The sequence below is a fragment of the Artibeus jamaicensis genome, unplaced genomic scaffold, assembly GCF_021234435.1.
Source record: "Artibeus jamaicensis isolate MK-2021 breed Jamaican fruit bat unplaced genomic scaffold, CSHL_Jam_final contig_3152, whole genome shotgun sequence".
Lineage (NCBI taxonomy): Eukaryota > Metazoa > Chordata > Mammalia > Chiroptera > Phyllostomidae > Artibeus > Artibeus jamaicensis.
Window position 1 is genome coordinate 6,883,068 of NW_026521729.1, and position 139,709 is coordinate 7,022,776.

Genomic DNA, 139,709 nt, shown 5'->3' on the forward strand with positions numbered 1-139,709 from the left:
AGACGCCCGTGTTCAGTCCTCGATCGATGTGAACTCTTGTTTTCACACGACTAGTGATAGAACCTGAAGCCCGAGGTTGCTGGCCCCCCGTCTGGGACGCCTTCTCCACCCCCGTGACAGGAACAATGGTGACTTTGAGCACCGATGGCTCAGGCACCGTGCTCAGCATTCGAGGGGGTTCTCCTGCTTGTTTCTCATGTAGCAGAAGAGGGACCTGAGCCTCCGGCTGGTGTCAACCTGCCCAGAGTCACATGGGCATCGAGTGTGAAAACCAGCCCAGGGGTGTCTGCCCACTTCACCATTAACCTCTCCAGCCACCCAAGGCTCCTGATGGCGACTTTCTCAGTGAGAATAAACTCAGATAAAGCACCAAGGTAGGAAGACGCATACCTCTTAGTCTGTCCCACAAACGAATCCAAGGTATCTTTCCCCTGCCCCCCGGTGACAAGCTGGAATGGCTCACTGCCACCCACCAGGCAGACCACATCTCACAACCTCAGACCACAGGCCCACAAGGCCACCCTCCGCTTTGGACACCAGCTGCAAGCACAGCTTCCTGCAGCCCCTCCTTGGGTCTGGCTCATTCGCTAGCACAGCTCACAGAACACAAGCATTTCACTCACTAGATCCCTGGTTTTTTATAAAAAGCTCTGACTCAGAAGCGGCCAGATGGAACAGATGCGGAGGGCAAGGTGCAGGGGTGGGGGTGGGGGTGCAGAGTTCCCACGCCCTCTGCAGGTGCCCCGACCTCCCCCAACCTCCAGGTGTTCACCGACCTGAAGCCCCCGAACCCGGTCCTCTCAGGTTGTTACGGAGGCTCCGTCACACAGTCACAGCTGATTCCATCACTGCCCACTGGAGACTGACCTCAGGCCCCAGCCCCTGTCCCCTTCCCAGAGGTCTGCGGGAGGGCTGAAGTCCCAACCAGCCCCATCCTTGGTCACCATCTGAGAGTCCCTTCATTAGCATAACAAGGCATCTTCAGGGCTCCCCTGGATGAGGACAGGCCAAGACTTCTATGAGCTCTGTGCGAGAAACAGGGATAAGGACGAAATGCGTGTTTTTATTGTAAATCACAGTACCACCGCCCCCTTCTCAGGGGGCTTCTCTCACAAAAACGAGACCTGTGGGCACAGCAGAACCTGTCACCCCCAGCGAAGTCTAGCGGAGGCTCAGCCCAGCGTCGCCGTGAAGCCGTGGGAAAGCCCACCCAGGGGAGCATCCCTGCGGGGGAGGTCAGCCTGGGGCGGCACCAGGCCACCCTGCCGGGCACGCAGAGACCAGACGGAGGAGGCCAGCCACCAAGCCCCGGGGCAGCCGCCTACGCCTTTGAGACCGTGAGCTCGGAGGGTCCGAGGGTTAACGGCGACCGCAGATGAAGGACAGGGCCCAACCTGGGCTGGGGCGGCTACTCGAGGAAGCTGAGGAGTGCGATCTGGCGACCAGAAAAGTCACCCCTGTGACTGTGACTGGTTCTTTTAAAGGGACCACACCCCGTACGGGGTGTCCGCTGGGCAATTCAATTATTCATCCCTTCCCCTCTGTTTCTCTTTCTTCTTTCTCGTTCTCCACCCCTCCCTTCCTAATCCCCCCATAAGCATCGGTGAAGGGTCTGTGGCGCCTGAGTTACAGGAGGGAGATCAGGGGATTGAGCTCTTGGGCTCTTCTTTGACCGGAGCCCAAGAGGGTCAGTTACTGAACATTCGATCCCTGTAAAGAGCGTGGGAGCGTAGCCTACTGTCGGGCTTGTGTGTGCATGGTCAACACCGAGAACACTCGCGTCTGTGTAACTCCACTCCCGGGGCCGCTCAGCGTGACGCGGAAGACACTCTGAGACCGGCCGGCCCCCACCTCTCCCCTCCAGTGGGCAGGATTTATGCAGAAGGGCCCACCCGTCCGTCACCGGGCCTGCCTCAGCCGTCCACGCTGCCTCACCGCCTCTGAGCCTCGGAGAAGGAAGCACGCACGGCCCAGCGTCCCCAGTCCAGTGGACAGAGCTGGCAGGCCGGTGACACAGCACAGCCCCCACCCTCCCTGGCGTTTAATCACGTGCTTCCTAGAATGAAGCAGAAAGTGCCAGACGCACTGCAGAAAAACAAAGGCACTAAAATCTGAGAGCAGAGTAAAATTTGTTTATGGGCCTCGCTGAAGCGAAGTCACTGAGCATTGAGTGGAGAGACCCAGGCTGCTGTTGATGGGGGTAGGGGGGATACAGGTGCTGTTTTCTGGGTTTGAATAGTTGCTCGTTGTTCTTTTTTCCAGGAGTTTTGCTTGAATCAAGATTTGTTTTCAGCCCTGGCTGGTGTAGCTCAGTGGATTGAGCTGGGCCTGTGAGCCAGACGATCGCGGTTTGATTCCCAATCGGGGCACATGCCTGGGTTGCAGGCCAGTTCCCAGCGAGGGACGAGTGAGAGGCAACCACACATTGATATTTCTCTCCCTCTCTCCTCCCTTTCCCTTCTAAAAGATAAATAAATAAAAATTTTAAAGAAGATTTGTTTTCAGGAGACATAACCTAATAAGGTGTTTATCAGCAACCCAGGGAATTCTAGTGATATAAAGACTCATTTGTGCCCTGGCTGGTGTGACTCAAGAGATTGAGTGCCAGCTTGCGAACCAAAGGGTGGCCAGTTCGATTCCCAGTCAGGGTACATGCCTGGGTTGAGGGCCAGGTCCCCAGTAGGGGGCATGCGAGAGTCAACCACCCATGAATGTTTCCTTCTCTTTGCCCCTCTCTTCCCCTCTGTAAAAAATAAATAAAATCTTAAAAAGGAAAAAAATTTTAAGAGGCTCATTTCAACCGAGCATTGAGCTTTAAACACGGATTTCAAAGAAGGCTCTAGGCAGAGCCTTATGCACTAACACCAATCCTTTCCTGAGCGGCTGCTGCGTCCCGGGCATCTTTCCTATTTCCTTTGCTCATTTCCCCAGCACACAGAGGAGGCAGTCGAGATTCGGGGCCATGCGTAAGCGAGGGAGCCGGGAGTCCACGCGAGTCCACCGAACCTCAACCCCACGGCTCTAACAGTGCTGTCTGGAATGTTTTGGCAAGCACTGGAGGAGGGCCCAGACAGGCCACCCAGCAGAACTGTGGAAAGTGGCTCCCGTAAGGTGAGCCCTGGCTGACTGCATGGCCATCTCCAGCAGAAGGTCAGGGGGCAGCCGGCTGTTGGGCCACAAGAGCCAGACCACTCTGCTCCACAGCGGAGAGGTCTGCCCGGTGACGAACCAGGAGACGCATGCCAATAATAGCCGATTCGTCCAGCTCGGACCCAGGCGATTATGAACCCACGTCTTACCGCTTACTGCGTCTCAAAAGCTCCGTTAACCTTTCATTGTTCACTTTGGGAACCCCAGGACCACCTGGCCAATGTGAAGTTAGTTTTCTACCTTTCCCTCTCTTTCATGTAACTCATACCCGCTCCCTGCCTGAGCCCCCTTGGCCACTCACTGCCTTCACTCTGCAGTCTTGCGGAGCAGGTAGTGACGTGTCCTCAGGAGCACCTAGGTTTTCTCTTGGGTGCCAACCCCTTATTCAGCCCAAGAGTGTCCGCTGAGTGGCCACTGCACACCTAGAATAGAAAAGATTCCAGATCCCGCTCTGACCCCTTGGCGTAAACTAGTGGACATGGTCGGTGTTCACGGTGATTCAGGTCCGTGTAATATCCCTCCCTAACCTATCCGCTTGATGAAGAAAAACTGGACAAGACCTAAAAAAAAATGGACACACGTGTTCGTGGACTGGAAGACTTAACCGGTAAGTTATTGTTAAGATGTCAGCTCTCCTCAGATTGATCTATCGCGTCAACACCGCCCCAATTAAAATGCCAGGTGGTGTTTTTGCAGAAATTGACGGTCCAATTCTAAAACGTACTTGGAAAAGCAAAGCATTTAAATGATCAAACTCGCCCTGAAGAAGAACAGCGTTGGAAGAGTTACGCTATGCAATGTTAAGGCCCTCGGAAGCCACCATAATGAAGCCCGTGCGGGCTGGCGTTGGGGTAGGGCTTTGGATCTACGGAGCAAAACCGAGTCCTGAAACAGACCCTCCTTGGACGTCGGGTTGGGCCACAAAGGTGCCCAGGCAACTCAACGGAGAAAATCAACCGTCTTCACAGAAATCGTGCTGATGCACCCAGACACAAAAACATGAACTCGGTCCAGACCTGCCCCACGCTGGAAAAAACCTTCAAGCGTCCTGGTTCACGTGTTTTTTTATTCCAACTCTTCGCCTCTTTCAGACCCAGGACTGCATCTGCGACCCCTGAAAGTGACTGAGAACTTAATTACCCAGTAATACTCACGAACCCGCCCCCCGGGGCAGCCATGCCCTGCCCTCCCACACTTCTCCCGCCTCTTTGCCTCCCGTTTGTATTTCTGGCACCCGGTGATTTTCCCAGCTTTCCCACCACGCACTGTGTCTTTGCTGTTACAGTTTAGCTGGAGTTTATGAGGATATACTTGGCTGGAGGTCTCTCCAATAACCTGTTTGCCGTTGGGCCAAAATCAGCTCCTTGGAAGCTTTTAAGCAGGGGAGGGATGTAATGTGACCTCTGTTTTCAAAGGTCATTCTGATCCACGAGCAGACACCATCCAGAGTACTGGGTTAAGAATAATCATTGCCCTGGCTGGCGTAGCACAGTGGATTGAGCACGGGCTGTGAACCAAAGGGTCGCAGGTTCAATTCCCAGTCAGGGCACATGCCTGGGTTGTGGTCCAGGTCCCCAGTGGGGGCCATGTGAGAGGCAACCACACATTGATGTTTCTCTCCCTCTCTTTCTCCCTCCCTTCCTCTATAAATAAATAAATAAATAAATAAATAAATAAATAAATAAATAAAACTCTTTTAAAAAAGAAGTTGTACATTAAGAAGCAGCAGCCATGGCCCTGGCTGGTGTGGCTCAATAAGTTGGGTGTTGTCCTGTACACCAAAAGGCTGAGGGTTCGATTCCCAGTCAGGGCACCATCAGGGCACATACCTGGATTTCAGGTTCAATCCTCAGTCAGGGAGCCTACGAGAGACAACCAGTCAATGTTGCTCTCTCTCTCTCTTTCTCTCTTTCTCTCTCCCCCCTCTTCCTCTCTCTCTAGAAGTAATGGGAAAAAATGTCCTTGGGTGAGGATTCAAAAGAAGAAGGAGAAAGAGGGGAGGGGCAGGGGTGGGGAGGAGCCGTGTCTAAGCTCAGCAGGAAAGAGCCCCCCATCCTGCAGAAATACCAGCCGGAGCCCAGGACACAGAGCGGCTCCGTCCTCCTGACCCTGTTCAGCCCCTCATTTCTCACTTAGGTAAACTGAGGCACAGAGCAATTTAGTGACCTGCCCGACGTCGCTGGGCCAGGAAGTATGCTTAGCCCTTTCATTCTGCTGATGGCCTTCTTCATTTTGAGTCCACTGCTAAAGGTGTCATGAAGCAGAGAGGCTAAAGTCAGATCCCACGACAACTAATCCCAAACACGCAGGCACCAGACACTCTGCTCAGTGCTGGCTACAGAAAGGTGGAAGAGAAACGGCTCTTGGACTGGAGGAGCTCACACTCTCGCGAGCTTTCAATAACTAAAGCGTGGAGCGAAGGCTACAGCCGCGGCCAGCTCGTGGTGGTCTGGAAAATCACAGGGCAGCGGCCGCCAAACTCATCTGCGGAGGTCAAGGAGGTGGCTGGAATCTATGCAAAAATCTATTCGGCTTCATGTGGCCGTCCGTCTAGTCCAGAGTCGAATAAGAAAACGTTCTATTTTTAACTCCATCGCATTCCTTCCTGTCATCCCATAAATATTTACTGAAATATTTGCTGAGTTCTCGTCTCCCATCAGGCTCCTCACGGCAGAAGCCAAGGGAGAAGAATGACTGAGGGAAAACCAGTCCTGGGGAGAGGGTGGCAGTGGGGGGGGGGAGCCACAGGACAACCTCTCCCGAGGTCACCAGCAGCAGACAAAGCAAGGCTGGTGGTGGAAAATATACAAGCTTCGGGAGCGTGGCTCACTGGCACGTCTGGCTCCCAGGATGCATGCGGCACAGACTCCTTCCCTACGAACCGTGACTTTGGGAAAAACACACATTGTCTTAGGGTCCCTCTGGAGAAATGGGAAAAACAGGAAATGAGAGAGAGAGAACCAATAAAAGACAGATCTATAGCTATCTGTAGACCTTCGTCTGAGATACCGAAGATTTATGTCATAGCGCCGACAATAAAAAATTAAATTTAAAAATAAATATCAAAAAAAGAAAAAACAAGATACATCAGATGTATACCCAATGATTTTACTGGCTGTATTATCAGAGGGATATGCGTACATGGTATATATTGAAGGAGATTTATTATAAGGAATTGGCTCGTGAGACCGTGGAGGCTGGCAGATTCCGGATCTGTGGTCAGCAGGCTGGAGCCCCAGCAGAGCCGAGGAAGTCCAGGTCCATCTGAATCTGAAGCCGGAAGAAGCCAGGTGTCCCCTGTTTAGAGACCCCCAGGCAGGGAGAGTACCACTTCTCCCTTCTGCTACCTTTCCACTCCCCTCGGGCCCCCCAGGGCCTGGAGGAGGCCCCCCCACCCTGGGAGGGCCGGCCACTTTACTCGGCCTCCGGTTCAGATGCTCTTCTTAGCCAGAAACATCCTTGCAGACACCCCGGAAGTCATGTTTCACCAAATATTGGAGTGCCCTGTAGCCCAGTCAAGCTGACAGATAAAATGCACCGTCATTTAATAGATCTCAGTGTGAATTTAAATTGGAAGATATAACTTGGACATAAATTTAGAATAAATAGGTACCTAAGATATTTTTATCTTAGGAAAAGGGGGAGAGTAAAGAATAAGAGCTTTTTCATGCGTGTGTGCCCCCAGTCCTGCCGGGACCACCCCCGCACCTGACACCCAAGACCGTCGACATGTGCTCGTGGACCTGAAGACGCTCTGGATGCTTCCTGGGCCCCTTGCCCGGACCTCTCCACCCCACCCCTGCCTGAAGCCACACTCGCTGCGAGACCGGATCCCCCCCAGGCGGAGTCCGATCAGCATCTCACCTGCCGCTCGACTCCCGCTTGGGGCGTCACTCGCCCCTGCTCTGCCCTTGACACCCACAACCTGGAAATGTAAGGGGGCTAATTCCCAGGGGCCCATCTTTGATTAGGGGGCCCCCTGCCGTCCGTGGACAGGCGCTCCCCTGCTTTGATCCTACAGGCAGACAGGTAACAGGCTCATCCCTTAAACCCACCCGGGATGTCCTAGAAGAACCAAGCTCCAGTTGCCCGCGCCAGGAGCCGACTCCATCACCCCTCCCGGCTTCCCCTCCTCCCCGATCACGGCTCTGACTCCCCGGGACCACGTTCCTAAGGAGACTCCTGAACAGGCAGGCCTTCGTCTGACTCTGACTTCTGGGGACCTCCGACCACCACTGTTGAGTTTTGTTGTGTGATTTTATTCTGCTCCTAAAAACCTCTTTAAGAGGCCATTGCATTCAGGGACTAATCTGAAAATTCAACTGGAGTCCCCAAATGTCAGGATGACTTCTTTCAAGGTGCAGGCACTTCAGATCAGCTGCTCACAGTGTCAGCACTGACCCTGGAGACCAGCCGGCACCGCCCTGTGGAAACGCAGCAAAGGCGCTTTTCAAGCGGTCGGCAAATCTGGGCTCTCGAGTGTTCTGACTGCGGACCTGTCTGGCCGTGAGGCTGTCTGGGTCACAAATGTTTTATTTTTTTTATCCTAAACACAGAAATGTCAGCTCAGTGATACCATGTATTAGGACTGCCAAAAGCCAGCGTGCCCACACTCACTGAGCATCAGCTGTGGCCACAGATGGGCGGGTCTGTGTGGGTGGGAACCGAAGGGAGGAGACCCCCTCCCTCCATGTTCTCAGCAGCCCTTTCCAGGGAGGAATCCAGACAAGCCGGGGGTGATGGTGTGGGGGTACAGAGCTCGCCACCCCGAGATGTGCATCTGTGTCTGCAGACTGTTTTCAGTTAAGGGTAAGTTTAACTGAAAAACTTCCGCCCCTCCCTTCAACTGCCTAGAAGAACTTGAATTAGGGGCCTCACCCATAAGAGACTATCAATGATCCTCTCTTTTCGACCCACCCACAGGGCGGAGCAAACTTCCACAGACTGGGCATCTGCTCTGCTTGTCCTGTGGGGACCCTTCGGAGCCACCAGGCACCCGACCTCACCCCTCGCTCAGCAGGGTCTGTGTGCCTCAGCCCCCCTTTCTGTCTGCACCTCCCCGGCACCCGGGCTCTCCGACCCCCTCCCATATTCGGGCTTCCCACCCATGTGTGTATTGCTCCTCCCCTACCATGGTCATTAGGCAGGACGAGGTGCATGGCTCTCACTCAGGTGCTGGTTCCTTAAATGCAATCAACAGCCCTGGCAGCTGTGGCTCAGTTGGTTGGAGCTTTAGCTTGTAAACTCCAAGGTCAGGAGTTCAATTCCCTGTCAGGGCACAAGTCTGGCTCTTGGGCCAGGCCCCCAGTAGGGGGCATGTGTGCAAGAGACAATGGATTGATGCTCCTCCCCCTCTCTTTCTTCCTCCCTTCCCCTCTCTAAAAATAAATCATCCTACAGTTTTGCAAAATGATTATCATTGGGAGTAACTGGATAAAGGGAACACAGGATTTCTATGTATTATTTCTTACAAGTTCGTGAACAATATCTCAGTAAAAATTTCAATTAAAAAACTGAGAGGCCCGGGCCAGTGTGGCTCAGCTGGTTGGGCATCATCCCACAAACCAGGAAGTCTTGGTTTGATTCCCGGTCAGGGCACATGCCTAGGTTGTGGGCTTGGTGCCTGGTGAGAGGCTACCAATCGGTGTTTCTCTCACACATTGATGATTCTTTCCCTGTCTTTCTCCCTCCCTTCCCTTCTTCCTCCCTTCTTTAAAAACTGTGAGACGATTTTCCAAATGGCATGAAATTGTATATCTAGTCAAAGCAGTGTGCCCTGCTTGACTCACCAAACCGCCCTCCACACCAAACAGACGAACAGGAAACAATGAGAGGAAAAGTATGAAAAACGCAAGAGTGTGTGAGAGACCGTCACTGAGAACAATGCAAGCGTCACCCTGGAAAAGCCCAGTCGTGGGGCAGGAGCTCTCAGCTGGGAGGAGCCGAGCGTCTGCCCCAGTGCCAGACTAGGGGTGGGCAGAGGGGGCTGGGTGCCCGACCCCTGTGCAGGGACGAGGGCTGAGAGCACCCTGCTAAGGCTGGACCAGGCTTCTCTTGTCCACGACGGTCCTACTGCCACACCCACGACGCTGACCGGCACCTGCTGGTGGGGTGGCTGGAGAAGCAGGGCCAGCCCGCGGTGCCTGGCCCAAGAAGCCGTCTGTGTCAGCCGTGCAGAGCCGGTTCCAGAGGCCTGGCCTGAAGACATGCACACCGTGAGGAGGGAAAGCAAGGGTGTGCACGCACCGCCCCCCCGCACTTTCTTTCTCTCCCTTTCTTTCTTTTGCCCTTGGCCCCGGTATCTGCTCTTCCCAGAGCAGGCAAAATCCAGTTCCCCGTGACAGCCGGCACTTCTGCCCCCAGAGGTTAAAGACACTGTCAGGTTGCTTTGTCACTGCCTCGGCCACCTCCCCACCTGCCCCTCTGAGAAATCCATCAGGAAAAGTGTGGCAAAAGGTCCTTGGAATGTGCGGCCTGCTATTTTTCTCTAGAGGTTAAGGGGCCTGGCCCTCCTGGGCCTGTGTGCTCGGAGGCCTGGAACATTCGTCATGGAAGCAGCCACCGGAGGCCCTGCGTCCAGGGACTGCTTTGCTGTCCCCTCACAGGAATGTGTCTCGTTTGGACTGAGTGTTTCATATTCCTGGGACCAAAAGGCACCTGTCTAAAGAACAAAGGTAGGAGTTTTTTTTCTTCATCCACAAAAAGGAGAAAGCCTAGAACAGAGAGGTTAAGAACTTCCCCTGAGGTCACACAGCCAGGGGGAGTCAAAGCTGGGGTTTCGGCCCGGGTCCCTGCCCAGCCTGCTTCCCCCTCCACCTCCTTGGGACAGTTCGAATATCAATTCTGAAAGAGGAAGCTGCCACTCACTTTCCTTCAATTCCAGTGAAAGTCAAGGACGTTTCAGCTTTTCAGTTGTACAGTTAGAGCGTACTCGGGTTTACACCACTTAGATAAGCGGTAAATGTGTTTACAAAAATGTCATGGACTACAAATTCAAAGCACCCTGGGAAGTATCCTCTCCCACCTTCATTTTGCAGGTACGGGAGCTGGCTCAGAGCGAGGAGAGGCGGTCTGCCCCATCACCCACTGAACCCTCCCCAGGGCCCGGAGCCCAGGCCAGTGCCAGTGTGGGTCACCTATACTCCATCAAACCCCCACACTGCCTCACAGAGTGGACCCTCTTCACTCCACCCCACCTATGACCAGGATGCAGGGGCTGAGAGAGGTCAAAGAGCCTGCTCAAGGTCACATGGTTGGTAGGGAGCAGTAGCTGAAGTTGAGGCCAGGTCACACTAACCTTGAAGGTCCCTCTCAAGATCACACTATGCCATCCCTGCCTTACCCAGTAGTCCCAGGGCTGCAGAAGTGTTTTGCATGACAACACAGACTTTGTTTTGTGCCCTGGCTGTGTCACTTCCCACCCAGACAGCATTTAGCTACTTCTTTGAGATTCGGTTTCTTTGTCTGTGAAATGGGCGCCATGACAGCACCTGCCCAGCAGGGTCATTGCAAAGTCTGAGATGGCCTGAACGAGTCACCCAGCCCCAGACTTGGCCCTAGTCCATAGGCTTGGTTCTCCTGTGTAGTGATTGTGTGTGTGTGTGCACGCTCGTGCACACTTTGTGTGCTCACCAGCCTCCGAAAGGACCCCCCAGTGATCCCCACCTCCTGGCAGTCACATCTGTCCATATATTCCTCCCAAAAGCACCAGTCAGTGTGTGTGACCAATAGAATTCAGCAGAAAGGATGTTTCTTTCCAAGAACAGGGGATAAGACAATCCCTCCCTTCCCATGTGGGTCTACCTATCTAGCTAGCTAGCTATTTATCTTTCTATCTATGCACTTACCCACTTATCTACCTACCTACCTACTTATCTACCTACCTATGAACCTACCTATCACTTAGCGTTCTATCTATCTACCTACCTACCTATCACTTAGCTTCCTACCTACCTATCTACCTATTTACCTACCTACCTATCTACCTACCTAGTTACCTACCTATCTACCTACCTACCTACCTACTTATCTACCCTATGGCACACTCTACCTACCTACTTATCTACCTACCTATCAACCTACCTACCTACCTACTTACCTACCTACCTACAGACCTACCTACTTATCTACCTACCTACAGACCTACCTACCTACCTACCTACAGACCTACCTACCTACCTACCTACCTACAGACCTACCTACCTACCTACCTACAGACCTACCTACTTATCTACCTACCTACAGACCTACCTACCTACCTACCTACAGACCTACCTACCTACCTACCTACAGACCTACCTACTTATCTACCTACCTACAGACCTACCTACCTACCTACTTATCTACCTACCTACCTATCACTTAGCTTCCTACCTACCTACTTACCTACCCACCTACCTATCTACCTACCTACCTATCTACCTACCTAGCTACCCACCTACCTACTTATGTACTTACTTAGCTACCTACCTATCACTTAGCTTCCTATGTATCTAGGTACCTACCTACCTACCTATCTACCCACCTGATCACCTGGGCATGCCTGCAGCCATGTTGTGAATGGCTCCGTGGACAGGAGTGGGAGGACCAGAACTGAGGCCTCTGGCTGACAGCCAGCAGGGAGCTGACGAACACATGCATGAGCATGGAAAGGACCCCTGCAGCCCCCTCCCGCAGCGTGACCGCAGCCGTCTGAGAGGCCCAGAGCCGAAACCACTCAAACAAGCTGCTCCCGATGCCTGACCCTCAAAAGCCATGTGAAATGGTCAATGTTTGTTGACTTAAAAAAACAAAAACACTAAGTTTAGAGTTCTTTGTTACACGGGAGGGGACCAGGAATATGCCCTCCCCTGACTGAGGCAGCGTGATGATATGGGGGTCTCGGCCTGGGCCCAGAGTCCTGGCAGGCCAGGCCGGGAATCCTCAGAGACCCACCACCTGACTGAGGATCCCCCCTTCAGCCGCCAGGTGCATCCTTCCCTTGGCCCTGCTCACTAGGCCCGCATTTAAGAGGCCGATTTTCATGGTCTTTAAACAGAATCCCGTTCCAAGCCGTCAAGCAACAAAAACAAAGGTGTTTGTCGTGGGGAGAAATAAAAGCCTGTTCTTCATTTACATGTCAGCCGTGGAGAGCGACGTGAGAGCACTTGGTGAGTTTTCTCGAATGTGGGCTTCTGTTTTGATTTGAAGTGCAAATCAGCATCTGAGCTCAAATGTTGGGGTTGGAGGGAAACTTAATGAGAATGTAGGATGCTTTACAGAAATGTGTTTCTCTCCATTGTTTTCCCAAGGCTGACGGGATCACCCATCTGCTTAAAATATAATTGAGTGGGGAAGTGAGAAGAGAGGGGAAAAAAAGACTGAATCTGAACATTTAAGTCCAAACCAGAAGCCTGGGGGTAGCTGCTGATGCTGACCTTGAACTTTGGAATCTTAGCAAAGCCAAAGGTGGTTGCATATTAGCCAGAAACTGTGTCTAACTTCCAGCCTATGTTAGTCATGAGGAACACTCACAGATGTCCAGGTCCTCCTCCCTTGGGACACAGAACAGGCTTTCAGTCCATTCTCTTTCCCCTTTAAAGCTAAGCAGGGCCATGTGGCTGGCTCCAGCCAATAAAACATGAGCAGAGGTAACCTGCGCCCTTTTCAAGTGGAAACTTTAAGAGTGAGTGTTATGGAGACTGTGGAAGCCTCTGTTGCCGGGTGCGCCACGGTCAGCCTGGCTCTCTAAGCCCTGATGAACTGAGTATCCCAGCTCACGTTGGTCACATCATGGGAACAGTTTGTGTATTTGTTAAGCTACTGAGATTCGGTGAGAGCACGGGAAGGAGGGAGTGGTTGTTACACAGCATAACCCAGCCTGCCTGACTAATACACAGACTTGGAAACTAAGTCTGTGACTTGTTAAATCTTTATTCATTCACTAGAGGTTTACCAAGCCCTAACTCTGTATCAGACATCTTCCTAGATCCTTGAGGCAGCTCTTAGGACAGTAATAGATGCTCAACATTTGTTCAATAAATAATGTTAAATAAGTGAATAATCATAAGAGTGACTATTAGGAGCATAAAGCTTGACACACAGTGTGTGCTCAGTCAATTGCTCGGTCAATGACATGCGCACTGAATTCCTTCGACAGCCCGTGGAGGTGAACACTGGCACTATAGTTATGTTTGCACATCAGAAGCAGGGGGTTTAAAGAGGTTAAGTCACTCACTATGGATCACATGCCCATAAGGCACAGCCCTGGCCGTCCAGCCCGGGCAGGCTGTCTGCGAATCCAGGCTGTGCTCTTACGCATGGCATCATGCTGTCGCTACTCAGCAGGGTGAATAAAGGAGAGCAAAGTGCAAGGGTGTGTCTCTGAGGCTTTGCAATGTAGTGGGGACACTGATGTGCACAAACAACTCCATGTCCCCTGAGTGGAACAGGGACGATTTTACAGTGAAAGGGACCCGTGAGCTGGGTGTTGGAGGAGGAGGAGCCAGAGGGACTCGCACAGGGCACAGGGCACTCCCAGCGAAGAAAGGGGTGGGCACGGTGGCCGGCGCCCCCACATCACAGGCCTGAGAGATCCTTTGTCACTCTCTGCACCTTGTCACCTGTCCCAGCAAGTCCTCAATGGTGACAGAGGCACCCAGAGTGGGAGCCAGCGAGGCCACGCCCTACTGGCTGCACGCCTTTCCAGACTCCCATCTTGTCTGCAATCAGTTGTTCGGTTGATCGTTTATTGAGTCTCTCCACCAGACCCGGCCCTGGGGCGATAGCGGCGAGGAGCTGCAGGCTCCCAGGGCCAGTCTATCCCAAGGGGAGGCTGCATAGGCCAGGCAAGGCTCAAGAAAGAATCCTCACCGGACCAGTAACTTGGGGAGGATTTCAAACAAGTGGCCCCAGCCCCAGCCCCTTCTCAGCCAACAGTGCCAAATTGCTGACCTGGACCTTGAACTGTCCAAGAGAGGCTGAGTCAGCAGAAGCTTTATCCAAAGCCATGGTCAAGTCCCTAATCTCTCCTGACCTCTGGGTGCTCTTGTCAGGTTGCACCAGCTTGGGGAATTTATAAAGATCCCGGCAGCCTCACGCAGGAGCTGCGGGGCTTGGAGCTAGGCGTCCAAGGGCTGCCAGGGGATCAGCTTCCCCAGAAATCTGCGTCCGCTTGGCTCTGCTTCGGAGGCTGCTAAATTTCTGCCCGGCTTAAGGAGGAAGATTCCCCCAAATCCTCTCCTTTAGAATGTGGGAGGCAGGACCAGATGCCTGTCCAGGCTTTGCGGCTCTCTCTGCTCCGGAACTGAGCTGGGCCAGGTGTGCTCCGCCTGGCTGGGGACGGCTGGGCCAGGTGGGCTTTCAGTCTGCACCTGCAGCACCCAAAGTCCCAAGTTTCAGACCTCGCACTGCCTGGGCTCAGCACCAGACCCTCAGCAACAGACCGACTTGCCAAAAATCAGTCTAGCACTAACTTGTAAATGACTGATGTTTCCAAAAGACCCGTGGACAGTTAGAAAAATTTGCACGATCAGGATTATTTTTCTGGATGCCCCTCCTGTTCAGTCTGTCCCTGCCCTTCAAATAGTTGCCTTAAGTTTTTTATCTAAATGATCAGTCAGCAAACTGGGCACTCAGTGAGTGGTCCTTCATGGCGGCTCCCTGCTATTTGCCAAGTTGAGCTATGATGGTTTCTCACTTAGTGGATTCAAAGGCTTCTGAACAGCTCTTTCCTCCCCCAGACAGAGTTTGAGAGGACTCGCCCAAAGAGTTTCCATAGTCTCGATCCGCCTAGCCAGGGGCCTTTGCGTGTGAATACAGGATGGTTGCGACTGTCCCTCACTCAAATGCAACCCTCCTGCCCCAAACGGCAGGAAGACTTGAGTGTTGAAAAGCCGTCCGCTCTTCGTTTACTTAAATCAGGGCACTTTCTCTGACCTCGCGGACAAGTCATTATGAAAGAGTGGGCTCTTGGCAGGTGCGTCCGTTACAAGCGACACACTTTAACAACACCTAGTGTAAATCCGTTATTGCCATAAAATGGAAATTGCAGTCACAAATTGCATCCTTATTACAACCGTGTCTGATATACGAGGCAGCACGGACATGATATAACAGGGAGCCAGAGAGGTAAGGCGTTCCACGTGGGGCATAAAAGATCATCATTTTTCCATTTGTGATAATACAATCTCTCTCTCTGTAGGATTTCTGACATCGCAGAATCCTACATCAAAGCTGGAAGGATCCTTCAGGCCTCTATACAAGCCCTTCATTTTACAGAGGAGAAGGCTGTGACTTGCAGGGGGTGGCGTCTGCCCCAGGTCACTCGGAGAGAACCTGGCAGAGCCACTGTATTGACACAGCCCACCAGGAGGGGGCTCCGTGGCTCTGCCCACTTTCTTCACTGAATCTGCAAAGGCAGAGGGTCTACTTGAGTCCACCCACAACAGGGTTCAGGGGAGCCAAACGGGAGACACCTGACCCCTCCATCAGGAAGCCCAGATTTGAGCACAGTTGAGAGATTGGGTTTAAGCCTCGCCTCTGTGACTGAGAGCAAGCCGTGAATCTCACTGAGTTCCATTTCTTTGTCTGAGAGGTGAAGCCAATTTCACCTACGAGCCATTCCAGGTATTATGATTAAACGAGGAGTTTGACCTGTTCAGAGCCATGTTTGTGCCATGTTCTAGCAGGCTCTAGAAAAAGGCTGACGTTGTCAACAGGTGGTGAGTGCCGTCACTGTTCCGGGGACCCTGGTACTCAAGGCCTGAGTCCTCTGGCTGCTGCCCCAGATGTGTCTCCCTGGAACCTGTGCAAATCTGCCCCTTCTGGGTACCCACACAGACATAATCAACCTATCCCTCAACTTAGAGTTACTTCCAATCTCAAAGAAACTTCTGATTCTGGAATTCAGAACCCTAAGACAAGGCAGTGGCACATGCGCACACCTCTGAGATGCTGCCAGCTTTGGGCCCATCACCCAGAGTGGGAGGTGCCTGAAGGGCTGGATGTTTCGGTCCTTCACTCCACAGATATTCACAGAGAGCCTAACCTAAGCCAGTCTCTGAACTACATACTGACATACTATAAATGTACAAGGAACACCATGGACACACTTCTGCTTTAATAGACTGAGACTTGCAATTAAGAGTCGAAAAGTAGACTTCCGGTCAAGACGGAAGCATAGGTAGCTTTCATTCACCTCCTCATGCAAACATGGAAAGAATTACAACTAGATCTCTAAACAAGTAACACCCAGAACTATCAGAAAATTGAACTGTACAGAAGTCCGACTACCAAGAATTTGAAGAAGCCACATTCGTGCAGACAGATAAGAGGGACAGAGTCATGGAAGTGCATAGAAAGGCGTGGAGACACAGGGCGGCGTGGAGAGACAGCAGTGGCAGTGGAATGGATGGTCCCACATTCACATGTGGTGGACAAAAATCAGGAAGGGTATCTTGGGAGCCAGCAATCCCAGCCGCAGGCCACACCTCGCAGCCCAGTGTTCCAGCACTGGGAAGATAAATCCCAATAACTTCTGGCTGTAAAAACCAGTGGGAGTTGGGGCAGCAGAAGAAATTGATGGATTTTCAGCAGACTCACAGAATTTACAGGTGCCTTTTCTACAATGGGCCACGCTACTAAGATAAGGAGTCAAAGCAGATCTACCTGATACACAGAAACAAGCACAGGAGGCTGCCAAATGGAGGAGACAAAGAAATAGGGCCCAAATAGAAGAAGAGAACAAAACCCCAGAAAAAGAGCTAAGTGGAATTCAGAACCCTAAGACAATGCGCAGGTGCACGCGCACACCTCTGAGACACTGCCAGCCTTGGGCCCATCACCCAGAAAACGGGAGGCTGTTGGGAGGCAGCTGAGTGGGAGGCCTGATTCCAGGCCCTGAGGAGTTGCTGTTGCCTCTCTACAAAGCAGCCAGAGTCGTCTTTTAAAAATGAAAATCCACCCTGGCTGGTGTAGCTCAGTGGATTGAGTGTGGGCCTCTGAACCAGAATATCGCGGTGCGATTCCCAGTCAGGGCACATGGCTGGGTTGCAGGCCAGTTCCCAGCAGGGGACACATGAGAGGCAACCATACATTGATATTTCTCTCCCTCTCTCCTTCCCTTCCCATCTAAAGATAAATAAATAAAATCTTAAAAAAAAAAAAAAAAAGAAAATCCAACCTATCCCTCTCTGCTTACAAGTCTTTAATGTTCCTCTCCACAGACAGAATAACCCCCAGATTCCATACATGACTCCCGCCCCTTCATTGGCCTGTGTGATGACCGTATGCTGGTCACCCTGAAGCACATGGTGACAAGGGAGATAAACAATCTTTCAGATGTAGAGTTCAAAGCGCTGTTTATCAGGATGCTCAAAGAACTGAGTACAGCAACAACGTAAAGGAAGGAATGAAGGTTACACTAAGCGAAATAGAGAAAAATCTACAGGAAACCATCAATGGAAGTAAGAAAACCAAGATTGAAATCAATGGTTTGAAACATAAGGAAGAAATACATTCCACCAGAACAGAAAGAAGGAAAAAAGAATTAAAAAAAAAATGAGGATAGTATAAGGACCATCTGGGGCATCTCCAAATGTACCAACATCTGAATCATAGGGATGCCAGAAGGAGAAGAGAATGAGCAAGAAATAGAAAACTTATTTGAAAAAATAATGAAAGGAAACTTCCATAATTTAGCAAAGGAAATAGATATATAAGCCCAGGAAGCACAGACAGTCCCAAAAAATTGGAAGAGGACCACACCAAGACACATCATATTTAAAAAGCCAAAGGTTAAAGATAAAGAGAGAATCCTAAAAGCAGCGAGAGAAATGCAGAGAGTTACCTACAAAGGAGCTCCCACGAGACTGTCAGCTGATGTCTTAGAAGAAATTTTGCAGGCAAGAAGGGGCTGGTGAGAAGTATTCAAAGTGATAAAAAGCAAGGGCCTACGACCTAGATGACTCTATCCAGCAAAAATGCCCTTTAGAATGGAAGTACAGATAAAGTGCTTCCCAGACAAGGTAAAGCTAAAGGAGTTCATCATCACCAAGCCATTATTACATGAGATGTTAAAGGGACTTATCTAAGAAAAAGGAGATGATCAACACTATGCACATTAAAATGTGATTAGGGTGGCCTGCTCAGGTGGCAGGCACAGACACAGCTGTTGCGCTCGGCCAGCACCTGTTTGGATTAACCACTGACCATTCCGCCCCTGTTAGAAACGTGTCACACCACTGCTGGTGACACGTAGTCAAGGAAGGCATCTCTGAGCGCTTAGTATTGAGCAAGATCTGAGGAATGAGAAGTTGGCCACGAGTACATAGAAGGGAAGCAGGCTCCAGGAGAAAGGACCATCCCGGGCAGAAGACCTGCAGCAGGAAGAAGCTTGAGGGACTAAGAGAGAACCAAAGAGAAGGTCACCACCAGGGTGACCAGCACACCGTCATCACACAGGCCAGTGAGAGGGGTGGGAGTCATGTATGGAATCTGGGGGTTATTCTGACTGTGGTGAGGAACATGGAAGACTTGGAGGCAGAGGGGTTAGGCTGGATTTTCATTTTTAAAAGACGACCCTGGCTGTTTTGCAGAGAGGCAACAGAGGCTCCTCAGGGCCTGGGATCATGCCTCCCCTGCAGATGCCTTCCAACATCCTCCTCTCAAGTCGAAGAATGAGTGTGCCTGTGCCTTCTCAGGGGCTGAGCGAGGCCGTTCCTGATCTGAGCCGACTCTTCTACAGATTCCCTCTCTACATGCACTGCTGAGCAAAAGGGAGACGTTCTCATAGACTTTAGCTTCCAACGGTGCTGGAGCTGTTACAAGGAGCCCAGCCTAGATGGTGGTCCATGGGGTGGGCTCAGGGTCTCCCACACCAGGGAGCCCCACCGAGCGCCTTGCTCTGCTCGTGGGTAAAAACGGGCATCTCGTATCTTTCTCACTCACACATCTTCTCGCACAGCAGCCTTGCCGAGGAGCCCCCTCTGCTACAATGGGAAAATGAGACTGTCACTCAAGAGGAGTCCTGCTGGGGATTGCTGTTAGCACCTTGGATTTTGCGATCGGGGCTTGGTGTGTGATTTTCTCATTTTTGCAGATTGAATTGCTGCTTGTCAACGGTGTTTGTGTTTCATCACTTCTCTAAAGTAACTCCTCTTCTTTCCCCAGCTCGCTCCCCATCTCTTCTTCAGAGCCAGGCATCCCAGACAGAATGTCTAGGCCTGGGGAAGGAGAAAGTTCTCTAACAGGAAGCAGGGCAAGCTGGGAGTCCCCACTGAGGTCTTCAGAAAAAGCTAGCGCCATCCGTAATGACATTGTTGGACGCCCAGCCAACACGCCTTCCCTCTTCTCCTTCCTAGGAATTCCTGCAGGTTTCCAACCCAGGTTTCCTGCAGGTGTGCAAGCACCGGGAAAACAACCCGCCTCCAGCGCCAGGGTAATCCCCATACCCTTGCAATGATTGGCTCAGGAATGGTCATGTGACCAAACCTGAGCCAATGAAACGGAGATGCCTGGGAGAAAACTCCTTATTCAACAAGTATTATTTGTTACTATGCTCCAGGCATTGCCCCAACTGCAGGAAATACACCACTCCTGAATTTTTAAAAAGAAAAACAGAAGTCACTGCCTTTGGTAGGAGAAACAGAAGATAAACAAAATAAATCATTATATGTGTACTGAATAATTGGTGGTGGTCAGTGAAAGTAAGGTAAAGCCGGAAGAGGCGAGGAGGGCGAAGAGGTGGTGACGGGCAGCTCCTGCCGCTGGGGGCGCTAGGAGGGACTCCGGCTTTCACCCCGGGACGCAGGGGACGCCAGAGCGCTCTGGGCAGAAGCACGTGGCGATTCGACGTACGTTTTAGCAGGATCCCTTTCGTGGCTGTTTGAGGAACAGACTGAAAGAAAGCGAGGACAGGGGCTGAAAGAATCTTTCCTCCATCTTCTGGATGGAGGAAACGCGCTCAGAAGCAACCTCGCTCATCCTCCGGCGTCATCCTGCGCAGCCTCTCCAACCCTGACTGAGTTTGATGTCACTCTAAGGAGGGGACACAGCCAAGAGAATTGCAGGGATGTGACGACAGAACTCCAGAATTTGATCAGCTGGGAAGCCCATCGTGCACTTGAACTTCTACTTCTGTGAGTCAATAATCATTTTTGTGGTTTAAACCTAACGCGTGTCGGGTTTTCTTCTTGCACCCAAAATCTTCCTAACTAGTTCATCTTCCAACCTACTATCCATCACTCACCAGCACTAAGACAGTGGGACTATGTTAGGAAAATGTAACACCATCATTAAAATAAACATAACAAGGCCTCAGAATGAGGTAGGCGCTCAGAAGCTGTCTTAATGGCAGGAACTACTTTGAAAGTTAACTTCAGTGCTCCAAAGTGTGTATCTGGGTTTTCAAGTCATTGAGCCATCAATGGCTCAATTGCACAGCACACAAAAGCTCAATAAAAGAGCCTCTCAGTACATCGAGTGCTACCTGCAAACCAAAGGGTCGCCAGTTCGATTCCCAGTCAGGGCACGCATGCCTGGGTTGTGGGGCCAGGTCCCCAGTAGGGGGCGTGCAAGAGGCAACCACACAGGAATGTTTCTCATCCTCTCTGTCTCCTTTCCCTTCTCTCTAAAAATAAATAAGTAAAATCTTCTTTTTAAATGTCAGACTATCGGGGGGACACACAGGTGGAATCACTGATCACGACCTCGAGCTTATTAATGTCTGTCGGAGTCTGTGTCAGCCGAACGGACAGAAGATGGAAGACTTATCTGTTTATTTTGATAAATGGAAATGAATTCTATTACTTGTCAAAATGTTATCAAGACCCCCGTGAAATGAGTTCCCCCCCCTTTCTTTTTCTTTTCAGCTAAAGGAAGTGAAGGGGGAGAGAAAGGATGCTCGAGACAGTTTGCTTTGATTTGAAATGAAAACAAACTACTTTAGGGGGGAAAAAGGGCGCTTTCATTATTTGGGAGACCTTGGCGTTCTTGCAGATACGTTCATGAATTAATCATTAAAACCCTGAAATGTGGAATAAATCATGTAGTTTCAGTGCCAGTCCACAATAAAGGGGCCTCAAATGGTTATTAAGACACGGCACTCCGAGCTGCTGCCGCCTAGAATGACTTTTCTCCAGAAATAAAGTGGATGGTGTGTGTGTGTGTGTGTGTGTGTGTGTGTGTGTGTGTGTGTGTGGCAGCCCTGGGGTCCCAAGCCGGAACTGTGCGAGCCAGCTCTGATCCTGTGTCACCGCACATTAACGCTGTTTAGTACCTGCTAATGGAGTGGTTCTGTCTGCAAGAGGCTCTGTCGCGGGGAGATCAAAAGAGGGCGGCGCAGCTTTTAAATTATTAGCGCTAATTAGGCAAATCAAAGAGGAGGAGGGCACGGAGACCGGCGAACGCGTTAAAAGAAAGCGAGGGGATCACGGTCTGCCTGGTCCTGTCAAGTTCGAGGCGCCCAACAGCCAATTAGTGCCCAAGACCCTTCCCGGAGAGGCGAGAGAATGGGCTGGCCTGCCCCGGTAGAAGCAGGATGGCTTTATTACCTGACTCCCTAATTAAAATGTAAAGGTCGCTGATTGTTGCATAATTAAATAAAGTGGCAGGCGGTCGGAGCTAGCTATCCACGAGTTGCTAGCCCCCCCCCCCCCCGCGTTGTTAAAGCCCAATCCCAGCCTGCTGTGGGATCCTGGGCCGGAGCTGTCCGCGGTGCTGACGGACAGCTGCCTCCGCCAAGGCCTGTTACAGCGGGAGGGTTTCTAAGGGGCACTTCCCTCCGATTTCTTCCATAACCCATTTTCAAACTGATGACTCAGAAAAAAAAAGGGGGGGGATGAGGAGGCGGAGAGTGGAAGAGCCACCACGCCTAATTAACTCCCAGCCACTGAACCTTCGTATGGAGGCCCTGAAGCTGAGGTTGTCTCCTGTTGACGTAACCTTTATTCCTCTTTCTTTTCTTGTCTTTTCTTTTTTTTTAACCTGCCAAGAAGAGACGCTATTTCCTTAAGAGCTTGACTGGCAGCTAATCTCAGGTTCGACACACAACCTAAGGCTGCTGAGCACAATGCCTTCCTTATCTCTTCGGAATATTCGCAGGTGCGAGAGGGTGATAGGGTGGTCCAGACACACAGTCCCAGACCGGCAAAGTGTCTTTCAACATCAGGGGCCCGGCTGCTCCCTCAGGAACGTCGTGCTGGGAGAGTCTTCTCTGCTCAGACCTTTGGAGCTGACATTTTTTGTTTTCTCTTTCAAATCAACTCTTCTTCCTCTGTTGGGTCCTCTCCTGTTTTCTCTCTCCTCTTTCCTCTCTCCTTTCTCCCTCGTCTTCTCTCCAAGGCTTCTGCTTCCTCTTCTCTGTCTCCCTCCCTGCTCTCTTCTTCCTCCGTCTTTATTCCTCCCTTGTTCATGCCCCATCTCTTGCCGAGATGTGATATACCATATGGTGGTCATATAGCGTATGACCACTACAACCAGAACAAATGAGAAGCTCTTGTTCTCTCACCCTCTGATTTTTGTCTGTGGCTTCCTTGGTGTAGCTCCTTTTCATCAGAAGGGTCCGAATTACCATCGGCTCTGCCAGTGACCTTGAAAAAAGGCTGGAGTGACATTGGAAAGGAGTTTTAGAATCGGGAGCCATGACATAAAGTAGGCATATGAGTTCGCGTGGGTCCGGCCTCAGGAACAAATAGGGCCATTTAATGACTCCACACGACCAGATTTTATTCTCACCAGATAAAATAGAAATTAGCAGTCTACCTTATTTCTGATAAGTCAGCCTCACTGTCCACAGGACAGAGCAAGGTAGGTCCAGGGCTGGGCTCCTCTCCTCACCATCATTCAAGGTCACAGGCTAAGGGCAGCTCTGACGCCTTTGATAGATGGTGTCCCAGACAGCCAGGAAGGGGAACAAGTGAAGAGTGTGAGTGGGAGGTTTGGTAGGCACAGCCCCGGAAGGACCACACACCACCTTCCCTGGCACTCCATTGGCCAGGATTCAGTCACCTGACCATGTGTAACTGACCGAGTGTGAGGAGTGGTGGGAAATGCTCTCCACCACGTGTCATAAGGAGGAGAAAGCTGACACCGGTGGGCGTTTACACGTCTCTGACAAATGAGATGGGACAGGTGGTGAGGAGTCACAGGCAGAAAAGATAAGGCTAAACCGAGAGCTGTGTCCCCACAACAGCAAAGAAGCAAGACTGGCCACAGACCTTGTCCCGGGGGAGGGTGATGGACAGAGTTCAACAGCCAGAGGGCCACCTCTGAGCAATCGAGATGTTCTGAAGGGCACAGGACTCAGTTTCAGAAGCAGGCGGGTAATGGAATTAAATCCAGATCCACTTCGTTCTTTCTTTTCTTCTATATGTATTTCTAATTAATTAATATTTTATTTATTGATTTGAGAGAGAGAGACAGAGAGTGGGGGAGAAGAATCAGTTTGATGTTCCACTTATCCATGCATTCATTGGTTGATTCCTGTATGTGCCCCGACCAGGAATCAAACCCACAACCTTGGCGTAACAGGACGATGCTCCAACCAACTGAGGATTTATCCAACTCTAAGTTGGATTTATCCAACTCTAAGTTGGATAAATCCAACTGAGGTCAGGAGGATTTATCTCTCTCTAAGTATGTGACTCTGAACCAGGTATTTCAATGAGCCTCAGCTCCATCATCTGTAAAATGAGAGAAGAGTAACGGTTACTTTATATGATGTCCCGGAAGGTTACACCACATAAAAGATGCTAAATTCTTAACATGGTGCCTGGTACAGGGTACATCCTCATCAGGGGGTGACCGCTGAGACTATCCCCATGCTCACCCACTGCTTCTTCTCTCTGGTGGGGGTGCCCCTGCTCGTTTTCCACCCAGTCCAAGCCCCATCTTCTCCATGAACTCTTTCCCTTTCATATGGGTGCCAAGGACTTGCCTAAACTCTCTGCCACCCTGTTGAGTGCTTTATGAAAGCTTTCCCACTAGGAATGTAAGCAACATGAGGTTCGGGGGAATTACTTACCTGGTCTATGCGATGCGATGCGTCCCAGAGCCCAGCCCAGGGCTGGGCACGTAACAGGTGCTCACTATGATCCTTCTTGAGTGAATAGTCAATGAGCAAGAGACCCGCTCACATCAAAGGGGCTGATAGATGGCCTTTCTAGATGCGGAATCCTATCGCCCTGAGGTTACTCTCTAATTTTCCGTGTCAGTTAGTCTTGTCTTCCTGACAAAATTGACTTCACAGGTAGTCGGACTGATCTTTTTAAAATGTAAATTGGATCCTTTTATTCCTCTGTTTGACCCTCTGCAATGACTCCCCATCACCCTTAAGATAAAACCCAAAGTCCTCACTGCAGCCTGCGGGGCCCTGCCGGGCCTGGCCCTGTCCTCTCTCTGTTTTCGTTCTGCTTTCCTTCTCCATCACCACCCTCGGGCCCCACAGGCCCTTTAACACACCAAGACGGTCCCATCGGACAGGCGTTGTGCTCATCAGCCCCCCACCCCGGTTCCTGAGATGCCGTCCCACAGGACACCCTCAGAGCTGGGCCCTCCACCATGCAGACCCGGCCCAAATACCACCCTTGCAGACCAGTCTTCCCAGGAAGCAGCCCAGCTCATTCTCCTGCCTGCAGTCACTCCCCGCCTGGGCCTGGACTGTCCAGGACACAGACCTGTCGACAGAAAGTTTACAGGGGCTCGCTCGGGACCAGTCCTTGTAGGGGGTGAGGGAAACGGGGCTGAGCAGCTGGGCTGAGGTGCCTTCACAACTAGCCCTCCACGGACCCCAGGGGACCCCAGAGCTGAGGTGGTCCTGTAGCGCTGTCTCACCCTGAGCCACGGGGCTGGGCCTGAGCCACGGGGGCTGGACATTGGCACTGCTGGTCCCTGGATGCAGGAGACCCCTGCAAAGGAGACGTGACCTCGGGAGAGGCAGCTGTCTCGGGTAGGGCAGGTTCCAGAGAACAATTCGGCTGAGCACCATCAGCCACCAACAACCGCAGCCTGCTGTTCTTCACCGCTCGCCTGGCAAGGGGTCTGAGCCACAGTCACCGCCCTTCCCGGCCATGGCTGCTGCTGCCACCCATTTACTGACAAAACTGGACAAGAAGGGCTCCCACGGACCCCCTGGGTGACAAAGGCAGCCTTCTCACCCCATTGCCCACCTGCGGTCATCCCACTAATGATCAGAATCCGGTACCAGGAGCCTGCCGGGGGCAGCCAGAGCGCAAGGCACAGGCGAGTCCTGCTGCAGCTCTGCTGGCAGCTGGCAGCCCATGACCCCCCCGGAAGCAGGGCCCTTGGCGCTGAAGGGAGAGACCCAGGTAGAGCAGCAAACCGCACCCCCTCCATACACGTGTCTACGAAACCCTGCTTTATACTCTCACCTAGCACACGCCTCCCCATTGCCCCGTGACCATTTCTGGCGTGTTGTCTGCCTGTGGCCCCAGAGCCTGCCTCTCAGTGACTGAACCAACACCGAGTGGTCCGCAGCATCCTTGTCAGCCCTCCGGGACAGGCGCCATGTCCGCTGTGCCTGCTGGTCTCAGAGCACCGAGCTGGAACTCAGAACTCCTGATTGACCGGCCCACCCCCGTCACACGGTCACGGGGCCACGGGGTCACCTATGACACCCCCGACTGTGAGACGCCCCTAATCCAATCACAGGCTGTTTTTAGAGTGTCTCTTCCCCTCCGATCTATTGAGGCACTGAGCAGAAACTGGCTGCCTGGGGCTTGCGGTAGCTCTAAAGAAAAGCAATCTTCTCTCTGGAAGACCCTGGGAGGCGTCCTCTGTACCAGGCTGTGGGGCGACAGACGCCCAGGCTGTGTTCTCGGAGAGCTGTGTGATTCCATTTTCTGGTTTTCTGGCTGTCAGTAGCAGTGGAAGTGGTTATGGAGGAACGCAGGGCACCGGCGCCCCCCCCCCCCAACAGACACATAGCACGGGCCTCTCCCTCCCCTTGGACAGGCGTCTTCTCTCATTAGACCACATTCAGGACCTCAGGACATTTCTCTGGTACAGACCCCAAGGGGCTGCTTCCAGCAAATTCAATTGTGAGCTGGAAGGCTGGCTACGGAGCACTTCAGAACTCTTCCTATTTGGGGCCTAGCGCTCATTCATCCAGGTTGACTACTGGAGAGGAAGTTCCTTTCTTCTTTAAGGAGAGAGATGGCCAGGAAGAGCGGGCGAGGAAAGAGGTTCTGTCCTTGAGACTCCATCAGCGTAAGGACAGACTAAGGGTGCTCTTCCCACGGAGGTTTCCGGGGTCTGCATGGGGCCTGGAAAGACAGCTGCAAACCACTGCTTGTGTCCCTTCTCCATTAGGTCACGGTCATGGCCGAGGATATTCACACGTGATGTTCCTTCTTCTGGGACGTCCTTCCCTACCTTGAACCCACCACTGCCTCTGAGCAGGCAGGTCAGCAGGGCAGGGATGGCTCTTCCTGGGACGTCACTGAGCCGCAGGGTCACAGTTCATCTGACAGGAACACCGCAGCTGAGGCTGCAGACCCTTCTATTGTGGGGTCACTGACCCAACTCCAGGTCCCCTGAGAGACCCCTCCCGGTGCACCCGCAGACCCCAGACCTGTGGAAGTCACAGCCACCAACGCCTGAGTGCAGACCAGGGGCCATTGCAAGGCTCCACACGCGCAGGTGCAGGCAGTCCTCGAGACAGTCCCGGGAAGTGACACCCCTTTACAGACGGAGAGACAGAAGGACAGAGTAGCCAGCTAGTGTGCCCGAGGCCACGCGGCGGGGAAGGACCAGACTGTGCACTTGCACTCCAGTGACGTGACTGCAACACAGGTTGTTCCTCTGCTCACTGATGTGGACCGTGCTCTTCTATGGTGGAAAGTGATGCTACTTTTGGCGGGAATCAGACATCCCTCAAAAGAGAGATGATACATACATACACACATACAGACGTGTGGACATACAGATAGAGGATACATAAATGGGAATCGGCCTGCTGAACGGAGGAAGGCATAAATGCAGATATTGTAACAGCGGTTAAACCCAGGTGCCATAGGCTCATGGGCTGCCACCAAGTGCCATCCCCCGGGAACACAGAAGCAGTTTCAAGTCCAAGGCTGGAACCAGACCGTCCTGTCAGGGCCCATCTCTCACGCTGCCACTCCCCACACCCAGGGGTGACGCCCATGACTCTTCTAGGTGGCCATGCTGACCCCGTCGTGGGGGACACCGGCAAAGGTGAAAGCCGGTAATCCTGGAGTCTTCTAAGGAGACCAAGTGTCCAATCAAGGGCACTCACTGGGGACCCACTGGTAGCCTGAGGCAGGCGGGTCATTCAGGGGACAGACTTCCTTACTTGGGGCTCTTTACTTCCCCAGACCCTGCAGGACCAACGCTCTCTCTCCACAGCCATGTTTACCGTTCAAAGATGCGAGGAGAATGCCCTGTGGGCAGAAGCACCCAGAGGACTGCAGAACCCGAGGGCTGCTGCATCCAGGTAGAGGGTAAAAGATACAGCAACGCAGATGGTTTCCCTCTGTGAGGAGTAAGCAGCTAACGAGACCACTGCAAGGATGTTATGTTTCAGGCCAAATTAAAGTTCAGACACACATTAGAGAAGAATTCTCAAGTTCGTATATCTAGAACCTCAGACTGGAAAATGAGAAAAGCAAACTAGGAAAAAAAGGATGGAAAAGCAAGACATCCGTGCCCCTATTCAGATCCCAAGATGATGTCGTGGTGAGGCCCTGACACGTGATTCAGACCCTGGTTCTGTTCTTCATGGGTTTTGTCACCTTTCTCTGCTTGATCGCTCTCTGCTGGGCTCCATCCTGTCCATGGCTGATACCTGGTCTCAGGCCTCTGAATCAAACCCGGCTACTCCCACTCTCCATCTCCGTGAGATTCGAGGAAAGAAGAATCAGTGGTGGAGAGTGTCTGACACAGGCTGGCCTTTCGATCAACAGTCAGAGTCGCTGCCAATTCACCCGAAGTGGTTTCTTCATGTGTAGTTTAAAACACATCCAATGATCATCTCGCTATGTGGATGTACCGCAACGAGAGGACAGTCGCAAGAACAGCACGGCAGGCCTGTGCGGAGCCTGCAACCCCGGGCTGCCTGCCGTGTGGTGAAGAGCCCGGTGCTCATCTCGGTTCTCCGCCCAGTGCAGAGGTGCCTCCAGTTTATCCACCAACTAGACACTAACGTGCATTCGAAGGAAAACTACCCTCCCCAGGATCCGACAGTGGTTGTAAAACATGAACGAAACAAATCACTTAGTGGAAAATTTATTTTTTGCTTTTCAGTGAAGATGAGTGAGACAGCAGAGTTGGTGAATGCGACGGTCACATCTTCACTGTCCTCTCTGGACATCACTGCTGCTGAGGGCCCGCCCATCTGCCTTTATCTCGACGGAACCAAGGTTCTCAGTTCTCGGAAAGGAGACCAGGAATGATCAGCTCCATCTCAGTGCCCAGCGTCCAAGGTTCAATTAGTATTGGTCACCGCAGGCCGACCCCAACCTCAGCATTAATGCCCTAAACCAGAGAGGAAAAATGTTGGAACGCCTGCGGAGGTACCTGCTGAATCCAGTCTCCCAAGAATTACAAAAGGGAAAGGATGGCCCCTGCTGGTGGGAACTGGAGCAGCAGCCCACTCTGGGCCCCCAGAGAGCCGCAGGTGCAGGGGGGCCGCAGGGACGTTTTCATTCTGAGACCCACACTGAGCAGAGGGAGCTCTGGGGGAAGCATAGGACTGGGTTTTCTCGTAGGATCGGAGCTGCGTTTGGATTTGCAAAACAGACTGAATGGGAAGAACTGCTTTGGCCCTGGGTGTGAAGCCCCAAGGCTGGTTCCTTATGGACATAAATGCCCCCACCCCACTGCCTCCAACTCTGTGTATCTGCCAAGGCTGGGGTAGATGGTGGGGCACCCTGTCACCCCCCTCCCTTCCCTTACAAATCAGCCGCTCTGCACTCAAAGCCCATCGCTCTCTCCTGCTGGAACTCCCACTTGCAGATCCCACTATAATGAGCTTCTTCGTGAGCAGTGGAGAACACGTCACCCCTTCCAGGGGCTTCTTACAGCAGGAAAAAGAGGTATGACCGGTGGGCCAGCCTTTGGACACTTGGGGCCTCTGGGATGGACAGTGGACAAGCTGACAGAAGCCATCACCAGGGCCACTCAAAGGAATCACGTACATGGCATCCACAGTGCCATTTGCCAAATAGTTCTGCCTCTCCCCTGCCTGCACACACACACACACACACACACACACACACACACACACGGGATCAGGCCTCCACCCCCTTGTGGTGGGTGGAGCCACAGGAGTAGCCCCAGCCAACGCTTTCCCAGTGGAAGACAGAGCCCTTGACCACAAAGTGTCCTTTTCCACAAGAAGGAGCCCTCCCTGCAGCCCCCAACCCACAGGTGCCTCCCGCTGTATCGAGGGAGATAAAACCTGCATTTAGGGGGTTGTTTGTTACACAGCATCCATCGTGACTGACTCATCAGCCCAGTTCAAGGGGAGGAAAACCTTCCTCACATTAGATGTTAAAATCTAAGAGAATTTGCGGGGTTCCGTCAAGTAAGCCTGCCAAAGGGCTCCTTGAATGAAGAATGCAAGGCAGACGAATGCTGGTGTTGGTCCAGGAGGGTACCTGCCCGCCTTTCCCACATCGTGACACCTGGAATGTTCAGGTGTGTGTGGCACCTGGGCCAGTGAAAGGGAAATTGGGGGCATTGCTAGAGATTAGGTGAAAGTGTCACTTATTTTCTTATCCTTATGAGATTGTAATTATACAAAATGAAATGCAAAGTTTTTAGAACATACTGATTCTCAAATCTGACAAACCCTCCATTTCAATGTTTTAACTTTTCATTAACAGACTCGGGCTTGCTTTGGTGGAGACAAACTTCTTTGCAAGACGTTTCAGGCTTGAAATAGCCCCGCACACTTCCTGGTAAAGACTTGAAGAGATTAGTGGTCATTTCTTTCAATTCTCCATAGCGCCCACGACGAAACTTGTATGTACCGATAGTGGTGAAATTTTTAAATCACCTTGATGGCCATTCCAAGAGTGTTAAAATTATAAAGAATCTAAGGGCTCTTTTGATGGTTAAAATTTCATATAATGATGCAAATATTTTTTTTAATTCGATTCAACGTTTTCACGGCGAGTATTTCCAATTTGCAAAACACAAATATTAGCTATCCCCCTGCGGCCCGGTCGGACGCCACAGAAACAGACTCATCTGCCACAGACACACAGACGTGTCCAAGATAATGGGTGCTTCCAGGTCAGGGTTTCCACGTGGCACGGTTCCCTCCCAGCTCCCCCCGCTTACACCCCGCCAGCCTCCCGATTCTTCCTGTAAGGAAGCCAGACTCTCCCTGCCTGCAGACGGACTCCATTGGCTGCCCTGCCGCTGACGTCATCGCCCTCCCCCTCCTGGTTCCAGCCACGCGGTCCTGCTTTGACTTGCTCCAGGCCACCCAGCTCTTTGCTGCCTGGGCACCTTCACACTCGGCTGTTTGTCGGCTCTGCCTGGAACATTCTGCGCCTCAAGCTTCACCTCCCTGACCCCTTCTCATGCACCCATTGCTCCGAACCCCTTCTCCGCCCCCGGATCGAAGTAATACCTCCGCATCTTCATTGCAAGTTTCTTCAGGTGTAAAGCTGGAATAAAAATAAGGCTTGCTTTGAGGAATAAATGAGATACAACACAAGGAAGCACCAGAAACAGAGTCTAGCACGTAATAAGCATTCTATGAATCAACTGTTGTGCTTTTTACTTCTCCTCTGCGGCCCATAGCACAATTATAAATAGATATTTATTTATGTACTTGTTTTTCGCTAGACTCTGAACTCTGCAAGTCCAAAGAACGGGTTCTTTCTTTCTTTCTTTCTTTCTTTCTTTCTTTCTTTCTTTCTTTCTTTCTTTCTTTTTCTTTTCTTCCTTTTTCGGGGGTAGGGAGTCTGCTACTGAGTACCCAAGGCCTGGCCCAACCCTTGGTGCCAATATATATATTTGTTGAACAGATAAATGAACAGATGAACTCATTTATTGAATGAATAAATGAACAAATGAACTCATCCCGTGAGAATGCACTTGGCCATGGAAATGCTACACAGTCGAGAATCCGTGCACCAGTAATTGGAGGGTGAGTCTGAAAAAGCTGTAAGTGCTGGTGTAAAAATAGACGCGGCCTATTTCCTCTTGCTGCCCACCCACCGCCCGAGCCCCAGGCTGCCTTTCTGCCTCCGCCGATTGTCTTTACCCCGTCCTGTTTCTGCATCTGCTTCTCTGGCGATGTGTTTGTGTTTCTCTGACCCACAGTGGCATCTGGTACGCAGGAAGTGCTCAGTAAATATTTATGGAACAAACGCCAGGATGGATGGGAGGGAGGGAGGGAGGGAGGGAGAGAGGAAGGTTGGTTGGATGGAAGGAGGGAAGGAGAGAAGGAAGGGTTGATGGTTCAAAGGAAGGAAGGAAGGGTAGAAAGATGGAAGGAAGGTTGGATGGATGGATGAATGGATGGTCAACGTTAGGTGAAGGTGGTACCCCACCTTAGCATGAAGGACAATTTTTTGTGAACTCAATGACTCTGTTCATCCCAAATCCACCCCGATGCTTCCCTGCTCCAGTGGAAACAGAAGTAGACACTGTCCTTGCAGTTCAGTTAAAACCTACACCCAAATGCGGCCCAATGGGCCTCCGACACTCAAGGTGCAGACCGGCAGCCTCTGCGTCTGGTCCTCCTGGCCAGCCCTGAGTGGACCGGCTTCGTTCTTCAGAGGGGGGTGCGGGCTCTTTCCCGCCCTGCCCGAGCAAGCGCTCCCCACAAAGACACTCTGCCTCTAGAGACAGGCCTCTCTCAATGTCACAGGGTTGGAGCAATTTCCTCAGGTCTCTGCCTCAAAGGGGCCCTCAGATAGTATTTCAGAGAATCTTTTCTTTTTTTTTTTGAGAAGTGAGGGAACTAAAACTAAAATGCTTCTTGGTTTTATGTCAAAATAGAGGCTGCTAGATAAAGTAACGGAAGGAGAATTTTCTGTTACTCAGGAAAGGAAACATAAACAGCTCAACCAAAGAGAGCAAAGGGCGGGGTTTCCGTAGAAGAACTGGAGGAAAAACCAGCTTGTCCCGAACTGTTTTCAAGCCCTTTGCAGCTGCCCAGGGCACCTCTGCTGATAACCACCGCTGGAGCTCTCTCCCTCCTTCACATCAGTATTGAACATTAAACATGACCATGTCCACCAAAGGTTCAACAGTAACTTATTTCGTAATACCTCTATGGTGCTTCCAGAGCAGGTTCCTTTGGACAGGGGGAAAGAGTTTCATGCATTTCTGAAAGCGATCACCCAGTGAAGCCAACTCGGGAACCAGGCAGAGGACCGGCCCACTTGCCATTCCGTGTTTGTGAGAACAACTGAACGACAGTTGGCCCGCTTCCGATCCAGGCCACATGGGGCAGCCAGCCATTACCTCCTGCTCCTGTGGGCTGTGTTCAGAACGTGTGCGTGACTCTGAATCTCCATGTGGGGAGCTCTCCAAAGACAAAGAGACCTGGGGGCCACAAGTGAAGGCGCCCCTAGAGTTCTGCATGAACACTCTGCTCGTCCGTATGGGACACAATTTGCACTTGGACGGTTGTCTTTTGTTTGGCTACCTGGCATGGCAGTATTTCTCTAATTGGAGGGGACCCCAAATCCCACCATGGTGGCTGAAGGAGATGCATATCCCCGCTCACCCATGGTCTGAATCTGGACCAGGCTCAGAGTAAGCCGACCCAGAGCTCTCGTCTGTAGCAATCATCATAGATGGCCATCATGCAACTGAGAGTCCAGCGGTGGTCAGGAGGGACCGGACCTAGTCCACACCCTGCTCATCACACTGAGGCAAGCCCCTCTTTCTAACCCACACTGATGGCTAGCAGTGGTCCTGAATGGGGGTTTCAGGTGGGGGCACCAGCCGCAGCCATCTATGTAGTCTCTCCCAGGGCGAGACCCTCGCTGACTGCTCCCCCACCAGCCTTCCCTGGTCCCTGCTTCTTAGCTGCCCTTTCAACCGTGGGAGCACCTCATGGTTGTCACTCTCCCCCCATGTCACTCTCCTGCTTCCGTCTGCAGGAGTCAGTTTCTGTTGTTTGCACACCCATTGTCTGTCCAGTGGATCCCTGACCCCTAACCCCTGACCCCTGACCCCTTCTTGCCAGTCAATCCCACCTTGCTTTGTCCAAACGGAATGGGGTGTGCAGAATCAGAAGGGAAAGGGTTGGGGGGGACTATTGCTCCACTACCCAAGTAACAGGAATCGCTCTCCCCATACTGACAGGGATGTCAGAGAGCACCTGTCCCAAGCCTTCCTTTGCCAGGTGAACCCCAGAGGAGGCGGTGAGCGGTGCAGTTTACCTAGTTAGTAGCAGGTCCTCTAAGCCCCTCTGTCTCGGCTTTGTCTCGGTGGGCACTGCGATGGGGCTGGAATTCGCACACGCGGGGCAGCTCTCTGCTCGCCAGGCTGTGCCCAAGCAATCACGAGATGCCCTGCTAACATCACTTTTGCCCGAAAACTTGAATCCTGGCCAAGAAGTGAAACCCTGGTGAATGAAGTCTTAAGAACAGCACCATGAGCGACTTTGAACATGAACGAATTAAGGCTTGTCTGACAGAGATGTGTCCACTCGTGGTGATCAGAATCACACAGGAGGACCCTGAAGGGGGGGCACAGGTGCATGGCTTGGGACGGTCACAGATGTGCACCTTTGTCCTTGTCTTTGTCCTCAAATGTGACACAACTGTGGGAGACCCAGGCTGTGGGGCGGGAAGTGCAAGGACTGCCCTGGAAGAGCTCGGGGACGCAAAGGGTAGGAAGTTTCAGATCCAGCTGAGAGGTAGTGGCTCAGATGCCTGTGAAGAGGAGCACACAAGTCGACGCCCCTTCCCTCACCCCACCCAGCTGACCACGCTGTGCCCACCTCGGGGGGTCGGCAAACTGTGTCTGTGGTGAGCCCTACAGTAAACGTTTTAGGCCGTGCAGGCCACAGAGCAGCAGCCGCTGGACTCCGCCCACGTGGCAAAAGCAGCCACAGACAGAGACCCACGGGAGTGGATGAGTCCCCATAAAATGACCCGGAAAACACAGAGGGCCAGGTCTGGCCCGGGGCCGCAGTTCACCAGTCCCCACTGCGGGAGGGGGCTGTAGCCCCCCACAGCCACAGGCTCTGTCTTCCCGGCCTCGGTGAGCTCCATCTTGAACACTGTCAGATATGACACCGCCTCTCAGACCCAGAAGTGGCAACTAACCGAGTCAGGAGGCGGCACCCAGTTTTTTATCAACGACAGCAGGCGGAGAGCCCCAGTTGCAGGAGGGCAAACCGTGCCGACATGTCGGGGTTGCCGACACAGTCCCCACTTACCAGGAAGACAGGGGTCCCACCCGCTCCCACCGTGGGTCCTGCCACGGGTCCCACCACCCAACTCGGATAGCGCCTCCAGGCCGCCTGCGGAATTGGTTCCCCACACCTCATCGCCCCTCACAAGCCCTGTCGCCTGAAAAACCAGGCACCAGCCTCCCAGCGACAGCAGGCGAATAACTTGTCATCCTGGTAATGGTCTAACTGCATGGAAGTGTCTGTCATTGTGAAAATTTGTCTCTTCCCTTTCAATTTAATTTGTCAACAACCCAATCAGATCTTCTAACACCACTGCACACGGACCAAGTCTTCATTTAAAATGAACCTCATCATCCCACGCTGAAATGTCTGCATTAACAACGACCCTCTCTTCTGGAGGATGTTCCAGCTCCACTGCCCCCCAACACACACACACACACACACACACACACACACCCCGCAGGTACACCTGCAGCTTTTTGTAACTAATTAAGGAACTCCAGAAAGTGCATTCAAAGGGCCTCAGCAAACAGATGCACGCGCCATTAATTAAGCAAGCCAGACGGAACACCCGCGCTGTGATTGGAAAACTGTGCCCCCACCACCACCCTGTTAAGGCAGTCACAGCCATTTGCAAATGTTCTTTGATAGTTTCTCAAAAGAGAGTCTTTGAGCAGCAGGCTCCGGCTTCCTCCAGTAGGGGGTACGTGGGGCAGATGTTTGGGTAAGGTTTGGGGCATGAACCAGCCACCCGGCTTCACTAATTAGCTACTCTGTGCCCTTTCTCCCTTCAGAAGACTGTGCTAATAAGAAAAGGAAGTTTGGGTATTAAAATCCTTTTTTTAAAGATTTTATTTATTTATTTTTAGAGAGAGGGGAAGGGAGGGAGAAAGAAAGGGAGAGGAACATTGATAGATTGCCTCTTACATGACCCCTACTAGGGACCTGGCCTGCAACCCAGGCACGTGCCCTGACTGGGAATCAAACCAGGGACCATTATGCTTTGCAGAATGACACCCAACCAACTGAGCCACAGGGGTCAAGTTGAGGAATTTGTGCTTCTTGTAGCTGCAGGTCCCACCTGTGAGCCAGGGGACAGGAGGAAGACACCTACTGAGAAGGGCTCCTGGTAACTAATGGGGCCCAGATAAAACACTCCAGCAGCCACCTCTACAGCAAGCCTCCCAGGCAAACTGAACTGCATGAAAAACACTGTGCCAAATTGCCTTTCCTGGCACAGAACTGTCTGCCTGAACCTTCCCCCATCCAATCAGATGTGCCCAGCTCCAACCAATCAAAGTGGCTCTATTCCGACCAATCAGAATAGTACCTTTTGAACCAATCAAACTGTGAGGATTTGGAGTCCTAATTTGCATGAGGATGGGCCAATCAGGGACCGGGGGTAGGGCTTCTGTCCATAAAAGCCAGCTCCCCCTCTAGCAAGGGGAGTGCGTTTTCCCTTTCTATCAAAGACTGAGGTTTGTACACCCCTGACTGAACAGGAACACTGAAGATGTGTGTGAACCAGGACACTGCAGGCCTCAGGAGACCTGTCTAGCCAGGCCTGGCCCGGCCCCAGGGGACAGACACCTCAGAGCCGTGCTGTGTTCACAGCCAGGCTTCCTTGCCCTTGAGCTGTTCCACAGTTTTCACAGCTCTGCTATTATGCTAGGGAAAGCTTTCTTCCTCGGCACACCCCAAGTTGGGGAGTCCTGCTGCCATGGAATTGGCACCCACGACGCCAGTTGATACACCTCAACAAATCACACACCCAAAGCTTCACTGGGCAAGGTGCAGAAGGACAGTTGAGCTGACTTCTCAGATTTGCCCTGCCTCAAATGGAACAGTTGAGGAAATGGCACTGGTGAGGAAGCAGCGCCACCCCGTGGTTAAAATGGGGGCATCTGGATGGACCCAGATGGAGGTGAGGACCCCAAACCCTGGGTCTTTCTGAGCCTCTTCCGCACAGAAAAGAGCAGCAGCACTCACTTCCTGTCCAGGCGACTGAGCCTGCCTCGCCGACGACCCTGGAACAGCAGCCTCCCCTGCTGACCCGCCTGGCCACGCCTGTATCCCTCGAGATGCCCTCGGTGGTAGTTACCAGCCAATGTAATGCAGGGACCCCTCTCCACCCGCGCCCCACACTGCTGACCACTCCAACCCTGACCCTTCCCCATGATGCTACCCCCGGATGCTATGTAGAACATATATACTTATACTCAGCATTCATTGCCTGTTCTCCCATTGGACTACGAGCCTCACAAGGACAGGAAATTGTGGTTTCTTCTTTTCCCTGTGCACCCCAAGCCCCCAGAAGAGGCCTGCGATGGACATTAACAGAGCACATGAATGACCAAACGCCAGCTGTCTCATGCGCTTTGCAGTGCAGACATTTTGACGTTCCCCCCACTGGTGTTTCTCCAAGTCCGGCAGTCGGCCTCTGCGTGTTGTCTCTTGGGCCTGTGCGCCCTCCCTCTGTCCTGGAGGGCGAATCCCCATCATCTCCATCCAGCTATTGCCAGGGCGTCCTAACTCCTTCTGGGCTCCCATCCACCCTATGGACAAAGGACCCCCGTGTGTCACTGCTCTGCTTTAAACTCTCTATTGTTGCCTTCACACTAAAGTCCAGACTGTAAAGAGGGACCACGGGCTGGGCAGTCTGGCCCAACCCCCACCACGCCTCCTCGGCTGCTCATCCATTCCAACACACCCCAACTTCTCCCTGTCAGCCGGAATGCTCTCCTCTGCACCTGTATGTCTGCTACCCCTTCGGCTGAAAGTGCTCTCCCCTGCCTCGTTCACCAGGCTTGCTCCAGCTTATCCTTGGGGACTTGTGCACCTCCTCCTCCAGGAAGCCTTCCCTAACTGCTCCTCGGGCTGAGTGAGCTTCCCCTGCTCTGTGCTCGCGGATCACCTGTGCCCTCTCTGTCAGCTCTCTGACTTCACAGTGAGACCATGTGTGCCTTGAGGATGGAAGTTTTGTCTCATCCTATAACCAGTGTCCAACAGCACGTACTACATGTCGTAGTCACAAAGTAAACAAGGGAGGCCAGGCAGGAAGAAAGGAGAGGGAGAGAAGAAAACCCTGGGTCCCAAAGGTGCAGCTGTGCCCTAATGCACGGCAGGGTAACACATGATGGAGTTGCACCTCCCCACACAGCTGAGCTCCTGCGCGGCCATGTGACCTCCTGTGGCCCCTGAAATGTGAGTGTCTCTCCCAGGTCACCACTGGGCAGAAGTGCAGGGCCAGTCTGTGGTCTCCAGGCTCTTTCGCTGCCTCCAGGGTGACAGAAGCACGGGCTGGGACGGAGCCCCTGTGGGCCCAGGCCCTGAGTGGGTGTATTGAGCAGAGGCCCGGCTGACTCAGAGTGGCCTTGCGGCGTCGATGCGAGGCATGCTCTGCCCTTTTAAACGGCTGAGCTGTTAGGGCATCATGTCTGTCTGACCCACGTGGCTGGTCTGAGTGCCAGGAAAAGACTCATTCTTGACCTTTTATTCCCCGAGAACATCCGCTGACACCTCGCCTGTTGCGCTGCGGCAACTTTCAATCCAATTTCACGTTTCCCAGGGGTTTCCCTGGGTCCATGCAAAGATGCTGTAAGGGAAACAGCTCAGATAACATTATCCAACTCCAGCAAACTCGGAAAAAATTACGTGATGGTCTCACCTGAGATGCATTGGGTGGGATAAAGGAGAGCTCAGCCCGAACCCAGGTCTGTGCCACCCGGCCCAGCGCTCACAGCCCATCTCTGGTAAATAACATAACACGGGCCTAAAAACAAGGCTGAAGTCTGGGCGGTGCCCCACAGGAAACAGCAAAACTGTCGGAACTGTGGGCTCTGGAGCCTGACTACCCAGGGACCCTCGCCGCTTCTCTGTCTGTCTCTCTGTGTCCCCCCAGCCCAAGAAGTGAAGATAATAGTACCTACTCCACGCTCTTGTGGTGAGTTTTAGGTAAACTCATCCATGAGGAAGGCTTGGCATGTAACAAGTCCTCTCTCTCCCTCGGCATTCCTACCACCAGTGCTCTGGACAGTAATGCCAGGCTAGCACCACAGGGTGGCAGTGTTGTGTCTGGCTACGCTGCCTTCTGGAGACAGAAGCTTCATCTCTCCAAATGCCTAGTGGGGCAAAGATGGAAGGTGGACCCATAAAAAGATGATAAAGTCTGGGGGCTCCAAGGAAAAAACACGCCCTCCCCGTCACATCAGAGATGAAAAACCACCTCATTCATTCATCGCTGCCACTTCTTATAGCTGTGTCTCCAAGCCCGGGTGGTCCCCAAGCCTCAGAAGAGCCTGCAGGGGCTGGGGGAGTTGGGCAGTCTGGCCCACCCCACACACCCTGGTGGAGAGTGCGGCCATTGGGCCTGCCAGTCTGATGGAGGAGGGTGGTCAGAAGCCACCACCATAGAGCAGGGCTTTCTGGGACTTCAATGCACATGCAGCCCACCTGGGGACCTCGCTGCACTGCAGGCTCTGATGCAGCGGGTCCAGGGCAGGGCCTGGGAGTCTGCATTCCTAACGTGTTCTCCAGTGATGCTCATGCGGCTGGCCCAGCCGCCACGATTTGAGTACTGAGCATCTCAAACGCTGAACCACTGCCTGGCGAGTGGAAGCAGCACACACTTCGAGTGCCAGGAGTAAGTCACAGGGGCCTCAGGTGGCCAGTACTCTCACCCTGTTCTGTGGGTGGGAGACAAACCTGTCCCAAGCTTGTAACGGCCTATGAGCAGCAGAGCCAGGAGCCACATGGCTTTCTTGCTGAATCGAATGTTCTTGCTCTGTGTTGAATTCACCAGGTCCCAGCCTTTCTCCCTCACTTCCCGGGGGCAAAGAGGAGCCGGCACTTAGGGCAGCACAGCGGAGTGATGAAGAGGGCAGGTCTGGCTCTGCCGCTGGGGGGCTGTGTGACTCTTATGGGTGGCTCAACCTCTCTGTGCCTATTTTGTTCATCTCGAAATGGGGAATCACAACACCACCAAGTGCAGGGAGTTGTCACAAGGACTAAGTGAGGTGCTTGAAGGAGGTGCTTCGCTCGCACGTGGCCCTGGGTAAGTGCTCAGGTGTTGCCTGCGCCCAGGCTGTCCCTCCAGGGCTGTGAGAACAGCAGGAACCGAGAAGGCTCCACTCTAGGCTTCGAGGAACTTACTGCTGAATGAGGGAGCACGGGAACCAGGGCTAATGGAAGGGCTATGAGAGCCACGCAACACAGCAAGGGACAGCCCCCCGCACCCCTGACCGCACCTGATGCTAATTCGTCTGTGTGCATCCCCCCAAGAGTGTCCCTCCTGAAGCCGCACATGGTGCCCCTCCCAGCACCCGGCCCAGAGTTCACACTTCACGACGACTGTAGTTTGTTACACTTCACCAGGAAGAAGGCCGGACAAGAGAGTGCTTCCATGGCAGGGCCGTGGATTGCAACATTTGGAGGCCCAGGATCACTGGGGGTGCCTGTTAAAAGTGTACCTGCCCAGGACCGCCCCAAACCCCTGCACCGAGCCTACAAGGGGTGGGGCCAGAGCTCTCTTAATTTAGCTGCACTGCCCTGCCTTCGGCTCAGAGAGGCGGGAGCTGGAGAACAGGCAAGGTAGAGAGAGGTCCCACGCTCCTGGACCGCGCAAAACCTCAATGGCCTTGGAGTTATTTGTCCACCGTTCCAGTAGGTGGCAGAGTCGGGGCGCAGGTGGCGGGCCCCGGGCCAGCTGACACAGAGGAGTCACGGCGCCGTCCTGGAGACTGCTAAGAAAGGTAGTTCGGGGAGCTATTCCCGGTCCCCCTCCAACAGGGCCCCCTCGTGTGGGAGGGGAGGGCGCTGCTCTTCCGCACTGGCACTTAGCATCACTTACAGCGGCCAAAAGGAAGTGCAATGTCCCAAGGCGATTAACTCATCGCATGTATTGAGCTCCTTCCTACCCAGCGATGCGCTCGGTTGCCAGCAGGTGCCGGTCAGAAGCCTTTAGGTCGGAGAAAAGCGTGGCTAAAGGCAGCTGTAGCTGTTTGTCCACTTCCTTTGGGTTCCCTCTGAGGTCCCCTCAGCCGTGGGAGGCTTTCCTGGCGACCACACAGCACCCCTTCTTTCGCATTCCTCTCCGGCCTGGCCGTCTGCACCCGGGAGCTCTGCGTGCCCGGCTTTCCCGGGGATTCCGCGCTCCCTCGGGCCCGCAGAAGTGGAAATGCAGCCAGCGCCGGGGGCTGCACTGTCGGCCTACGGACAGCAGGTGGCGCCCGGGACCCAGAGTCACGGAGACTTTTCCTAGAGAGAGAAAGTGTCGGGTGCACAGAGGAGCCGAGGCGGCAGGATCTGACGCGGGAGCCGGTGTGAAACGTGCAGTCGCTTCCCGGGACGCTCGGTCCCCTGACCCCGGCTCCAACGCCGGCAGGGGACGCAGGAGGGATCTGAGAACGTGCCGGCTGGAAAGGTGGGAGCGGCTCCGGGCAGAAATGGAGACAGGCATCCAGGCACCCGCGCAGAAGGGCGGAGCCCAGACTCGCGTCCTGCGGGGTCCCCGCGCCCCCGGCACACACACCGAGGTCCAGCCCTCGGGCCCGCGAACCTGGCTCTTCCAAGAGGGGCGTCTCTGTGAGCAGATACCTGCCCGAGGGACAGTGTCCTGGGCGCCCAGGCCCCCGCTGAGGCCTTTTCCACTGTGGAGTTGCTCACGCCGGCCTTCCCGGGTCTGCTCGCAGCGGCACGCCCTCGACTGTTACTCGGTTAATGTTTTTCTTAAAACCAACGCGCTTTAGTTAAAAATAAAGAAAAAGACAGAGAAGGCAGGAAGGAAAAGAAACCCCAAAATGGAGTCATCTGCTCCCAGGACAGAAAACCAGGACTTACTGCGACTTCAACCTCTCCCTTCAGCTTGAAATGTCCCGATGCGCACTAGTGAGGGGATCCGTCCCCTCCAGATGAATCGTGCGGGCCCGAGACAGTCCTGCCTTCTCTTTGGCTAATGCCCCTTTGCTCCACCCTCTGCCTGCAGCAAACCGCCCCCCCCCCCTTTGGACATCTCCCTGTGAGCACCACCCCCTTGCTGGGTGGGTGCAGCCCAACTCATGAATTGATTAATACGGTCAATTTGATCTTCCCATGTGCGACATTCGGTTTTGTTTTTCGCTTTTTCAAGTTAAAAATAACTGGAGGGAGGCTGCGTTTGTTTTTGTTTTCAAATAAGAAGCAGGACTGTAAAAAGAAATGTACAGCAATTACGATTTCTTAGAAGTCTGGCTATTTCCCCCAAGAAAATCGTCTGCCACCCTGTCAGCGGTGTATTTTCCACCCTTTTGGCAAAACTGGGGTCCCAGTACAATCACACACACACACACACGCACACACACACGCACACGAGTTCCGAAGGAGAGGAGACCCCAGGCAGTGATGGGAGAAAAAGGAGCCAAGGAGACAGCAGCTGTGCTTTCGCCCCAGCAGAGCTGGCTGACTCGCATTCCAAGTTCACGGACACACTCATCCTTCCCAAAGGGGCGAGCTCTTTCTTACCCTGGAAGCGGGAGGGGAAGGGCGGAGACCTGGCTCCCTGGAGCTCTTAGGAAAGCCCCGCAGCTGCTCAGGGCCAGGCGCTCCCCTGACCCCACCCCCTTGCAGGGAGGTCTTCTGGCCTCTGCCCCCAGCCTGCTGTGGAGGCAGCCCGCGTGGGTGGCACAGGGGCCAGGACAGCAGAGTGGGACCTGGGGATGGACACGGGAGAGGAAGTGGCCCCTCTTCAGAAGGGGCCTCCGGGAGCCTGTTGTTAAAGAGGTTTGCTCACTCAGTCTGTTTCCCGGCTGTGGACTAAAGAGGGAGGGCTCCATGGGCCTGGCCGTGTGGCAGGGTCAGCTCCAAGCTCTTCTCCAGGCCGTGCCCCCGGGCTGTGGGGGCAGAAGACACCTCCTGGCCACCCCGGTCTTCCAGAGTGTGCCCCAGTGTTGTAACAGGAAGCCCAGGGTGTCACCCCTCTTCCCAGAGAACCCCCAGGAGACTGTGGCCAAACAGCAGAAAGACCCTCTTGGCTGTGTCCTGGGATCCTGGGCCGTGGGGGGTCACTTATGCTCTCTTGCCTACAGATCTTGAGGTCAAGGAGACCCAGTGATTGGTCCTGGGAAGTCACCTGTCACTGGAACTCCAACGTCCTTTCTTTGAGTCTGCCTGCCTGAGCACACTGGCCCCAGAACAGGCACAAGTAGCAGTTTGTGGAATAGAAAGAAAAAAATAGTTTAATTTCTATGGAATTGGCCAATATGGAGATGGAGAGCTGATTATGCTCTAAAAAAACCTGACTCCCGATGGCGTGTGGGTTCGGGGTTATATCAGGCAAAATCACAAGACACCCGTGTGTTCAGGCCTCGGGATTTGGGGTTCGGGGTCATCCTGGGAGCTGACTGCTTGGAGGTCAGATAAGGATAAAGAATCTTTTCTTCAGAGCTTGTGGACCCTCTGAGGTCTTTGCTGGCATCTCCCTGTCGGGTCACATGGGAACATAGTGGGGAACATCGTTCCACCCTATGTAACTGAGATCAAAGTTTGGACCGTGTGACCGCGGCCCAGGCCCGGGCTCTGGTCTCCTGCTGCCTCGGGGGCTGCTGGGCATCGAGGAAAGCCTGCGTGTTAGAGGGGTGCGGAGACGATTTCTGGAGTAGGATTTAAAACTAAATGTAATCGAAGTCATAGGGCCCCTCAGTTTCACACCGAACTGGCCTGGTGCGTGTTTGGGTACAGGAGAGTTCAAGTGCACCCTTCCGGTCTGCGGGGAAGTCTTCAATACGCAAGCCTGCAGTGCCAGGCCCGCCTGCCTCCTTTCGTGGTGGCGAGGCCGTCAGTCGAGTTACTTAACCTCCCTCGGTTTCAGTTTCCCTGTGTGTGAAACGGGCGCGGTGCCTCCTTCACAGAGCGGCTGGTGGGGGCGAAATAAGGGCGTTTGTGCAGAGGCAGCGAGTCCACAGTGCCCAGAACAGCTGCCGCCGTGAGCGCCTGGCGCATCGCCCGGCTCCTTCTCCCGGGGGCTCAGCACATGCAGGGCACCTGGGACGCTGCACACAGAATGCAGGTTTGTGCGGGACACCTCCTGGGCCAGCACAGTTCCACCCGATGCCCTTCCTCACCTCCTGCCCGCCCCTCAGCCTCCAAGTGCCGGTGGTGGGACAGCCTCCCTCCTTTCCTGCAGAGCCATGATAGTCCTTTTCCTCTTCCACAAAGGGAAGCGGGGCCACTGTAGTCATCACTGCCCCGCTCGCCTGGGTCCTCAGAACACCGTGCCTACAGGCACTCAGGCCGAGTCTGCCGTCTGAACCCCCACGGGCTCAGACCCGAGGGCCCGTGAAGCTGACGGCTTCCGTTTGGCCGTTTTGTCACGGAAGCGTCTAACCAGCCAGGTGTCAGCCCGATTGCCATGCACAGCCGAGTGCCTGGAGTCTCACGCCAGCGCAGCGGCCTCCCCCGCGTGCCTGCACCCTGCAGCTCCCCACCCGCTGAGCTGAATGCCATGGGACCACAGACAGGAAATCGACGGCCAGGTCGCTGGGGCTCCTGCAGCTCTGTGATTCGGAGAGTGTACTGACCGAGGGACAGTGACCGCCTTCCCGTGACTTCCCAGCACGTGCGGAGTCGAGCTCCACGTCCCCCCCAGGCCCACAGGGCCCCCATGCTCCGGCCACCGCCCCCTCTCCTCCCGGCCAGCTCCTCTCCCTCACCTCCACCACCCAGCTCTCAGCCTGCCTTGCTTTTCTGAAAACACACTAACACTCTCTCTGCCTGGAAACTCTCCCCCAGGCCCCTCAGGTCCCTGTCACTCCCTCTGCTCTGGGACAAGTGTCTGGTGGATGAGTTTGGGCAAAGACACTGAGCAGGCGCTGCCCCCTTCTCTGGGGAGCGGGCGGTTTCCTCTGCTCAGCTGGCAGAAAGGGGGCCTCCCCACCCCACCCCCGACCACACCCCAGGAGGGAGGGGGAAGGAGAGGAGGCCTGAGGAGGTGCAGCTGCTGGCCCTGGCCAGTCTGTGACTAAAGAAAGCATTAACCAGCTACCGTCAACATCACCAGTTACAAATTTTAATATCTGTTCGGTTCCTATGTTGGTCTGTCAGTTGGTTCTGGGTTCAGATGTGTTCCCTTTTTCTATTCCTGCACAACAAACCACCCCAAACTCAGTAGCTTAAATTGGCAATTTACTATTTCTCATGAGTCTGTGGGTTGACCAGATGGTTCTTTTTGCTCCGCGGGTTGTCAGCCAAAATGCTGGGCTGGCTGCAGATTCCTGAACAGCTCCATTCCCAGGGCCGGTATTTGGTGCTGGCCGCTGGCTGGGAGCTTATCTGGGACTGTCCGCTTGGGGCGTGGGGCCCTTGGCTCTCCTCCACACATTTGTTTGGGCTTCCTCTTAGCTTGGGACGTGGGCTCCAGTTAGGACTGCTCCACGCACAGCTGTTCCGAGAGGAAGGACACAGAGGCTGACAGTCTTCTTAGGAGCTAATCTTGGATGCCCTGGATTTAGCACAAATTAAACGGTGTGCTCACTGCCTGAACTCCGGGGCGGCTTCTCATGGCCCTTGAGGTAAAACACAACATCTGTGACCAGCTCCCGTCCCTGGGCACATGGCAGCCACGGAAGGCTGCTGGCCGGCCTTCCTTCCCTTCCTGGGACCCTTCAGCTTCCGTCCAGCCTCAGAAGGAGCTGACCATCTGGTGACAACTGGGATGGACATGGGTCAGTCATATCCCACAAGCACAGGTAAAGCTGGCCCTTGTGCTGTGAGCAAGAGGGGCCACAGGGCCCCCAGAGCCAGTGACAAGGGGATTTAACTCATCAGAGAGGCCAGGGAACGACATCTGGAACACGTCACTCTTGAACAGGGACCTGGTGGAGCTTGCTGAGCCAAAACCCAGCAGGAGGGAGGAGCAGCCTGTGCAAACTCCAGAGGCAGTGGGAGCCGGCCTGGGGGGGGGAGGAGGGGAGAGCAAGCAGGAGTCTGGTCAAGCAAGGGCTGCAGCCCCAGCTAAGGAGCTGGATTCTATTCTGGGCATGAGGAGAAGCTCTCAGAGGGGCTCAGGGAAGAGACTGCCCGGTGAGATTTGCAGTTTGAGATGACTCTGGCTGCAGCATCGATGTGGTGACTACCCTCTCCCAACCCCATACCAGTCACATAGCACCTGAAATTGAGAGACAGGCCAGCAAGAATGCGGGGGGGGGGGGGGGGGGGGGGGGCACAACTGTCAAAGGGAGAGATGGTGGTGGCTCGGACTAGGGACAAGGGACATGAGACCTAACAGTTTGCAAATGTGTCGAGACTTGTGTGTGGCTGAAGCACACCTGTGTTGCTGCCGCTTCCTCTAAAGATGCCATTTAGAAAGGATTCAGCACGACTCGCCTGAGTCCTGCAGACCGCTGGCTGAGGGCATCCGGAGTCTGTCCCATTGGCTGGGTGGACCAAGTGACATTACGTGTGCAAGTCCGGCTGCTTCAACAGCACCTCAAGGCAAGGAGGGCCCAGGCGTCAGGGGCCTGGTCGTGAGCACCTGCCAGTGCTTCTTGCTTACTTTTGTGAAAGAGCAGAGAAGGAGGGCTGGCCGCCCAAAGAGGCTTATCATTAAGGCATCAATGTTCCTGGATTCAAGTGCCTATTTCTACTGCCTCACTCACCCGCTCTACGGAACGTTCCAGAACCTCTCTATACTTCTATTTCCTCATCTGTAACTCGGGAGTGATAATAACAGCCACCGCTGGAGTTTCGCAGGCCAGACCGACACCCTTTCTGCCCCACCTGCTTTCAGAACCGAGAAGGAAGACCGGGTGCCAGACGGGGAAGATCAAAACGCCGCGTTGAAGACTGAGGGAGCCAGACCGAGGATGCGGCTGAGGTGTGAGTGAATGCTCACGTTGTCACTGGCACGGTGACAAGCCACAGGCAGCAGGCAACACACCCTGCCCGGGGGCGGGGGTTTGACCCAGCCCTGAGCCTTCTCGGAAAGTCACCGGGGGAGGGGCCAGGTCACAGGTCTCCCTCCTGCCCTGGGGACTCAGGGACTCTGGAGCAGCTGGGTGACTTCCAGCAGCTCCCAGTGCTGGGGTCAGAGTAGGAAACCCTCTCCCCCCATGAAAATGGGAGAAGAGGAAGGACGTGGCTCTCTCAGCACCTTCTCACAGGCGGCCATGGGGAGCAGAGAACAACGGGTACAGGGTCTGGAGCACGGACCCTGCAGAGGTCTGGGGGCAGGACAGTGAGAAGCCCTCGGAATAGGGAATCCCAGAGAGACAGACAAACACCATGGCCTGCGATGTACAGCCAGGTGCAGCTGGTCCCCCAGTTAGTGGATGGCAGGGGGCGAAACAGGGAAAGCAAGGGCCTCGCCCCCCGGGCGACCTCTCCTCCCCTGAGATAACATCTAGGGTTCAGCTGTGTGGATGGTTCCAGGCCCAGAAAAGCAGCAAAGCCAGGTGAGCAACTCCAGGATGGATGGCAAAGAGGAAGGACCCTTACCCTACCACCAGCCGATCAGCGGGGACCAGGACCTGGCAGGGCATACCTGGAGCTCCCATGAGTGTTCCCCTGAAACCCTCCCCTAAGACCTGCCTGCAAGAGACAGAGGACAGCCTCCAGGCAAAGGACCTGCGGCAGCGGGTGCTGTCCTTCGGGAGCAGCCTGAGCCACCCCCCATGTCCCTTTCCCTTCTTCTCCCCCCACTCCTTTCCTCACAGGCATGCGTCCCCTCAACTCTAAGGCAGCGGGTGGCGTGACCCAGCCTGACCCCCCTGAACCCCTCTCTTCTCTGACTCTCCTGTCGCTCTTCCTATGCTCAGCCTTTTCTCGCCCACGCTCCGGAGGCCCAGCCTCTCCCTTGAGGATGTGCTAATAAAACCCTTACTCATCCGCTTCCAGCCCTCCGATCTGTAATTCTTGACTGTGTCGGGGGAGAAGAGCCACACTTCCAATAAGAGACTCATCCCTGGCATCAGCTGTCCTGGCCTGCAAGACCGGTCCACTGAGGGAAGTTGCGGTTGAGAAACCGCATGAAGCAAGGGAGTTTCTTAAAAGGGGATTTCTCTATTTCCCCTTCTTTCCTTGTTCCCTATACTCAGGAAATCTTGAGAGTTTCCTAAAGGGAAATGCTGACCAAATGTGAACTGACAAGTCTTCTAGCAGAAGGGGGAAAAAAACCCAAACCCCAAAGCCGAATCTCAATGAACACAGTGTCCAGGGCCCACTTTCCTTCTGGGTATGTGTAGACACTACTTTGTTTTAGGGTGGGGTTTTGGGGTGCTGTGTGTGCTTTTCAAGACAGCCTCTCCTCAGCGCTCATGATGAAGCAATAAAGAATCACCGCCAGGGAAGGCAGCGGCAGCAAACAGGAACCGTCCTGGCGAAAGCCCTGGCCCATCACGCAACCAGCAGCTACTCCCTTTAAGGTGAGTGCGACCGGAAGGCAGGCAAGAACCCCTGGAGTTGACTGCAGCCCCAGGTGCGAGCTCTCAAGGCCACACTCACCAGGAACCATCCCAGTGAGTCTCAGGTGGCCTACCTGGGACAGGGAGGCCACAGGTGGTGTGAACGCCCAGGGAAAAGCCCAGGGGAGCAGGAAGCTGCGGGGCCAAGGGCTCTCTTCCCTGTGCTGAGTCATCTCACAGTGGGGCAGGGGGGGGTGGAGGGAACACCACACCTGCCCGAATCTCTGAGGCTTATGGAAAACCCCAGTGCCCTGACCCCTGGGAGGTTTTAGCTGGGGTAATCCCTTACCCCTCCCCCTTGACATTTCCAAGAACTCCACTTTCCTGTCCTTTCTCTGTCTTCCAAGGGCAATCTTCACAGGTGGAGGGCCCAAAAGTTCAGCGTGGTTGCATAATCCGCACAAAGCTTTCCCATGGTAATGGAGCCTTAAGCATACTGCTAATTTAGCAATAATAATAGCTAATGTTTAGTAATCACTCACAGTGGCCAGGTATTGCTGTTACGTCAATCAGGCTTCAGCTAGAAACATAAAGATTTGCTCAAGGGCCACCCTGGCTGGTGTGGCTCAGTGGAATGAGCGCCGGCCTGCAAACCGAAGGCTGCTGGTTCAATTCCCAGTCAGGGCAGATACCTGGGTTTTGGGCCAGGTCCCCAGTTGGGGGGTCGCACAAGAAGCAACAGGTGTCTCTCACACACATCAATGTTTTTTTTCCCTACCTTGCCCTCTCTCTAAAAACAAATGATCTTTTAAAAAAAAGATCATTCAAAGATCTTATAGTTTGCCAACTGGAAACACAACTAGGCAATACCCAGAGGGTCCCAAAGAAGAGAGACAAGCCGAGGGTCCTGACAGTGAAAATGGAGCAAAATCCGTGTGGCGCTTTAGCTTCTGGGTTGGTCTGAGGTGGTGAGGACTCTCGGTCCAAATCACAAACACTCTTTTCCTGGACCTGCTGGGGTGATCGGAGGATCACCTGGGGGCTTGATGTGTATCCAGGCACTGACACAGGACGGGAAGGTTGAGACACGGACGTTTCGGAGCTAGTTAAAACAAGAATAGAACTGTCCCTCAACCTACCTGATGCTGGCAATATAAGTTAACGGATATCCTTAATTCCAGATAAGGAATGAAGACGCAGAGAAGTGAACCCCCTGGTCCCCAGCTCTCTATGGTATGTACCACATTCGGCCCAGAGAAAGGACATCGATCTTTTACCCTCCACCATGTTTCCATGGACTCCAAGGACGTTAAGTCTTGGACATAACATTGTCCAAGACTTAAGAGTCTTGGGCATAGACTCTTAAGAGATAACACGGTGCACCCTTCGTTTTACGGCTGGAAAAACAGACGTGCAGAGGGGTTAGGGTGTATTTGTCCAGGTCCCACGTTAAAATCATGGATGCATCCCTAATCCCAGTTTTTGAACCTCTTCTATAGCACATTCTCCTCCTTCCCTACCAGAAGACACAGTTTTCCCCAATTTTTCTTAATCATTTGTTTGTTTTTCAGTTCTCCATACTTATCATTCCCATTTTTTCCCTTCCTGTTACCATTTTTAGTGGGGGGAAAAAAAACAGGGGAAAGAGAAAAGGGAAAGGAAAGAATAAAGAGAGAAAGAGGGCCCTGATTGGTGTGGCTTGGGGGGGTTAAGCACTGGCCTGTGAAGTGAAAGGTGGCTGGTTCTAATCCCAGTCAGGGCACCAGGGTACGTCCCTGGGTCGTGGGCCACGCCCCCTGCTGTGGGCATGTGAAAGGCAATTCACCAATGTTTCTTTTGCGCAGATGTTTCTCCCTCTCCTTCGCTCTCCCCTCTCCCCGCGCACTCTCTCTCAAATAAATAAATAAATCTTTAAAGAAAGAAAGAGGGAGATGGGCAGGGGGAGAGAGAGAAAGGACCAAGAGGCTGGGCCGGAGGGCACCCTTGACGGCGATGTGTTAGATCTCAGGTCTCGGGTTCGAGAGAATTCCGAGCCAAGAAGTCTGGTGAAAGGAGTTTACTTAGAAAGTCACAGAGGTGAAAGAGCGAGCCCGCTGGGCTGCGTGCACTCAGGAAACAAGTTACAGTGGCCAAAGAAGGGCCCTTGCAGCTACGGAGAAAAGAAAGCAAAGGTTTCACACCTAAGAAAAGAAGGGGGCGGGGCTGTGGCCGTGTGACGGCGCCAGGGTGCTCCAGAGAGACACAGAGAAAACCATGTCCCTTGTCTTAAGGATTTTAAATCTATATTTTAAAGGTGGGGATTTTAGGGGAGACTCTCAATAGAATAGTCATCAGCTTTCCAGGTGTGTCCTTTCAGGGCCCTGGTCTCCGCTGATTGGTCGCCGTCGGAGGGGTCATTAGTCATCGAGGCTGGTCCTGGCATCAGCCATGGCGTCGTTTTGTCTGGTTTTGCAGCTTTTCTGCGCCTAGAGCTGAAACACAACCGCAGCCTAGATGTTATCTCTGGTCCCACCACAACTCTGTCTCTGTGGTCAGCAGACCGGAAGCCCTGCACCTAAGATTACGTGATGCTGATCGGAAGCTGCCGTCCCGAAGGCTGAAGGCGGAAAGGGAGGGGTCCTGCCAGGGCTCGTGTGGGGGTCGTAGGCGGCTGTTTCTCGCCCCCCCCCCCGTTCCTCCCTGGAGGGGGTCTAAGCCACATGAGTTGCAACGGGCTACGGGAGGAAAAGTCGCTCTGGGGGTGAGATCCTAGCCTCTAACACTTGTTTCCCAGCTTTGCCCATTGCTAGACACCAGGGACTTTCCGCCCTGGTGACATTCCGTTCCTGGCCTGTCACTCCTGCTCTGCTCCCGCTTGCCTGCCTCCGCTGTCAGAACCACCCTCCTATCAATGAACCAGAAGGCGGATCACGCAGCCCCAGGAGCCCCGGGGGCGAGCTCAAGCCGTGAGAAGGCCATCAAACCCCTCCCGAGGCGCTGGGCCGCCTCCCCTCCCGGCTCTGAGCCCCGGGTTCCCACCTGTGACACCAGAAATCACCAGCCACTGGGCCGCCCGGAAGCGCCGCGCCTCACCACGGAAAGCCGCCCACGCCCCTCTCCGGAGCCGACGCCTTGCCCTCAACAAACATGGCAACCGCGCGTGACGTCGCCTTCAGTCGCCTCCGCCCCGTCCCCACCCCTAGTGGGCGGCGGGCCCCAATGACGGCAGCGGGCGGGGCGCATGCGCGGCGGCGGGGCCCGGCCCGCGGCGGCGGCGGCGACGGCGACGAAGGGGCGGAGGGCTTCCCTGCCCGCAGTTGCCCAGCCGCGGCGGCCGAGGCGGGATGGTGTAGCGGGGCCTGCGGGCGGGCGGCGGGGCGGGGGCGAGGCGGACGCCTCCTGACGGGCTCGGGGCCAGCGGCCGCACGCTGAGGGGGCGTCGCCGCCGCGGGAGGCCGCGCCCGCCATGGCGGCCCGGCGGGTGCTGGACGAGTTCACGGCGCCCGCCGAGAAGGCGGCGCTGCTGGAGCAGAGCCGCGGCCGCATCGAGGACCTGTTCGGCGTGAGCCTGGCTGTGCTGGGCGCGCTCGGGGCCGAGGAGCCGCTGCCCGCGCGCATCTGGCTGCAGCTCCGCGGGGCGCAGGAGGCGGTGCACAGCGCCAAGGTGAGTCCCGCCGCCGCCGCCCCCTCCCCGCTCGGCCCGCGGCCTCCGCGCGGCCCGGGTCCTGGGTCGTTCCTGCCCCTCCCCGCGCGCGGTGGGGAAAGCGCAGCCCCCCGAGCCCGCGGACCTGCGTGCGCCGCTCTCGAGCCACGTGACCCTGGGCTAGCGGTTTAATCCCGGGGCGTCTCAGTTTCCCCGTTTGTAAGGGGCACTGGCGGAAGCACCTACCTTGCCGGACTGTCGGCCAGAGCATAGCACCGAGACCCACCCGAGCGAGCGCGCCACGAATGTCGCCTGTTGTTACCATCCCGCCTGGCGGTGGTGCGCAGGACTGGTAGCTGGGCCCAGGCCTCCGCTCTAGGGGTGCGGAGCCTTTAGGGGGCTCCAGCCCTTTTGGGAATCTGACTCCAGGACTGTTCAGAAGAGATGGGATGTTTAATAATAGTGTCGAAAAGAGCGTCGTTTCTCGTGTTGCTATTATGTGCAAGTCGAGTCTTTGTTCGTGGTTATGGCATATCTGACGTTGCGCTCCATACTCGGGAGTAGCTAATGCAGACTTCTGTGCGGTGGGGTAGATTTTGCTGTCCTCTCTTCTTTTTCTCTTTACATTCACAGCTGGGGAAACCGAAACTTTTGAGAAGGTGACTCACCTTCTCTCTAGATCAGCATTTTATTTTATACACCCCGGGGACCTTCAGCTACTCCCTCCTCCTCCTTCCCCAAACCAGAAAACAGCAAGAGCTTCCCCCCCCCCCCCCCCCCCCGCCCAGAGGCCCCCGGACCCCGGTACCCTAGTTTCTCCAGGTTTTCCCAGAGAGCAGGTGCAGCAGCCAGGTGTTTCCAGAGCTCTAGCTCCCAAACGACGAGCCCTGGGGAAGGGGGGGGACCTCCTTCAGTGGCCTGTTGCTTCAGGAATGTCGGGGTGCCCTGGGAGACTCCAGCCTTAACTGTTGGCTGGAGGCTTGTTTTCAGCGCATGCACAGGAGATAGGACACTGAATTGTGAGGCTGTTTCCCACAGCTCCGCCTAAAAACCATGCAGGTGTTGGGTCGGGTTTGCTCTCCTGTTCCTAATTTTTTAAACCGTTTGTCTGCTTTGGACAACTCCGATTCCTTCCCTGTCCTCAGGGGCGACAGGCTGGCCTGGTGGCCTCTGATTGCTCCTCAGAGCCGTCTCTGCTCTGCGTTAACTGCTCCCCTTCCCCACTACCTTCTTTGCTAGTGGGACCTGCATTCTGGGTGTGCGCCCACCTCCCTTCGCTCCTCTCCTTACGCGGTACCACTTGGTACCACTTGGTACCATTTGCAGTACTACTTTCATTAAACTAATCCTCGAAAAGTCACTCCCGCCCTGGGGCCTCTGGTTGCCTCTTTTCACTGGAAACTCCTCCCCTGGTTTACAGAAGGGGGCGTTGACCCGCCCCCACCTAGGTTCTCGATCCTCCGGGTAGCACAGCTGAGCATCTGGCTTCCTCTGTGTGCTCTGCCTGCTCCCGGTTCCCCCTCACTCGGGACTCACTCCACGCGTGGAAAGTGCTTTTTTTTTGCCCTACATAAACAAACACTGCCTGTCTCGCCAGACTCTCCCCCCCACCCCAGGGTCCCTGCCCCACGTTTATCATGAGCTAATTGGAAAAGGTGTGTCGGCAGTACCTCGGAGTGCGTGTCACCTGCCCGGCTATCTCTGGTGTGTTAATCACAGTCCAGCCCTCCCCACTTGTGACAAATTCCTGTTTTTCCCCTTGAGACTCGAGTAAGCCTTGAATACCACACTCAAGGGCTTTTTGTTAATTCATTTTGGAGCTTGTTTTACATTCTTTTGAGGAAGAGAACACCATTAACTTCACTCTTAAAATTCAGACCAACAAAGCAGACTTCGACATCTAAAATACACTGTGGAGGAGGTTTGGAGGAGGGAGTCAGAGAAAAGACTGTTGAACTCACTGGTTGGCTGAGCGATTCAAATGAGATGTGGGCCACTGTCCTGGGTCCCCTCAGCAGTTCACTCTGTTTTCTTGCTTTTCAACTGTGAGCTCGTTACCTCTTATCAAAGGCTGTAGGAGCGGGCGGAGCCACAGTTAGTGAGGCTGTGAGGATTGGAGAGGGCAGTGGGGCAGAAAGCAATGCTGTCCTGGGGAGTGACAGCGGCCCGGGCTCTCTGAGTGGCCACTGTGGTCAGAGGGCATTGTTGGAGGAAGCAGCACTTGAGCTGGGCTTGAGGGGCCTGGAACATTCCCAGGTGGAGGTGGTTTCCCAAGAAGCACCTCGGAGAGGCTGGATGGCGCCATCCGGGGCCCGAGGCCGGCTGCAGCCAGGGCTGTGTCCAGTAGGAAGTCAGCAAGGGTCCTGACGGGGAGGGTTTGTCTGGAAGTCCCAACCCGGGAAGGATGCTGTCCCAGGTTAGCGATCCCCAGGAATGAGGTGACAAGATTTCCCTGGGGTTTAGATGCAGGAATTGAGGGAGAGGTTTTAAGCAGTGGTACCAGGAAGGATGGTGGTGGGCACCTTGGTGGCCTGTAGCTTAGTGGGGCCAGGGAGCTGACATTGAGAGAAAATGTGCCAAGAAGTGCCCTGACTGCTGGCTCTTGACCTCAAGGAGCCCAGGCTTACAGGGCAGAGAGCAGAGGCTTGGAAACAGACAGCACGGTGTGGTCCTTGGAGCCACCGACACCACAAGGGGCTCCTGTACGGTGGGAAGGAGGGGCTGCTCGGCCCAGCTGGGCCCTCCCAGGCGAGTGAGCGCTTTCCAGAGGGAAGAGCCGTGCAGAATCTCCACGATTGGAAGCTGCCCTTCCACCACAGACCCCTCTAGAAGAGGCAGAAGCGGTGAGGGCCAGGGCACCGGGGTGTCCAGGCCGGCTGGCCAGGAAGAGGCAAGGAAGGGCTGTAGGAGCAAGAGTGAGGCCACAAGAGCCTCCTGTCTCTGGGCCCAGCTGGTCTGTGAGGCTGTGACTGGGGGAGTATCCAGCCACATTTGCAGTGATGCCGTGTGACTGCGAGGGGCAGGGGCGAGGGGCAGGGGCGCAGTGTCTGGGAGGAGAGGGAAACCCAGAGGGCCTCGCCCACTGGCCCAGGGGAGGGGCTGGTGGCAGACAGGGAAACAAAGGAGTTTGTGGGTGAGTTTCAGAGAGGAAGCGGAAGTCTGCTTCCTTGATGCTGCCTCATTCACAGAGAGAGGAAAGATGCAGAGCCGGGTGGGAGGGACCCGTGGCATCAGGCAGTGGGGGGGAGGAAGGAGGCTGGAGAGAGCTTAGCCCTGGGGAGTGAGCAGAGGTAGAGCTCTTCCTCTAGATCCAAGAGCCACCCTTCAGGTGCCACCTGGGACGAGTCCAGGGACTGCGGAGGGCAGTGGCTGATGGGACCAGGGGGAGCCAAGGTGCCTGTGCCCTGTGGGAGAGGGCAGGGCCGCGCTTGGTGCCAGCCTGTGCACAGTGTGGGCCCAGCAGTGTCTGATCTGTTCATGAGGTAGCCAGTTTGTTTTGCATGCTACGAATGAATTGTATCTCCATAAAAGTTTTGTGTTAATAATGTTCCTTTTAAAGTATACATACCTACCCCACCCCATACCACCCCCCAAAAAAAGGTTCCGGGCCATGCACGCTAAGCAGAGTGTGCCAGCAGACCAGATTCAGCTGTCGGACGGCCCTTTAGGGTGCCATCGGGGAGCCACTAGGAGACAGGGCAAGGGAAAGGTGCTCTCTGTTTCATTGGGCCAGGAGGGTGGTTGGAGTCCCAGTGGCCTGTCCCAGTGACTGTCTCTGGAGAGAGATGCCTGCTCTCACCTGGAGCAGGAAGGTGCAAGCTTGGAGACGGGGACCAGATCAGGACAGATGTGGAGGAGGTGTTGGAAGGACCCTGGAGAAGAGCATAAAGGGACCCGGGAACCAAAGGAAGGGCTGAGGGAGGCTCAACAGCATAACTTGAGGGTATGACTTGATCTGGAAACTCTCCAGTGGGGCCAGTTGCCCCCACTCTGGGTGCGGGTGCCTTCAGCAGGGCACCCTGGGGCCCAGGAACTGCTTCTGAGGGTCAGCCTCATCGGAACCAGGACAGTCCCAGAAAACCAAGACTTACTTACCTTCTGGTTTCAGGGAACTGACCGCTGGAGGGGCCAGTCTGCCTAGGAGGCAGGTCCTGGCAGGAGGGATGTAATCACGTGTGGACAGGGACCAGACCTCAGGCGGGTCTCCTTGAGACTTCAGAGTCCTGCAGCTAGAGGACAGGTTCTGTCAGTACAGGGGAATTCTGGGGCTGATTCTGAGCCCCAGGGGGCAGGGCCTTGTGGGTCTGGCGGGGGGGGGGGGGGGGGGCAGGCTTCCTTTCCAACTGCATTGGTGGAGAGGACGGAGGGGGTGGCTGTGCAGGCCCTCTGAGCTGCCCCCCCCCACCCGAGCTGGTGAGGTGGTGAGCCAGCATCTTGTCCGGGAGGTTGACAAACAAAAGAAAAGGAATTGGAAGTGAGTGGCGTGGCTCCTCCAGGTACAGGTTGTCCATGAACTTCAGGGTGCTGAGTTTGTGGGCCACTGCTGCCCACTCATCCATGGCTGTTTGGGGTGCGACCTCATGCCATGAGGCATAGCCGTTACCTGCCAGCAGGCTCTGGTGTGGAGAACTTGTGGGGAGAGGACTGAGCGGCCTCCTCGGGCTAGAGCGTACCTGGAGCTTTTCGTTTGTGCGGCAGAGACGGGGGCGGAGAGGGTGTTAGGGAGAGCCGGTGGTCGCCCCTTTCCCACTTGAGTTCTGACTTCCGCCCTTGCAGTTCCAGTAGAAGCAGCCTGTTCTTCTGTGACTTCAGGGGGGTCCTGTTTCCTTCTTGGTTAGGAGAGCTGGGTACCTGAGTTCTTTCCTATCTGTCCTTTTTATTTTTTTTAAGATTTTATTAACTCTTAGAGGGGAAAGGGAGGAGAGATGGAGAGAAACATCAGTGTGTGAGAGATACATCGATTGGTTGCCTCTTGCCTGCCCCCCTACTGGGGATCTGGCCCACAACCCAGGCATGCGCCCTGGTGGGGAACCAAACTCACCACCCTTGGGTTTGCAGGCTGGCACTCAGTCCACTGAGGCACACCAGCCAGGGCATCTGTCCTTTTCCTTTGGCTTAAATTTTTTTTAGTCTTTTTTGAGGGGCAGTATTGGTTTCATGAATGAGTTGGAACAGTAGGCTTGTGCGCAGAGGAAATAATTCACAGATGTAACACTGGGTGGTGACATGGAGTTTTTGTTTTGATTTTACCAGAAAGAACGTTGGTGGCCTTTTTGCATTTCCAAGAATGAACAAAAATTTTTTAACTCACGGTGGTTGTGAAAATCATCTTCTTAAGAAACAGTGGTTTGTTCAGTCTCTTTTTATGGTTGGTATTTGGGTGTTAAACCAGGATGGTGACATGGGGTCCTCACACCGGCGGTGCTGGGGTAGAAGCGATCACTCTCACCACTGCTTCCCCCTCCCTGCTCCCCAGCCAGTGCCGCACGGCCTCGGTCGGGTCCCGCACAGCGCTCTGTGCTGCCTTCTTGCCTCAGCACTGGGACTGCGCAACGTCAGCAGGCTTGCACTTCAAAAACGAAATTGGGGGGTCCTTGTGTACTTGATTAAAAAATGTTTTAATACAAAGTACTGTGTCATATGGAAACCAGGAAGTCCTTTTGTTTAGACACTGAATTATTTCTTTTCGTTGTTACTTTAAGAGGCTCCTTTCAGCCTCAGGGTTTTGCTCCTCAGTGCCCACAGAACCTGCACTTCACATTAGTTGCGGATGTGTGCGCACTGTGTGCGCACTGCGGAGCTCACCTCCGACTTCTCTGTGTGGGGGTCGCCGCTCCCCGTCCAGTCGCCTGGGTCTGCCCAGGTGTTCAGGAGCCTGCACGCTCAGTTCGCAGTAGTTTTGTTGTTAACCCTGACGTTTTAAAGATTAATAAATGAAGTTATTACTTTGTTGCAATACATAGGCTAATAAATCATGGAAAGGACATCTACTTTAAAATGAACATTAACCTAGCTGGCATGGCTCAGTGGATTGAGCGCTGGACTGCAAAGCAAAGGGTCGCTGGTTCGATTCCCAGTCAGGGCACATGCCTGGGTTGTGGGCCAGGTCCCCAGTGGGGACACATGAGAGGCAACCACACGTTGATGTTTCTCTCCCTCTCTTACTTCCTCTCTTCCTCGCTCTCTAAAAATGAATAAATAAAATCTTAAAAAAATAAATTACAGTTAGCATTAAAATTTTCAAGTCACATGAATTCTAAGTATTATTTTTGTTATATGACTTTATTCTTAAGCAAAAAATGCTTTCGAAGTATCAGTTTCTGTGACTCTTGGGGGCTTGGGGGGGGGTCCTTGAAGCACTAAAACATTGTAAGTATTAGATGTTTAGCTTCTTTATTTTCTAGGAATTCTAGGAGTGTATGTAGATTTATGTAAAAGCTTATTTTCTCTATAAACCAATTAGAACAGAGGTTCTTTTTTTTCTTAATTTTTTATTGATTATGCTATTACAGTTGTTCTATTCCCCCTTTCATTCCCCTCCACCCTATCCCCCCATCCCCACCATTACCCCCCCTTTAGTTTATGACCATGTGTCTCAAGTTCTTTAGATTCTGTATTTCCCATGCTATTCTTGCTCCCCCATCTATTTTCTATCTACTGTCTATGCTACTTATTTTCTGTACCTTCTCCCCCCTTCTTCTCCTCCCACTCCCCTGTTGCTAACCCTCCTTGAGATCTTCATTTCTATGTTTCCACTCCTGATCTAGCTGTCCTTTTAGTTTGCTTTCGTTTTAGGTGCGGTTGTTAATAACTGTGAGTTTGCTGTCCTTTCAGTGTTCATGTTTCTTTAACTTCTTTTTCTTAGATAAGTCCCTTTAACATTTCATATAATAAGGGCTTGGTGATGATGAACTCCTTGAATTTGATCTTATCTGAGAAGCACTTTATCTGTCCTTCCATTCTAAATGAAAGTTTTGCTGGATAGAGCAATCTTGGTTGTAGGTCTTTGGATTTCATGACTTGGAATACCTCTTTCCAGCCCCTTCTTGCCTGTAAGGTCTCTTTTGAGAAATCTGCTGACAGTCTGATGGGGACTCCTTTGTAGGTGACTGTCCCCTTAGCCCTTGCTGCTTCTAGGATTCTCTCCTTCATTTTAATTTTGGCTAATGTAATTATGATGTGCCTTGGTGTGTTCCTTCTTGGGTCCAACTTCTTTGGTACTCTCTGTGCTTCCTGGATTTCCTGGAAGTCTATTTCCTTTGCCAGATTGGGGAAATTCTCCTTTATTATTTGTTCAAATAAGTTTTCCACTGGTGGCTGTGCCTTTCCCCCTTCTGGTACCCCTATAATTCGGATGTTGGAGCATTTAAAGATATCCTGGAGGTTCCTAAGCCTCTCCTCATTTCTTTGAATTCTTGGTTCTTGACTCTTTTCTGTTTGGCCATTATTTGCTTTCTTCTGGTCCACTCCATTGATTTGAGTCCCAGTTTTCTTTTCATTGCTATTGGTGTCCTGTGCAATTCCATTCATTTCAATTAGTTTCGCCTTCATATATTTGTCTAATTTGTTGGTATAATCAACCAGTTCTGTGAGGATCCTGATGACCAGTGTTTTAAACTGTGCGTCTGATAGTTTTGCTATTTCTTCATCGCTTAGATCTATGGGCTCTGGGGCTTTGAGATCTTCTTGCCACACTTTTGGTCTGTTTGGGCCCTTTAAGTGTGAGAAGCGGCGCCTTGGACTCCCAGGTCGCTGGGTTATGACGCTGTATGTGGGGGCGGGGTCAGAGCGGGGAAATGGCGGCCCCCTCTGCTGTTTTTCACAGCTGGGTGAGGAGCAGAGCCTTAGGTGGTTCACCTGGGCCTGGCCACTCAGAGTCGCTGGGTTATGACGCTGTATGTGGAGGTGGGGTCAGAGCAGGGAAATGGCGGCGCCCTCCACTGCCGCTTGCCGCGGGGACTCGCCCGGCCCTGGTCCAACCGCCCACTCCCTCGCCTGTCCACCCGCGTACAAATGCGCGACCACAGTCAACACGCAGCACTGCTCCCCCGCTGTCTCCCCCGCGGTCGCTCGCCTGGTCGCTTGCTCGGTCGCTCACTAGGTGCTCACTAGGTCCAACCCTGTGCCTGGATTCCGTGCCCGAGTCCGTCCGACCGAGTCCTCCTGTGCAACCCCTCACCAGCTGCTGGTTTCGCCCCTTACCGGTCAGGCTGAAGAATTTGTTGTCAACAGACTTCCGAAAAGTTCAATTTTCCGTGTTCTGGCTGTGTTTTCTGTTGCTAATATTTAGTTGTCTCTAAACTTGGTTGTGTGAGAAGGCACGGTACATCCACCTATGCCTCCATCTTGGCGGAAGTCCAGAACAGAGGTTCTTTAAGAAACACTGTAATCCAGTTTATTAACATCCTTGAGATGGGACTGTATTTCACATTCACGCCATAAGAAATAAAGGCTTTTCTCACAAACATGCAGAGAACTTTCCGTTTTGTTCCCCACCTCCGTAGCCACAGGTCCGATGTAGTCCCAAAACACAAAACTTGTCCCGATTTCACAGGGCTGTGAAAGGCTTCTTTGGGTCGTCCTGAGCCACACTCTTCCACAAGCAGAAAACACTAACAGGGGGTTTTCCTGGCGTCTCTCCTTTAGTAGAAATACATCCCTGTTAACTACGGGGCAGATCACTGCCCGGTCCGACCACAAAACCAAAACCTGAAGACACCTCATGTGGACGAGGGTACAGCTGAGACCCACCTGGCCGTCCATGCTCACTGGTCCCTGAGCCAGTGTAGAAAGGGACGTGTGGCCGTAAAGCAGGACAAAGTGGGAAGGAAAAGGCTCCGGGAAGCAGCGCTCACCCGCTCCCTCTCTGCAGACTCACTCTGGGCTCCCGAAGGCGCTGTGCTTGGCTCGAGCGCCGCCACGCTGCCCTTTGCGGGAGCCCAGTTCAACAGCCCACGCGGGCGAGGCCCCGGGATGTCTCCGTGGCTCCTGTGAAACTGCCCAAGTGCAAATAAATGTTTTTTAGGGATATAAACACAGTCTCGAGCAGCTAGGCAACTCACGGACGAGAGAACCGTCAGGAACGCAGAGCGGTTCAGAGAGTGTTTGAGGATCTGAGGTTTTACAGGACTGAAAAAGAACGGTAAACCAGAACTGCCAGGTTCGGTCCACATCGGCTGGCGTCTCACCAGCAGTGAGGTGACAGCCTCGGGCGCTGTCCGGGGCTCATCAGCAGGGCCCAGTGAGTCAGAGGCCAGTTTCCTAGAGAATGAGACCATCCCGGACCGGCCAAGGAGCACGCTTCTCAGTGGAAAGGCCATCCTTTTGCCCTATTTAGAAGTATTTAATAATTTTTCTTAATTGTGTGCAGTTGTTAAAATGGAACACAAACCCTTTTTGGGTCTTTTCAGCCACTTTCTCTCTTAAACAGTGTCACTTACATCATTGTCACTGGACTGGATGCCCACTGGTGTCGCCAGGCTTCTCATTCTTCTGGGACATCCATTTGGGAGGCCCTTATTGATGGACTCAGGGTCTTGCAGCAGTGGCACAGGTGGCGTTTGGGGCAGAGAATACCCGCCCTCTTCCCCCGAGACGCCAGGGGAACCTGCCCCAGGTCGAACCTGCAGGCTCCCGAATGGCCGCTTCAGCCCTTCCTGGTGGCAGCCATGACCTCTCGGGTTCCCGAGGTGGAATGAGAGCTGAGAGCAGCTGAGGCTGGAGAAGAAGGTAGACTGATAGGAGTTCATCTGGCCACATGCAAGGGAAGTTATGTGTGTATTATATGCTCCTCCTCTTTCCTGAAAACCCTGAGTAACGAAAAACAGAATGTGAATATTGCAGGGTGGGAGGACAGTGTTTGACTAGCATTCAGATGCTCAGATACCAACACGGCCAGATGCAAACATGGCTGTTCAGGTCCACCGAGCCTTTCTTCTCCGCACAGCCAGCGGCCAGAGCTCTCCGAGCACGTCACAGTGCCGTGTGCCTCACGTTCACCCCTACTCTCGAGTGTGAAAGTCACCTGCTGCTACCTCGTAATTCCCAAGGGACGATGACTTGTTTCTCTTGGGGCACACACACGTGCACACGGCTGCAGCAGGCTGACGGCACAGCTCCTCCTCCAGATGGCGAGGCCGACTGGGTGGCGGTCGTCCCAGCAGTGGGGGCACCGTCGCGCAGCCCCGCCAGCCTCCTGGTGTTTGCACACTGGGGCCCGGCCTTGCCTGGATGTTCTCGGAGAGGCAGTGGTCTGCACGGTGACCCCAGACCGCCACTTGCTGGGAAAGGCCTGTGGAAACTCGGGAGCGTGAATTGACTTGTTTGTGAGTGACAGGTCAGGCGGCAGTTTTGGAGAGTGCTGTCTGTAGGCTCCGACGTGTGCAATTGACCTGAGTTGATGAAACCATAGGGACTTTTGTGATGATTGCTTTAAAAATTACCTCTGGGAAGTCTGTACTTTCTGCTGAACTTTGTCCCGAACCTAAAACTACGTAAAAAAATAAAGTCTCCTTTAAGAAATCAAAGTGGGGGTTTCTCACTGATCTTCGCAGTGACCTCTCTGCCTCGGCGTCCACTTTAATGTTACGTTTTCTGTCCGTCGCACAGGCTTCAGAACATCCCCAATCATACGGGTAGTTAGTTACAGGTGTAACTGTTTTGGGACAGCTCTTCTTGCAAAATATCAGCTCTTCTTGATTAAACTGATCTGGAAAAGTAACAGAAATAATAGAAAATAATTGTTTGGGAGGTGACTCACTCAGTAGGTAGTAACTGCCAGGGTTCGTTATCTCAGACAGAATCGGGTCAGCCTAAAAGGAGGGCCAGCACCGTGGCTGACGCATTGCGGAGGGGATGCACCCGCCTTCCGGGTTTGTATTAAAAACTAAGAAGTCGGGAGAAAGCCAAAAGAATGTATGTGCATGGCTAACCACAGACTTCGGTGGCTCCGAGGCTTTCTGTAGTCGAGAATGGCGGTCCCTCGGGCTGCTCCCTACTTCCCAGGGGCAGCGACTTGTTGCTGTTTATTTAGAGAGAGGGGAGGGCAGAGAGGACATCGGTGTGTGAAAGATGTATCAGCTGGCTGCCCGTCGCACACCCCCCAACCAGGGACCCAGCCCACAACCCAGGCTTGTGCCCTGACTGGGAATCGAACCCGTGACCCTTTGGTTCACAAACTGGCACTCAGTCCACTGAGCAACACCAGCCAGGGCTGATTTTAGCTCTTTGGTCTAACAGTATGGAGATAGTTGAATAATAATACACCGCTATTTCTTACCGAGTTTAGGCATCATTCACTTAAGTTAGACAGCACGCAGAAACTCCCCCGTGATCCCAGTATTTGGGGGCTGACTGTGTGTCCCCACGTGTCCCCTCAGAGTTTACACATGGAAGCCCCAGCGCAGTGACGTGAATGGGCAGGGCCTTTGGGGTGATTGGGTCGCAGTGCCCTGTGGAGAGGCGGGAGAGCGCCTGTGCCCCTTCCACCGTGCGAGGGCCAGCAGGGTGTCTGCCGCCTGCAGGGGCCCCCTGACTTGGGCCCCCTGGTCCAGGGCTTCCCACCTCCAAACTGGGAGAAATACATTTCTGTGGTCTTTGAGCCACCCAGTCTGTGGTGTTTGTTGTAACAGCCTGAATGGACAAAGACCAATTCAAAGTTTTTTTCTTCCTTTTTTTAGTTTGAAGGTTTTCTTTCTTTATTTTTAGGGAGGGGAAGGAGAAAGAGAGGGAGAGAAACATCAATGTGTGGTTGTCTCTCTAGCGCCCCCTACTGGGGATCTGGCCCACAGCTCAGGCACGTGCCCTGAGTAGGAATCAATCTAACCTGTGACCCTTTGGTTCACAGGCTGGTGCTCGATCCACTGAGCCCACCAGCCAGGGCTGTTGTTTCCTTTTGTTGTTGCTAAGCAAAAAACAGTTTTTATATAAATGACTTACATAAATACAACAAAGCCCAACACTGTACTACAGTATGTTTTTCTTCTAGTATAACTTTTAATTTTTTCTGGAATTTTCATATACTTGTGAAATTTGATTTGAACACACCCGTTGTACGAAGGCTCCTTTAGCCCGCCATTCACGGATCCCCCTTGGCCGCCCTAGGCGGCTGGGTGCCCAGCTTGTCACTACACGGCTGTAGTCTTTGGACTTCTGTTCACCACTCGTGGCTCAGACTTACTAAGTCATCTCCCCTATTTTGGGTGCCTTTGTCTTAAAGTAGTTTCTCAAGAAGTGAATCTGTGGGACTAGTTTTCTCAGGCTTTAGCATGTCTGGAAGTGTCTTTGTGCCGCCCTGTATCTGATACGGGTTGTGGAGGGTGTGGAATTACAAACTGAACATCATTCTCCCTGAGGCCGTTCTTCCCGGACCGCCTAGCATTGCTGTCAAGTCTGTGGCGCATGTGGGACAGACCCAGACCCGTTGCCGGCGTTTGAAAACCAGCTCGCGCTGGGTCTCTGCTGGCCACTTGTCACCTGTGTCCCGGCCAGTCTCCTGCTGGAACAGGGTCCCAACACCCACTGTAGGACTCGGTCAGGACCGGAGTCTCCTTGCATTCCGACGGCTGTGACACAGCGTTACATGGTGTACGAAGGACCAGGGGGACGTTCGTTCTCCTGAGAGACACAGCAGACCCCACTGCCGAGATGACAGAGATGCTGGTTTATCTAAGATGTTAGTGCCTGTTACGAAAATCCTCCAACAGGCAGTCATTGAAACCGATAGAAACCAAATGGAAAGGCTAGAACTGAAAAGTGAAATACTCTAAATAAATAACCCTCTGCACGGGCTGGACTTTAAAATGGAGATGACAGAGGAGAGAGTCGGAGACAGCGCCGAGGAGCGGTCTCATCTGAGCGGAGGGGCGGGGGAGAGCGTGTGCAGAGGTCATGGCTGAAGACTCCCCGAGTCGGCGGGAGACACGAGCATCGTGGCTCAGGAAGCTCAGTGAACACACACAGAATAAACTCGGAGGCCTTCACGGCCAGTCGCGCCCTAACCACGCTGCTGAGAACGGAAGACAGTTAAAAACCATGGAAGGAAGCATCTGGAGAGAAGTGCGTGGGCGAGGACAGCAGTGAGTGTGAGCGCGGATTTCCCGTCAAACCCATGCAGGCCAGGGAAGTAGCACCGTGTTTTGTGAGTGCCAGGAAAAAAGAACCGTTGACCAAAAATGCTCTGTCCACTGAGGTTGTCCTTCAAGAGTGAAAATGAAATAAAGCAGGATAAAGCAAGCTCCTGCTGAAGAGAAATCGCTCACTGCCAGCAGCCTGCTCCAAAAGAGTTGCTAGAGGACGTTCTTTAGACAGAAGTGATAAAAATCTGGCTGAATATAATAGGCTACTTTCCCCTCTTGAGCTCTGGAAAATGAGTTAATTGTTGAAAGTGAGTTTTATAACATCGTCTGATGGGATTTCAAATGTACACGCATGTAATGCATGAGATCCCTGTGACCAGAAGGGCAGGACAGGGAGGAGAGGGGCCCCAGCTAAAGGAACCCCGGAAATGGCGGTGTTCTGCAGTCCGCACCCCTGGGGCTTCAAGTTACGGAGGGGCAGGCGTGGCACAGAGAGGCCGGTGCCGTTGAAGGGCGGCCCGGGGAGACAGAGCACTTCCTCCTCCTTCCCTCGTTTGTCGTCAGGATAATCCTGCCACTAAAACCAGACAGACAATGCAAAGAGAGGGGAAACGACAGACCCCAGTTTTTTATGACTATAGGTGCAAAGGATGGGGAAGTTGGTAACAGGGTGTTTGCAAGTGTACCTCATCAGTACATAAAAGAGTTATACCTCATGACCATGTGATGGTTGTCCCAGGGATACCAGGCTGGCTTAGGGTTCAGACGTCATCAGTGTAACCCGTGCGAACAAACAAAGGAAGTGAACTTCACAATTGCACTGGCTGGTGCAGTGAGTGTCTAGCAAGTTTCAACGTCTGTCCAAGTTTGCGCTCCTAGAAAAGTGACGTAAGGGACGCCTTCCGCAACGCGGTAGAGAACGTCCACCTGAAATCTAACGTGCTCGATAGCATCAGACTGGCATCAGGCTTTCTCCCTCCGGTGGTGAACAGCAAGGTGAGCGTGCCTGCGTCCCCACGACTTGTCAGCACGGTGTGAAAAGGCTGGCTGGCACAGACAGGCAGGAAAATAGAACAGAGGGCTTGTAGACCAGGAAACAAAAGTGTGAATGATGTACCATCTGAACAGAAAATCCCGAGGAATCTCCCAGGAAAAATGCTAGGACTGGAAGTAGGTTCGGCGAGGTCCCAAGGTGCGTGATTGTTACACAGTCGGCTGTATTGTGTTTATTCACAGCGCACACACAGAACTAGAATCAGAACGTCAGTGCCACGTGCAGTCACTCCAGAAGTGAAGTGCCAGGCTGTAGAACTAACAGGCGTGTACAGGACTTGCACACTTAAAACAACGATGAAAGGTCCAGAGAGACGGGGAGACGCTCTGCGTTCCCACATCAGAGGACGTGGCAGACGGCAGCGAGCCCGAGATCGGTGCCCACATTCCACAGGACGGACAGGCAGGGCTCTCTGTCAAGTTGGTGTGGAAGGACACGGGAGCTGACAGGGCTGGGAACAGCCGCCACTTTGAGACGGTGCAGGACAGATTCACACAAACGGGAGCTGCTTTCTCTGGCACCTCACCGACATTGCAGCAGAGTGGAGCGGGGTGCGGCGGCGCGCCTGAGGACCTGCTGCACTGTTTACTCCTACACGCGTGACACATGTGCGTGCCTGCTGCGCAGCACAGCTCCCAGGTTCAGCACAGGAAGAGGTGAGCAGCAGTAATGCAGCAGGACCGCAGTGACAGAGCTCTGTACTGAGACTGCGCAAATGCGGTCTCTCTCAGAACACCTCCCCCTCCCTGTGATGGTGCAGATGGCACGTGCCCACGTGACAGGGTGGAGGGAGCGAGGGACGTGACTGTGTGCGCGGCTGCTGCTGGCCACCCCGTGGTGCCGCTGTGGGGAGGAGGGTCACGCACTCCCAGTGACCCGAGGACACAGAGCCGTGCAGATTGACTGCAGATGGCTGGAGTGGCCCACAGCGAGCCGTGGACGAGGGGCAGTGCCATGACGACAGTGCCAAATGCCGGCGAGGGTGGGGGAACGGGCCCTCCCGCTGTGCTGATGGGCCCATACCAGGGTGCAGCCGTTCTAGAACACGGCCACGGCCATTGCGGGAAACCAGACACCATTTACCATGGGACCAGCAGTTGCCCTTGGAGGTGTTTACCCCAGAGAAGTGACAGGAAGTCCACTGACACCCAGTATGTGACTGTTTGCCACAGCTTGATGCGTAAAAGCCCCAGCCAGGCATGACCAAAGCACCCCTCAGTGGGGAGACAGTTCAGACCCCACAGTCTGTCCACATCCGGGAGCAGCGCCCAGTGGTCGCAGGAGCGCACTGTGGGTGTGCGTGACGGTGCGGGTGGGTTCCGGGAGCGGTCTCAGCAGTCCGTACGGTCCGGTCTGCTGCACGACATCCTCGGAGTCACAAAGGCGCGTGGCAGAAGCAGATGGGAGGTTGCAGGGGGCCCGGCAGTGGGTGAAGCAGGGCGAACGTGACTGTGGGGGTGACTTGGAGGCAGTCTTTGTGGGGCGGGAGAACCCTGCGTCGTGGTGGGAGCAGTATTTCGGGAGTCTGCACACACGCACGCACACACGGGGTGGACCGGCGCAGAACCAGCTGCACACACCGTCGAGGTGGAGCTCCTCCTCGATGGAGACCATGACCGAGTCAGACGCAGCGACTGGAGGAAATGGTGAAGAGGACACAGAGTCTTCCCGTACTATCTTTGTAACTTCCTGTGAACCTCTAATGTTTTCAAAATGTACTTTTAAAAAACTTCAGACCACAGCCCAGATGCGGCGCAGGTTCAGACAAACGCTGGGCAGCAAGGTGTCCGTCGGGGGGTTTTCCGGGGCGCCGACGTCAGTAGTGAACGCTCACGAGGGTGATCGGTGACGGAGCTCAGTGTTCAGCCAGTTGGCCACGCCGGGAAAAGAGCGAACCGCTCTCCATGCAGCACCCGTCATCCTCGCTCTTCGGCGAGCCCCCGGCGTCCCAGGGGAGTCCAGGAGGACACGGGAGCGGGTCGTGGCCGAGCATCCCCTCTGGGACGTCCGTCTCCGGTCCCTGGTGTTCAGGCTCCTTGTGTGGCTTTTGTCGTTGTGGGTCTGTGCACTTCTGTGTCCTTTCCAGCCGAAGACGTGTGGCCGTTGTGGTAGGAAAGCCTCACAGTGACCGGTGCCACCCGTGCTGAACTCCAAGCGGCACCATTTTCGAGAGCATTGCTCCAATTCTGAAGCATAGGTCAGCCATCCGGGCTCATTTCTTACAAATTCCTGTTCAGAAAACGTTCACCGACGATTTGAATGTGGTGGTGTTACTTAGTTTAGTAAGCAGTTCCAGCGTGTAAGACACTGGTGTCAGGACTTGGCATTCGTTGTCTCATGGAACCCCTCACATAGTCGACCCCACTGCCCTTCTGTCTCTTCACAGACGCAGGGGCTGGGCTCAGAGAGGCTGGGACTGGAGCCAGGAACCGGTTCCAGCGCCCGAGTTACTAAAGTATGTTCTACTGTTCGTGTGCGCGTGGCACGTGCTTGCTTGATTCACACATACTTCTGGAGAGTGCGGTTCCCTTCCACAGCGTGCAAGCCCTTCAATACGAAATCTCACCCAAAACCCCGCCGCCACATCCAAGAATGTAGGACAGTCCAGGATTCTCCGGTTCTTCGTGTGCAGGACTGTATTTAAACAGTCTGGTCTTTCTTAGAAAACAGACCAAGTTACCTAGGTTATACCCTGTTCTAGGCAGCTAGAAAAACTTTTTGCTAAATTAATCTTTTTTTCTTTTTTTAATATCTTCAGTAAATCAATATGTTTTATTTGGAAACTAATGATAACAGTGAAGCAAAAGTCAAGGTTTGTTCTGGACTAATTTGACTTGATTATCTTATCTCTTGAGTACGTCACAGTGATAATAAATGACAAGTAGCAAGCAGAGGTGTCTGCTCTTTATGAGTGAGAGTAAACCCGGCCTTGGAGTTCTCTGCCGTGTCAGGAGAGCGGTGAGCTCTAAGTGGTGAACTCAGCTCCGCCGGCCCCTAGAGCACCTTGCCAGACACACCACTGAACGCGCTGCCTGCCTCGTGGGCTCAGGTCAGTGCTTCCAGTGTCTGTAAAAGCAGTCAGCAACTTGTACATGTTCCTTAAGTTCTTTATGTAAAGTGTGGCCCTTTTCCCACGTGCTTTTGATCAGAGGTGCCCAACCTTTTGGCATCTCTGGGCCACACTGGAAGAAGAAGAGTCACTGTGGGCCACACATGAAATGCATTGCGATGCGTAATCACAAAACAATCTTGTAGTGTTTTAAGTAAGTTTCCAGCTTTGCACTGCAAAGCTGGAAAACACACACAGCGGTCCCAGGCCCACAGGGTGGACACCCCTGTTTTGACTCTGTGCAGCTTGACATTTGTAATCACGCACGTAACGTAATCTGTGTTGTACTGACCTACTTTCTTCCCTTGCAGGAATACATCAAAGGGATCTGTGAACCCGAGCTGGAGGAGAGGGAGTGCTACCCCAGGGCCATGCACTGCATCTTCGTTGGGGCGCAGGGCCTGTTTCTGAAGAGCCTGGTCCAGGACACCTGCGCCGACCTCTGCGTCCTGGACCCCGGTCTCCTCGGCATCCGAGGGAGCGCGGAGGCCGTGGTCATGGCCCGGAGCCACGTGCAGCAGTTCGTGAAGCTCTTCGAGAGCAGCGAGAGCCTGCCCAGCAGCCAGAACGAGGCCGAGGTGAAGAGGGAGTTCAGGCAGTTCGTGGAGGCCCACGCGGACAGCTACACGATGGACCTGCTGCTGCTGCCCCCCGCCCTGAAGAAGGAGCTGCTGGCCCTCACACATGGCGAGGACGGCCTCTCTGACACAGGAGGTGACACTGGTGCCGGCACAGCCCCGGACTCTGAGCAGGGCGCTGCCCCAGGGCCGCACACCACCCCCGCAAGTGGGACGGCCCTGCAGCAGGAGGCGAGGAAGAAGGCGGGGTCCCCTGTGACCGAGCTTACGAAACAAATGGACAACGTCTTGTCTGGCGCACGCGATGCGCTTTTTGTGCCGATAAATGGCCTGACCCCCGACGCGGAGGCGCATTCCAGAGGCCGGGTGTGTCACAAAAGGCGGTCCTCCGACTCCGAAGAAAGGCGCACGAAGAAACAGTTTTCTCTGGAAAGCGCTCAGGAGGTGGAGCTCCTACAGGACGGCAGGGCCTCCGCTGGGAGTGCGGCCGTCGACCTGACCGACTCGCCTGCTGACCCTGACCTTGTCGGGCCAGATGGGAAGGACACCACTGAGGAGATGGAGCACAACATCCTGGTCAACTTTTTCAAGACCATGGGCTACTCCCAGGAAATCGTCGAGAAGGTCATCCGGGAGTATGGGCCGTCCACCGAGCCGCTGCTGCTCCTGGAGGAAATTGAAAAAGAAAATAAAAGGTTCCAAGAAGACAGACAGTCTCCATCGGGCACAGTGTCTCCAGAGACCAGCAGAGCCAGAGATAGAGGCTTTGGCAGCAGCACGAACGAGCTCACGACGGATTCGGCCCCAAAGAAAACACAGGCCCACGCGCAGCAGAGCGCGACGCACAGGGCTCCCCAGTCTCCACTCAGAGTCGAACTGAAACCGGGCACCTCCAACTGCAAAGTGAACGCTTTCAGAACAGCACCCGGGGACCCGAGACAAGACCCCTGGGGCTCGCATCAGAGCTCCCCGGGGCATGTGGACCTTGAAACGGATGGCCCTGCGCCCTCTGTTGCCCCTCTGAGTCCCAAAGAAGTCAGCTTTGTTTCGAGAGGCGTGCCAGGTCACCAGCCCAGAATTCCCGCTTTTCCTGAAAACGGTCTGCGGCCGCAGGGAGAGCCCTCGCTGCCCAGCCCTCTGAAGTCCACCCCCGAGGGCCGGCCCGGCCGCTGCGGCTCCCCTCAGTCCAAGGCCAGCTGTCAGCCTTTCTCCCCACCACTGCTTCGGCCCCCGCTGTCCCCCTCTGCTGCTGACGCAAGGCTGGCGGGGCCCTCCGATCACATTGACTGCTCGGTTACGGGCGTTCAGCGGTTCCGAGATACCCTGAAGGTGCCCTACAAGCTGGAGTTAAAAAATGAGCCAGGAAGGACAGATCTGAAGCACATCGTTATAGACGGGAGCAACGTCGCAATTACGTGAGTGCACTCTGCCAGTCCAGTGGTGGTCTCCAGTAGGGCCCAGGGCTGCGTCCCGGAATTGCACACATTTATAGGAACTGTGTGCCCGGTGTCTGCTTGGGTATGTGGCCTTGCCTGGGGGTGGGGGTGGGGGCGGGGCGAGGGGAACAGCTGGCTGGGAGAGCTCTGTGGTCCATCTTCTAGAGTTGCGCACCTCGCTCAACCCTGGGGAGCCCATGCTTCTGGGGGCCGGAGATGAAAGCAAGTTCGTCTTTCCACGTGGCGTTGCCTAGTTATGTGCAGTGTGGAGACTGGAAAATTGCTAGGTTCCTAATACCGTGAACGCCGTTAGGGTCAGGGCGCAAGGGTGAAGCTGAAGGCAGAAGGCACTTTCTGTCCTCGCTGGCGGCAGCCTGCAGGTGCCCAGCCGAGAGAGGGCCGGCGGTGATGGGCTCCGGCTCCCGTCCGCCGATAGCGCGCCGGCAGTCTGGTTCCCTAGGAGCTTGGTCAGTGCGCGCTCCTCTGCGGGCCTCTGCTCTCGCAGAAGAGATTCCTGTTTGCCTGTAGTGGAAACAGCTAAGTGATCACTTCTGTGTGGCCTGCCCTGCCCCTGCGGGGAGCCAGGTGTCTTCCGTGAGGGGCCGAGAAGAGGGCAGCAGCCCTCAGCCTGGGGCAGCTTGCTGCCGTCTCGCCTCTCCTCTCACCCTTGTCCTGAAGGACATGATCATCCCACCATCTCAGCCACTGGCTGGGGAGGGCTCCCTTCCAGTCCTCAAAGTCAGCCATTGCACCGACTTTGAAGAAGACCTGCATTTCAAGCGGGGGCGGAAGGAGAGGGGCTGCTGGAGTCTCTGAATTGCCGAGGGCTCTACGGCCTGTTTGCTGGGGGGCTGAGAGGGTCATTCACACCCTCCTCGAATAGGGCTGCACGGGGAGATTGCAGATAAGCTTTGCTTACTGAGATGTATGTGTTTAGGTATTTATTTGTTTTGTTATATTTTTGTCAGCGTTTTCAGATGACTACACAAGAAGATAGCACAGGGCACAGGGAACCCCGTGGCGAGCCGGTCACCCGGGCAGCTCAGTAGTTCAGTAGTTCTGGCCACAGCCGTCGGCAACCGCGGTCCAGCCGTCTCTCCCCTCCCCCACGGGCCGCCTTCTCCCCAGGCCATTGTCTCAGATATGTCACTTCATCTACAAAATAAAAGGGTTCTTTTGGGTTTTATTTTTTGAATGAATTATTGATGCTGTTCTTTGCTGAAAGGAAGAGCCAACATTTCACATTACATTTAGAAGAGAGGCAGTAAAAGTACACATGCTGTCTCCACTTCCAAGTGGTGCTGCTTTGTTGTCATTGCGCCTCATTTGTGGGTGGCTCCTGTGGGGGCCCAGCCTCCACATCAAGTGCAGGGGCAGTTGTGGTCGCCCCACCTGAGCCAGGCACCAAAGCCAAGCGATGTAACGTGTAGATCCTGATTGTGAGTGACCAGGACCCCCCTTCTTCATCTTCTGTGTGTGGGGAGACGTCCCAAATCTGCTCACGGAAGAAGAAATGCAGATTGACACCGAGTCAGTAGTGAAGATGGTGAAGGTGACCCTCTTCTTAAAGCTGTTTTGGAGCAGTCACTACCTCTTATCGGGGTGGCTGCTGGGCTTTGGGGCGGTCTGCACACTCGTCCTTTGGGGCCAGAGCGTCTCCCTCCCCTAGTCCGGGGACCGCCCCGCCCCATGAGGCCTGGCACCCTGGGGCGCAGCACCGTCCCGGACAGCCTCTGAACCGGTGCCGGGATGGCGGCCGAGAGCTGATTATTTTTCAAGGCTGTCCATTTTCTTTGAATTCACAGATGTTTAAGTTTAAAAGCGCCACTTTTACAAAGAAAACAGATTTGCAGTTTGATGTGGGTTGACTTGAGCATATCTGTAACTAAAATTAACTTACTCTGGAAAGAAGCTGCTCATTGGGCGTGGGGTCATCTTGCAGTGACGAATGTGATGGAACGAGGTGTGAGTGGTGCTTGTGCACACTCGTGAGCGCACTGCTGAGCTGCTCACTTCAGAGTCGAGCGTTTTGCCGTGTGTGCCTCACTCAAACTCTAAAAGTGGGAGAAATTAACCCTGACTCTAAGTTAGTGGTTTTGGTGGGAAGCCTGCCTTTCTGTCCCACCGTCCATTCCACGGAGCGTGGCCGCATCTGTGCAGAGTCCGCGCCGGCGCAGGGCGGGCACCTGGTGGGTCTCGGCTTGTTGAGCGAATGGAGTGGGAAGGAAGTTGTTGAAGATCAGGCTTTGTAAAATGACTTTTCACCACCCACTTGCAATTTGCAATTCCAGTTGCTATTTCAGTGATCATTTAGGTTAAACTGTAACTGAGGCTATATATTCAATTCAGGAAGTATTTGGAATCTTAAAGCTGAAACTCTCATGTGTGACATACTATACTTTTAAAACATAAGCCTCACAACAGTTTTGTGAGGTAAAGATCACCTGTAAGTTACATGCCATAAAACGGCCTAAAGACCTCATCCACGGAATGACACAGGGCGAGATGGGGGCCCGTGCCGTCCCTTCCCCCGCACAGCCCTCCACCCGCCCCTGGGACTCGGGTGGGGGCCCAGGCCTGGGCCCCCGGGCACAGAGCTGCGAGCGGCCTGAGCCCCACTGGGCCAGCTCCAGCATCTAACCCTGCCACTGGGGAAGTGGTTGAAACGGAAACTGGAGTCCTTAAGCAAGAGGTTCTCAGAGCCCCACCCCAGCGCGGCCCAGGCCCACCCACCCCAGCTTCCCCTCATCTCTTTGCCCGAGAGCTTGGGGCCTGCAGCTCGCACACGCGTGAGAAAGCCCAGAGCACCCTTGGGGCACTGCTGATCGTGTGGGTCTGGGCCGGGTTCTCCCCCTCATGCCGTGAGTGAGTGAGTCAGAGGCTAAGTGGCAGCTGCTTGCGGTGAGCAGCGGACTCGCAGGTGGCAGGAGGGCGCTTGCCTTGTCCAGGAGGGAGGAGGCGGTGTCCCACGGAGCCGAGGCGCCCCTTCTCGTGCAGGGACTGCGTGCCTCACCCATGTTCCCTGTGGGTCTTTCTGGGCCGAGTTCCAGGGCTGTTTATTGAACTGGGAGCTGTAGAAGGAAATTCCTCTTTCCTGGGTAATTCAGAAAGGGGTTTTGACTATTTCTCCACATGCCCTGTCTGGTTCTGTGACTGTCATCAGCTTTTGTCCGTTCTGTGTCATCTGTCACCCACCTTCTTTCCACTTCGCACACCCCTCCTTCTGGGTGACCGCCTGCTCTGGGGCGGGAAACAACCCTTAGGTGTGTGCTGTGCCCCCTGGCCGGGCGGCAGGGGCAGGACGCTGCCCGGCCTCTGGCCCGGTGCCCGGGTGTCTGTGGCCGGGCGTGTCGCTGTGGAGGTGCGCTCGGTCCCTGAGTCACAGTGGGGGCTGGCTGGGCCTCCCTGACCGCTACGGCAGGGGCTGGGGCAGGACGGACCCTCCTGAGTGTTGTGAGGACCGCGGTTCGGGTCCCCTCGATTTTCTTCCGTGGCTGTATTTTTGGGTAGATGTCTGTGTTCTCCACTAGAGGTTTTTCGGGGCGTCACCTCCAGGCCTGTCCTGGCTGTGTCGCCGTTAGAGTGATTTATCCCTTTAAAGGATTAAAAAGACACACCCCCTTCCCTCCACAAAAAGTACGGCCAGTTCATTTTCCTACAACAGATGTCACATTGCTACATTCTTGCCCTACTTTTGACGCCTCTGGGTGAGCAGACCGCTGGGCCTTCTCCCCAGGAGTGGGTGCGCTGCGCGGGGTCTGCGGCGTGCCCGCCCCTGTGAGGTCTCTCGTCCGGGGCTCACTGAGGCACAGCGGGCTCCAGCCTCAAAACGGTGTTTCCGAGGCGCACTTCTGGATGCTCGATGTTTGCCGCAAGTCCAGCCCACTCCTCCATGAGAACACAGATCCCTGGGGGCAGTCCCACTGTGGGGGCCCAGGAAGGGCCCTGGCCCCGGGGGGCGGGGGGCCGGGTCGGACGCCCGCTCACTCGCCCTCTGGCAGCGCAGCCTGGGCTCAGCTCTGTGCCTCCCAGGCTGTTACCTCCCGATTACCTGACGGCGGCCAGTGCACGGCCTCCCCAGGTTCCGTGTCTCGGGGGCACGGGGCAGGGAGGCATTTTGGGGGAGTCCTGAGCCCCTTGGAGGGAGGAGCAGGGCAGGTATGGGGGTCTGCTGCAGGTGAGTGGCCAGAGAAAAGGTGGGACACCCCCCCCCCGGCCCAGGTCAAGGTGTGGTGACACGCGGGGGCTGGTGGCCCAATCCCTTCTGACTAGTCAGGTGTGGGGGGCAAGCAGCCAGACACTGGACCTGTCTGAGACCTGGGGCCGCGTCTCAGGGCCAGTCCAACGGGAGCTGGGGCTGGGTGGGCCCCCAAGCTCTCGGGGCAGGGCTTCTGAGGGACGGACAGATCCACCCAGCTGGGGAGAGGAGCCAGGCCTGGAGGCGCAGGGCTTAATGTCCTCGGCACACAGGTGACCGCAGAGCAGGGGGGTGCGCTCTGCTGCTGTGGAGCTGGAGCAGCGCGGTTGGGGGGCGGTTCTTTCTCATCTCATGGGTCAGCAAACAGATTGCCCTGGCAAAACTTCAGACATTTCTTCAACCTTCACTTTTACTTAACTGCCAGAGAATAAAATGTAAATATTTTTTGTTTCTTTTCAATTTGTTACCAGACTTTGGGCAGAGGGCATTTTCTATTCCCTCCACCGGGGTAGTTCACCACCTCTCAGGGCGCACCTCGCCCTTCAGTGGCACTGGTCTGCTTCCTTGTCCCGCCGCCGGGGTCTGTCCTTCCACAGGGTGGCCTGCCGGGGCCCCAGCCCTTTCATCTCAGCCTCACCCCTGTGCTTGGGAAGCCCAGGAAGGGCGTGCAGCCCTCCATGGCAGGGCGCCCAGCCTCGTGGTGCTCAACAGCCACCTGGGCTTCAGTGACAGGTGTCCTAGTAGAATCCATGGAAGGTTCCGGAGTCCGGGGACCGGGCAGGGAGCTGTACAGTGGGCCTTCGTCTAAAAACCAGAAGTAAGGAGAGCAGGGAACAAGCAGCAGGCACCCTGAAGCTCAGAGTGGTCGGCGGGCACCCCGTCCGCCCCGCTTGAGCAGTCTCGTTGCCCCCGCAGCCACGGCCTGAAGAGGTTCTTCTCCTGCCGCGGGATCGCCATCGCGGTCGAGTACTTCTGGAAGCTCGGGAACAGGAACATCACCGTGTTCGTCCCGCAGTGGAGGACGAGGCGCGACCCCAACGTCACAGGTGAGGCGAGCTGACTGCCCTGGGTTTCCGAGTCGGGGTTTGGCGAGTGGGCCTGTAACTGCGGCACACGCCGTCTGTGGCACAAGCAGCAGCTCTGAAAATGACGTGGCAGGTGTGTCGCACCCGGTAAAAACCACCTCAGGGGTCGGCGGGAGGGACGCTCGGGCAGGGGGCACGGCCACCCCAGCCGCCTCCACGGGGAAGCACGTGGGAGAGTCACGCGGGAGGGCCCAGAGCTTTCCTGGGACCTCGTGCCCTTTATCCTTCATTAAACCGGGTTTCTGCTCTTGTTTTAGTGAATTTCCTAGGGTGACACTGCTTAAGTCTGTGGGTTTCACGTGTCCAGTTCCATAGTACATCAAGTCAGACTTCTCCCTTTTTTAAAAAAACATATTTTTTTCCATCATGCTTCTTTCAGTACATTTTTGAAAATGGTCACTTGATAAATTTGGAACCCACTGAAATAGAATGTCTTTTGAATGGACTGACTGTGGATCGTGAAATACCGAGTTGAGAGAAGCTCGAGGCGCGCTTGTCGCCCAGGCAGCCACCCCGAGAGGCCCTGAGTGCCCGGGGAGGAAGAGCGGATTGGGAGGCTGGAGAGGTCAGGACCTGCCACCACACTGACTGGGAAGTCCCACTCGGCCCCTGCTGCACGGGGGGCAGACGCCCATCCAGCAGGTGCTGGTGGGCGGGGCAGACCCGCGATCCGTAGTCACTTCTGCCAGTCAGCCCTGGGCGAGTCCGGCGGGCCCGGCGCCCCATGCGTGGCCGGGACAGTGAAGCCCTGTGTGGGCGCAGGCGCACAAACCCATGCTGAGCGCCCTTGTGACTCAGGCAGGTGCAGGGTCTCGGGCCCTGAGCGTTTGGCTGCTTTTTTGCCCGTGACTGGTCTTCAGGAATGTGGCTCTGGCCCCCCCTTTCCTTCTGTCAGGACACCCCCGTGAGAATCAGCCAGTGTTCGCACCAGCAACCGAGTGGCTGGGGCGGCAACCAGAGGGAGACTGTGACTAGCTCTTGGTGGGGACCCTGCAGAGCAGCAAGAGAGCGGGACTTCGGCTGTCACCCGCGTCCGATGTTGCTTGTCACATCGCTGCCCAGAAGTCCTCGATGGTAGGGCTCGTCACGTGTAGGTGTGTGGCTCATCTGGCTCGTTTAAGAAGCAAGTGGGCTGAACTTTTTATGTTCGAAAATCGCTTGTCCGTTTTTATGTTGCATTTGCCTCAGCACGTGTTGTGCCTGATTTTTCTCCAATGAGTTAGTGACATAGAGTCTGCCCGAGTCAGCAGAGACACAGGGTCCCCAGCGCTCTCCACGTGGAACAGTCGGGGTACGTTCGTTTACTTGAACAGCAGGAAGACAGTCCTTTTCTGAATGTATATCCAACTTGTTCCGTAAACAGAACAGCACTTCTTAACCCAGCTCCAGGAGCTTGGAATATTGTCTCTGACTCCCGCTCGGATGGTCTTTGGAGAGAGAATTGCTTCCCATGACGACAGGTATGAAGGCCGCTTTCCTTCCTGAGGTGGGCGGGGAGGGAGGAGCCAGCCGCCCGCTCCACGGGCCGTCGCCTGGACCGCCGTCCCGAAGGGGCTCCGGCACTCGGTGGGGGTGGGGAACGTGCGTGCGTCTGGTCCGTAGTGTTGCACATTGAATCATCTTCACTGTGTGGGGGCAGGAACCTTTGAAATGAGCTGTGAGAATTTGTTGGTCTTTTTAAGTAAAACACGACTGGGAATCCATGAGGAAATGCAGGTATTGAATTTACAGTCTTTTGGTGTGTGCTAGAAGTAACGTTTTTTGTCTCTGCTTTCTCGGTTCTCGAGCATTGCCCACCTCGAGGTTGTTCTTGCCTGAGCCCCCAGCGTCCCCTCCACGCAGTGGGAGGAGGTCTCGGCCGACGGGGGCGGGGCACTGGGACGCAGCTGCGTCTGCAGGCTGGTGTGTTGCTCAGAAAGCATGTGCCAGTGCAGCTTCTGGACCCTTTAGGTCTGTTTCTTAAAGCCTCGCCAAGGGCCGGGCAGGGCCCCTGGGACGCACAGTTCAGACACACTTCCTGTCCTGAGCAGCTTCCGACCTAGACCAGAGTCCAGACATGACGAGTGGCACGCAGACCAGTTCCCTGCCCTCTGGGGGGGGCCGAGCCAGCAAGAACAAGCCTGCAGTGTCCACAGAAACCCGAGTGGTGGCTGCCTGTCCCGCAGTCACCTCTCTGTGTGCCTGTGGCCTGTGCCACTTACAGCCCTGGCAGGTCTGCCTTGGTGCTCCCCCCCCCCCCCCCCGAGCACACCCCCACTGGGGACTGAGTTTAGCTTGGAACCCAAACTAGTGGATGGCAGTCGCGTGGGTGAGAAGGGGGCTTGGCGGGGCTGGGGGCTTGGAGAGGACTGCCCACATTTATCCAGCAGGGGCCCTGGGGGCTTCTCTCTACAGCCCCAGGCCTCCAGGCAGCACTGGAGGAAGCTGAGGGACCCGCAGGGGGGCCCTGGGGGCTCAGGTGGCAGGGCAGGCCTGGCCTGAGGGGCCTCGGGACCGCTCCCCCCCCTGCAGTGCAAGCCTCACGGCTGGCGGGGACCGGCCCTCAGACTGAGTCCTGGTTGCGGGGGCTCCCTGGGCCTGGAGCGGACAGGAGCGCAGGTCCTGCCCCGCGGTACGTGCACGCAGCGGCCGGGCCACTGTTCTCACTCCTCTGGGCGGACACGCCACTCACCACCCGTGCCAGTTAGAAGCAGCTCCTGAGTCTCACTGATAAGCCCAAGTGCTGAATCCCGTTTACTTTCCAAAGTTCACTCAGGTCTCTGAATCTCATGAGGCTTGTTTTCTTGTTCTTTAACCCCTTTATTTTACTTTTTAAAAGATATTATTTATTTATCTTTAGAGGGGAAGGGAAGGAGAGAGGGAGAGAAATATCAATGTGTGGTTGCCTCTCATGTGTCTCCCGCTGGGAACCAGCCTGCAGCCCAGGCGTGTGCCCTGACTGGGAGTCGGACCACAGTCCTTTGGTTTGCAGGCCGGTGCTCCATCCACTGAGCCGCACCAGCCGGGGCTGCATCTTTTCATAAGCTGGGTTTGAGTGAATCAGTAACTTGGAAGACAGAGTTGGCACTCTGCACGTGTTGTCTTCAGCCAGGGCAGAAGAGGGGGCCTGGGAGGGGGCCTGCGGGGCTGGCGGCCACGCAGCCGGTCTCAGCGCCAGCCCCACTGTGCTCGGGCCCCCGCGTCCTCTCCGCACCCCCGCTGACTGGCCAGACGCGGTTTCTGGAAGACGTGCCAATGCGGTGTGAGAGCCGGGTCTCCGTTCATAACTGCGCTGGCAATTTCAGAGGTTTCCGTGTTTCCGGCTGGCCTGCAGCTGACGGCCTGACCGGCCTGGTGCCCGTGGCTGAGCGCCCCGGTGCTCCTGTGAGGAGGGCCCCGTGTTTCCATGCTGTGCGGTCGCCTGCCCGCGGTCACCTCTCTCCTGTCTCCGCAGGTTTCTGCTGCACTTGGCGGACAAGACCGGTGGTATCATTGTAACGAATGACAACTTCAGAGAGTTCGTGACTGAGTCCATCTCTTGGAGGGAAATCATCACTAGAAGGTAGTTGTTTCTCCTTCATCCTTGCTGGGATGGTTTCGCTGTCTGCCCGGGGTGTGTTTGCGTTGTGTTCGTTCTGGGCTCCCCTTGGCCCTGCAGAGAGTAAGATGGGGACACCGAGTGTCCAACCCCGCAGGATGTCCAGTCCCTCTGGCTAAGTAGCAGGACCCGGCACCCAGCAGCAGAGCCAGCGGGTGCAGGGTGGACGCTATGGCACCGCAGGATGCCTGCCCTGGGGCCAGTGGCCCTGTCAGGAGGGAGGACACACCCTGTGTGTTTGCGCCATCAACTCTGCTGGCTGCGGACGCAGCAGGAATGGCCTCCAGGGAGACCTGCTAAGGGAGGCTTCAGCGGGCCCCCGGACCCCCACACTTGACTCAGCCATGAGTAGGCTGGGTTCCCAGGTCCAACTCTAGTGTGGGGGTGTGCGGGGGTCCCCCCCACATCAGCACAGTCTCAGACACCATGCTGGTGTCTGAGAATTCAACCCCGTTGAGATGCCGTCCCCCCGGAGAGAGCATTGGACCCACAGCTAGGGTTTCCCCTCACTCCCCACCACACACACCTTCGGGCCCGTCGCCAGCCCGGCTTCGCCCCAGCCAGGTGCCCAGGCCTCTGCAGCTCAGAATGCCAACTGCAGGTCCGCACTGTCATCTGCACTGCTGACCAGCTGTGGGGGGTCCCCACAGCCCCTCCGTGGGATGGCCCGTGAACCTCAGGTTTTATTTACTTATTTTGGGGGGGGGGAGAAAGAGGGAGTAAAACATCAACTGGTTGCCTCTCAAGTGCCCCCCCCCCCCCCCCACAAAGGACCTGGGCCACAACCCAGTCACATCCCTGACTGGGAATTGAACCAGTGACCTTTTGGTTCATAGGCCGACACTCAGTCCACTGAGCCACACCAGCCAGGGCATCAGATTGCCTGTTTATTGCAAAAGCACGTGACTCAGGAACAGCCAGGGGAAGCGATGCACATGCGGAAGGGCTTCCAGGCCCCCTCGGAGCACCCCACTGTCACTGTGCCCTCCCGTGGTCCCCAGTCCCAGAAGCTCTGGGAACACCACCCCCTTGGGGTCTGTGGGGACTCCATGAGCAGGTTGACTGATTGAACCTCAGGCCCTGCCCCCCCCCACCTTCGGCGCTTCCCGAAAGTCACCTCATCACCATTACAAAGCGCCCTCTCGCACTCCACACCTGGGGCGGCTGGAGGGTGTCCGAGCTGTGAGCCAGGACTCAGGCGTGAAGGCCACAGCTCTGTGAGAGCTGTGTTTTGGCACCTGACTGATCAACATGCGAGCTTCTTGAAGCCACAGTATCCTGTGGGGGTTTAATAACGACTGGGATGCTATGCAGACGGGGCCTCCCCCCGTCCGCCGCCCCCCCCACTCCCCGCAGGGACGGCAAGTGCTGCCGCTGTTTATCACCCGGTGCTTCCTCGGGCACTTCATCCTCAGGTTGACCCTCCACACTGAGGACGCGCTGAACGCCACCTGAGGCACAGTCGGGGCTGAGCACGCGCGGCCCCGAGTCTGTTATTGGTGGTGATGCCCTGGACGTTCCTAGCTACCTAAGGGTCCAGGCGTTCAGGCCTCCAGGACGTAGGTCCAGATGACCAGTGACTGATGAGCAAACTCGAGGTCTGCCGCGTGCAGGGGTGAGCATGCGTGTTGGCCTTGAGAGTGTGAGTGAGCGTGCCGCCAGCTGTGGGCTAGCCTGCACGCCTAGGTGGTCGCCCAGTGGGTCCCACAGTTGCCCCGTGTCTGATATTTATGTCTTGCTAATCACAAGGGGATTATACAAAAAGGACATTTTGCTCTCAGTGCCCAGGTAAGAGTTAAGTACTGGATGCATTTTCACCCCTGCGTTGTTAAAAAGCCCTTGGTCTCTGACCTCTGGGCACAGCTAACAAGCCAGTAGTCCTCCAGGACTTGTTTCTGTTGGGTCTCTGCTCCGGGTTCGCTGCCAGCGCTTCCCGGACCCTGGTCTGTGTGCTCACACGCATCTACGCACATGCACTCGTCTGTGTGCGCACATGCAGGTTTGAGTGCGTTGAGACCCCTTCGCACACCGAGCGCTTGCTCTCCGAACCCCCCAGAGGAGGCAGAAATCCGGATGTGCACGACACACACGCACTTGGACTTTTGTTTTCTTACTTTTTTCCAGACTTGATAAATTACACTCAACTGACCTGAGGTTCTGTTTCTTCAGGTGTCACGCTGTCTTCATTTTTTTAAAGGTGACTGTCTTGCATGGGTTTGCCAACGGATACGTTAAAAAACTTTCGTGGCCAAAAGCTGTTCTGAAAGAAAGGGCTTCTTGCGCCTCTGCTCACCACAGAGGGACCCGGGCCAGCTGCATGGAGTCTGAACTACCAGCCACAGGGCTGCGGGGAGAGGACGGCAGCCCGCTGCCCTGGGGTTGGGGCGCTGTTACATGTTACGTTTGGGGAAGGAAGACGTGAGCTGCTGGGAAAGAATGCACACTGGAAGGGGGGCCGAGCTGGTGAGGAGCAGACAGGACTGCTTTGATCAGTGGCGTCTGGCGTCTGGCCATCAGAGCCCCCATCCCAGTCGGGGGTGCGCGCTGGCCCAGTGGCTGTCCCGAGGCTACCGGCCGACTCCCTGCCTCTCTCTCACCACCGGCGGTAACTCCCTGTTGGCTGTCCCAGGGCGGTTTTCAGCCCTGGGACACGTCTGTCCCCAGTCGGGCCCTGTGCTGCGTTCTTCATGTCCTGAGCTGTGGGGCTTGCTTCTTCAAGTGGTGCCGGAAGTCACGCGGACAGGCCTCTCACTCTCCTGGGCGTCTGAGAGGTTGAAAGGGTGGGACGTGGGTGTGCTTCTGCCCGTGGCAGTTAAGCAGCCCTCTGGCGTGGTAGGTACCTGTCACTTGGGATGCTGATGGCCCGCGTGCCCAGTGGGCGGCGGTCGGAGCTCGGCGTCCCCCCAGCCCTGCCGTCCTCTGTTGCAGGCTGCTCCAGTACACCTTCGTGGGGGACATCTTCATGGTCCCCGACGACCCCCTGGGAAGAAGCGGGCCGCGGCTGGAAGACTTTCTCCGGAAGGAAGTGCCCCTCAGGTAGCGGCCTTTCCCGGGTGCTGTGTGCGGACCCGGTTCTCTCTGTTCTCTGTGCTTTTCTTGTGTGGGCACTGTCTCTGGGGACTAGAAACGGCGTTTCATTTTTTAAAAAATAGTCTTAGATATTTAGTGCTGGTGCCGTGTACGTGGAGATTAATCAAGCAGGCACCCTCAAAGGACCACCTTCCTTTGTGGTCCTTTCGATTTTGATCTTGGTTCTAACCCTAGGAGGGTGGGGGCCAGGCCTTCCCTGTGGGTCTGAGAAGACGAAGCAGGTTTGGCTGACGGTCACTTGTTAGCGAGGCCACTGGGACTCATTGTGTGCGCCTGGGTGTCTCCCCGTGTTCACACGCACAGCCCTTCGCCATGAACCACCACCTGAGGGGCCACCGTGACTCCCTGCCCCTCTGAATGGAGAAGCCAGTATTCTGCATATTTCTGAAACTGATTTGAAACTTTCCAGTTTCTTTGTTGTGGTTTGGGTTTGTTGTATGGATTTTTTGTTTTGTGTTTGACTCAGTGCTAGTGTCGTTCTCTCCCCAGGGTGCTCGGGCGATGGGCCTCGCTCCCGGCGGCGCTCCCTCTGCCTGACCGGTGGGCCCCGTAACCCAGCACCAGACCTGTCTGTAGAAGCGGAACCGGCCGCCCTTCGGGTGTTTGCCAGCCGCGCCCCCGGCTTGCAGGGCAGGAGCACCTGTCGGGGGGCGTTGCCATTCGCAGGGCAAGACCCTTTCTGGGTTCTCGGCTTGCACTGGGGCCCAGGGCTGTCACGGGGAAGAGACCAGTGCAGCTCCACCTTCCTGGTCTTGTTGGCCATCTCCCTTTGGAGTTTTGGGGTTTTCTTATGTGGACGAGGCGTGGTGCCCAAACGCCCTGCTTCTCTCCCCGCACAGAGAGAGCGCAGCCGTTCCCAACCCACTGGACACCAGTGCCCTCTTCTCTTCCCAACGTCCCACCTTGAAAACCGCTGCAGAGATTTGAGGCCCAGGGCCTGTGGGGCCTCAGGCTCGTGGGTCAGAGCTAATGGAGGGCGTGCTCTCTGGTTCCTGCCCCAACCCAGGCATTCTGGTGGCGTGGCCAGCCCTGCTGCTCACCTAATGGCTCTTGACAGAGCTGTCATGAGTCCATTAGGAAGGTCAGCACATGCCCATGTGCGTGCAGGGTGTGGGCGCTGACACCTCGTCCGGAGCTCGGAGAGGGAGCAGCCCCCGGATGGGTGGCCCCTGCCCACAGGGTCCCTTTCTGTGAGGCCTGTCCAGCCAGGCTTCGTACAGAATCAGAGTCTCCAAGAGCCCCGGCACCCCTGCCTGTCTGGAGCACCCCGGTGCTGCTGGCACGCCAGGGTGCACAGCAGACCATGGCTGGGGTGGCTCCTGAGGAGCTGCCGCTGCCTGTGCGGCTCCTCGGAAGGACCTGCCAGCCCTTAGACATTCAGGGGGGCGGCACGAGGGTCTCCCGTGGATCTACAGCCCCACTCACCGGACTCCCTTCTGTTCACAGAGACATGCAGCCCCTGCTCAGCGCCCTGCCGAACGTGGGCATGTTTGACCCCAGCTTCAGAGGCCCGGGTGCCCCGGCAGCTGGCACCAGCCACCAGCCTCCGGCAAGGGGTCAGGGCGCCCCGCCCAGCCACTGGCTTCCTCAGCAGCCCCGCTTCCCCCTCCTGCCCGGCCTCCCGCAGAGCCTGCCCATGCCGGCCCAGAGGTCCTCGGCCGAGACCAGCGAGCTGCGCGAGGCCCTGCTCAAGATCTTCCCGGACTCGGAGCAGCGGCTGAAGATCGACCAGATCCTGGTGGCCCACCCGTACATGAAAGACCTGAACGCGCTCTCGGCCATGGTGCTGGACTGAGGGCCGGCGCGGGGCCGGGCCGCGTCTGGGGGCGGCAGGGCTAGCAATGTGAAGAACCAGCTCCCGGTGGGGTTGCTGTCGTCGTGTACAGGAGAAAACAGGTGTTCCGTGCAAAACCCTGGGTTTTCAAAGCCAGCTTTTTTCTATATATAAATTATGCTGCTATTACAGATTTAACATTTTCTGTAAAAGGAAAGTCTACATTTTCTGCCTGTTCAGAACTGTTTAATAGCAGTTACTCTTGAGTGTATTGACATTTTTATGTTTTTTAAACTATTTTCCTTAAAGCTGAAAATATTGACAAATGGATATAATTAGCCTTTTTAAATAAAAAAAAAAATAAGACGACCTGCTTTCTTAGGGAAAGCAGGACCTCTTAAAGTATATTTTCTTGCGATGACTATGTCCCGCCCACTAACAGGAAGTATGGGCGTCCCCTCCCCCGCCCTCCCCCAGAATCAGTCAGTTGGTTTTGCTCCCGTGGGGTCCTTCACCCGAGCGGTTGGTGAGTGTGGCCTGGGTGCCACTAGATGGCACCTCATGCCCAGTTGTGGGGCACGGTGGGAGGAGCACCGCCCCTCTCCCCCGCCACCCGCACGGGGGTGGGGCCTCTGTGATCCCGCCCAGCGCTGTGGCCCAATGGCCGGACTGGGTGTGCTCCCCTGACCTGACTCTAGAAGTCGGCTCAGCCTCCGAAGGTGACAGTGGGCAGCAAGGAGGTTGAGTCAACGCCCCATTGTCACGGTCATGGTGTGTCCACAGCCATGGGAGACAGCCCATGGGAACTTCGTGCAGCTTTGCCAAAAAACGGTTTTCTATTTCCAAAATGACCCCAGCCAGTAAATAGCTTTAGTAGCTTCCACGGGGGCTGACCCCCGTGTCCGTCTCTGGTGTCCTCGTGCGCGACCCCTTCTGTGAGCCCCTCGGCACTGCTGTGTCTCAGCGTCCTGTTCTCGGTGTTGCCCAGACTCTGTGCCTTGAAGTTCTGGGCAGGCTGTTCCAAGCATCCTCACTCCTCTCTGGACCTTCAAAGGGCTTTGTACTTTATACCTGTCCTCTCGCCAGGCTGCTCACAGTCCCTGTCGTGCCCACTCTGTGGACCAGAGCTCTCCCAGCCCCAGCAACCGCCACCGCAGGCCGGTTCCCCCCCCCCCCCCCCGCCCCCAGGCCTCCCCAGGCCCTCCCTCCAGGTGGCTAGATTTTTACTTCCAGTGACAGCTTTTGCTTCGGGGCAGGTGCCCAAGTTGCCCAGCCATAGGCTAGGAGGTAGAGGACCCGAGGTGGGCCAGGAAGGGGCTTCAGGTGGGCACAGCTGCCATGGGAGGTCTGGGGCTGTCCTGTTGTGACTCTGACCTTCAGGGTCAAGGTTTGGTCTGGCAGCTCTGTTGATCCAGAACTTCTGTTCCAGAGAAGGACTCCGGCAGCGGCCCCAGTTGCCAAGGCACACCGCCTGCAAGGGGGCTGGGCGGGCCCTGACCTTTGACCTTGGAGCTGTGCAGTGTTTGTGAGCCCCTTCCTGTGGGAAGGTAGGGTACAGGTGACTAAGCGGGAGGAGTACCTGATAAAAGGAATTAATTAAAAGCATTAATTCCTTTTCTTGATAAATCATAACAGGAAACGTGTTTCACAGGACTTTCCGAAGTTAATCAAGTTTAGCTCAGTTTACTACTTAAAACCTCAGTTTCAGCTCCTTTTGTTCTTGGCCTCCTCTTGACGCTCATTGAGCTCACGATTGTTTCTCGGTGGCGGTGGCGCACCTACCTCGGTCCGTCCCGGCCCCCGACCCCGTAGGCTCCTGCGTGCAGTGGCGCTGCGGTCTGCTGGTCACAGCCACTGTTCTCCGGCCAACACCGTCCACTGCTTGGGTCCGAGAGTGAGCCGGTGCTGGTGCTCACCTTCGCCCCAGGCCCCAGGCCTCTCCTCTGGGAGATGGGCCAACCTTTGTCAGCCTGGGTCCGAGACCCTGGGGGCCGTCAGCTAGAACAGTGAGGAGGCCCCTGGGCGGTCCTGGGTGGCTGCTCACTGTTCTCCGGCCAGCTCGCCTGTGTCCTGGCTGTGCCGCTGGGGACCGGCCGTGCAGCCCTCGGGGTTTGTGAGCGGAGGGGGGGGGGTCTGTCCCGCCCAGGCTGCGGCCTCAGCACAGTCCCGTCTGCACCTGGAAACCCAGGCACCCCCCGGGTCCCAGCCTGCCTCCCCACACCCCGAGATAGGCCTGCCCCTGGGCGGCCCTTCCCCCGCGGGTCCACGGCCTCGCCGTCTTGCCTCCTTTCCGGTCTCACTCCTGTTACCTCCCGGCCAGTTCGCTCAGTTGCTCTGACTCTCGCTGCTTCACCTGCTGCTGCCTCGTTCTCCGCGTGTTTCAGACCTTTTAGAGTGGAGTCGGGTAACCTGGCTTCCTCTGAGCACCGTCTTTGTTCACTGCCACTTCCCCCCCCTCCTCGCCCCGGGCCTCGTTCCTCGGTGTGCAGGTTGGCCGCCCACCGGCAGCAGCTGCCACCTGCATCCTCTGCCCGTCCTCAGTGTCCACGCTCAGTGACCACACACTTGACACCACTGACCTTCCTCTCCACGTGACCTGCGGTTCCCTCCGACCACTTCCTTCCTTTACCTCCTCTGACCCGAAGGCCAGTCCGTAATACCTTTCTCCTCCTTAGCAGGCGCTCAAACTCGGGACCGGCTGTGAGTCGTGGGGGCAGGCGGCTCTCCCTGACCCTGCAGACCTCCGGGCACTGCAGATGTTTACTCAGTGGCTCCAGAGGGAAGCTGGAGTCCCACCACTTCTGCAGCCTCCCCGGGCGATGCCTGTGCAGGTGGTTCATGGGCCACGTTTTGAAAAACCGGAGCCCTGGGACATCCTAGGCTCGCTTGCAGATCCTCTGCCCACCTCTGCCTTGCTCTTCTTCCCCACCTACCCGGCCCCGGGTCCCCTCGTCACCCCTGCCCTCCTCCCAGACTCCACAGCACTGCTCGGTTTACCTTCCAGAAACCCCTTCCTCCCGGTCAGTGGTCTTCAGTGGCCTGAGACCAGAGCACCTTGTTCAGGCACCCGAGCTCGGTCTCCTGGGCCTCTCACTCGGAGCCAGACTTGTCCACCCACCTTGCACACTTCCCCACACGCTCACCGCAGCCACACACGCGTGCTCAGTTACCTGCGGGCTCCTGGCCCCTGCGTTCCCCTCCTCTTTGCTAGCGACGCCCCCTCTGCGGCCCTCTGTGTGCAGGAATCTGCAGCGCCTACCCCGCTCCCCGCGCCTGCCGCTCGGCGTCTGCAGCTGATTGTACTGCCTCTTGCCTCCTTCTCTAGACTGTGAGCTCCTCGCGGGCAGGGACGCCTGTGTTCATTCTTTGTGTTTCCACGGCACCTAGTGCCTTGCACCGAGGTGCTCAATAAACATTGCTCCATTCACTTGGGGGACGGTGCCTTTTTGAGAGCGTCTGGCAAGCCCAGGGGACCCCTCAGGACTACACTGTCAGCAGCTGCGCCCATCTGCCCGTTGCTCCGCTGTGGTGGGCCATGGGCAGGTGCCTGCCTGCCTGCCTGCCTCCCTCTTCCCTTCTCCAAGGCTCCAGCACGTGTCTGGCCGGGGGTGGGCACCCAGGCTGGCCAGGGGCAGACAGCTGTCCTGATGAAGGCCAGGCAGAGCTGCTCTTGCAGTGGGAGCTGGGGGCTGTCACACCCTCGTCCCCGTGGCCGTGGAAGCCTGGTGCACCGGAGCCTTGCTCAGCTGTCCAGATGCCTCGCTCTGATACACTCCCCTTCCTCCTCACCCTGGTTCAGGTGGAGTGTGCGGCCCCTTGGAATCAGAGGTTGAGGGAGACCTGTGTCCTTGCCCTCAACTGGGCAGAGAAATCCTAGGGCTGGTGGTATGTGTAGAAAGACCCCAGGGATGTGTGGCGACAGGACTTGGGGATGTCCGCCCCGGGCAGGGAATGGTGTAAGCCCCCACCGCTCCTAAGGAACTAACTTCCCGGGGCGCTCCAGCCCGCCCTCCAGCTGGCCACCTCCTGCCACTACCCATCCTGTGTGTCCCCGCTTCTGCTGCACGTTGTGTCTCTGAGACTCCCTGGTGTGACTGTTGGCGTAGTCCCCACGCTGGGCGAGACCAGGCCTGCCCGTGTGCACTTACCCTTCCCACCCTTCCATGTCCCGGACCGTGGGAGGGGCAGGGTGCAAAGGCGCCTGCTGCCCCGGGTGTGGTGTGTTCACGCAGGCAGACTGTCACACTGTCACTGGTCATGGGCCCTCCCATGTCCCTCCTGACCAGTCTCCAAACGGCCAGATTCTGGACGCAGCCCTCTGTCCCTGCCGACACCCCAGGAGCCTCAGCAGGGCCAGGGAAGGCCAGGCAGCATGGAAGGCATTGCCATGCGCACGAAGGCTGGTCCCAGCCACCCTGCACTCACAGGCCCCCGAGGTCCCCCCTGGGAGAGGAGCAGAGCCTCAGGGCTCCAAGACCACGCCTCACACAGCCGGGGTGTCCAGGACTCAGGTGTTGACTTCCAAAGGCTGGGCCACCTCGCCAAGAGGCGCGCTGCCCCAAGGTGACTTGGCAGACAGAACGGCGCCTAAGATGACCTCCTGCCCTGACCCACGAGCAGAACCGAGGCCCATACCTGGTCAAGGATGTCAGCCCGCTGGGCAGAAAGCTGCTGCCGCCCAGCTCCCCACCCTCCTGCACTGTCCAGGGGCCCACGTCCAGCCCTGTTGCTGGGGCAGGGGCAAGGGCACGTTTTTAAAAGGAGAAAGTGGGGCCCTGGCCAGGTGGCTCACACGGCTGGAGCGCTGTCCCGATACACCACGGGTGTGGGTCCAATCCCCCGTCGGGGCACACGCAAGAAGCAACCAGTGGACACTTAAATAAGTGGAACAACAAATCGGCACTTCTCTCTCTCAAACCGCCAAATAAAAGTTTTTAGAAGGAGAGAGTGGACCGGCCCGCAGCACTGGTGCCAGTTGCTGGGGAGACTGAGTCTGGGCGAACTGGGATCTGCCCCGAAACGGCGGTAGTGTCCACGGACGGAGCCGGAGCTGGACGCTGGGGACCTCAGGGCTCAGTGGCTCGGCCCTCCCGCAGGATGCCCGGCCATAGGCTGGGGCCTCTGGGGCTTTCCTTCCCACCCACCCTGCCCCCCCCAGGTCCCCAGGGAGCCAGCCTTCCAGGCTGCAGCCTGAAACCCAGTCTGGGGTCAGGCCCGGGCAGGCCCCGCCCTCCCCCCTCGCTGCCCCCTGAGTGAAGAGGAGGCGGCCTCCCCTGAAAGAATGCGCTCATCTGCCCGCCTGTCTGGCTCCGGGATCAGTCTAGGGTTTCAGCCACCAAAAACGGCTTCAGGAGGGAGAGTGCGGCCCGCAGCTGGTCCCTCTGCCCGTGCCAGCCCCTCCAGAGGACAGGCCCTGCCTGCCACGTCCCCCCCAGAGATGGGAGGGTTCCCGTGCTTGCCCCGTGCTGTGCTGAGGAACCTGAGGGCGCTGCGGGTGGCCGCCCAGGTACTAGGTGTTGCACCCCTGCTGTGCCCAGCGGGGAAGCTGTGCCCAGGGGTGGACGCTGTAGAGATCCAGGAAGGAAGTCCCCACCCCCGCCACCCACCAGCCTGTCTGCTCTCAGGTCAAGGTCACCCCAGTTCTGCCTCAGCCCTGCCAGCAACCCCTTGGGCTGGGCCCTCCCCATCTCTGGGCATCTCAGCGTGTGAGATAGAAGCATGTCTCCCACCTGCCACCGGCCTGGCCAGCAGTGGACCCAAGAGCACTGACTGTGGAGGGGGACTGTCCTCCAGCCATCTCCTCCAAACTCCCTGTCCCAGGAAGTCCCCCAGGGAGCACCCCCTCTACCCTCCCAGCACACCAGCCCCCAGCAGCCAGTACTGCCTGAATTTACGGAGCCCCCACTGCACGCAGCACTGTGGGGAACGCGACACAGCCGCTGGCCTGCGTTCACTCGACGCGACAACCTTCTGATGTCACAGCCGTTGGCCCAGCCCGCAGGCCAGGGCCTCTGAGCCCCAGACCTGGGCAGGGCATCCCGAGACGGAGCTGCCCCAGTGTAGGCTCAGGGCCAGAGTCACCCCAGCTCTGATAGGTGCCCCAAGGGGGCAAGACACTCCCATGGTGAGTCAGGGCTGGCAGCCCAAGAACCAAGTGAGGCCAAGACTGGGAGGAGGCCCTGGGCTCCCAGGAGGAGGAGGGGGAGGGCTTTGGGCAGGGCAGGGTTGGCACAGCGCGCGGCCCCTGCGGAAGAGGCTTCGCCTGATGCCCAGGGAGCTGTGTCTCCCAGGATGCCCCAGGGTTTGTCCCACCTCTGAGCAACGGGACAGCCAGGCAAGGCAGCCCCTCTGCTGTCTGCCCCGGGCCAGCACTCTCGGCCGTGGCAGCCCCCGGCACGGGTCTGGCCATGGCACCCTCGGGTCCCCTCGTGTCCAGCGCCAGCAGCTCCCACAGCCCTGACACACTGTCAGGGCACAGAGCCCGGCACACAGGGGACCCCAGTACATCCTTCTTCGGGAGACGTGTGCACAGAACGAGGGCGGTCCGACCATCAGCAGACAACCCCTTAGATGCTCACATAGGACATGTGCCTCCCCCTCCAGGCCACTGGGACTCACTCCTTCGTAACCGTGTTCCCTGCACGTAGCCCAACGTGGCACATAGTAGGTGCTCCACAGGTGTTTGGCGAGTGGGCGAACGGGCGGTGGGGGGTGAGTGCGGTGGAGCCTCTCCCCCGGCCGGCTGCGGCGTCTGTGGGACCCGTGTCACGTGTGAGGCGGTGGTGGCTGGAGGCACCGCCGGGGTTTGGGGGAGACTGTCTGGAAGGCAGCTTGGCACCTGGAGGCCAAATTCCCGGCGGGTCACACTAAGGCGAGTTTCCTCGGCGGACGTGCGGGCATGGCGGGAGCCTGAGCCCCCGGTGACCGCAGACGGGGAGACAGCGGGCAGGCTCTCAGCGTGGCGGAGAGCTTGTCGGGACCCGACACCCAGAAAGCAGCCCCTGACTCACGACAGCCTCTGGGCAGGAGGTGGGCACTGCCCCCCCTCCCGGGACTGAGGGCCCCGCCTTGGCGGGCAGGGCGGGGCCTGTTGGTAACCGCAGGATGATGGGGACTGGGGGGGGGGGGTACTCAGGGGAGGGGAGGTGGCCGTGTCAGGAGCAGGGACTCCTGGGTGGTCAGAGCCCTCAGCGGGTGGAGGCCAGGCCTGCAGGGAGCCAGCCTTGCCCTTCTGGCCTCCCCTGGAAGGAGCCCTGTGCTGGGAACTAGAAGGTTCCGCTCTCCCCAGTGTGGGGCCTCGGCTGTGCTGGGGGAAGGACCCACGGGCTCACCGCACAGACGGGTAAGACTGGGTGCCCCGGGGTGCCCCGGGGAGCCGGCAGGTGATCTGAACCTGGGCCCGCTGTCCCAGGGCTATAAAAATGGGGACAAGAACGCCTCTCTCAAAGGATCGCTGTGAGTGTCAAAGGAGGTGACTTCTCCACACAGCGAGGAGGAGTCGAGGCCCAGGGCAGACGCCGTTTCTGGGAACCGGAGCCCCCGCCCTTCGCAGAGAAGGCAGCTGCCGGGAATGAGTCCCGAGCACCTGGAAGGTACCTGGAAGCGGTACACATGATCTCTGGGCTGGCTGGCTCATGGTGGCGATGGCCAGAGCCAGCGTCGTGGACTGGGACTTTGAGGCCGAGGGGAGAAGCTCGCTGAGCGACGGCGCAGAGGCTCAGGGTCCCCATCATCGTGGGCTCCCCCTGCGTGGTCCTGGGCTCAGCAGCCCAACACCGGGCCTACCCCTGGGCTTGGCTTACGTGAGACAACAATTAAAGTGCACTTCTTTACGTCGCCATTATTTGGCGTTCTGCAGCTCATGGCTTCACCAAATCCTTGTGCGCCCATCTCTGGGCGCTGCTCTGGGGAGGAAGTGGAGCGCACAGCCAGCAGCCGCCCTTCCCTCCCGAGGTTTCCTGGGGCGAACAGGCTGGCGGCGGGGGGAGAGTTGGGGGCGGGGTTGGGGGGACAGGGGAACTGGGGGCCACCAGTGCCCCTCTGAGCACTCACCCAGTCCGAACCCCGTGACGACGGCCCGCGTGGTGTTTGCTGCCAGCGCGCCTTGGACTTTCTTTTCCCTTTTATTTCCTTTCCTTTGTTCCTGGTCCTTCTTTCCTCCTCCCTTTCTTTCTTTACATGTTTAAATTGTGTTTAATAAATACCAAAAACTACCCAAAAGAATAAGGAAGAACAGAGAAACACTGTCACTCCCACCCTCCTGGAGATAATGACCATTTCAGTGACCACCCCCTTCTTCTGCGGGAAGCAGGCATTGTTTAAAGGAAGTGCCTTTGTTTCGCTGAGATTGGGACATGCAGAAGCTGTACAGAGGTCACACAGAGAGTTCCCGAGTCGCCCCCATGCGGGAGAGAGTCAGCCCGGCTGCAAGGGGCCTTCCTGGCACACAGCAGAGTCCCAGTCCCGCACGACAAGGAAAGAGGACACAGCCAGACCAGGGTCCCCAGGCTTCTTTCCTAGGTGCCAGGTGAGCACGAGTAACAGGGCACGGTGGCAGCCACGCAGACCCCAGAAGGACCCCTATGAACAACACAATGAGCCCCTAGTACAGGGCCTCTGAGACCAGCTGTGCGGTCAGGGCCGTGGTCAGTGGTCCCGCAGGGACGGTTCACGCCCAGTTCACAGATGAGAAACAGGGCGCCAAGGTCAAGGGACCTGCCCAGTCACAAGGCTGAGATGCCAAGACGGCCCTAGAAGGCAAATACGGCCCCGTCTTCCATGTGTTCGTTCAGACTCCAAGACCAGCAGGTGCAGGGGCGGCAATGGAGGTTCCGGAAAGGGGCAGCGCCGTCCACCCAGTGGGGGCTCACACGCTGAGGAGGGAGAAGGGCGAGCCCCCCAGGTCACTCCACACTGTCCTGAGAGGGACGCCGCGTGCACTCCTTGGGCTCTTCCTCTACTCTCTCCACATCAGCTCCTTCCCAGGAAGGGCTCGCTCAGCCCCACCGCCCCACCGCTCTCCATCCCATCCGGGTCTTTGAAAGCACATTCCCCGCCCCTGCGCCCCCCCACCCACACTCACAGCGCCCTCCCAGTTTCCCCCCAAACTGCTCATCTGGGATGCCATGGGCCTGGGGCTCCTCCCAAACCTCCATCCCGGTTGCGGGCCTGGGGCTGCCTGCAGGAGGAAGGGCCGGCTGCCCCAGGAATGCCTGCCTTGCTATCAGATTCCTGGGCAGCAGCTGGATCCAATTGAGCTGGGGGATGCTGACCACGAGGACTGGCCCCCAGCCAGCGCCCCGCAGGAGGGCTGAGCCTGCCGGTCCCTTTTCCACGGAGATAGAGTTGCTCAGGACACCCCAGGCCCACCCAGCCCCCCGAGCCTTCAAGCAGCCGGAGGAAGGAGAGGGAGCGACCAGCCCCACTGGCAGCTTCACTGCTGCTCCCTGCAGACCAGGGGCCCTGCCTGCTGCTCAGGTTTCCAGAACACGGTGGAAGGAAGCTGGAAGGCTTTCTGCTGGCCTGGGCTTGTGGATTTGGGGGTGCAAAGGGGCACACACAGGCTCGTGCTCCACCCCCAAACGCACACACACACACATGCACCCGCATCAAGCCCTCACTCGGAAACCCCAGGCTCCCAGTCTGACCCTCATCATCCGGGCTGGGGTGGACCTGGCCCCGGTCAGCCAGCCAAGCCGGGCCCTGAGCGCCACTGCCCGTAAAGAGTGTTTATTCCTAGTAACATGTTTCCTGGGTGCCTGGTTTACACCACAGCCCCAGGTGGGCATCTGAAATGCAGGTCCACTCTTAACGAACCCTCGACGTCACTGGAGGCTTGGTAAGTAAGCACTTGGCTCAAAGCCGCGCACATAAGTGGCGAAGCTGGGAGTGAAAAGTCAGCTCTGCCTGACCTCGCCAGATAGGGTTTCCTCCAGGGTAGGTCCACGGCCCGAAACCCCAGCCTCTGGTCTCCCCAGACCCAGCAACTGGAGCGTTAATGACCCTGGAGAGGTGCCTCCTTAAACCAGGCACAGCCAATCCCAGAGGGGAGCAGGAGAGAGGGACCCGGGGAGAGAGGGGTTGAAAGGCAGGGGCTCCAGCCCTCCCCAGAGAGGGACACCTTCTGCCTGAAGCTGGCCATTTTCTGGCTGTGCTGAGAGACGCAGGGGCGGAGAGCAGGCCGCAGGGCTCAGGCCCGAGAGTGGGATGTGAAGGGGAGATCTTCCTGAAGCGGTCGGGTCACGTACCTCAAGAGCTTTTCAGATGTGCTTCCTTTTGGACCCCATGACTTTGTCTCCAGGCTGCCCTGCTGAGCCTAGAGCCCTGGCTACCCCGATGGCTCAGGAACGAGGTAAAAAGAGCAAGTTCCACAATGGTGCACAGATCGGTACCCAGGACATCCGGTCTAGGGCTTAGGAGTGACGTTAATGTTCTCAGTGTTGTCTTTTCTCTCTGCCATCTGCGGAGCAAGCCGCCATCCCCCTCGGCCTGCCAGTCATCTCTGTCACTTGGGGAACTCGAGCCCTGCCTCCCAGGGCCACCACAGCCAGGTGGGCGTGGGGCCGGGCAGGGCCCACCAGAATCCTCCCACCCGGCCACGTGACCAGCCCCAGGCCTGTGGGGTTCCACTCTGAACCCCATGGGAACTACCAGGGAGAGAGACTCTTCCTATTATGAAGCCGGCAGGGCGGAGCCGGGTGCTGCCGGCGTCCATCCTGTCCGCCCCGGTCGGGTGCCCCGGTCATCTGTGGAGATGCCTTGTATAGCGGGCCCGGTCCCTCCCGACCCTCCACCGCGGTCTCTGCAGCTCCACCATCGATCCTGGTTCCGGTGGCTCGGGCAGGGCTTCCAGGGCTCCGAACGGCCGTGTACCTGGGGAGCCCCGTGTGGGTTAATGCCGAGAACGCACCCGAGTTTTCCCACCAGGGTCCGCTGCTGGGGAGCTCAGCGAGGCGGGAACTCACACTCCAGGAAGGTCCACCAGACAGGCCACGGGAGGGAGGGGTCCGCCTCTGGGCTCCAGGTGGGAAGCCAGGCGTCATGGCTTTGGGCCGCACCCAACCCTGCCCAGCCTCCCTCACATCCGAGCATGTCAGAAACTCCCGTGGGTGGGTGTGGAGGCTGCTGGGCTGGAGGGGAGACACAGGAGGCTGAGGACACTTTAATAAGAAAGTGGGGAGAAACCGTGACCTTGTGCTATAAAAAGCAGTGGAAGGAGAGGAAACCTAGCTGGGCCTGTAGGACTGGCTCTGCCCAGCTGGCCTCTGCAGGGTCTTTGGCAGCCTCAGAAGCCAGAGCGTGGCTGCTCCTTTCTCTAGGCAAGAAGTAGCTCGTGCAAAATAACATGTTTGGGGGGGGTTTTTTTGTCCTTTACATTGGAACTGCATCTCATGAGACGTCAGGATTATGGGTGCACGAAGGATCAGCAGGTAAAGGTCTTTCACGGGCTTCTGCAGGGAGAGAGAGTGTCTTCCAGGACAGCCGGCTGTCCGTTGGGGACGCAGACTTCTGCTTAGTCGTCTGTCGAGTCCAGTCCCCGAGGGCCATGCACACTGGTTCCCCCGGCTCAGGGCTGGGATCTGAGAGGCAGGACAAACGACTGCCGAGGGACATGCTGCTTCCCGGTTCTCGTTGAAGAGCTTGCAGAGGGACCGGGAACTGACTTGTGAGTTAGAACACGCCTCGCTCTCTCCGTCACACTGTGCTTGCCGTGGCCTGAGGAATGACAAAGGTGAGATTTTAATTGGGAACGTGCTTTTTAATTTCTTCAGACACATTCCGACTTCAAAAGCCCGTTTTCCGTGTCTACCAGCACGTTGGCAGGAAGCAGCGGGAGAGGGAGGGATTTAACCTGGCAAACTGCCTGTGAACGAGAGAGAAGTCCCTCCTCTGTGAAGAAATGTTCTGTGCCACCTTTTCTTCCTTTAAATGTTCTTTAAGTGTTTTTACCCAAGCAATAAAACACATTTTTTAAACACCAAGGATGTTAGAGAGAACGATAATTAAACGCTGTGGCTCCCTGGCCTGCCAAGTCCTGCTCCGGCTCTGAAGCAGAAATCACTTTCGACTCTGCCAAGAAATGTTTGGTGGATCCCTCCAAGCACTTTTCATTGTCGGGAGTGGGGAAGGGTGTTTTTTGGCATCTGGAGGAGAGGCCAGGCTGTGGCCACACACCCGACAGCGCAGGGACGACGGTCCCCACTCCAGAGAACTAGCCAGTCCGCAAGGTCACTGGTGTCCCCGCGGAAGAACTGTGCCCAACCGGCTGGGGTAAACCCGAGTGAAAATTGCAGCTCGTCCAGGGAGTTCCCTTTGCAACCAGTGTGGGTGCCCTGCCCTTATGAATGGTCCGCCGTGCCTGCAGCTGGCACCCCGACTCCCTGAACAGAACCGGGGCTCCGTCCCGAGGACACAGAGTGGGGGGTCGGGGGATGTGACACTGGCGGGGTGGTGGGTTCGCCCCAGGCACTTCCGAAAGTTGAGTACGGACATCTTTACTCCTCCTGTCGTTAATGATGCGGTGGCTTTCGGCTCCGTCCGAGGGAAGTAAAATCAGCCCCTCACTGTGAACTCTGCCCCTCCCTCTGCCTTTCAGCTCCTGGTGGTCGAACTTCTGTGTGGACGTGAGCACAGCGAAGAGCATTTCCCTCTGTCCTATAATCAGCGTTACCCCTGTCTGCTGTCTGACCCTGGACTGTGAGAGTTTAAACGACTAAACGGGACTTCTGTTCTGACAATATAGATGTTCTCTGCAGAGCCAAGGAAGTTTTTTTTTTTTTATATTGCTTTGTTTTGTTTTGTATCAGCTCTTTGGTTTTTCTGGAGTTTGTCATTTCGTTTTTTTCCCTTTCACTGTTTGACGTAGGCTATTTTAAAGGGTTGTTTGCAAAACACCGTTTCTATCTGGAATAAAAGAGTGAGCAGGAGGAGACAGGCACTAACCCTGACCAGGCTCCTCGGAAACTGTGAACCTGTACACTGCTTTTGAAGGATGACAACTGAGGAATCTAGTTGATGTGAAAGGAAGCACGCAGCCCTGGCTGGTGTGGTTCATGGCTTGAGCGCCAGCCTGCAAACCAAAAGGTTGCTGGTTCAATTCCCAGTCAGGGCACATGCCTAGGTTGTGGGCCAGGTCCCCAGTAGGGGGCGTGCAAGAGGCAACTACATATTGATATTTCTCTGCCTCTTTCTCCCTGCTCCTCTCTCTAAAAATAGTGTTTTTTAGAAAGTAGGCGTGCAGACCGAGTGCTAATATCATAAAGCTGCGCACCTTATGTTCAGTAAATGTTTGGTGGATCTTGTTCGACACATGCACCTGTTCGAGAATAGTTGGACTGGATGCCATTCGTTCAGACCCGAGGAAAGTCTCTCTGGAGGCGTTCGTCAGGTGAGATGGCGTGACTTTGCACAGCGTGTGGAGACGAGGGGCGGCAGCGGACCGGCTAACCCCGTTACCACCGCAAGCCTTTGTCCGTATCGTCTGCTGTACAGACAAAGGACTTTAGTGACGCGTTGCTCAGACTGCCCACGGGCAGGAAGCTAGTCCCCCACTGCCGTGACACCAGCCACAGGGACACCCCAGGGCTGCTGAACACACACCCTGCCCGCAGTTCCACCTGTGAACCCTGCTGGACTTCAGCGGCAATTTAAATGGCGTGCTTCCCGGGGCTCCGCACAGCAACGGGGGCGGGTTCTTGGATTCCCAGAGGCCGTGGAGCCCGGTCGTTCCACCTGTCCTCCGGCTGCTACGATATCGTATTTCCGCAGATCGTTTTTATATGCAGTGTGGCTGTGTTTTCTGTTACTCCTGATCGGCTAGTTTGTATTAAAGGTAAAATTTACATACAGTAAAACACACAGATGTTAAGTACAATTCATGGAGTTTGGGCAAATGCTCCTGTATACCCATGGAACCAACATCTTCATTGATTGCTTTTCTTTTGGGGAAATTTTGGGCAAATATGCATTGGAGATAATACTCAAAGATCTCTGAAACAGAGCCCTGACCAGTGTGGCTCAGCAGGTAGGGCATCGCCGCACAAAACAAAGGGCTGTCAGTTCGATTCCAGGTCAGGACACGTACTTGGGTTGCCAGCCAGGTCCCCGGTTGGGGTGTGTATGAGAAGCAGCCATGGATGTTTCTCTTACACATTGATGTCTCTCTCCCTCTTTTTCTTCTTCCCTTCCACTCTCTCTCTCTCTTAAATCATAATAATAATCTCTGAAAAAGAAGTTTTGCTTTCAAGGAAAGTTGGTTTTTAAAAATGGTGGTATAGTGCATGTAACATCCATGCCACGATCAGCGACATTTAGCACACCCTCGCGGCTGCGCAGGCGTCCCGATGCCCTGAGGGTTGCCAGTCCGATCCCGGTCGGGACACGTGCCGGAGTCAACCAACGAACCAATGAATGCCTGAGTACGAGGGACAACAAATCTCTCTCTCTCTCTCAAATCAATAAATAAAAAGTTTTAAAAAGAAAAAGAGAAGAAAGGAAATCCAGTCGACACTGAGCAGTCACTTCTTGGTCCCCCAGCCCAGGCCCCGGCAACCACTGATCTGCTCTCTGGAGTTGCCTAACCGGATACTTCATGCAAATGAAATCCCAGGCTGTGCCTTTTTCTGTCCGACCCCCCCACCTTCTGTATCAACGTAATGTTTTCCAGGTTCATCCACTTTGCGCCGTGGGGCAGCACTCCATTTTCCAGGCCGCTGACGCTCCATTGCATGCACCGACCGGGCTCCGTTCGCCCGCCCACTCGCGTGCGGCTGGGGTGTTTCCAGCTCGTGGCTACCGCGCCGCGGTGAGCGTCTGCGTCCCAGTTCTGCTTGAACGCTTGCTTCCCGTGCTGAGAAAGACAGTCCACTTGCCGCCCCCGTGGCCCAGCTCTCCGAGGTAAAAGTGGGCTTGCGCCATGGCACCTGGTCTCCTTGCAGCCTGGCGCTTGCTCTGCAACAGACAGATGAGAACAAGGTGTTGGCGGAGCCACCGAGGAAGGAGCGGTGAACGCCAACCGTGCTGCGTGGCGGGGTTTCCGGCAACACCCTCGGCCGGTGCACAGGAACTTGAAAACTCCCAGAGGCTGGGGGTTGGGGGCAGAAGGGGGCACGGGCGTATCTTCAGTCACCAAAACCACGCACCTCACAGATGCCAGTGCGTCGGACCCCTGGATCCCTGGGTACCCCTCCACTAGCGTCCCAGCAGCTGGGGGCCGGGGGCCTGCCTACAGGGATGGTTGGGGGTCTGGAGGGCATGGGGGACGCCCAGAGCGGGAAGGAGACTAGGTGATGCCTGAAGGGCCACCTGGCCTCCTGCCTGGGAGGGGAGGGTCCCGGAGGCTGACAATTGGAGACTGGAGAGCAAATTCCAGGAACAGCTGGAGAAGAAGGGGCCCCTGGTCAGAGACGGGACATTATTTCAAGACCGTCCAGAGCCCGAGGGCTCAGATCTTTGCAAGGTCTGTGGACAGTGCCCGTATCGTTCTGTTCACAGACGCCTGTCTTGCTGCTGACGACTTCAGAGCCAAGCGTGAGGTGGACCTGGCCACGTGTCAGTCTGTGGAGAGTGACATCAATGGACTCCCAAAAGTCCCTGACGACACCAATGCCGCTCGGCTGCCGCTGGAGACAGAGGCCGACGCTGTCAAGCAGGAGCTGCTCTCCGTGGAGGAGAACCACGAGGAGGAAGTGACGGCAGAGCCGGACGGCCAGCGCTGCGCTGACCGTGGCGTTGGGCGCCCCTGAGTCTCAGGACCTCAGCAAGATCGGGGTGGACTTCTGGGCCCAGCATGACCAGTGGCTGGGAAGAGCAGAGAGGAGCCGGATGCCTGTGGGTCCCGGCAGACAGTGGAGCAGGGGTCACCGCGCAGACCTCCGAGCTGGGAGCTGCTGAGAGGACACTCACGGAGCTCAGACGCACAGTCGGTTCTGGCAGCGGGACCTGGACTGAGGAAGTTGCAGGCCAGCTTGGAGCACAGCCGAGGGAGGGGCCCACGCGCTGCCCCAGGCAGCAGCTCAGCGGGGTCCCACTGCACTGGAGTTGCAGCGGCCCAGACCCAGACCCCGGGCAGAGGGGCAGCGCCAGGCCGCGGAGCACGAGGCCCTGCTGAACACCACGGTCAAGCCAGAGGCTGAGACCGCCGCTGCCGCCGCCCACTGGGAGAAAGGGGGAACTTGGATCTTGGGGGTGCCCTGCACAACAACCACTCCAAGTGCAATCAGTCCAAAAGACTGACCCCCGCCACAGGGCTGTGGACCACCCTGTGGTGTCTGAGGCCAGCGACACCAAGGTTCACGACAGCGGAAGTGGGCACCGCTTTTGAGAGGGGCAAAACTTTTTTGAAAAGTTCAGAGATCAAAAACCACTTTTTAAAATCTCATTTAAGGGGCGGATGTTGACAACTACTATTTTTACTTTCTGTAACTCTTAAGAGGAAAAGACATCCCAAGCCCTTAGGAGGTGACAGCAGCTGGGCACAGGTTAAGGCTGAATCCAGTGGCTGAGGCAAGGACTGCCACAAAATCGTGGTGACCGAGCCGATCTGGGGGAGGAGGAAATGAGGTCACGGGAGCAGAACTCCCGTGGGAGTTCAATGCCTGGCACATGACCACGTGGCCACCGTTGTCACAGACAGAGTGGGGGAAACCCAGCATTCTTGCCTCCCAACATTGTTTTCCTCCAAAAAAAAAAAAGGAAGCTTTTTTGGCCTGAAGATGTGTTCGCTGGAATGAAATCCTGGGGCCCAGGATCCAGCAAATGGGCGAAGAGATGCCTCCTGGTAGTGAGACGCTGCTGGTGAGATAGAAAGTGATACGGTTTCCACCCAGTGCTTGGAAACGCAAACACACGTCGTGTATTCCCTTCCTGGTCGCTGATGTCTTTACTCGAGCTGGGACGGCTCACGCTTCCAAACAGCACGTGATTCGGCTCTGCAATCAGAACAGAACTAGCTCCGGTGAGCTAAGCAGCTAATCTAATCACGCGGTGGCCGGGGGTGGGGGGTGGCCTCGGTGCTTTTCCACCACAAATGTGCTCTTTGGCTGGTCCCCGGACGCCTGGCGGGGACACGCATGTGGGGTGTCATCTGTCCCAGCACCTGCTGACTTCAGAGGCGTCAGCGTCCTCAACGACTGCGGACTCCCATCCCCCCCGCCCCGTCCAGGTACCCGGCTCAGCTCCTGGCCCCTGGGGAGACAGACCGGGTCCCAGACCGCGAGAGATCACCATGAGATTGCAGATTGTCGGCCGGCTTGTTTATGTGACTCAAAAAGAAAAGAGAGGAAGGAAACTCCCCTGTTACAGACCAAAGAGAAGCCAGCCCCTTGGTCCTGGCCCTGGTCCAGGCTCTGTTAGTTCACTTACATACTTTATAATGCTTAGTCAATATGGAAAATGACACTATTGCTTAGCAACCAAAATTGCAGCGCAAATTAGATCTGAGAGGCCCAGGACACGGAGCGGGAGACATGGTGAGGAGAAGGGGCCAGGATGCCTGGGCTGCAGGCTGACGCCCCCCTGAGCACACAGGTGGCCCCTAATGACCACAGGTAAGTGAGTGGAGCCCTTTGTGGGCGGGGCACGGCACCGCGCTACACGTTCGCAGCCTCCTCACTTCTCACGACAACCCCAGGGGTAGATACAATGACTACTTCCGTTTTCTCACGAGAACAAGGAGGCACAGAGAGGTTCAGTATTGTTCAAGGTCACACAGCCAGGAAGAGGCGGGTCCAGAATTTGAACTTCTGTCCCTGGCTTTTGGCATCATGCACACTGACCCAAGATGCAGTTCCTTGTGCCCAAAATATCCTTTCCGAGCGGCCTGTTCCTCCTCTGTAAGAAATGTTCCTGATGCGGCGCCGGCCCTCCCAGGGGACGGGCGGGAAGGGGCTGCGGGCCCTGCGGATGGAGCGGCCCTCGTTTCAATTTCTTCCCCTGGGAGGTGTAGCAGACAGTCTCCAGGGACAGAGGAGCGTCTGGTTCGGGCATCTCCCGCCCAGCAGGGCTCCACTTCCTCCACTGGCCCGAGACGAAGCCGCTTGCAGACTTCCGGGAGCCGAACGTTCAAAAATGGCCTTTGAATGTCCAGGCTTCACCCTAGAAGCCCCTTCCTTTCCCAGAACCCTCAGCTGTCTTCTGGAAGGTCTGAGGCCGGGGAAGGATGACTTTCCAGCCCAGGCGACAGGTGCCTGCCTGGGCACCTTTAAGCCTGGGCAGCCGCCTGCCAGCCGCGTCCAGAGCTCTGAGGTCATTTCACGATACCAGAGGCTTGGCACCTTGGGGGCCCTTGGGGGGTTAGAAGGCCCAGGGTGCCTGAGTCTGACGTCTCACGCCCTGGCACAGGGGCAGAGAGGCCTGGGAGGAGCAGCCCGCCCTCCGCTGCCCGGGGCTCCGGCCCCTGCCTGCCTGCCTGCCACACAGGGCCAGCCTTGGGCTCTGGGGCACCCACAGAGGAGGAAACAGGGCACCTGTTCTGAAGACCTCAGAGGCTCTGAAAGGGGACCCGGCCCCCTCCGGCAGCCCCACTCGTGTTGATGCCGGCAGCAGTTGCTGGGAGACAGCAAGCATCGCAGGTGCCGGCAGCAGGGTTTCCCCGGGGCTCCGGCTGCCACAGGCGGGCGCCGGCAGCTGCCTGGGGCAGAGGTGCTGCCCACATCCTTGGCCTCTGCGGGAGCCAGAGGTCACGGCCCGGAGCCGCTGGCTTTGCTGAGAAACCACTTGCCTCTGTGGGGCATCCCTAGGGCTCCGGTTGCCAAGGAAACCACAGTGGCTGGGGCTGTGAGCTCACAGGCCACCAGGCACCCTGCCAGAACTCACACTCTCCACAAAAGGTCTCAAAAGCTGGTCCCCACCCCGCGGCCTAAGGACAGATGAGAAATGTAGGCCAAAGTATGTAAGTCAATGCCCCTGTTGTCCTTGTCAATGCTCCTTTCTTTGAAACACCAGCCTCAAGGCTGAGGTCATGACCTTCCTGTTACTTGTTGGTTTGGTATTACCTGGATTTCCTGAAATGGTGGTGCAGGAGGAGCTGGGGTGTTTCACAAACACCTTTTCACAGGGCAGAGCCCTTCACAGCCCCATTCCATGGCCCCTCCTCCAACCTCTGTCTCCCCCTCTCTCTGTGTGTCCTCTGAAAACCCGAAGTCTTGGGGTGGCAGGGAATGATGGGAAAGCGGACAAGCTCACTAGATGGGGCCGGAGCCTTGGGGCCTGGTACGGTGAGGTCACAAAGGAAGGGCGTGGTTGGCATTACCTGGGGAAACATCACAAAGGAGGTGATGTTCGAGCTGAATCTGGAACTGTGGCTGCTGCTGGCCCAGGCTAGATGGGTGGAGGGGGCTGGAGAGCGGAGGTGGGAGCTGGGGACACATGGGTGAGCCATACTTAGGATGTTGCTATCGGGGCCTCTGGGCCAGTGGGGCCACGTCAGGCCATGGAGACGGAGCCGTCACTGGGCACCAGGTAATGGCGGGCTCTGGGGGGCCAGCTAAGACCCGCGGACTCCAGCCTGTGTATCAAGGTCCTCAGCACCCACTGTTTACTGTCCAGTGATTTCAAAATTCCAGACTGGACCTTGGCAGGCGGGCGGCGGGGGGATGGGAAGGCTGGTCCAACGGGGGTACCGTGGGTAGCTTCTGGTACTGGCCAGAATCGGGCCTTCCAGGATACTACGGAGTGGGGGTGGGGTCTCTCAGTCTGCAAACTGGGGGGTCCTGGATTTCCTAGTGGAGTAAAATGAGACACATTGTTTTTTATAACCCAATTTAATTTCGTTCTGAGCCTCTGTTTTACTGGGTGGCGGAAATGCCATCTCAGGCAACTTGGGGTGCTCACCCCTTTCCTCAGGGCTGCCTCTAATTTCTGGGACCCTTATCAAGGGCACAGGACCCCATCTGCCCACACACTTGCCCTGGTGGCCCCTCTCCCCGGTGCCCTGGGTGTCGGGCCTCCCTCAGCAGTGGGGTGTCGCTCTGTCGCTCCCACCCTTGGGAGCTGCTGGTGGCCCCGGGGCCCTTCTCTGGGTCTTGCTGCCTCCCTGAGCCCTTCCCAGGAAGGGCCTTGGATGCTCTGCCCAGTGGCTCCATGGTCTGGCTCCAGCCTGAGGTTTACAGAGGGTCAGGGTCCTTCTCAAGATCAGCAGGGTCTCTGGCCACTCCACCCTAGGGGAGGGGCTGGGTCTCACTCTTCACAGACCCACCTGCATCTTCAGCATCGGGTTTATCCTTCCTACTTGTTAAGAGTCGTCGGCTTATGAGACGCAAAAGCTGGGAAGAGCGCATTCTCTCCGTTACTTCACCGCACCCTTCCCAGAGGCACCTGGCCAGTCTGGGCTGCTTGAACGGGGCCAAAGGCGCCCCAGCGGGGTCGGGCTCTTTCTCTCTGTGGTCCTGGGACCCTCCTCGGGCTGTTCTGAGCCAGGTATTTTCTTCTTCCTCTGGGTTTCTCCTTAATTATTAGAACAAAATAAGCCAACTTGCACTTCTGCAGCTGTTGGCTGCAGCCCTGGTCTGGTGCCACCTCTGGCAGGTGATCTGGCTTTTCTGCAGGTGACATCACTGCGCCCACACTGTTCTGCCCTCCATGAGGGGTGTGGGCCTGGCCCATCTGTTAGGGCAACTGGGAACCGTGAACCCTGAAGGCTGGTCACGGGTCTTCTCATTCCAGCGCTCAGAGGCTGTGTTTCCTTGGCGTGTGTGCTTTCTGCACCCTGGGATGGTGGCAGAGACAAGCGAGAAAAGCGTCTAGCTTGTAGAAGTTATTGCTAAAAATGAAGCGATGCTTCAGGTCCATTTTTTTTTTCACCAAAAAACATTTTCTCCAGCCATGAACAAACATCCTCTAATTAGCTGTCACCCACAAAGTAACAGCTCTTCCCGTCTCCCCTATTTTCTTTCCATTTAATTTCCAGAAGCAGGAGCTGCCTCTCTTAGAGATTTAAGTGTTTGTGGTTAACAGATTGAGTTCTGTTTTTGCCACTTACTCACCCAATTACTTTGAAGGGGTGATTTGCACACCCCGAGCCTCCATGTTCCCAAATGTGAAGTGGGGATGCAGCTGGTACCCCAAAGGGCTGTGAGAGGGTCCGATGCAGGCACACACATAAGTAACTGCTCAGGCCAGCGTCTGACCCCCAGGGAGCCCTCAGTGAGTGGAGGGGGACCTGGTGTCAGGAACGCCAGGTCGTAAATAAGGGAGACCACACCGAGGGAGGAAGCGAGAAAGGGAAATGCCAGAGATTTCGGGCCACAGAAACAAAGCAAAGCAACATCATATCAACCATAAATAACAGCAGGGCTGACATTTCCTGTCATCCTGCAAAACAAGGAGCCCCTTCCTTTATGTCATTTAAAGGATAAGTCGAGCCCCACCCGCCCTCCCGCCACACACCTGGGTTGGTTCTGGGGAGCCGGCTCCACTGGTGGAGCAGGTGCTGGAAGCGCCCCAGCGGTGCTGCCCTGCCCGCAGCTCCACTCTGCCGCTGGCTGCTGGGGCCTGGGAGCCCCCACCACGGGCTTCTGGGCGAAGTCCCGCCCTGGCAGGCCCCTGGGTGACCCCGGGGGTGGACTTCCGGGATAGGAAATTGGACAGGAATGAGCAGAGAAGCATCTTAGTCCGTGGATTTCAGGAACACCCCTTCCGGTTTGAGAGCTGGACGCATCATCCGGAGTCCGCTGGTTCCGGCATCTGCCTCCTTCACCACCATCACCATCATCACCATCATCACTGTCTCCTTTGAAACCTGGCACTTTTTCTAGTTGCTGGTGCCTCCTCCCATCACACTGGGGCCCCTTGGACTTTCTCTGAAACCCTGATCAGGCCTCCTCCTCCAGGAAGCCTCTGTCACTGTGGCAACCGGCAGAGGCAGTCAGACCCCAAATATCTATTGAGGGCCTACTATGTGCCAGACCCTGTTCTGAAAAAAAGCACAATATCACGTTGCTGCCATCAGACAACCAATTGCAAGTGTGATCAAGTGGAGAAAAGGGGACGAAGCCACCAGGGAGGAGCCTCCAAGGAGAGTCGCCTTCTGCAAGGTCCCCGGGCCAGACCCCAGGCCAGTCACCGTGCCCACCACAGGCCAACGGCTCCATCTCACTGGCCGCTGTTTCTTGCCACATGTCCCCATTGCTCTGCTGGGCGGACGGTCAAGTGACTTCATGGTGACACGGTTGGGAGGGGACTCTGGGGTATGTCCAGACTGTGAGCTCCCCACGGCCAGGAAAACCCCTTGCGCCTGCAATGCTACGGCCGACAGTGGACATTCAGGCCTGCGTGTGGTGCAGCAAAGAAAGCCATCGACAAGATGAGAACGCAGCCTATCGAATGAGAGAAAAGATTTGCTAATCATATATGTGATAAAGGCTTGATATCCGAAATACATAAAGAACTCAGACAACTCAATTACACACACACAAATCTGATTGAAAAAATGGGCAAGAGATCCGAATGGAGATTTCTCCAAAGAAGGCATACACATGGCCAACAGGTACGAGAATAGATGCTCAACATCACTGATCGTCAGGAAAATGCAAACCGAACCCCCGGTGAGAGATTGCCTCCCATCGGGTAGAACGGCCGCCATCAAAAAGACGGGGTAACAAGGGCCAGCGAAGATGTGGCTCACAGGGGACCTCTGTGCCCTGTCGGTGGGGACACAAGTGCACACGGCCACTGTGGAAAGCAGTGTGGAAGCTCCTGGAAAAATCAAAAGTAAAAGTAGAACTATTATGATCTAGAAATCTCACTTCTGGGTATTTATCTGCAAAAATACCCCCTTGAAGAGATACCTGCATCCCCATCTTCAGTGCAGCCTTGTGTGTGTCCAGTAGCCCAGACGGGGCAACGGGAAGGTGGATGGGAGAGGAGGGCGTGGCGCACACAGGGTGGAGTTTGTCCCACCAGGAAAAAGGGACCTCGCCGTCTGCAACCGCAGGAGTGGACCTGGAAGGCGCGTGCTCAGTGACGTCGGTCAGCCGGAGTGAGACACATGATGTCACTTACACGGAGACACTAAGCGCAAAAGCAACAACGATCGCCACACAAGCTCCCAGACCCTGAGAGAAGTTTGCTGGTGGCTTACGGCAAGGGGCTGGGGTGGGCAAAACGAGCGAAGGGGGCGGAAAAGCACAAACTCCCACTCCTGAGGAAGTCCGGGGGTGTGAGGCCCCTGTGCGGGTCACTTTGCAGTGTTTACAAGTATCCAGTCACACTAGGCTTTGCACCTGACTTCAGTACATGCCAATTATATACCTCAGTGTAAAGAGGCCGTAACTCGGTTTTCTAAAAAAGGAGTAAATGAGGAGTAGATCAATACTCCTCACTTAGGGGAAGAACAGTCAATAGGAGCCTTCATCATTGCCCCCCATGAGGCAAAATTTCGGGGGCCTGAGCTGTTTTCTGTGCTTCCCTGTCCAACTCCTGACTCACAGCAGGGCCCCCACAGACCCCATGGTGCCAGGTGGATGGATGAATGGATACACGCCCGAAGGCAGAGAATGCTAGTATGTATCACACCGTGCAACTCAGCGCTCCGCACTCTGAAAATGTTTCACCATTAAACTAACGAATGCCACTGTTAACAATGTGCATGCCACTTAGCAAATGACCAAAATAACTTCTCCCATTATCATCCATGGCTATTTATAGATATTCTACAGCCACGTGACTGCTGGATTTCCTAGCAAGTTTAAAAAAAAAAAACCAACACCGGGGGAAATGTGGGCTGTGCCTAAATCTAAAAGACTCTCCATGTGAGTTCCAGGTCACCCGTGGAGTCTGGCCTTTGCCTTCTGCTGGGGCCGAGGCCGCCAAAGTGAGCCGACAGGGGACAGGGAGGAGGTGCCCTGGGCCAGTCCAGCTGCTTGGGGAGCATGGCCGTCTCAGCCATATTCTCTGGAATTCACTTTTTCTATGTTCAGCGTCATTATCTGGTTTCCATAAGATTTCACGAGGCGCAAGGTAAATATTAGTACAAGTATTCCTCTGCAAAAAGAAGGCATTTCATCCAAGGAAATACAGTTGGCTCGTAGGGACGGATGCTGTTTGGACAACTGACTCTGTACGAAGTCAGCGTTGATGGGACTTGTTGACGGGACTCTCCGAGCCGGCTCCAGGACTGAGTCAAGGCCCCCACCTCTGTCTGCTCAGGATGATCCTCTGCCAGAGTCAGAGCCAGAAACGGTACCCGGCGGACAGACCAAGGCTGAGGGCAGAGATTCCCGGCTGAGTAACCCCGGGGCTTTCCCATCGCCTACCTGCTCTGCAGGGCGGGCCCTCGGTCATGTTCATTGTCAACCACCAACCCTCTTCCTGTCCTCCCCGCCAAGGCGGAGCAGAAGACCTTCCTTTGCCACCAGCCTCAGGAACCTCTTTCTTCCTCCTCCTTCCTCTCTCGCTAGGAACATTTTCTTTGAAACAAACAAAAACTCCAAAGATCAGGAAAGGTGTGACTCTGCAGAGACAAGGTGGCCTTGTCTTCTGTGCCACCGGTCCCAGTGCAGTGAGGTGGCTGGAAAGAGAGGGGAGGGGAGATGGGCCCTCTGTCCCGCCGGTGCCTATGGCCGATGCCCCGCCCGCCTGTGGGCCTTTCTCAGCCTTGTGCACCCACTTGGGGGCCCAGCTCCTATTTCCTGCTTCATCCTGAGACCTCCTCCTCCATGTGTTGGAGACTCTGCCCCAGGCCTCTTCCCTGCCTCCTCATTGTTCTGTGTTCCGGGAAGCCTCCCTTCCAGGGTTCTTTTGCTAAGCTGCGTCCAGATGGCTCCGTGTGCCACGGGAAGCCGGTGGGGGCTGGCATGCAGGAAGCGGCAGACCCAGGCCTTCCGCCTCTCGCTCCGCTTAGGTGGCTGTGCCTCCTCCACAGACCCAACTCGCGGAGCACAGCCCTCATGGGGCTCTGACTCCTTTGGGGCAGCCCTGTGGCTGCATGTTCACTCCCCGGGGAAGCCGTGGCCCTGGGCTCGCTTCTGCCGGCCGGGGTGGACTCAGGGCTGTTCAGCTTCTCATCTCCTCCCTCGTCCGTGTGGCCAGTTCCTCTCATTCAGTTCCCTCTGTTGAAAGACCTGCAGCAAGTTTCGGACCCCGACGAGTACAGAGAAGCACCAGGAGTCGACCAAGGGGGTTCCCCGGGGGTTCGTGCACAAAGTCACCAGTGAGAGGGAGAGTCGGGAAGGTCATCGGTCTGCGAGACTCACCCGAAGCTAAGTCCCCAGCTTCAGCCTCTGAAAACCCAGACAGCAAAGAGGAAGAGGAGCCCTCCGCTGCTCCTGTACCTCCGGAAACCCGCCAGGCGTTTACAAACCCGCCTCCTTCCCTGCTCCTCCCTCCCAGGCAGAGCTACCCCGCCTGCCCGTGTGGGTTGCTCTGTGGTCCGGCGGGGCCTCTCATTAGCCGTCACCGTGTAAAGAAACAGATCACAGTGGGACTTAATTTGGAGCCACTGAAATAGGTGGATGTAAGGGACCTAATTCCCTCTGCTGTTTCCGGGTGGTGCCGCCGAGACTGTGAAGGCTCGAGGGCCCCGGCTTCCACGTGCCGGCAGGGACTGGCCTGCGGGAGGGGGGCGGGGAGGCCGAGGCCGGGCTGCCAGGCGCTGCCTGCTGAGGGTTCTGTGGTCATGTTCTTCGTGGAAACGGGCCGTGGTGGGCGACGGGGCCAGAAAGGAGCAGAGCCAGCCTGGTGGTGTCGAAGCAGCCGCCCCTTGGCTGTGGGGTCCTTAGACGATGTCGCCCAAGTCCTTGCTGAAAGGATGACGTCCAAGCCACTCGCAGGGGCCCCCAGAAAGCAGGACCCGCCCACTTCCCCTTTAGGACACATATCTTTTAAAAGGAAGGAAGAAGGGGGGGAAGCCACGGTGGATGTTTGTTGCTGTCTGCGGATTTCACCCACAGTCTGGGCCACACGGCTCTCGACCAGCAGTCGTCTCCAGGGGCCTGGCTTTCGGAAGAACCCGACTGGCCGGCTGGCCCGTGGCCCAGGCCGCCCCTGCGCAGCAGGCCTTCCTGGACAGCGAAATGGGGAGCTCAGGTGCAGCAGCCGGTTTCGGCCACAGAGAGAAGCAAGTGACAGCGCTGGCGTGTCTCCTCTTTCTGGTTTTGTAAGCGTCCGCTGAGTGCTCACCGTGTGTCTGGCACCGGGCGTGGGCCTCCATCCAGCAGGTCTCATTGTGAGAGACACCAGGGCACAGAGAAGGGAGGCAACCAGACGGAGGTCACACAGCTGCAAGGGCAATGTTCGGACCCGTCACCCCCGGACGCAAAATAAACATCTGGGCAGGCAAGGGTCCGCAGCTGGAGAGGCAGGGGGCAGGGTCCCAGCCTGGGGGTGGTGGGAGTGAGCTGATGTGGAAGTTGGGCCCAAAGGAGAAGGTGGGGCAGGGGGCACCCGGCCGGGAGCGAGACATCTGGAGCGCGTTCCTCTTTCATCTGGACCTTTGACCTGAAGGCGCTGTCTGGAGTGTGTCTTCCTTCCAGATGGTTCCCCTCTCCCCCTCCAAAAAGCAAACCGAAGTGCTGACTGGGTGCGAGGGCTTAGGGGAAGTGAGAGGACCGAGGCTTTTCTGAGTCGGCCTGGTTCCTTGTGTCCTTTGCTCTCAGGTACAGTGTTTTTAAAAAGCGGTTATTGGAATAGCAGCCCTCGGCTGGAAACATAGGCGTCGAGTCAAACACAACGCAGAACCCCACATTACGAAGACCTGCGCACGTTTTAAACCCGATGATGATTTAAATTGCACTTGACAGGTAATTTATTTGGAGAGATGCAGAGAGAGGAGGGGTCCTCCTGTGTTACATTCATGCGATCTTTCTGAACGGCTTTATTGAGATATAATTCGTGGCTAAACATCTCAGCCCCTTCGAGGGTACGGTTCAGCTGTTTTCCAGCAAATCCAAAGTGGGGCCGCCATCCCCACAATTAGGGTCGGAACATTCTGGTCACCCCAAGAGAAACCCCCAACCCTTCAGCGACCGCCCCTGTTCTCGGTCTGTAGGGTCTGGCCTGCACCAGACACTTCCCGGACCTGGAGGCACGCACCGTGCAGTCTTCTGGGACCAGCTCCTGCTCGGGGTGTTCCCGAGGTTCATCCCGTCATGTGTCACCACTTCGTCCCTGTCTGTGGACGGGAGACATTTGTTGTGTGGCTGGAGCAATCTCGATTACCCACGTGCCCCCCAATTTGGCTGGTTTCCGCTTTTCGGCCCTGACGAATGATGCTTCTATGAACAGGGTGTACACGTTTTTGTGTGGACGGAGGTTTTATATTTTCTCTATATACTGCTGGCCCCAACGGCAGCTCCTGTCACGCTGTGGTCTGTAGTGGCTGTCCCATTTCACACTGCCACCAGCAGGCCGGGGGGACCCCAACTCTCCCCTGTCCTTGCTTCCACTGGTTTTTCCATCTTTTTAAAAAGATTTTATTTATATATTTTTAGAGAGAGGGAAAGGGAGAGAGAAAGAGAGGGAGAGAAACATCAATGTGTGGTTGCCTCTCACACACCCCCTACTGGGGATCTGGCCTGCAACCCAGGCATGTGCCCTGACTGGGAATTGAACCGGCAACCCTTTGGTTCTCAGGCCAATGCCCCGAGTCCACTGAGCCACACCAGCTGGGGCTCCGTTTTTTTATGCTCGCCACCCTCCTGGCTGTGGTGTGGCATCTCGTTGTGGTTTGGTGTGTATTCCTTGATGGCCAAGGACGTCGAGCACCTGTTCACGTGTCCAGTTTTCCTGGACTCCTCTCTCTAACCAGCCCCGCCCACACTGCTCCTTCAGCCGGCCCCACGCCTCCGCTGACCGCTCTGCAGGCGGCCGCACTGCGCTTTCCAGATCCCATCTCACTCCCTAAAACGCAACCCCAAACCTTGTCGCTGTCGGCCTGACACCTTGAATGACCCCCAGCTACCCCCAGGACAGAGCCCAAACTGCTGGGTGTGATCTTCAAGACCCCACACAGTCTGTCTGTGACCTGCCTCTGTCCCACCTCCCGGTCCCTCCAGCGCAGCTGTGCGGGGACTTTGCCCAGGCTGTTCCCTCTGCTGTCCTCCCTCCCCTGACGTGTCTACTCGTGCAGCAGTTACTGCTCCTCACACAGAACCTGAGCAAAGCGCACCGGCCCTCCTTCTGTGTCACTCTGGGGACCGGCGCTGTCATCGAGACCCATGTCAGGAGAGGCCACATACAGCCCACAGGCCAAATCCACCCGGCCACCTATTCTTGTATAATGCATGAGCCAAGAAGGATATTTTACAGTTTTTTAATGGCTGAAAATAATTAAAAAGTAGCCCTGCCTGGTGTGGCTCAGTGAATTGAGCATCAGCCTGCAAACCAAAGGGTCACCAGTTTGATTCCCGGTCAGGGCACGTGCCTGGGTTGTGGGCCAGGTCCCCAGTAGGGGGCGCTCACAAGGCAACCACACGTTAATGTTTTTCTCCCTTTCTTTCTCCTCCCTCCCCCTCTCTATAAATAGAAGATAAAATCTTATAAAAATAATTAAAAAGTAGCATATTTCCTGACACAGTTTCAGTGCCTATAAATAAAGTCTTGGTGGAATTGCAGCCGGCTCACGTGCGGACCTCTCTCTCTAGGGCAGGGAGAGCAGAGGTGTCCTCATGGCTGCGGCAGAGACTGTGTGACGCACAAAGCGTACGATGTTTACTGTCTGGCCCTTTACTGACAGTGTCCCTAAAACCCGCAATGAAGTCTGTGTGAGCGGCGGCACCGACCCTGTGCACCCGCTGTGGGAGAACCCTGGAGACCCTGGAGACCCTGCATCCAAGTTCCCCTCCAGCTCTCGCCACCTGTCCACTCTGATGTTTATCCTAGGTATCAGGCAGGGTCCTCCCCACACAGACCTGCGCTCCGCACCCTGGGGCCGGCGCTGAGTGTCGTTACCAGCCTCTGTGTCCTCGGATTCCCCGGTCCGAGAGTGTGTCACGGCATGGAATGGCATACCTTCTGGGTGAGCTGCAGATGGACTAAGCCGACCCTAGGCATTTCAGGATTAATGTAACTCATAAAAAGCAATGATGGCCCTTGCCAATTTGTGGTCCTTGGTGCAGATTCAGTGCCAACAGGAATACCCTGTCTGGCTTCTGGTGAAGAAGGAAACTTGATTCAGTGGCAATGGCTTGATTGTGCTACAGCCCAGCTGTGAGAACAGCAACCTGGGCCAGGCCCCTTTCCAGCGAGACAGCTCTGCCCCGCCACACTTAGGTTCCCTTCGGTCTGCTCTGGCCTGCGCTGCACTGCTCTGTTCTGTTCTGGGGAGACATCTTTGGAGTTTCTGCCCAGCTGGGGAGACAAGGTCTGAATTCAGTCTTTGGTGGAACTCTCTGAGCCAGAGACGAACTGTCTTATATGGTCCCTGATTGATCCATCCTCATGCAAATAAGAACTCTGAATCCCCACAGTCTGATTGGTCCAAAAGGCACTGTCCTGGTTGGTCAGAACAGAGCTGCTCTGATTGGCTGCAGCTGCACCGCTCGCTCAGCGTGAGCCTCAGTCCTATTGGTTAAAATAGGATCCCAGCAACTCCTATAAGGACTGGCTCGGCCACAGGAACACAGTGTAGGCAGGCAGTTCAGTGGAGGCTGCTCCCTGAAGTGTGGTTTGCGTGAGAGACCCCTGGGCAGAAATGGCTGCTAGGCCCTGCTTTTAAATTTCAGCCTAATCAGTCACCAGGAGCCCTTCTGAGCAGGTGTCTTCCCCCCACCACCCAGGGCTCACACCCTGCTGGCAAATTTCTAGAGTCATTGTTGCTGATTTTAAACACATTCCACGTTTCAGTATAACTTGTATGGTTTCTTCTCTCTCTCCTCCCAGAGAAGTGCTGATTATCCTATTTCCTTGAGTGAAATTACGATCCCTGTAGCTGCAGTGGGTGTCAGACAAGGCCGATTGGCTCGAGACAGCCTAGGCTGCACAGGGTCGAGAGTCGGGCCTCTGGGACGTGGCGCCAACCGGGGTAAGTTGTTGCTCTGGCGAAATCAGAGCTCCTGGCGAAGAGGAGGCCTGGGCTCAGTTTGGAGAAGGCGGCGGAAGAATTCTGAAGCCGTTGCACTCAGGAACTATTTGTGGAATGCAGGGGGAAGGCCCCGGCCGGGTATCAAACCCGTACTTTGTGCTCTGTGCTGGGAACAGGAGACATCGGGCCTTCCACATCTCCTTCCGTCCCTACAAATAGCTGTCTGGGTCAAAGGCACAGACCCAGAGGGGCGACGCCACACGTCCACATGGGCCCTGTCGAGGTTTGCGCTCAAGTCCCAGTTTCGCTGGTGCGGGGTATGCACGTCCGTCTACCTGCGCGCTGCCTGGGTACCGAGAGCTGGCTCCTCCACCGCGGGCCTTCCACAGGCCTCTGCTGCACTCGGCTTCTCTGAGACCAGTTCATCCTCCGCAGGAGATGAGTTCGAACCTCTTAACGCGAATTAGAGGGACTAGATTCTAGGGCTGCCCTGTGTCTCCGCCGCCATCTGCGTCTTGAGCCTCCTCTCAGCTCCCCCGCCGCCCCCCCCCCCGCCAGCTCCCCAGATCAGTTGAACTGAACCCCAAGTCATCGCTGAGACTATTTGGTGCTTAGCGTGCGCGGTTCTCAGCAGTCTCAGCTGCACTGTCTCATTTCTGTCCCACGACGTAGCTGCAGTGATCAGTCCTGCTTTAGAGATGAGGGGACCCAGTGCAGAGTTTGATCACTTGCCTGGGGCCACACGGCCAGTCTGAGATGTTGAACTCAGCCAGGCTCGTTTGGAAAAGCCCACACACTCAGCCAACACGGTCCTCGGCTCTTACCAAGGCCAGTGTTCGGTGGGCCATCTCTCCGAGAAGGGGGCCCGACCCCAGCGGCCCTGCCACAGGCCCTGAGCACAGGCAGGCTGATGGGACCGCACGGCCGCCGCCCTCCCCTCCGGAGGCTGAAAACCCTAAGCCTTCTTGGAATGTGTGGCCATTCCAGGTCTCACGAGTGACTCTGGGTGGGGTCTGCCAGCCCCCCCCCTCCGGCTAGCCCCCTGGGTAAGAGCAGATGGGAGGATGGGGTGCTGTAAGGAGGGACTCTCACTTTCTAGAATTTTAATTTAAATTTTTGTGCATGTTATTTGAGCGTTTACAATGTGTGCGCATTACTTTTGCAAACAAAAACAAAAACGTCTGAAGGAATGAACAGTCACTTGATAGATTCCTGGGGTGGGGGTCGGCCAGCCTGCGGGGCTGGGGGACAACTCTGCATCCTGGGGAGGGCCCAGCCCTCCGCGTGACAGGGAGCCACCTGCCTCCGGAGGGCTGGCTGGTGACTCAGAACCATATCTCAGCTGAGAAGGAGCCCGAAAACCCCTGGGGGCTTCGGCAGGAGTACGGTGTCCGGTCTCGAGAGCAGTATCTGTGACTCGCTGTAAGCCTCGCAGAAGCTCCTCGGAAGGTCCCCCTCCTCTCTCCCACTGTATCCTGAGCACACCACCTGCGGCCTTCCGTCCGTCCCATCTCAACGGGGACAGACATCTCCCGGGGTTCAGTTGAACAATGAGGTGCATTCTTCTTCTGTCTCAGCTCCCAGTGGGCTCCTGGTGCTGTGGGCTCCTCTCCTCTCTCCGAACCCTGGGACTGGCGGGGCCCCTCCCCTGGGTCACTGTCACAGCCTCTCCTGGTCCCCGACACCACTCTTGCCCCTCGCCCATCTTCTTGGACTGAGCAGCAGTTCTGCTGCTCAGACACAAAGCCCACCCAGCCACACACTCACACTCCCCGGGGGCCCCCGGCACACGGGGGGTACAGCTGCCTCCGAGACTGACCTGGGGGATTCCTGGCCCCAGCCCAGCTCGCCGCCTCCTGTGGTCCCCCCTGCGCCTGCCACTCACCTCGTGGGCCGCTACTGGCAACGTCACCGTTTCTCATGCAACTTGGTGTCTCAGCACGTGGCTGCCCCCCTGAGGTCTGGATTTCTTCCCAGGAATCAGCTCCTTTCCTCTCCCTCCGCCCCCAGATTGTATCCATTTGCCCCCATCTACACTTACTCATAGAAAAATAAAAATTTTACTTCCCTGCCTGCCCCTCCCCTATTTGTCGACCAGTTGATCAGGTGCATGGAAATCTCAGAATCATACGGCTGACTTTAAAAAATTAAATCAGCAAATTACATTCAGATCTCACCCAAGTGGGGGTTTATCACTGGAGAACTCTGAAAGGTCTCCAGGGAACCACAGCATGCGGACTGGGGTGCTTTGGAGGAGGCCTGAGCACCCCAGGAAGGCGTCTCCGGCCAGACCTCCGCTCCCTGACAGTGTGACCACACCGCCACTACCGTGGGGGCCAACGCTGGCAATGCCAGAGCTTCTCCCCTGGAGCCCTCCGCTCACCTGGTCCAGGGCCCTCTCGATTAGGGTGTGTTGGGCTAGGAAAAGGGAAACGTTCAGTGACTGACCCTCAGAGCATCGTCTCCCTGCGAACTCCTCTGACCAGCGCATTTCCTTAGCCGCAAACACACCGCTGAGCTGTCTACCCCCGAACCCCACTGACGCACAGTCGTTTGCAACAGACGCATGTACCATTCCCTTGTCATGAGCCCACCTTTGCAGACTAGTGGGCGAGACTGGGGTCCCAGATGGTGGGCTGCCTGGGGGAGGTAATTTCCTGAGCTAACCTCAGCTGCTTTGGTTGCTGAGTGACAGTTCGTTTTTAGTGGGAAACTTGGGGGAGGTGAGGGGTGTCCTCGCCGGAACTGCCTCCGGTGTTCACTCAGGCACCTCTGTGGGCAGCAGCTACAACCCGCCTTGCGTAGGCACATGGCTGGAATTAGCACTGGGAGGTGCAGAGGGGGGGGGCCGCAGAGCCCTCGTGGGCTGCAGGGAGGAACCTCCCACCACTGAGGACAGTACCTCACTCACTACACTGGCTCCTGGACCCAGGGACCTGGGCCCCATGGGGCTGAAGGGCACACAACACCCGCCTGAAGGTCAGACACCGCCGCCCTCCGTCGGTTACTCTGTTGTCTCTTCTGAACCACCCGCGGGCCGGGCGTGTGCACGTGACCCCTGGCCTACTTCTGATCTGCTGTTGTTAGGTAATTACTGGGTATCCAGCGGCCGGCTGACTCATGAGTGTTGCTGATAAGCCCTCCTCCTTTGCAATCTGGTGCTGATTTGAGGCCACTTGGGGAAGAACGGGCGGGGTGTGAGTATTTCAGGAATCCAGAAGGTCCGTCCTGATGAGTTTCCATAAATTCCATTGGACAAGCCGGTTTGTCTATTTGTTTTTGTAAAAAAAAAAAAAGAATAAGAAGAAAAAAACCTCTCATTTTTCCCTGCTAGGATTGTAAGATTGTTGCCCAATCTTAAAGGATATCAAATTGCATCTTTAAAAACATGACACATTAAGTAAGGGCTTGTGGAAATTAGATCCGATAACCATAGCCGGTTCTCCTGCTCTAACATTTTAAAATCGCACGAATCTCAGAGATTTGTGTCGCTCGAGCATGTTCAGCAAAGCGGGAGGGTGCCAGCACGCCAGACCAGTGACATTAGAATTCGCAGGAATGAAAAGGAGCTGTGACATCACTGAAGTTGTGACGTCAGCTGGGGCTGAGTCGGGGACTGGCTGTGTCGGGACGGCGGTCCTCCCTCCCTGCCGCAGGCCCTTCTGGGGGGCGGCCGGAGGGGAAGGGGAGCGGGTTTGCTGAGATGGAGCACTTCACAGACCCCGGCCTCCAGTCTCCCTGTCCTCCACATTCGCCCTTTGCTCCCTTGTCACTTTCCACCCCATGACACTTCTCCACTCTTCCATTTGTCACCTTTTCATGGCCTTTCTTTATTCAGCAGCACGACTCTATACCCCGGCAAATGCATACCAGCATCAGACCCCCAGATTTCATAGGCACCCCCCGCCCCACTCCCACCTGTGAGCCCAGCAGCAGTTGTCCTGCCTCGCAGCGTGGCCTCGGGGTGGCCGCGTCACTCCCTCTGCTTTCATTCCAGGTATTGATGCCCAAGGCACCTCCCTCAGGAGACCGAAGGTTATTTAGGGGCAGAAGGGAATGTTTCGACATCTTTCAGTCCCCACGGAGCTCAGTCTAGGTAGGAAAACAATATTTTTAAATGAGGAAATTAATTTCTAAAGAACTTCTTTTTGCTCTACTCCTCCTCCTCTTTTTGCTGCTTTTTCTTCTTGAGGATGATGCAAAGTCAGCAACCCCTTCCTACCCCACAGGCTATAAACGCCGCGATGCTAACGGGATTCCCTTACAAAGTTGTGACAGCTTCTAAATTAAACCCCTGGCCGTCCTACACCCAGGAGTAGCCCGGCTTCTGGGGCCCCGGGGCTCCGAGCTGTCACCGGTACTGGGAGCAGGCGAGGCCGTGGGTGTCCGCACTGTGAGGGGCCTGAGGCTTTGCCTTTCATGCCACCGTTTATGGGTGGCAGCAGAAGACAGAGACTCCAGGGTCGGGGACGAAGGACTTTATTATCACTGCGACAGCAGTAGCGGAGCGACAGTGTTTTCTCCTGCCAATTTCCCAAGCCCCGACTCCCACGGGGTGGGGGTGAGGAGGGCGGGCAAGGCACCCCTCTCGGGCGGAGCCCCGTGTGTTTGGGAGCCCTCACAGTGGGGCAGTCAGCCTGCCTTCCTTTTGCTCCGTGGCATCTTCCAAGGCGGTGGGCGAACTTGCTCTCACTTGGAGGGAGGCACGATCTTGACCCGACAGCTCAGGTCAGGTTCGAGGGCAGGAGAGGCAGGCAAGGCCCAGGTCATGTCGGGCAGGAGTCTGGGGTATTAGTGTCTGAGAAGCCATCGGAAGGTGTGAATGGAAACATGGCCACTCAGTGGATCACCTCCTTTTTCACCCCCCACCCCCCCAAAGGCTGTGACTGTCCGTGCGCGTCATGGGAACAATCAGCCAAAGTCCGTCAGAGGCCTGGCTCCCAGCGAGTCCTCAGGGACAGGTCGAAAGCTGGGGCTCTGCCGGGAAGCCCGTGGTGTCCTTGTCCCCATAGAAAGGACATTCAGAAACGGTCGCCTAAGTGAACTCGGTTCTCCATTCTTCCCACAGCGACATCAAAACCACAACTGAATTGCAGAACAGCCATCACCGAGAACTGCCCGAAACGGACCGAACAGGAGTCCTGTCCCAGGCACACAGAAGAGCTGGGCCCAGACTGCCGCAGCGAGACACCCCGCAGCCCAGGAGAGAGCCCTGACCAGGCGCCAAGCACACCGCTGGCCGACCTTGGACTTCTCACCTCCGGAACCCAGGCGAACCTGTGCAGTTCTGGGCCCGCCGAGCGCTGCCGTCTGCGCTGAGGTCTCCCGGTCCCGCCCCTGGTCTCCTCCCCAGGCCACTCCACCCCTGCCTGTGCTTTTTGGGGTGACATTGGGGCTGAGGGCTCTTCCCCCCAGGTGTCAAGTGTGAAGGCAAACTTGGATCTTGATGCTTTGAGCGCTAGAAATGACTCCTGCTGCCTCTGAATTGGGGTGCAGAGTCTCCGAGGCCCGTGACCGCGTGGCACAGCCGGGGCAGTGAGGACTCTGCCCGTCGTCTGGGCGCTGAGTCTTCCCAGACGTGGACGTCCCGTAGTCGGTCAGCCAATCAGCTCTTGACATGAACAGTAGCCTGAAGGGCATGCATTTTAATGCTTACTTACAATCATCATACTGGGTAGCAAATGCACGAGACATGGGATGCTATTTTAAATAAGGCTATATATTTTTTCTTGACATTCGAAGGATTTTTTCTGATTTCTTAAAGCTACTTTTATGATTCCTTCTTATTTTTAACCATTGTTAATAAAACGTTAAAAAACTAGAAGAAAAAAAAAACAAGAAAGGAAGAAAAAACAACCGTGGACCAGAGTGAGTTGAAGTGACAGGACAGTCTCAGCCCCTGGGACACCGGGTGTCAGGAGCTTGCCCGTCCTGTCTGCCTTTGGAGTGTGCCCGGTGCCGGGTGGTGACGAGCTCAACACCCCCCCTCACCCACCTCGGGCACGGCAGCCGCACAGACGAGGCCCTCAGGGCGCTTGTCTCCACCTCCCTGGGTCTGTTGTGTCCTCCACGGTGGGGGTAACAATGGTGCCTTTTTCCTGGGGTTGCAGGGCTGGTCAGGGGAGCCTGTGAAAGAGGGGCTCCCCCAGTGTGTGTGGCGCCGTTGAGAGATGCGGCGGCGGCCAGGAGAGCAAGGTTGCAGGGACCGACGCCTGCGCCCCGTGAATGCAAACAGACTCTGAAATCCTCCTGGAGGTGGGGGTGGGGAGGGCATGATGGCTTTGTGATGTCTCCCAGCAGGCTCGCCTGACCAGGGATTCGTAATGAAAGCTGGTAAAGAAATCAAGGGTGACTGAGAGGCAGAGTGGCGTGAAGAAATGGACTTTGCACCCAGACGGACCTCAGGGTGAAGGCCGGCCACCTGCGTACCTGTCGTGACCTCGGGTTGGGCATGTTACTGTTCCTGGACTTTATTTCCTCATTTAGAAGTGGGGGGGGGGGCAACTGATAAAACGAAAAACTCCTACCAGAGTCGCGAGGATGAAGTAAGTTAAAGCAGCTGACGGGGCATATGCAGCGGACACGCGCTGTCTTCCTAGAGTGGCTTTGTTTTTGTGCTTTTTTTGTTTTAATTTTTTTTGGAATTAGAGATGAAGGTTTTCTAGGCCAACAGTTTCACTTCAGAGATGGAGAAGCTCAGAGGGGAGGTGCTGGCTGGCCCGAGTTCTCGGTGGCTGGGCCTAGGGGTGTTTGCCAGGTCCCTGGCCATTCTGTGGGGTCCCCGGGACCCAGCTTCGATGACAGGGAGGGCGGACATCTGAGATCCTGGCTGGGGACTGAACGGGGGAAACCTAACCCCACCGGGGCTTTGCCAGCTCCCCAGCAGGCCTGCGTCAGTGAGTTTAATGGACTCTTGTGTGTGGGCCCAGCTAGGGAGCAGGAGGGGACAGTATTCATTTGCCTCTTTCTTTCACTACCTGGGTCTCACAAAGGTACGTCCTTGGACTGACTTGGAGGCCCTGGGTGTCAGGAAGTCTACAGGACCTCGTTGCCAGGACCTCCGAGGTCCTGTAGGGTGCGAGGGCATTTTGTCCTACCTTGTTCTTTAACATCCAGAAAGAAAAACGTGCCCTGGCTGGTGCGGCTCAGTCGGTTGGAGCATCGTCTGTAACCAAAACGTTGTGGGTTCAGTTCCCAGTCAGGGCACATACTGCCGGCTGAACCGGTCTGTTTCTCTCCCTCTCTTCCTCTCTTAAAGCAATGAAAACAAATGAAAAACAAACACAACCACTCCTATCTTATACTCCTTCCAGGAGAAAATAATCCAACACTGTAGTTTACGTGGTTTAAAGAATCACGCAGTTTACTTGGACGCTGCTGAATGTTCAACAAGATGCCGAGCTACCCTGACCCGGGCACTGGCTTCGTGCCGCAGCCCTGGGCGCGCTCTGGCAGGGCCTTCGGGTCGTGCAAAACTCAACCGAGCTGGCGCAGGACACCCAGAGATCTGACAGTCCTGTCCCCACCTCCTGCCGCACACACTGGTAGCAGGTGCCGCTTTCCTGGGCAACGTGCTGGGGATTGCACACCCCAAGTCCGTTTCCCCGTAACTCCCCTGACGTTCTCACTAAATCTTATGCTCCCAGGTTGGGACAGGCAGGACAAGTTTGCATTTTTAATTAGAGAAGGAACCATTTGAACTTGGGGTGGAGGTACCCAGTATTTTTTTCCTGTTTGTGTTTGGAAAATCACTACAGGTGGCGTGTGGATCCGAAAAGTAAGCGGCGTGGAGGACTCCCCCGCACCTGGGAGCGGGGGAGTCCTCCATTCTTTCCTTCCCTGGAGTCCTCAGTCACCTTTGCCGTCTGCTCTGGGGAACTCCCTGTGCTCTCCGTCGCCCCCACAAGGAGTGGGGCACACCTCCCGCTCACTCTGCACCCAGAGTCTGCCCTGCTCCCTGTTCAGTCGATGTCCCCGTTGCCTGGTTTTGTCTTCTCCGGGACACGCAGGTCTGTCTGAAATTATGTTCTTGCTTGTCTCCTCACCACCTTTCCCCATCAAAGGGGAAGCTCTGGAGAACAGGTCTGTCCTGCGCCATGCTGTTTTTCGGGCAACTGGATGGAGTGGGCCCTTAATTGGTGTTTGTGGGATGGGTGGGCGGGTGAGTGAAGGAGGAGGGGCAGATGAGTTCGCTCGGCAGGGCGAGGGGGGCCGTGCTTGGCTTTGTGTGAGCCCTGCCCCCACCCCATCCCCCTCCCAGAGAATAGGAGGGGCAGTCCCGGGGTCACTGGAGGTTTTTAATTTCTTGAGACATTCTAGAGAAGGGGGAGACCCTAGCGTTCCCGCCAGGAGGCTCCCCTTGCTGACTTTAGTATCTACGGATGGATATCAAATTACCCACGTGTAGCAACTTAAAACAACAAACACAGATTTTCAAAAGGTTCTGTGGGCCAGGAATTCGGGAGCGGCTCAGCCAGGGGTCCTGACTGGGAGCCTCTCCGTGTCCCAGTCAAGCTGTGGGCCCCAGGCCGCTGCTTCTTCTGAACGCTTGACGGGGCTGGAGGAGCCCCTCTGAGAGCTCACGCACTAGGCTGTTTTCCTGCACAGCTCGGTCCCTTCCTGGCTGTTGGGACTTGACATCATTCTGGCCGCCGACTCCCTGGCCCGTGGAGGGGAAGGCATTAGCCGGCTAGTTGCCATTGTAGCAAACAGACTGCGGCTGGGAGGAGGCCCGGGAGGGGAAGGCCCCGCCCGTGGGCACACCCGGCCTGGAATCTGGTTTGGTCCGTGGGGTTGCTCGGCTGCTCTGTCTTAGCCAAACCTCTGGCAGGAAGCAGGTCTGAATAGACAGAAAGTAGGGCTTTCTAGAGCTTCCCACGCACCCGAGAGGCGGAGCCAACAGCAGGTGAGATTCTGCTGCTGCCTCTCCCTGGGTCTCAGGAGAGCGGGCTCTGCGAAGGGCCCCAAGATAGCCATCGCGCCCCAGTTCCACCGAGTGAATGGGGCTCCAGCGCCCGCTGGCAGCCGGCCGGGGTCACGAGCCCCATCCCGTGGGCCCGGCACAAACGGGCTTTGTCATTTCTCCGAGGGAATCGCTGCCACCCCTCCTGCGGCCTGAGAGCCGCTCCCCTGCTCCTCCAGCCCCATGAGATGGCCATTGAAAGGGCTCCGCTGGCCGGGTCCCCGAGGGAAGGAGGACCAAAGAGGCCTCAGTGGCCCAGTAACCTCGGTGGCCCGGACGCCTTTCCGAGCCAGCGGAAGGCTCGCTGACCCTGTGAATGTCCCGTCCCTCTGGCCGTGGGAGGATCACTGAGATACGTGCGAAGCTGTTCACGTGGAGTGTTCTGTGTCGGTGGAAAAATCAGCCCCGGGCCCATTAAGGCCATCACGCCTTGGCCGGAGTGCTGTTTCCCCCGCAGGATATCTCTGAGAGCTATGTTTTTATTAAAAAGAAAAATGAGATGTGTCTATGAACACACGTATCCCCGTGCTGGACAGCCCACCGGGTCAATCGATGGGTCTGTTAAGAAACGAACTGTGAGGGGTTACTTTTTAGCCACCAGAGGTGTGAGGAGTCAACGGCCGGAATGGGCAGGGACGCTGTCACTAAAGGGCATTTGCTTTCTCTCAACAGCATCAGGGGACCGTGGGGTTGTACCCGCGTGACTGTGGGGTTCAGTGAGTCCCGATGGCCTCTCCTGTCTTCCCCAGACGGGGCAGGGCCCTTCTGTCTTCCCTTCGTTGGCGGGTGGGCCCAGGGGCCTTTGTGCTCTGCCTCCAGATGGGCCATCTGAAGGTGTGGACTCTCGCTTCTCTTTCCGTCCCCACTGGCGGACTCCCCCCACCTCCCTGGGCCTGAACCCCGTGGCTGCTGTAACAAGCAGCCCCGTTCCAGGGCTCAGAGTCATGCACACGAGTCACCTCACAGTCCTGGCGGCCAAAGGTCTCAGGTCTGTCTCATCGGGCCAAAGTCGGGGGGGGGGGTTAGGTTAGGGGTTAAGGGCTAGGGGTTAAGGGTTAAAGGGTTAGGGTTAAGGGTTGGGGGTTAGGGTTAGGGATTACGGGTTAAGAGTTAAGGCTGGGGTTAGGGGTCAGGGCCGGGGTTAGGGTTAGGGGTTAAGGGTTAGGGGTTGGAGTTAGGGGTTAGGGTCAGGAGTTAAGGGTTAGGGGTTACGGTCAGGGTTAGGGGTTAGAGGTTAGGGTTAAGGGATAGGGGTTAAGGGTTAGGGTTAGGAGTTAGGGCTAGAGGTTAAGGGTTGGGGTTAATGGTTGTGAGTTAAGGCTTAGGGTTTAAGGGTTAGGGTTGGGGCTAGGGCTCGGGGTTAAGGGTTTAGGTTAAGGGTTAGGGTTGGTTAGGGGTTAGAGGTTAGGGTTAAGGGATAGGGGTTAGGGTCAGGGGTTAAGGGTTAAGGGTTAGGGTTGGGAGTTAGGATTAGGGTTGGGGTTAGGGTCAGGGTTTAAGGGTCAGGGTTGGGAGTTAGGATTAGGGTTGGGGTTAGGGTTAGGGGTTAAGGATCAGGGTTGGGAGTTAGGATTAGGGTTGGGGGTAGGGTTAGGGTTTAAGGGTCAGGGTTGGGAGTTAGGATTAGGGTTGGGGTTAGGGTTAGGGGTTAAGGGTCAGGGTTGGGAGTTAGGATTAGGGTTGGGGTTAGGGTTAGGGGTTAAGGGTCAGGGCTGGGAGTTAGGATTAGGGTTGGGGGTAGGGTTAGGGTTAAGGTCGGCAGGGCTGGTTTCTTCTGAAGGCCTCGTGGGAGAATCTGTGTCCCTGCCTGTTTGGCATCCCGGAGGCCACCTGTGTTCCTTATGCGCTTCCCGCATCACCTTGACCTTGCTTCTGTCCTCACACCTCCTTCTCTCAGACCGTCTTTCCTCTTTATAAGTACCCTAGGGTTGCACTGGCAGTGCTGAGGGAGTCTCAAGAGCCTTAACCCAATCACATCCGGGGAGTCCTCTTTGCTGCCTGAGGTGGCATATTTGCAAGTTTGGGGGACCAGGGGAGTCAGGGCATTTTGGGGGGCCATTTTTTCGTCTGCCACCACCTCCATCACTCCACCTCCTTGCTCTTGTCTGCCCACTCACGCCAGGCCCCGACTTGACGGTTTCAGGTGGGTGAACTCATTTAACCCTCAGTCACCTCGGAAGAGTGGTCTGTCCCTCCCGGGGGGCGCTGATCTAGTGCTCAGGCCTCGGCAGTGTGGCGTCCAGGCCTCATTCTTACTCAGGATCGCACAGCCTTTGAACGTCTCTGTGTCTGAATAATGTGCTTACAGACACTTCGAACAGAGACCAGTGTCTTCTCCCCGACCCCGGCCCCACCTGGCCCCCCTCCTGGTAACACACGTTAGTTCGTCACAGCCTGAGAGCCGTGGCCACCACCATCTCCTAAATGTTACACACTCGCCTTCATTGTTTAGTTCACAGAGAGAGTTTTAGACAGTTGTCCACATAACACGAAATCTACTTTGATTAATTCTCCCAGAATTATTAACACAAAGACCCTGAATTTAGAAATTCTCAAAGAAGACTTGAGGGCTCTGGAGAAGAATTCACATGTAAACCCTTAGAGTCAGATCGGCCCTGGTTGGTTCCATACACCAAAACCCGGTGAGTCCAGCCACACCTGGCTGGTGTGGCTCAGTGGATTGAGCACTGGCCTGAGAACCAAAGGGTCGCCAGTTTGATTCCCAGTCAGAGCATATGTCTAGGTTGCAGGCCAGGTTCCCAATAGGGGGCGTGCGAGAGGCAACCACACATTGATGTTTCTCTCCCTTTCTCCGTCCTTTCCCCTCTCTTTAAAAATAAATTTGTCTTTAAAAAAAGAAAAGTTGGCGGGCTCAGTTCCCAGTCGGGGTGCTTATGGGAGGCAACTGATTGATGTGTCTCTCTGGTGCTTGCTCTCGCCCCAGAGCTGGGGAGTTTGCGCCCTTGGAAAGCCCACCCCCTCTGAGTTTCCTTGCTCAGAAAATTCTCCCTTCCTCATGTCAACTTGAATCAAGTAACCCACAAACTTAGGCACACGTTAGGAGGTCAGTGCATACTAATTCTTTCGAGAAAGAAGGCACGCGTATCTGCTAATGATGAACAGAAACCACATGAAGGAAAAACTAGACAGATTCCGCAAACAGAGCTGTGATCCTGGTCTGATGCTTCTTTGTTTGCTGGACAAAAGCGTGAGGGCTGTCTGAGTGCCAGGCCGCGGCGGGGACACAGCGGTGACTGTGGCAGGAGTTTAAATTTTAATGACCGTGAAGGGAAGACACGGATGCGTGGAATGAGTATGTGTCTGTTGGGGGGGTGGGGGAGGGGCAGGGATTGTGCAAAAGCACCAGGCAGATACTTAAGTGCATTTCAGATGACTTAGATGGACGTGTGGAAAGTGAACGTCATTTATATCACCCACCCCCCACAGACCACCAGGCACATACAAAACTAGCCTCTTGCAAAATGTAGTGCTAACACATAACCTTCTCCCCGAAGAAATAGATTCAGGTTGAGGAGGAAAGAAAACTGCTGTGGGTTAACGCAGTTCCTGGTCATTCGAGCTGCGGGGCATTCCTGCAATGAGCTCCCGTCTCACTTTGGGATGCTCGCCTGCCGTCTCCGATTTCTTCACCGCGTCGGGCAGAGTGTGTTTGGGATACTGGTCAATACAGTCACCAGCCCCGACAGTGAATGATGACTGGCAACAGGTGTGCGACAGAGAACACATTCTTCCCCTCGGCTGCAGGCGCGTCTGACCTGTTAGGGACCTGCTTCCCTCTGCACGGCTGATGGAAATCTGTTGGAGAGCGGGGAGCGCCCGCCTGTCCTTTTCAGGCCAAGAGAGGCTCTGGGTCGGCTGCCTGCGGAGCTGGGCCGTGACGGGGATGTTAATGCCTCTGGAGCCATCCTCAGAAGCTGAATGATAAATAGGGATCTGTGGTCCCGAGTAAGAGAAGACAGAGGTGGTTTCTTAGGCTCTGTGATTGCTTAGAAACAAACAGCCCGCGAGTGGCCCAGGGGGATTGGGTCTGGTCTCGAGAGCTGGTCTGTCCTAAAGCAATCGGGTTGACATCAGACACTTGGAAATCAATCACCTGTACTGTCTTCAGTACACCTTGCTTTGACGATGTAGAACGGAGGGTGTCCGAGCTGCGGCCCGAGGGCTGCAGGCGGCTCAGGATGGCTGTGAATGCAGCCCAACACAAGATTGTAACTTCGCTTAAAACGTGATGAGGTTTTTGTGTGTGAGTAGGTGTCGCCATGTATTTAATGGGTGGCCCAAGACAACTAACTCTTCTTCTTCCTGTGTGGCTCAGAGATGCCAAAGGGTTGGACACCCCTGGCCAAGGACAGCTAGTCTGCCGTGGACGGCAGCGACACGTTCATCCAGCAGGCCAGTGAACTAACAGGCTGCAGAGGAGGAGTTTGAGGAAGGGGCCTGAAACTTCAGGGCTTGCGAAGACCCCTGCAGAAAGCTGCCGACGAGGTCGGCGGCAGGACGAGGAGTGAATCCAGGCAGGATTTCTGCTCTGGATAGAGGGCACTGGTGACCGGGAGGAGGGTGACTCGTGCTAAGGGTGTTTTTGGGCCTTGGGGAGCATTTGAAAAGTTATTATAACATTGCATTTTTGTATTGGGGGGGCCAAGATAGAGGTTAGAATTTTATATATCTGAAATATGTACTTATAAAATATGTAAATATAGTAAATAAAAACATAAAATGTAACTTATACATATGGGAGCGTGAATGCTCTTCAGTCTAAAAATAGTCATATAAGAAAAGGTAGGAGAGAGAGAAGAAATGTGTGTGTATGTGTATATTTCTAGGGAATTCCCATGTAAAAGACCTAATGCTATCCAATCTTGGCAGCGTGGTTCCATTGTCCAAAGCCACAGACCAATGAAGTAAGTCAAAACACATTCCTCTTAGCCCATTTATTTCCACCTCATCTCTTGGTAAAATCTCACCAGGCACCGTGGGAAGCAGAGTTTCCTGTTTCTGAGAAGGTGCCGGAGAGGTGGTAGCTGACCTATATTAAGCGTGGAGTTAATGTGAATTCATTTAGGAGCCAAATATAGACGCTGTCCCTGCGCTTGCTTTATTCCTAAGGAAGGAGGAAAATAAAGTCGCCTGCTCTTTCTGGAGCGTTTCCTAAGGGCCGGCTACAGGACGAGCCTGTTCTCTTCCATTTGCAGTAAATGGGATGCTTTTCGAACGCAATCTGAGCGGACCGGGAAGGCGCCCTGCCCTGCACGACTCCCCCCCCCCCCCCGGGGGCCGGACGCTATTTGGCACTCATCCTGAAATCCCATCCAGCAGAGGGCGCTGTTTGGACTGACGCCACAGTTTGCGAAGTGTTCTTTTTTGTGGGTCCAGTCTCCCGGGAGCAGAACTGCTGGCCTGGGCAGAAATGGATGTGTCCTGACCTCACAGTGGGGCCATTCGCCTTCAGACCTTAAAGTCCACAGTGGCGATGTTTCTGTCCCGCCCGCCCCTCCCATTCATTCATTCATGCATCCATGGGGAATCAACTGCACCAGCGGAAACCCCTCCTAAATGGAGTTAACATGAGTGGAGGGAAAATTGAAGAGATTAGCTTTGTGTGAACGGAAGCAGGAGAAAGAAGGAAGTAGTTTGGACTCCTCCACAGAAGAGCAGGCACAACCCAGCCGAGCAAAGCACGTGGGAGAATTCCAGGGGCGGCACTTGCTTCTCAGTGACGGACGTGAAAGGCCAACACTTTGGAGACCCACTGGCGTGTGCCGTCGTCAGGGGACGCTTTGTCCTGGGCACCCAGCAGTTCCAAAGAACCCACCAGCTTATAAGGTGAGTCCCTGACTCTCCGCAGTGGGCCAAATGAGGACTGTTGCTTCCAGACAGAGCGCTGCTGGGCGGGAGGAGGAGTGGGGGATGGGGCCTCAGGGAGCCAAAGTTTGGTTTTGGCAAAGTGGGATGTTGGGCGCATGAATGGCCACACTGGCAAGTTCTCTTGAGTCAAATCCATTACACTGTTTGCAGAGAGGCTGAGAGGTTCTGGGGAGCAGGCTACATTGATATCTGACCCCTACGATGCTTCCCCCCGCCCACCCCCAGGGCCAAGAAAGTGAGACCGGTATCTTTTACAACCCAGTGGCTGGCCACAGTGCATTGTTTGTGAAAGTGGAAAATTTACCTCCAAACGAGAGTGAAACTGGACTCTGTTAGCCTCCCTGCACCCCAAGAAAATGTGAGAGAGAAAGTGCAGCTTAAATAGCATGACTAGAAGTACTGTTACACTGTATTTAGTCTGAGCAAACTCTATGCCAGACATGTATACAGATACACCAGGATTATATAAATCAAACAATGGAGACTGTAATTTGTGGGCACTTGAAAGGATTTTCTAGGGTGATCTTGAAATCATAATTTTTAATAATGGCACTGCTTCTTTTTCCTTTAAGGCTGGAGTGTAGAACCCGCCCCTGATAATATCAGATACCACTTCATGTTCACCCTTTTGTATGTATCCTGGTTTGCTTTGTGTCTACCTTTTCTAATGCAGTTGGTTGAGAGCTGTCTTATGTCTTTAAAATATGTGAAGTCTACTTTTGCCTTCATTGAATTAAAATCCACAAATCCCTCTCTTCTCTGATTCCATGTACTGTGACTCACGGAACACACGGCCCCACCCCACCCCGCCCCACCCACCCCCACCTTTGGGCAGCGACCTGCAACCTCCTTACTTCCAGCTCTGTTCTGCCTGGCCCCCGGCACTTTACACCGCAGGCCTGAGATGCCAGAATTTACCCCTCCTCTCCAGGTGCCCCCTGTCTACCACCATTTGCCAAGCTGGAAGTCTCTGGGCAGGCATGAGAGCAGAGCAATGGAGCTGGGGGGTGGGTTCCAATCCTGACCTGCCCCCTAGCAGCTGGGTCGCCTTGGGCAAGGTATTTGACCTCTTTGGGCTCAGTTGCTGCACATAGGGAATGGGGATAATAAGGGAGCTACTTCTCACAAGGACTGACAAGGTCGTGTGTGGGCCCGGCACAGAGCAGGGCTAATACTATTATCTCTGTTAACCTCAGCTTGCTTCACCTCCTACCCTCCCTAAATCCTCCTCCCTGCCCCCCCACCCCCAATTGCCCTCCAGGTGCAGCCGTCCCTCCAGAAGTTTCTGCAAGGACCTCCTCTCCACGCCCACAGCCGCCACCCACAGCCGCCTCTTTGGCTCAGAGCTTCATTTCTTTTAAAGATTTTATTTATTTATCTTTAGAGAGGAAGGCAAGGAAAGAGGGAGAGAAATTTCAATGTACGGTTGCCTCTCGTGCATTCCCTGCTGGGAACTGGCCTGCAACCCACACATGTGCCCTGACTGGGAATTGAACCAGGGTTGTTTGGTTTGCAGGCCCACACTCAATCCACTGAACTACCCCAGCCAGGGCTGGAGCTTCATTTCTTGCCTGGACAGAAGTGCTGTTCCTGGTCAGTCTTTGCTCATTTTCGTCAATCCCCTCAGCCAAGCCCCCTATCCCGCCCACCAGCCCTATCCAGAATGCATGCAACTATTCTCTTTTGTGACTGTCCCTTCATGAAAGTTATGCTGGCCTCGGAAATCCTCCCCCTCAGCCGAGGCCCCCTGCCAACTTCCTTCCTCAGGTAGCCCTTTCTGGGCCTTATCAACCTTGGAAGTATCGTCTGTTCATTACATATTTTGGGTCTCTTGGGCGACAAAGCCCAGCCCACCCTGGACCCCCTGATTCCATCAGCCTCAGCATTGTTGCCTACCACACATCTCCCTCCTGCTAAGGGGAAAAGCCCCCAGGGGAGACTGTTTTCAGTTCCAGTAATTGAGCAGTCTCCTTACCATGCCAGGGTTTCTTCTGCAATGCTTCCCTCTGTTCGAGTCCTCCACCGTCCACCACTCCCAACTCAGTCAATTCCTCCTAAACGTTCTGTTCTTTACTCAGTCACCTGTTCTGTTACACACTTGGCCTTATATACCCTAGCATCAGGCACCCTTGTTTTTTGAAACAAAATGTTTCACAGTTGTCGTGATACATTTATTTGTGAGATGGGTTAACGTCTGTGCCCCCTACCCCCTGACTGTATTTGTTCCATGAGTTTGGGGCTGGCGTGCCTGGCATGTCGAATGAATGAACGGATGAGCCTTCCTCACTAGGTAAGCTCCATGACTAAGCACAGTGTATGACTGAACAAGTTTGAATCCTTCTACAAATATGTATAGCTGAAGAAATACATGGTTAACACCATCAATTACTACACACACTGAAATAACTCACCCAAGTTCTTCAAATGACTTTTGGGCTTTGAGGGTCCGCATATTGGCAGTATAACTTGTGGCTAAGAACACGAATTTTTTTTTTTTTTTAACTTTCCAGACCCCAAGAAACACTGTTTGGATGTGATGTGCTCATGGTCCCAGAGGAAGACAGCAGCCACAATACGCAAAGTATAAGTAAGGTAGAGGAGAGAATTAACAGCATCAACGCGGACACAGTGTGTACGCCCATTGGATCGGGGACGCTGGAAATTAACAGCTTGCGTTAGTACCTAAGGTAACTCTGACTCTGAGCCTTGGGCTTTCGAGCTAACCTTTGAGTGTGTTGTTAGGGGACCGCTTTGCTTAAAAACTTCCCACAGGAAGGATTTCCTACTGGCGGGGAGGCTGGAGACGACAGGGCGGTAATTCCCTGGGTCTTTAATACATAAAAAGTAACTTTGTTTCCCGGTAGAATACTGTTTCCATAGAGGGTCTGATCAGGGCTTGTGAATGTCTCAGACACCCGCGTTCGCTCAGGTATACAGAATACATTGTATCCACCGAAGCACTGTGAATGGCATTTCCTTTTATTTTTTCATTGAAAGGGAAGAAAGCAGAGTCCCCGTTGGCTTCCAGACCAGCACACGGGGGAAGAGGCGTGGTTTTCAGTTGTAGACAAACCTTAGAAACTCGTCCCGCTTCTGGGGGGGGGGTGGGGGGGGGGAATCAGGCAGTTCTAACCTAAGGGAGGGGCTTGCCCTCGGGTCCTTCGGGGTGGGGTCCCTGGTAACGAGTTTTTTGCTGGGGAGGAGCGGAATTGGGAAGGGCCCTGGGAGGGAGGCCCTGAGCCAGATCAGCAAACGAGAGCGCACGGGCGGCTCCCGGTGCGCCTTCCCCGCTCAGCGATCCGTCCGGCCACGGACCAAGCCCCGCGGGCGGTGAGTGCGGGCAGGAGCAGGCTGCACCGGCGTTCGCCGAGCGCGAGGTTTTGAGCCTCAGCCACCGTCGCCGAGGAGCCGGAGTGCCCGCCGCCACCGCCCTCGGAGAGCCACGCCGCGGCGCCCGCGCCAGGGGAGGCCGGCCGCGCCAGCGCCTCTGCGCCTGCGCGCGGGAAGCCCCGCCCCCGGGCCGCCGGCTCGCGGGGCCGCGCCTCCTCATGGCGGCCGCCGCAGTGTGTGGTATTTAGCGGGAGCGCGCGGCGGGCTCGAGGACGCGCGGCGCGGCGGCGGCGGCGGCGGCGGCGGCGGCCAGGGGGGAGCCGGGCGGCCGTTGCGGGGCGCGCTCTCGAGCGGCGGCGGCGGCGGCCCGGAGCGTCCCGTCGGCGTCGGCGCGGGGTAGAGGCGGCGGCGCGGCCCGCGGCGGCGGCGACGGAGCGCGTGTGAGCCGGGGCTGGGGTCCGAGGCGCGCTCTCCGCCCACAGGTAAGTGGGGCCCGGCGCGCCGGGAGGGGCCGCGCGCGGGGCGCTCGGGCGGGGGGGCCGCGGGCCCGGCCGCGGCGGCGGCGAAGGCGGCCCCCGGCCCGGCGCCTTTGTCTGGGCCCGACGGGCCGCCGAGCGCCGCCCCCCCGCCCCCCGCCCCTCCCCGCGCCGCCCGCCGCCGCCCCCGCCCCCCGCCGCCCCCGCCGGGGTCGGCCGCGCGGGGCCGGGCGCGGACGGGGCAGGGCCTGCGCGGCGCGGTGGGCCCCGCGCGCCCGGGAGGCGGGCCGGGCCGCGGGAGGCGCCCCGCGCGGCCTTTGTTGCGCGGGGTCCCGGGGTGCGCGGCCAACATGGCGGAGGTCAGCTGAGCGCGGGCCGCGCCGGCCGATCCCCGCGGCCCCTCCCGGCCCCGGGGCCGCCGCGCGCGCCCTCCCGCCCGGGCCGAGCCTGCGCCCTGCGCCGGCAGGAATGCGGCCGCCTCCCTTGTTTGTGTCGCTGGGAGCCGGCGGCGCCGGCGGGCGGCCGGCCGGGGAGGCTCGGGCCGGCGGCTGTCAGCCCCGGGGTCCGCGGGCTCCCCTCCCGGGCAGTTGGGCGTCGGTGCCCGACGCGCCCGGGCCGCCGCGTGGAGTGAGTGTCCCGGTTCCCCGTCCCCGGGCGGGCGCGGAGGGGGTTCGCGCCGACGCCCGGTTCGTGCGGGGCGAGCCCGGTCGCGCCGCGGGTGCGTCCGAGTCACCGCAGCCCGGAGCGCGGCGCTGGGACGGGGCGCGGGCCGCGCGCTGCGGGCGACGGGAGGTGCACCGCCCCCTCCCGCGGGCGGCGGCGGCTCGGAGGCCGGTGCTCGGGTTCCAGTCCTGTCGCCGACCCCCCTTCCCCGGGGCCTTGACCTTGGGCGAGGCGCTTACCCGCGCTGCGCTCAGGTTGGTCACCTGCGAAGTGGGCGGGGCGCGGTGCCCACTGGGTGCGAACTGCCGAGGCGGCCGCTGAGGGTTCGGGGTTCGGGGGCCCGGACTCGGGGGTGGGGTCGGGCCGCGGGGAAGCTGCGCCCCGGAGCCGTGGTGGCCGAGTTGCCGAACTTGGGAGCCTGTCTTGGCGTGACGGGTGCGTTGGAAGTGCTTAGGCCAGAATTTGTGAAATCACCTTGTAAATCCTTAGTTGGGTTTTTTCCCTCCTAGTGCATTTGTTGTTACGAAGTGAAAATAAGGGGTTTAGATGGGACATTGACAGGTGTTTCGAGATGCTGGCGTTTGGAAGTTTTTCCAGGAGGGGGCTTGGTTAGGTCCGGAGTCGAACCAGCCAGAGCGACTGGGAGGAGGGGTTCTTCGGGCGCCGCGGCCCGGGCCGAGGGGACCGACTCGGAGAACCGCGTCGCTCGGTTGCGCGGGGTCCCTGGGCCGCGCGGCCTGTTTCAGACGCTCCCGCAGAGCGAAGTGCAGCTTTGGGCACCAGGTTTAGGGGGAGGTCGGGTTCAGGCGGCGAGGGGCGGACTCTGGTTCGCTTTGGGACATGTAGATTTTGAGACTTAAAGTAGATGAGACAAATTGTGTGATTGTTTTTGTTCTGGAAATTAAAGATACAGACTTAAGCGACCTGGGATGGTTGGTTGCATCCCTAAAGTTTGCTCCGCCCCGTATTTTCTTGAGCTATGTTATTGAATTGGTCTAAATGACCCCCGTGGCATTTTTCCAGCATAATATAGTAACATTTAATAATATTTTTAAACCGAAGTAAGGTAAATTAATAGATGTAGAAGTTTTCTGGATAAGTATTTCACACACTGCAAGTTCAGAAACAAATTTATTTCAATTCAACTTAATATCTGTTGCCTCTAAGCTTTGGGAAATTTTTATGAAACTGCTATAGAGCAATACTCTTTAACATTGCAATTAAGAATATTATAATCAGGCTAAATTAATTGGAGTTACAAAGGAAATATCAACTGGCAGTAGTGATGTGGTTTGAAGAATAGGTCTTTATTTTCAGCGTTTTGAAAGTAGGTCGCACGTTATGCGGGCGATGCAGGGGTTACCGACTTTGCAAAGTGACCACTTGTATTTCAAAGCAGTTGATGTGCCCAGTTTCTAAGGGTTGCAGGTTTTTATAATTACAGATTTTCTGTTCACTCCTTGTAAAATGGTTCGGTTCTGGATATTTTTTCAGCGTTTTCACTGCACACGTATGAAAACCTCAGACACAGGGTTTTGGGTCCACCACTCTCACTTCCCACACCCCTCTCCAAAAACAACCACCAAAACACCTGAGGATAACTTTTTCTTTTTTATAATGTTTCTTTAATGCTTTCTTTCAAGCAGCAGTTTTTCTAATGCACTTTAAATGCTGGTGACTTGGCTTTTCGTGGATACGGTTACCAGAGCGTTGGCTGCGGAAGGGCAGGGGTTGCGGTGTTTCTCCGCGTGTGCTCAGTGCCTGCTTGTTTCTGATCAGTGACTGTCGGCCTGCAGGAGGCACTGGGGTCACTTTGCTCGCTGAACTCTAGACTCACGAATGTCTTGTATGTAGGTAATTAAAAAAAAAATTCCTTTATGTTTTAGAGCACTTTTAGATTCACAGGAAAACAGAAGGTACTGAGATCTCCTGTGCGCTCCCTGTCCGCACTCGTAGCAGCCTGCCTATTGTCAGCATCCTCCGCCAAAGCGATACATTGTGATACATTATTACCGTCGGTGTGAGTGTTGACACTTACCACCCAGAGGTCCTGCTTCAGTTCTGGTTTTCTCTTGATATTATTGTATACTGTGAGTTTTGGTAAAATGTGCCGTGACACGTATCCACTTTGGTGTCCCTTTTTTAACTGCCCCATCTCTCACTCTCTGTATCCAGGTAGTGGTCAAGCCCTGGCTTTTCTCCTGTCTGCGTCAAATCCGGCATTGCTCTGTGGCCTCTCCCTTCCCCCCTCTCTCTCTCCCCCTCCCTCCGCCTCTCTCATTTTCACTGTACATTCAGTCATTCTCTTCTGCTTTCCGAGTGGTCTGCCTGCTTTTGGTCTCTGTCCTCCATCCAGTCCTTCCTGCTGCAGTTCAGGGGCGCTTTCCGACCCGGGTGACTCACAGGGCCGCCGGTGTAGCTCCGAGCTCCCCGACACGCACAGGAAGTGCACAGCCCCTCTCGCACCAGCACCCCCTCATCTCCGTGCTGCCTGGCCGTTTTCACCTGCTGGCTGGCAGGTGCCTGTGTGCCGGTGTCTGCAGGTGCAGGGGTCCCTTCCGCTGAACTCCGTGGTCTCAGCCTGGGTCACTTGAGATCTTCTGTCTGGACCCCCACCTGGAGTGGGTGTCATCTCTCCGTTCCCATGGCTCTCTCTGCTGTAACCGTACCCGCTGTAACACGTATCCCTGAACTGTAGTGCTGTCCGTACTACGCGCGCCCCACCCCACGCCGATAATCTGGGCTCTCTGTGGGGACCCTGTTGTGCTCTCTTTGTGCCCTCTTTGTCTCGAGTCCAGCAGGTTTGCGGGCTGTGGTTGGTGCTCAGTGCAGGTTCACCGAGCAACTGACTGGGGCCTTCGCACTGTCCTTGCTGTGCTTCCCCGGCTGCATCCTCTGCGGCGTCTCCCCTTCGCCTGGTCAGACTGGAGTCTCGTGTGTTTCTTGAACTCTGTGCTCTAGCATCTCTGAGCCGTTGCTGACGACCGTTCTTAATCCCTCAATTGTCCGTCTGTGCCACTCTGGGGACATGACCTGCTCTCTGAGCCCTGGTTTCCGTCAGCACTCCGACGGTTACCAGGTACACTGCCCCCGCCCCCGCATCCTGCTGCTGGAGATGCAGGCGTAGAAAGTGGGTAAGGGGACAGGGCCTTGGGTCCGACCTGGTTGTGTCTCTCGGCGCCGGCAGGCTCTGTCACTTTCCAGGTGTGTTTGTGACGTTAGGCCCTTGAGTGCAGGACCGCTGCCTACAACACAAAGAGAGTGCTTCTGGGATTTTCAAAAACTAGTTGTGGAGTCGGTTACTTACCGTGTGTAAGTGCGACTACTTCCAGTCTGGTGAGGGAAGTAAACGGGATTCCGGACTGCGAGGTGTGCCGCGGAGTCTGCGGGGCCGGAGTGCGGAGTGGTGGGGGCAGGGGGGGCCTCCCCAGGAAGGAGGGACCGAGGGTGCCTCAGGTTGTCGCGGGACAGGGAGCAGGCGCAGGCCCGGAGGCAGGCGCGACTGGGACTGTTCCCGGGGCTCAGAGAAGAGAGCTCGCTGCACGTTGACCAGGGGCTAGCCAGCCAGGCACAGCTGCGGGTTCAGCTCCGAGGCTGCTGAGAAGGTCTGAGTCACAGGAGGAGCAGAACCCTCTTCTGGCTTTGGCTCTTGCTCTCCTTGTCTGGAGAGCTGATTGGTCAGAAGGTGTTTCTGTGATCGGGCAGTTGTGGCCTGTGAGCCTGGATTAAGGCCATGGCAGTGAAATTGAAGCGAGGTGGGTGGACCTGAGGTGTGTTTCGGAGGCAGAATTAACAGGGCTTGCTGGAGGATTAGGTATTGGAGGTGAGGGGAAAAAGGAATTAAGTGGGCTCTGGCCCACGCCGCTGGGTGGGTTGCGGTGCTGTTACCCAGACAGGAAAGACTGGAGGGGGAAGGGACAGAGGGATGGCAGCACCGTGGCAGGGCAGGATCAGATCGGTGGGAGGCAGGGACTCTCAGAGGCGTCCAGATGACCCAGTGAGGCGGAGGCCGCCGGGGACGTGGGTCACAGAGGCAGGCGGCAGGTGGATGAGCGCGTCTGGGTGCTGGAGGGACTGCACCAGTGGAGAGAGGGAGAGGCTGTTGCCAGAGGAGAGGGTTGGTAAGGCTGTGAAGTCTAAAAGGTGAGAGAGGACAGTGCCTAGGTGCAGATCACTTGTTCCTTTCTAACAGGAGGGAAGGAGGCGGCAAATCAGCATTTGACGGCTTCCGCTGTGTGTGCTCGGGGGAAGAGTGGGTGAAGCTGTCAACTGAGTCTGCGTGGTCAGGGAGTGCCCTGCTGCGGCAGGTTCAAGGTGTCATTGAGAGGCCCCCTGAGAGGCAGCGAGGGGAGAGGAGAGGTGCTGGGACCGCTGGTCTTCCGGGTGACAGCTGCTGTCTCCTTCCTCCACTGCGTGGGGCGAGGGAGCCCCCTTCCTTGCGGTTCATGCTTGTCTTCGTTTAGTGCCGTTTCGCTTTTTCTCTGTGCTCACTGCTAATGCCACGCTGCCGTCCTTACCCCTCGTGGGGACGCCCTAGCTGCTCTGACACCCCTCGCACCGCCTGCTCCCCACGGGGTGCCTCGGTCACGGCCTTCTTGCTCCCTTTACCTTCTTGTGGGCGGGGCCCGCCATTCGCGGCAGCCCGGGTTGTCCTCCTTCCTGGCCATTCCCTGGTGTTTGAAGAGCGGATCCGCCAGGAGCTCCACATGGGAGGACGTGTGTTCCTGAGCCTTGCGTCATCCGTCTGCCCTCAGCGCCTGGCATAGTTTGTCTTGGCACAGAGCTCTGAATGCCGACCGTGTTCTCTGAGGGCGTTAAGAAGCTTTGTTCTGTCGTATCTGGCCAGCCTTGGATGATGCTACGCAGAAGTCCATCGTTCTGCTTTCTGATTTATTCGTTCATTCAACAGATTCTTATTGAGGTCATGTGGTGCACCAGGCACTGTTTATGTGTTTGGGACATGTCACTGAACCAGCCAGAAATTCCTACCTTCCAGTTTGGGGGCATGTGGGTTGGGAGGCTGCAACATAATAAGTAAGTAAATTGTATTAACCTGTTAGAGAGGAATTCATTCTGTGGAGAGACAGAAGTGGGGGGAGAAGGGAAGTGGAAGGGGGGCAAGGCCTTGGCGGGCATGGTGGACGGGTCCAGGGGTGAGCGCTGGCCACGCAGAGACCGAGGGCGGGGGTGGGCCTCCTGGAGAAGGACCAGAAGGAAGAGCAGAGGCTGCTGGAAGGAGATGACCAGTCCCGTGGGCACCTGGGAGCAGAGCAGCTAAGGCAGGGGCCCAAAGGAGCTGCCTGGCCCCTGGGACGAGGGGGCCGTGCTGTGGGAGATGAAGACCGAGTGACGTGGACAGACACTTCACCGGGGTGCATGGGGGGTGCCGGTGGGGAGGGGAGGGGGAGAGGAGTGGTGCGACCCGGCTCACATTTGAACTGGGCTTCTCTGGTTGCTGTGCTCGGAGCACACTGGGGGCGCGTGTCGGGTGAGGGGCAAGGATGGAGGCGGGGAGACGGTTTCCAGGTAGGAGGGTCTCGCGTCAGTAATCCCCGTGGGAGAGCGGGTGGCTCGGACTGCACGCTAGTGGTCAGCGGTGAGGAGCGGGTGGGATTGGGGTGCGGATTGGAAGGGGGGCGGCGGGGCCTCCTGGTCACTCTAGGTCGGTCACATGCTGGGAAGAGTCAGGGGAGCCTCAGGCTTCAGAGCCCAGTCCCTGGGGGGACGGAGCCTTGTGCCGGCGGGGAAGGAAGGCTGTGGAGGGAGGGCAGGAGCTCCGCTTCAACAACCCCCACTGGGGGCTGTGGGGGTGCGGGGGGTGGCAGTTGGGTGTATACAGCTGAAGGTTTAGAAAATAGAAAAGTCTGGGGGGTTCTGTTTGTTTTACCTGGGGTAGACACAGAGACCTTGAAGTCCTTAAAAACTTTGGTGGAATTTATAAACTATTAAGGCCGAACGAG

At 55.9% G+C, this 139,709-nt stretch overlaps 2 protein-coding genes, 1 long non-coding RNA gene and 1 pseudogene across 10 annotated transcripts in view; 3 read left to right on the plus strand and 1 right to left on the minus strand.

Annotated features, from left to right (window-relative positions):
• Positions 1-43,437: 43,437 nt before the first annotated feature.
• Positions 43,438-84,671, plus strand: N4BP1 (NEDD4 binding protein 1). 5 transcript variants are annotated; one of them, XM_053663204.1, is made up of 10 exons: positions 43,438-43,544; positions 46,263-46,351; positions 46,904-47,895; positions 49,056-49,107; positions 69,047-70,728; positions 75,863-75,993; positions 77,396-77,492; positions 79,466-79,573; positions 82,538-82,645; positions 84,146-84,671. In XM_053663204.1, the coding sequence occupies exons 4-10, from the start codon at positions 49,063-49,065 to the stop codon at positions 84,492-84,494; spliced, it is 2,520 nt and encodes an 839-aa protein (XP_053519179.1). In that variant the 5' UTR covers positions 43,438-43,544; positions 46,263-46,351; positions 46,904-47,895; positions 49,056-49,062; the 3' UTR covers positions 84,495-84,671. The 5 variants fall into 5 exon arrangements, with proteins under 5 accessions (XP_053519179.1, XP_036997493.2, XP_036997494.2 ...); XM_037141598.2 differs by having other exon boundaries at positions 47,569-47,895; XM_037141597.2 differs by lacking the exons at positions 43,438-43,544; positions 46,263-46,351; positions 46,904-47,895; positions 49,056-49,107 and adding an exon at positions 51,092-51,517.
• Positions 84,672-99,760: 15,089 nt separating this feature from the next.
• Positions 99,761-100,581, plus strand: LOC119046391 (keratin, type I cytoskeletal 18-like; annotated as a pseudogene).
• Positions 100,582-117,503: 16,922 nt separating this feature from the next.
• Positions 117,504-120,506, minus strand: LOC128627083 (uncharacterized). The gene is made up of 3 exons (XR_008391182.1): positions 120,425-120,506; positions 118,348-118,521; positions 117,504-117,698 (listed from the first exon to the last, which is right to left on the minus strand). It is a non-coding gene; the product is annotated as an uncharacterized LOC128627083 (long non-coding RNA).
• A 12,382-nt stretch (positions 120,507-132,888) lies between these two features.
• The window catches only part of SIAH1 (siah E3 ubiquitin protein ligase 1), an 18,047-nt gene continuing 11,226 nt past the window's right edge, over positions 132,889-139,709 (plus strand). Inside the window, exon 1 of one of the 4 annotated variants that reach the window (XM_053663256.1) lies at positions 132,889-133,092. Coding sequence is in view for 1 of the 4 variants with exons in the window: in XM_053663253.1 (XP_053519228.1) it covers position 133,713 (1 nt within the window). In the remaining 3 variants the exon portion in view is untranslated. Of the gene's footprint in view, positions 133,093-133,633; positions 133,714-139,709 lie in introns of those variants that run through there. The other 3 variants (XM_053663255.1, XM_037141601.2, XM_053663253.1) reach the window with 3 other exon arrangements.

What these genes read in the sequence shown, in the direction of transcription:
- N4BP1 (XM_037141597.2), top strand. Translation starts at nt 51,320, where the DNA reads ATGGCGGCCCGGCGGGTGCTGGACGAGTTCACGGCGCCCGCCGAGAAG. An exon ending in GGGAGCAACGTCGCAATTAC is followed by an intron (nt 70,729 to 75,862) that starts GTGAGTGCACTC and finishes TTGCCCCCGCAG; the next exon opens with CCACGGCCTGAAGAGGTTCT. An exon ending in CGGAAGGAAGTGCCCCTCAG is followed by an intron (nt 82,646 to 84,145) that starts GTAGCGGCCTTT and finishes TTCTGTTCACAG; the next exon opens with AGACATGCAGCCCCTGCTCA.